The sequence below is a fragment of the Doryrhamphus excisus genome, linkage group LG21, assembly GCF_037039965.1.
Source record: "Doryrhamphus excisus strain RoL-2023G ecotype Guam linkage group LG21, RoL_Dexc_Guam_v1.1, whole genome shotgun sequence".
Taxonomy (NCBI): Eukaryota; Metazoa; Chordata; class Actinopteri; order Syngnathiformes; family Syngnathidae; genus Doryrhamphus; species Doryrhamphus excisus.
The window spans coordinates 7,508,983-7,616,315 of record NC_136377.1 but is presented as its reverse complement, the minus strand read 5'-3'; the positions used below and the strand labels follow the sequence as shown (position 1 = coordinate 7,616,315).

The following is a 107,333-nucleotide window of genomic DNA, read 5'->3' as shown; positions in this document are numbered from 1 at the left end:
TGAGATGAAATAGCTTTGCAAGTGCCATACAGCCTCCCGAGCATGAGACTTCTGGAAGAGTAATTACTGCAAAGAACTGCTCCCGGCCCCCCGTGCTGAACTTGATCCCTGAGGCTGTAAAAGGGGTCAAGATGTTTTTCTTTTCTTCTACTCTCGCGTCCCACCTGAAAATGATGTCAATGCAATCTTGTTTGGACAGACGTTGTCTAATGACTGAAGCCCACACTGATCAATTTGATGAATCTTATTCCCTAACACATCACTATACAATAATGGAAGACCAACCATTTAACTTCTTGTTACCGTATTTCCCTTATTATGTTTGCCCTGGCTCATAAACACATTATGATGGGACTGTCTGTGAATGCAGCTTTTTGTTACAACTATGTTAGGATCTGATTTTGACTTCTGTGTCATGTTTTCCAGTCTATGGTAGACAGTTAGCATCAGAAAAGGCAATTAATTGCTTTTTTTGAGTATGCTGACTTTCTGTGGGTTTTGAATGTTTGAACAATCTTAGCTAGGGCTGTAAATAATGATTATTTTCTTTGTCAATTAATCTGAAGTGTGTTGTTTCTATTAATTGAGTAAACGCTCAGGCCTTAGTCAGACCAAATCGATATTAACCAAACACAAACTGTTAATTTTTTGGTCCGCGACATACGTATCAGAAAAGAGGCAAAAATGCTGATCCATGTTTTCCAAAGCCAAAGCTGATATAAATGAATATCTTACTTTTTTGCCAAAACCACAAAATTGATAGGCCTGCTTTCATGGATGACTGAGGAAATGTTCATATTTTCATATTTGAGAGGCTGAAATCTGAGAATATTTACATTAAAAAAAGATTAATCGAACACCAAAATAGTTGTCAATTAACTGGATAAATGATTAATCATGATTCATGAACCAGAAATGTTGCAAAAAATGTTCCCTCCCTATTTATGGCCACGAGGGTCGTGAGGGTGCTGGAGCCTATACCATCTCTCTTCGGGCGAGATGCGGGGTACACCCTGGACTGGTGGCCAGCCAATCACAGGGCACATATAGACAAACAACCATTCACACTCACATTCATACCTATGGACAATTTGGAGTCACCAATTAACCTAGCATGTTTTTGGAATGTGGGAGGAAACCGGAGTACCCGGAGAAAACCCACACATGGGGAGAACATGCAGTCTCAGCACAGAGATGACCGAGGGTGGAATCGAACTTGGGTCTCCTAGCTGTGTGGCCTGCGCGCTGGATAATAATCTTGCCTTGTTAAAATGGGCTTTATGGCAATTTCTGATCCAAATATGGTTAATATTTTTCATCTGTGTCTAAAATACACACAATCACATGCATATTTGTATGTTAGTGTTAGTGTCTGCGTGTATTACCACCATGTATGGCATACCCAAGTAAGTACCTGCAGTGTTTTGGCAAAGGAGCGTATTCTTGATGTCACCTCAATTTGTTTCGAGCCCAAGAGGTCTGACCCCTGAATGCCTATAGCAATGAAATAATTGGAACCAAAACAATCTTCATGCCAAGCCTATTTCCTACCCGGATATAGTACCCTCCGGCTTCTCTAAAAGAGCCATGAAGCTTAAGTAACAATTGAACAACGGTATACTGCATAAGGTTCATAGTGTTTCATATGGGACTATGTTGAAACAGGACATCCAAATTGTAGCCTTGTGTTTTTGTTACAAGTACAATCAAGGAGTGTTTTGATTAGAAAGAGAATATACCACACTCATTAATTCAAATGTGCCTATTATAGTGTGATTTATGAGTGTAAAATGTGATAAGGATTGTGTACACGGGGGTAAAGGACAGCTGTGCATGCATTTTTAACACTTCATATCAATAAGGGAGGCAGGCGGAGGTTTTAATTTGTAGCAAGCTATTGGTTACAAATCACATTCTATTCGTTGTCAAGCGGATTTGCGGTAATATTCACAGACGCATCTCATATATGCTGAAAAAATGCCAAAAAATGACTGAATGTTGCTGACATTTCACCCTCTTTCTTTATGAGTATTGTACGTATTGTACCTTTAGTGTGTCTTTATAATTGGACTTCATAAATAAATGCAAAAGAAAGTCTCGAAGGAATCATTTTTTTATATTGGCTGAGCTACTTGAGCATGCTCTGTGATGCTGAATGCTTAAAAAAAAACCACACAATCCCAGTTTGTTAGTGTGTGTAAGTCTCTCTAGTAAAGCCTCTCCCTTTGGCATAGAAGCATCTAATTAGGGTAAAAGGTAGATGCTTGTTAATTAATCACAGCTTTATTTTTTTAAAGGCCTTGATGAAATTCTCCACCACATGTGCCTTAATTAAAGTCATGTTTTGTTTTTTGCCTGTATTGTCACTTCAGCTACACTACACTCCACTCCCTCCACACCCCAACACACAAATGTGTGTTACATGATATAATGAGCTACTTGTTGTGGTTTATGTTCTGACAATTATAATAGTTTGAAATAGTTTTTCAGCATTGTCCAGTTATGCAAACCACAGCTACTAAATGCATTACAACTTTGTTCTCATAGTGTTATCACAAACACACTTTCACATTGATAAGTAGTGTTTTTTTCTTCCTAAAGTTAAATGCTAATGCAGTAGAAGCAGTACTCTTCAGGGTAATTCTAATTAAGCAGAGTTTAAATGCAGGGGCACACCAACAGTGACTTAAAATCCTCCCAACAGAAGAAATAGTGTTAAAGCTTGACCAAAGACAAAAAAAGTAAGAAGATGTATAGTTCTGAATGGACTGCAAATCTTGTCGTGTTGTGTAAATCACAGGAAAAACTCTGGGCATGGAGGGTATACGATTTTAGAACCTATTAAATCTAGTCATCTAGAAACTAGGACCACAATAAGAACGGGTCGGCACGCTGAAGGTCGTCTTTTGTTTCATTCATCCTTGTGGCACCACAAAATAAGACACCCGTCTGTTCTGCTCTGATGTCATCTCCATTATGACTGGTTTAAAAAAAAAAAAAGCTAAGGTAATTGTCAAACGCTGTAATGAAATGCCAGAAAATGTTAGCAAATTAATTGGATTTGTTCAGGCTGTGATTTACTTGATGTTATTATCTTGTCATGGCCTCATTGAAGCCAGTAGTTATCTCCTTCCTCTTCTTCATTTGACCCTGCAAATTATAAATGCTAAGGAAAATGTTTTAGAATCAAACTTAAAGGGATAGTTCAGATTTTTTGACATTCACAGCAAGTCCAGTTCTGGTTAGATTTTGGTGATGAAGAATGTAGTTCCGCTCAGATGCTGGAGCCATTTTGGTCAAGAGTTGGGCTTCTAAAAACAATATTCATTCATTCATTCGTTTTCTACCGCTTGTCCCAGCTGTCTTCGGGGGAGAGGCGGGGTACACCCTGGACTGGTTGCCAGCCAATCACAGGGCACATATAGACAAACAACCATTCACACTCACATTCATACCTATGGACAATTTGGAGTCGCCAATTAACCTAGCATGTTTTTGGAATGTGGGAGGAAACCTGAGTACCTGGAGAAAACCCATGCATGCAAACTCCACACAGAAATGGCCAAGGGTGGAATTGAACCCTAGTCGCCTAGCTGTGAGGTCTGCACGCTAACCACTCGACCGCTGTGTAGCCCCCTAAAAACAATATGCGTTCAAAAAAAGTAATACATTACATGTTATCAGGTAAGACACTCCTCCCCCCGAGTAGATAATAACGGTGCTGGGTAGATCCAGCTATAGTGAAACACTCGGGCATTCTCGTAGCGTTATCATGTAGCACTAGTGCTTAATCTTTCATGGAAAAAATAACAGTATAATGAAAACAGTGACTTACTATGTCCCCGCTCATTGGGATGCTGACTGATGGAATAGCTGTATCTTCCAGCACAAGACTTTAGCATAGTCCTCAGGTAAAAAATGTAACTTAACTTATTGGACTTATTGCCATAACCTTCTACAATACACGTGTGAGGCATGATTAATAACCTCGCGTTAACTTTTCCAAACTCACAATACTGCGAAGGTCCAGTAGGTGGTGTTATCGCTTGGTAGTGGCTTGAGACTAGCAAGGCATTGTGTTACTATGGCAGAAAATTATACTAGGTCTTCGTGTTACGATATTGGTTAATTTCCTGCTCAATTATGTCCATGAAACATTGTTGGCTTTTTTCGAGTGAGCTCTATTACATGCATTGTTAGTTTTACACAGAGTGTTCACAAGTTACTAAAATTAGAATAGATTATGTCAATAATTTCCTATGGGATAATATTTATGCATGTATTATTTAGCTAAGTCAGCTGAGGTTCAGGCTGCAACGGCTTGCAACTCAACCACCATGTTTATTTCCTTTTCTTTCAACTAGTCACTCTTCTTTTTAAACGGCACAAAACAATATATATAATACATTTTCAATGATAATGCATTGTGTTCAAGCATCGACATTTACAATTACATTCTGGCAGGCTGTATTTTGTTGTCAGCATGAATAAGACGGATGTGCTGCTGTATACACAAACAACGAGGGACGGATATGACAGATTCCATTAAAACCCATAGATCCCTTTAGTAGCTCTTCACCTTAACCATCAGAGAACTATCTATAGCCCCCCTTTTGCATTTTAAATGCAGCTGGAAACGTGTCATGCCTTAGGAATCTTCCAACGTTAACCCTCAGCTGTTGGCTGTGATTCAATTTTCTGACAATCCATGCAGGGGATTTACTGTGAAGCTGCATGTCTCGTTGAAAGCTTTTCTCCATCATGCCAGACTCCCATGGCATCCCAACGAACAAACACAACATAGTTTTCCAATTGGTGCTCAATGATGAGTCAAAGCGGGATGCTTTTTTTCGTGCTCATACATAAAAGAGTTTGACACAATGTTTGCTATTTGTGGATTCTTTTGCCATCCGGTGTCTCATCTAAGCTCGGTCGCCAGGGAATGGGAGAAAAATCTGCTGCTGTTTCACACCATTACACTGGAAATTTCTGACTAATGAGAACACCTGAATATAATGTATATAATCGCTTATCGATAAACCGCAGGGGTCCACATTGCAACATAGGATATTTACACAGAAAGTCACACTATAAACCTTGCAATCCTACCTACAGTCAGTGTTCCCAGCGTCACTCGTTAATGCTGATGAGTGACATGTGAGACTTTTATTCATACGAGTTTAACAGCTGACACGGTCCAAGCAGACCAAGCTCCACATGTGGCCAAACTTATTTAAGATTTGTCAGATCAAAACACTCGCTGCCTAAAACTTGATATTACCGTCCACGTCACTACTCTATTATTTGTTATTTGTTACTTTTCTTTTGATCGTAGCTGCAAGATAACTCAAATTGTAGCCAAAGAAGGTGAAAAACACTATTGAATTCTTGAAAGTAACTCATGGCAAAACATAAAGTGTCGTGGCAAGAAAACAATTCAATTTAAGATTAAAAGTAACCTTAAATGTTTATGTATCCCTTTCATATGTCATTTAGAAATGCTTTATAAATGTAAAACTAGTTATGTCAGAGGCGAAATGGACTGATATTTGTGCCTACAATGAAAGAGTAAACAAGAGTCTTGGATGAGCAGAAAACTCTATTAAATATGCTCCAGAAAATTAGTTTTTTGGGGGAGTAGAGGTGGCCCCCAATTGCACCACACTTTGAAATTCCCTGCTTTCGACTATGCTATTACTAGGATGTTATGAAATATTGCAAAAGATTGCCTTTCCTCCATCTAAAATATCATCATGGCTGTTTCAACTGTTTTTTTTTCTGATACTGAAAATGTACAAAATGTTTTCATTAGGTTAAGTTAGATTACATTAGATTACATTTGATTGCATTAGATTACATTAGATTAGATTAGATTATCGTCACACTGCACAAAGTCAGCCATGGTATGTCCAACATGACAGAATGAAAAGAAGTTCTCCTCCCATTCCCTGTGGAAGTGGTACATTTTTGGCTTGTCTGTTTTAAACCCTTAAGTTTAGAATAAACTGGATGCTTCCTTGCAAGCTGGCAGGCTAATAGCTAAAACCATAGTTAAATAGTTAAAACCATCTCCCTGATGCCGTAGCCAGCATATTACTGTGAGCAGTGTGGTATAAACAAAGAATAAAATGATTGAAAAGGTGGCAACAGAGGTGTTATTTCATGTCTGCAGTATTTAAAAAGTCCTAAACAGGTCAGGTCTGGAACCAGTTAGCCATGATAAACTGTAAAGCAAATGTCATTTCCTCTCAGACACAGCAAAATCAGAGGTCTGCAGTGGTCTCTTAGATTTTTCCAGAGCTATGTATAGCTGCACTAACGCCAAGATAGAACGACATTTCAATCTCTTGTAATGACTTCACATAAAAGCCTTCTCATGAGTTCATCGGTGTGAAGAAGAAGCAGCAGCAGGAATTATTAAAGGCTAAAGATTAAACTCTACAGCACATATTAATTTATTGGCTGCCAAGCAACTAGGGGTTGCACACGACTTAAAAAAAAGTCCTTTATCCCGAGCTCCATGACAGCCACACGTGTTGCGTGGCAGTGTGATACACATTGCTGCCTCCACAGAGCCTGTGCAGCATTTTTTTAAATGACAAATCACTGCATGGCTTCTGTGATGGTAAAATTTGCTGCATACACGTTTCTATTTGCCACATGAAACTATTATTTCTATTGAATGATATCTGAAATAGCCTTAGAGCAAGTCGTGAAAATTAAAAAAAAGAAAAGACGGAATGCATATGATGGGGGTGATGGGGGCACTGCAACTTATTGTTATTAAAAGATGCATTGGTCTTCTATCTTGCACCCTGCAGGCGTAATTATTTCAACTATAATCCATTTTCTTGGCCTGAAGTCACACAAAGCTTTATCTGATAAACCTGTGGCTTCTCCATTTTCCAACACGCTGATCTATACAATGGGTCAATGTCTAGATCACTAGCCACTAGCAGTTGTCTTCTACTGAAATGATAGTCTGATAAAAAGAAATAAAAACTTTGGAGCAACAGGATAGGAGGTCTACCGCTTACCCTCACGAGGGTCGCAGGGGCGCTGGAGCCTATCCTAGCTGTCTTCGGGCGAGAGGCGGGGTACACCCTGGACTGGTGGCCAGCCAATCACAGGGCACATATAGACAAACAACCATTCACACTCACATTCATACCTATGGACAATTTGGAGTTGCCAATTAACCTAGCATGTTTTTGGAATGTGGGAGGAAACCGGAGTACCCGGAGAAAACCCACTCAGAGATGGCTGAGGGTGGAATTGAATCTGGGTCTCCTAGCTGTGAGGCCTGTGCACTAACCACTAACCACTTTCATAGTTTATATTTACATTAAATGTCAATGATGTACTTAAATTGTGTGATGTTCTTATAGATTAGTTAAATAGCTGTAAAGCCGGATGAAATACACTTTAAATATTCACATAATAGTATGCAAAAATGGGTCACACATCTAATATCACACCGGTGCGGCTTGATACTAACGAGGCATCAAGTGTCATTGGCTAATTTGCATATCATTTGCATGTGACATAACAGATGATGTAGGATAGAAGAGACAAAAAAAGTGACAAAAAATATCTTAATTATGTAAAAGTAAACTTGATTCTTAGTTTGTTAATTTAAAATTGGCCACCACTTCATAAAAATAAAATAATGATAATATTTTATCTCCAATTACATCCAGCCTCCACATTTTATCTTAGGACTACTTGGAAACATTTCTGTTTTAGATCATACATTAAGCATATGTGACTCATGGATGCGTCATAGTGGCTCCACTATGCTCTCTGTCCACAGGAACCGATGGCTTGCGATTGCTTTGGGGCGAGGCGGACATCTCAGCAGCACCCGTCGCTGCTCAGTGAGAACAGAGACTGCAGATTAATACGTGCTTTCACTTTTAAGTCCCCAAATACCAGAAAACTCTCCAACAATGCCAGAAAAAGTAGCTTGATTTGTTTCCAGTCACTTTTGAGGAAATATTCAAAGTCCGGTTCCATTAATGGACCTCGACTTTCCGTAATATCGCACAGAAGGTATGATGGACAAGATTAGTGGTTTTGAACTTGTGACTTTTTCATACCGTGGTACACCAGTAACCTGCCATTGGTGGTTTACATCGTGTATTTAATGTCAGATCGAAAACTCCATCGACCAGGAATGAGAAATAGTAGTACTATTTTTCCAATGGATAAGCCTTTAGCTCTGTAGTAAGATTCTGTTTTATAGTGTTGTGGAAAAGGGCCATATGATTGGCATTTAGTTGGTTGCTACTCTGCTATACCATTTGTTTTTAAAGGCCTAATTTCAATGTTTTCCTCTACACAAGAGCAATCTTTCAAAAGAGGAGCATAAAATAATGCAGCCAAATGTGTATTTACGCCCCAAACAGCAATTAGGAGATTATTCTTGCATTCTTGCCAAGTGATCATTGCTGTGCTCTCCAGACAGACTTCAGCTCATTGTAATGTCAGACATGTCTTGTCTGAGGCCCGCTATCACCATGCAAATAGGCAGTAAGCAATAATGGAGAGCCATCATAACGCAACGACTGCCTGCTGGCGTGATAGCACCGAGTACGTAGTAGGTGATGGCCGTCATGGACCTGCTGCCTCTGATGAGCTGGTGGCGGTGGTGGTGGTGGTGGTGGGGGGAGGGGCGGGGGGTGTACGCATCATGTACTGTCATCGCAGGTTGGCCACTTATATGGCCGCGCATTATGCATCCAAATGGCCTACCGCGTTTGCTATAACTGAACGACTCATTAAACTCAGCCACCTGGCTCCGTGCTCTTTGGGGATATGACGTATGTTTTACGCACGTTTTAGGTTAATAAATACACCACATGGTGGCGCTGTTATTAAACCTCAATATATGACACTCACTGTAACTTTAGGGTGTTTAGAATAAGCATGTACACACATTTAGGGGACTCACATGCATCCATCCATTTATTTTCTATGCCGCTTATCTTCAGTAGGGTCATGGGGCTATGCTGGAGCCTATCCCAGCTGACTTCAGGCGGAGGCGGGGTACACCCTGGACCAATCACAGGGCACATATAGACAAACAACCATTCACACTCACATTCATACCTATGGACAATTTGGAGTCGCCAATTAACCTAGCATGTTTTTGGAATGTGGGAGGAAACCGGAGTACCCGGAGAAAACCCACGCATGCACGGGGAGAACATGCAAACTCCACACAGAGATGGTCGAGAGTGGAATTGAACTCGAGTCTCCTAGCTGTGAGGCCTGTGCGTTAACCACTCTTCCGCCATGCCGCCACATTTGCGATTTCATATGTCATGTCATGTCAATGATGTACTTAAATTGTATGATGTGCTTATAGATTAGTTAAATAGCTGTAAAGCCAGATGAAATACACTTTAAATATTCACATAATAGTATGCAAAAATGGGTCACACATCTAATATCACACCGGTGCGGCTTGATACTAACGAGGCATCAAGTGTCACTGGCAAATTTGCATATCATTTGCGTGTGACATAAGAGATGATGTAGGATAGAAGAGACAAAAAAAGTGACAAAAAATATCTTAATTATGTAAAAGTAAACTTGATTCTTTGTTTGTTAATTTAAAATTGGCCACCACTTCATAAAAATAAAATAATGATACCCACGCATGCATGCATTTTTTCAAAATATCCTTATAGAAGGGTGAGATCTAGAAAGAAACCACCTGACTGTATTTTTAGCTATTCACAGTCTGCACTTAGTGGCTTGAAACTGCAGAATGGTTCAATCCACAATTCCATTTTCTTCAAAACGTTTTGTGTAAACTGGTAGTAGAAAGTAGTTTTATGCATAAATAAGTACACAATTTAGGAGGTAGTGTCACGATGTGGGAGTTAGGCTCCGCAACAGTTCATTTAGTTTCCTTTCATGCCTTAGTTCCTGGTTCATGCCCTTATTTTGTATTCTTCAACACTTCCTGTGTTGCTCTGTTCTGTTTTCTGTCGTGCTGCATTTATCCCTCGCACCTGTTTCCCATTTCAGTGATGTCTATTTAGTTCAGGTGCGTGCTCCTTACTTTGGCCTTTTTCTGTTTGTACATGCTAGTTGTTTTGCTGCATTGTATCAGTCATTAAACTAAGTTTTTACCTGCACTTGGTCCTCATCTCTGCATCCTGGGGTCGCAACGCAACGTTGACAAGCCGCACCGTGCCAGGTAGAGCCTCCCTGATTGCTGTTGTTCATATGAAGCATTTTGTGAAAAAAAAAATAGCATAATTAGGGCATAAGAATCTTTTAGCACATTTACAGGGCCATTAGGCTCGAGGATTGCACTTGCAAATCACTCTGAAAAATGGATCTTCAACCTGAAAATGGATTTTTTTTTTTAAACAAAAGCCCCCAAAAATGTATGAATCACTTAGTGAAGGTAGGAACATAACTGTCTTGTACATATATCAAATGGCTCTGCCTTGCATATTAAATAAGCGCTAGGTGAATATTAAATAAATCAAGGATCACAGAAAAGGCCATAACTCTTAATCATCGTCATCATCTTGTGTGTAATGAAAGGATCTTCGCAGATGATGGATGGCATCTTATATTGCAGCACAGACAGAGATTGATTTTCTCTGAAAAATAGATACAGTTATTAGAAAAGCGTATGGATGTATCCGTTTGTTTGATCAGCCAATTTGTACCACCACTGTGGGTGATTTCTTTGACCTCGGTGCTCGAAAACATGCTGGTTTAATGCACCGCTGTCATGTTACATCACACGTTCCATATCTTATGTGTCATGTCAGTCGGACTCATCAGAAGCTTGCGTCGGAGCAGGGAAACATTTCAATAGTAGCATTAAAACACAGCCAGGAGGCAAAACATCACATCTCAAACAATGAAGACAATTTCAGTGAAGGAAAATCTATTCCGTAGCAATTGTTGCTTTTATTTAAAATAAAATTGCTGGTTAGTACAGGGATGCAACGCATGTTTTTTTTTATATTTAACTCATCTTCCTTCCCTTTTCTGTACCACTTATTCTCATTAGGGTGGCGGGGTATGTTGGAGCCTATCCCAGCTGACTTCTCGCGAGAGGCAGGGTACATCCTGATTCAATACCAAACATGTTTTGATAAACCCGAAAGCCCAATCCCAACAGAGGCAAAACAAGGTGATGATTCAACCCTCCACTATAGTATTTTCACTGCAGAACAATTTAACCATAATGAAAAACAGAAGTGCATTTGATAGGAGCTCGGCAGTGATTGTGAATCCTCTTTAGGGTGGCGAGCAAACTCCACACAGAGATGCCCAAGCGGAGGTTTGAACCCAGGCCTTCCTGATCTCCTGACTGTGTAGCCAACATGCTAACCACTCGTTCACGTAGGTGAGTTCCAAATATGAATATTTTCAATAGTTCCTTGCTATTTTGATGTTAAAAAAACAACCTCTTTTGTATTGCTTATGTTGTGGTATAGTTATTTCGATATTTCGGCTGTCACAAAAGCAAAACATATTTGAATCAAAGTTGTTTTTTTTCCTGATGAAAGAAAATCTATTACGGAGTGTACCATTTTTCCTCCATATATTTTTTGTTTATCATTTGCAAGCATTTATGTTTGACCGTCGATTTAAGTTCCATCCTTGCTGTCAAATTCTTTGTAAACAAGTGTTGATATTGTATTTGTGAATCATTCACGTTTTTTCTCTCTCTGTATTGTTGCCTGGTGACAGCACAGCTATTTCAAACACATGGGTACGATATATTTTGGTACTAATAACTGTGACTAATCTTCTCAGTTTAAACAGATGGACAGTGCAGTCTGTTGCATTCTCTTTGCCTTTATTATCCATACATGCAGATTTATGGGTAATCATTATGGGTGCCACCCTGCCTCTCGCCTGATGTCAGCTGGGATAGGCTCCAGTGAGAATAAGTGGTAAAGAAAATGGATGGATGGATGAATATTCCAATGAAGCAAGTTTATCCTATATTTTGCTATAGGTGGGTTAACCTGGGTTCCTTTTCTCCAATCTGTCCTAACGTCCACTACGCTCACTTTATATGGGACAACTATGGGCTGAATGGGACTTTTTCACTGTTTCATAGGAAGACATTTTGCATGGTTCTTCGCCACAGCAAATCAATCCAACCCTTGTCTTCACCAACAACCCTCATGTCCTCCTTCACTACATCCATAAACCTTCTCTTTGGTCTTCCTCTACACCTCCTACCTGGCAGCTCTAAATGCAGCATCCTTCTACCAATATATTCACTATCGCTCCTCTGGACATGTCCCAACCATCTCAGTCTGGCCTCTCTGACTTTATCTCCAAGGCCTCTAACATGTAATGTCCCTCTGATGTACTCGTTCCTGATCCTATCCATCCTGGTCACTCCCAATGAGAACCTCAGCATCCTCATCTCTGCTACCTCCAGTGCTGTAGCCTCAATGGGGTACAAGCCAGTGCATTATTGTGTGTATGTAGAAATTTTGCCAACGCAATTATGCAAATCTAACATTTTGCATGATAGTTGCGTCAAATGCTCGGCAAACATTCTATGATGGGGTGGAAGAAAAAGGTGCTTCAATGCATCGAACCTTACCAGCCGTGTGGAATGCCGTTGGATGACCAGCCCTTTACCATTGTTAATACTTGAAGCACGGTTTGTACTTTTGAACGGCATGTTTTGTCAATATTAGTGATGCCATAATATTTGGTAAATTAAAAAAAAAATTAAATAAACATCTCCAAGTGTGCGTAAATTCCACTAACTGTCTTGAGAAGCAGGAAGTTATCTGTATCAGCTTGAAAAAAATCAAGGTAAAAGTAAGTCATTCATGGACAAATTGCTTGTTATGGAGTCTTGATGGACTCCCTTTTTAAAAGAAGAGCATCGGAATTTTGTTTTAATAGAGTGGAGCTCCATGTACCAGATGAGCAATCTCACTTTGTTCAAGCCCTCAGCTACTGGATCCCCCCCTCCCTTCATCATAGTAACACACATGCTGCAGAGCAGGCGGATTTAAAAACTGGAGAAATTGTAATAGAAATGTGATGAAACGGAGAAGGCGGCAGGGCGAGAACAAAACAAGAGCAGTCAAAAGGATTTGCGAGTGAACAAGAGTGGTACACATGAAAAGATAATGAGGGGAACAAAAAAGACTTGTTAATAAGAATTTTTTTTTGCCTCTTTGTTGCTATGGTGGAGGGAAGAAAAAGTTGAACAAAAATCCAGCAGGCAGACACCGTAGCACAGGTAGTAATACCTGCAAAACAAGAACATTATAGAAAAAGCATGAGAAGACAAGTCAAAGACAAAAAAATAAGTCAAAGAGGAGGAGAAATCCCCCATTAATACTTACAGTAGATCACTATGGTCCTTACTTCCAGCTCCTACTGGGTAAAGACAGGCTACTGCTTTCTTTTACTGCAGATATTCAATGTATGTTGTGACATTAGAGGTGTAACGGTACATGTATTTCTCATTGGGAGTTTTCAAAAACGTTTACACGTAGTACACATTAGCATATTTTATCTTGCAGTGCAAAGCAAAAAGTCAGCCGAGAAATGGCTCACATCTAAAGGAAAAAAAACCACTCGTTTGCCAAGGCACCACTGTCTAAATGACAATAAAAGAAATACCAACAGTGTTCCAGTACCTTCTCACTTCTCTCAACTCAGTGACAGTAGATACAAATACAGTAAAGTCTCGTTATATCGATATTCTCGGGAGTCGGAAAAAATACCGATATAACCAGACTATCCATATATCCGATCCTGCGCCAAACTGCATTAAAAGTGGGCAATAATGCACTCGACATTGTTCTATAGTATAGAACAATGTCGAGCAGCTTAAATCAATCTTTGCTTAAGGATTTCAATACCAAAAAAGAACACGACGAACGGCTGCTTCCAGTCAACTTTATTTTTCACACTTCCACCACCAGAGCACAGCACACACACCGATTCCCGCACTTCCTGGTTCATAGGTCATGCTCAACCCGCCCCACATAGCTGGCCAAACACATGCCTGCAACAGAAGAACCAACGAACGGCAGCATGTACATATGAAAAACAGTGATTATTGCAAGCGATAAAAAGATATCTGAATACAACACAATTAAATACATGTATTTGTACGCTTGTGTCTTCGTTGGAATAGGTGTGTATGCTATGTCAGTTGCTTCTTCTGTTGCAGGCATGTGTTTGGCCAGCTATGTGGGGCGGGTTAAGCATGACCCGTGAACCAGGAAGTGCGGGAATCGGTGTGTGTGCTGTGCTCTGGTGGTGGAAGTGTGAAAAATAAAGTTGACTGGAAGCAGCCGTTCGCCGTGTTCTTTTTTGGTATTGAAATCCTTAAGCAAAGATTGATTTAAGCTGCTTTTGTATCGATATAAGCAGACCAAATTGGCTGGCGGGAGATGAAAAGGGCATCGTAGTAACCGGATTATCATAATAACCGGGTATCGTACTAACGGAACTAATTATATCATAAAAGACTAGAAATTTGCAGGGAAATGAAAATAGTATCGTAATAAGTAGTAATTCGTTATAACCGATATCGATATAACGAGACTTTACTGTAGCTTTAGTCTTGTTTTCTGTCTCCATTTCTGCTCAATATTTAAAACAGGATGAAAAACAAAGGAAATTTGGAGAGCCATACGATTATACATTTTTAACTCTTACCCCAACTTAATTTGAAATGTTTAAAATGACAACTTTATTGACTTCGTTTACTTCTCAGAATATGACTAACATGTTTTCCCTTTAATATTTAAACTCTATGCCACTAAAATGACATTTTTTAATCATTATCTGACTTTATTCTCATAAAATTTCCTTTTTTTCATTTTTGCTGTTTTTTCCCCCATCAGCTATATCAACTTTTTTTATTAAAAAAAAATCTTTGCGTAATTTTGACTATTTTCACAATATTTAGTCTTTATTCTGATAACATTCTTACATTTTCCAAATTTTTACTCTTTTTCTCTGTTTTTAACAATATTGCGACTTAAAGTCTTTCACCACCTTGGTAATTAGGGTTTAAACTCTGGTTGTCAATGTTAATGACGCATTAACGGACGTTTCCTTCAATGGCTACAAGGTGCATTGTAGCAAATACTTAATAATAATCCTTTCTGAATGTTCCTAAGTAGGCTTTTTTACTCAAACATTTAGAACTGAAAAACAGTATCATAAATAAACAAATCTTATTTTGAGCTGACACAAATAAACAAAAACATGTTTGTGTGAGATGTCTCACTAGCTCTCATTTTGTATTTGCTGAACGTTTGTGGGCGAATTTAAGAGCTAATATGCAATATAATATACAAAAATATGCTTGCTAGTTCTGAAATTGATATCCTTTGACATAAAATTTGATGTAATTATCGTTTTAGTTGCACATGGAAACGAGATTTCCCATACTTATTGTAGATAAAAATGTATTTCTATCTGCGATTAAATGCTATGAATTTGCGTTAACGATGGACAGTGTGATTAATCACGATCAAATATTTTAATCGCTCGACAGCCTTAGTTTAAACACATCAAATGTCTATTTTTCCCACATGCAGTTATTGTTGGATTGACTGAACATTTTGTATGGAACTACCAAAGTGCATTGTATTGTTGTATTGAGTGTTTTCATATGTGGAAAACATACCGGACGTCATGACAACACTGGCAATGGAAGCAATAACTGTGATGAATTTGCAGGCATAGCAATGAGCACATGGGACTGTATACAATATTTATTGATGATATCATTTCCATGTTTTTTTTCATTGTAAAGACAGACATTGGCTTTTACAGGGCATATCTTTGAAGGGGGGGGGGGGGGGGGTACAGCTCTGAGTTCCTGGGAATGTTCCTGTGAGGGGCACATACAAAGATTTGTCGAGGTGGACGGTGTTGAGAAGGTAAGAAGGATTGACGCCGCTCGGATTAAAAGTAGTCCAGGGCAGCACGAGTCTAAGGCTTCTTCTGTGAGTGTGTGCAAAAGTACACTGTCACCAAGATGAGTCATTTAGGCTTTTAGGATGTCAGTATGTCCTTTCTCCCCCAGAGACCGTTCCAAAACATTTTCACAAACTTCAAGAGCCATTTTTAAATCCATTGACAACCACAAATAATGTTTTTTTTTTCGTTTTTTTTTTTAAACAAGGGTTTCTGAAAGGCTTTCAAGAGCATACATGTTAATCCACTTTCAGAGCCCCTAAAGGACAATATACAGTAGTCACTTCGTATAGTAGAAATATGTGAAATTTGGATTTACAAGGTTTTGCCAAAGAGCAATCTTTCCGTTTTTTTTTTTTTACACAAGTATAAAAATATATGAAAGGAAAATGCTGTGAAGTACAAATACATATTAAAGTGTTGAACTTGAAGTAGACCTTACATGCCAGTTGCCAGTGTATACTGAAAAGAAAAATACAAATAAAACTGACCAATAGCTATATCACTCAAAATACACCTTGCCGTACTACACACGGTAATAATTACAAAGGAGTATTAGGGCAGCACCGAAAAGCGACAAAATAATGACAAAAAACAATCATAATATTAGGAGACTATATAAATATTTAAGAACTATCTATAGAAGTTTGGAATATTGTGTAATTTTCCTAAAATTCAGACTTTAAATTATTTTTCAAATTGGCTTTCCTGTAATACAACATTATGACTGTTTTCATCCTATAATTATATTTTCTTTTCAGTGTGGCCCTACTATTCTTTCATAATAATCACGATTAAAGTGAAATATAGTTAAATTAGATAACGGCGGATGCTTTTTGTTGAGATTGAAACCGTCATCTTAGTCCATCGTGTATTGTATACAGTGAAACGCTAGTAAACAATATTATAATAACAAAACACAAATCTCCTATACAGAAACATCATAAGCCAGTTCTGTGTTTGGGACCTTTTTAGTGTGTAATTGTTATATCGTTAGGAGTGTGCATCGCACTGACCTGAGATGGTTCAAATCCGGGGGCTGCTGTGGTATATCGTTACTTTATTGTGTGAAAAGTCGGTACAGGTTAAGCTTGATTTGGCTGATTCCCGGTACAACAGATTGCTGCAAAAGAATACTACATTCATGATTACATCTTCAGTTTTGGCAAAAACCCTCCACTAAAATAGCTTAGAAGAAAAAGTGACACTGTGAAATATACTATGTACATTGTTTCCCACATCGGCCTATGCGTTCCCTTTTATGATACAGTATAAATTATAGTGGGAATCTGTTTTTTTTCAGTTCTGTAGGAAGCTCATAATAATTTTTTTATTTACAGAGGTTATACAATATATTCCAATTGATTAGTAATGTTATATCTGATATTTACATATTTTTTCTAGAATTTACCTATCAACAGGATGGGCTTTAAAATCATCATCATTTATTAAAAAAACGTATGACTTTTTAGTACAACTGAATCATTTTCTTTCACTTACCCATACAATAAACTCTTATCAGAGAGAAAAGGATGTTTAAACTGTCAATAACGTACACAGCACAAGGTCAGGCTCCTAATGATTGGCATGTAAACACCAGGTCCAAGGCTCCAAGGTCAAAAGTGAAATTAGTTTGAGTTAAAAATGTATTATAGACATAAAATAGTGACTGAATTTGATTGGGATGCCAGTCATTTATCTGCATGCGGTGCATTGTGGCTATGTTTTCGTAGACACCTGAAATATTACGTGCTCGCTTTACACACAATCTGGATTAACACATCTTTCTTGTTTTCGGTAAACCCCAAAATCGACCTGACCCCTTAAAGACACGAAGGAGGAGAACTAGTCACTTCATTCATTCATTTTCTACCGCTTATCCTCACGAGTGTCGAGGGCGTGCTGGAGCCTATCCCAGCTGTCTTCGGGCGAGAGGCGGGGTACACCCTGGACTGGTGGCCAGCCAATCACAGGGCACATATAGACAAACAACCATTCACACTCACATTCATACCTATGGACAATTTGGAGTCAGCAATTAACCTAGCATGTTTTTGGAATGTGGGAGGAAACCGGAGTACCCGGAGAAAACCCACGCATGCAAGGGGAGAACATGCAAACTCCACACAGAGATGGCCGAGGGTGGAATTGAACTCGAGTCTCCTAGCTGTGAGGCCTGTGCGCTAACCACTCGTCCGCCATGCAGCCACATTTGCGACTCTCATTCATACCTATGGACAATTTCTCCTAGCTAGGTCTGCGCTCTAACCACTCGACCGCCGTGCAGCCCAGTAATAAAATTATTTTTCATATTAAAAAATGTAATAAAAATATGTAAACTAATAGAAATCAAAATACATCCAAATTAATATTTTAGGTAATTTTTTAAAATTATATATATATATATATATATATATATATATATGTCAGTGTTTTTTTGTACATTTATTTTTTGGCAATATTCATTCATTCATTTTCTACCGCTTATTTTCATGAGGGTCACGAGGGGTGCTGGAGCCTATCCCAGCTGTCTTTGGGCGAGAGGCGGGGTACACCCTAGACTGGTCGCCAGCCAATCACAGGGCACATATAGACAAACAACCATTCACACTCACATTCATACCTATGGACAATTTGGAGTCACCAATTAACCTAGCATGTCTTTGGAATGTGGGAGGAAACCAGAGTACCCGGAGAAAACCACGCATCATGCACGGTGGCCTGCGCGCTAACCACTCGCCACCGTGTATCCGACTACCCTTAATTTCCAAAATAATCAGGTCAAATTGAATCCCCACTAAGACATCGAACATACCAAGTCAAAGGGCCAAAGTCTATATTGCGGATTTAAATGTTAGTTTTGGAAAGTGTTTCTGATTTACGTCTATATTTATAGTTGTACAATTAAAAACAAAAGTACACTATTATGGACATTTATGTATCACAGTCCCACTGAGGTATTTAATTCCCCCCGCCCCCAAACATATTTAAGTAAATAACAAAAGTTGAATACATTTTTCAAACTTGTTTGAATTGTTTCAAATCAGTTGCGTTCCACGGATGTATGAGTTGATAGGAGCTTTAAGCAGCGGCATGAGTACAATGGTGCAGCCTCTATGGCTTTTAGCATCTTTGTGTGCAAAATGTTTTAGAAAATTCCACTTTCGGAATGCAAAAGTACACTGTATATTTGAAAATAATATCATTGTATGAGCCTACTGTTCTATGAATGATCTGGTTTATTCACAGTCTTGTCATCAGGTTAGAGATGAATGTTATTAGCTGAGGTTTGTGCTTTTATGCATGTGCTTTTTATGCAACTACGTTCTTTTACTTATTAGCACTTCTAGTATGCGGTTAGCTGTCTTTACAGAAATACTAATGAATGAAGTATTGGTTCAATTTTATGACATTTTCAAAGCTTATTCATACGCATATTATCATTTTTGTTGGTAAATAGTGTTCTGAAAAATGTATTTACAAAATGTTAGTCTAGAATTAATTATTAATAACATAAAAAAATGCAATAGTACACATCTCAGACGACCTGATACTCAATAATAAATGAGTACTAAATTTGACATGTATATATTTTGGCAATAACTGACTGTACTGCAAATAATAATAATAATAATAATAATAAAAAGATGATTTTATCACAGGCACCTTTTGTTTTATCCTCCCTCTGTAAGGTTTTCATGTGTAAGTCAGCAAATGTGGCATTCCAAGACATGATGTGTCCAGTCCTGGTTGTAGTGCGTCAGTCCAGTTTTTCGAAGACACAGAAATAAAATACTTACATGAAATACATCAAAGAAATCAGCAACATATCGGATGTGTTATTTTCTCCGCTGTCCTCCCTTTTAATTGACGTAGTAAAGCCAGTAAACGATGTTGAAGAAGGAAAAGACAGTTGGGAAGATCATCCGCGACCATTTGTCTATGGAGTTGACATCAGTCAAGTCTGGTATGTTGATCTTTAGCTGCGAGGTGCGCCTCCTTAGTCGACTCTTCTTCTGAGTCATATGGCGCTCCAGCGTGTTTCGGCCAAAGTTGTGACGGGCCAGCCCTGCTTTGCGGTACTGCAGTGTGGAGCTGTCGTATGTGAGCATGGTGTTCCGGGGGTCGTTGAGACCCAGAGCTAGCTCTGTAATTCCCATGTCGTTCTTGATATCGAGAGTACTCAGCAAAATGTTTTCATGTTGGTCCATCTGCTGAAGGGAAACATCAAGTTTGGCATATTTCAGAGAATGGAAATTTTGAGTTGCCAAGTGACAGCCTCAAAACAAAAATATCTGTAATGTTATTTTTTTTCAAATACTTATTTGACTCAATCAAATACACATTAATATACAGTAATCCCTCGTTTATCACGGTTAATTGGTTCCAGACTCGACCGTGATAAGTGAAATTCTTCAAAGTGGGAGTCCTCATTTATAAATCAAATATTTTATTTATTTTATTCTGTATTCGGTCTTCTAAATTAGATTTTTTTTTTTTATTATTATAGCCTACTAGACCTTGTATTACCCAATATCGTGGACATGATAAGAGAAAATAAGCCATTTAGGGCATAAATAGAGTCATGCTTGTATGTGTTGCTATCAATAAGAGTGGATTATGGATAGTAAACCGTGTTATTATTATGATGACTACTATGTTGTTATTATTGTGCCTGTTGTGAGATAATTCAAATCTGCAACAAAAGCCTGTTGTTTTGGCAATCAATACTTTATATTTGTATTTTAGCTCATTTTGCAGTTTGTATCCTTGAAAATACTCAATTAAAGCAAAACAGGTCTAATAATCGGACATATTCAACCATGAAACAGCATGATTTTTATATTTATTTATATATACTTGTTTGTAAAACCATGATAGAGTGAAGCTGCAGAATTCGAGGGACGACTGCATAACCAGAGTGTTGTGTTTTCTGGATTTTTTTTTCTTTGTGTCTCTCTAAAATAAAACTAACAAAAATATTTACTTTACTTTCTTTCAGAGTGAAGATATTTGCAACCTCAAGCAGCCCATAAAATAAGTCCATACGGCATTTTTTTTTCTTACCTTATTCTTTTGGTCGCCGAGTCCAATGGCAGTATCGTCCATAAAAATCGGTTCCCACATTGAGTCATGAACATCGTGCTCCCTTTGTTTCATCCTTGCATACAAGGTGTCATCTCGGCCGACAACATTGCCCACCAGCCACTGCAAGTGCACACGATCACCATGGTTACCAAGCAAGTACTGGGATGGAGTTTTTGCTCATGTAGGCGGCTTTAAGTTAGCAACATGCAGTTTATGCAATAATTGTTCCTCCGGTTCACAAATAATGACACAAGCTTATGTGAACGGCTTCTTAGAGTATTCTTGTTTTGATTTGATAGGATTAGCGGTAATATGTTATTTTCATCACTGTACACATTATTATAGTGGTAATTTTGGGTTGAGATTATGCAAAAGCAAAGGCGGCTACATTCCAGAAAATCTGACATCTGAAAATCTGGGATCAACCCCAATTTAGCCGAGAAGCAGTAGTCTGACATCACACAAAAATAGTGGTAAAGACACACAATATAAGTAGTTCTCACAGATACTATCAAAATTGGTCATATTAAAGAACAAAATGACTCAGTAAAGATGGCTGATCATACCAATCTTTGGCTATGTTTTTTGTTTACATTCGCCTTGTAGGTCTCGCAATGGGAGCAAAGGTATGACCAGTGTTTTATTTCTAGTTTAATCATTTCTCTGATATATTTCTTACATAAAAATGATTATTTTGGGATATAGTCAACTCGGAATTCCACTGCTGGTCTTACCTTGTTTGGATCCATTCTCATCTTTTCATTATTGGCTATAGCCGTCTTCTCGGCGGCCTTCTTCTGACGTTGAGGGCCTTTTCCAAAGAAGATGTAGTTAACCAGCGCGTACTCCAGGAGGGCCAGAAACACAAAGACAAAGCATCCCATGAGGTACATGTCGATAGCTTTGACGTATGGGATTTTGGGGAGGGTTTCTCTCAGATGGGTGTTGATGGTCGTCATGGTCAGCACCGTAGTAATACCTGGCAAAAAAAAAATCATCAGGGTAAAGTGATTGGAAACAAAATATCCTGCTAATTGTCCACTATTGATCCTGTCCGTCTGTAAAACTGAGCGGCTTACCTGGATGACTTTAATCCTTGTATTGGGAGACCTGTTTTTAAATTTAAATGTCAACCTTGTCTTGTTCATTAGCAGTCAACTCCCGCTGAGACGGTGATTAGTTAGATTGATCTTGCATTTAATTTTCCTCCAGTCTTGGTTGTAATGCAAGAAATCTGCATCTGTTTTACAGTCACGATGAAATAACAGTGTTGTTGCATGACCATCAAATGATTATACATCTGTCACAAAGCTGTCAGCTGACCATCAACCGAGCATTTGAATGCCTAAAAACAAGGTCATAAGAAAGCTCCCTGAATCTCATATAGATTGAGAGGTGACTAAACATTTTGCCAACTCCGCTGACCCGTTTCCATTATGAGGCATTACCTTTTTCTTTTCATTAAATCCCATAGATGCCCCTGACCACCGCCCAACCCCCAAATCACTAAATGCAGCTCAGTCTTCAATCAGTGAAATTGCCTTGTCGACTAAAGCGAGGACTGGGTAGATGGATGGATGGATGGATGAAGCCGGATTGGGTAATGTCAGGTCAAAAGAAGACAGGGGGGGGGGGGGGCTTGCGGTAAACAGTGAGAGTAAGCTAGGAAACACCAAAGATGCATTTTCATTGACATAATCAAGGCTATACCTAGTAATCCATCGTGATACTATAGCTTTCTATTGTTTTGGGGTGTTAGTTACAACGCCTCAAATAGATTTGGCGATACATGCCGTGCAGTAGATGGCATCGGAACTCTGCTTCATAGCACACCTGGTCTACCAGAGAATAAGAAGACCAGATGGATCAGTGTTGCCAACCCCTGGAGTGAAAAGGTGACTATGGGGGTGCTACATCATGTCGAGAAGGCTTTAATAATGTTAAAAAACGTATTTAGAAGGTTGTAAACCGGAATACTACTGTGTACATTCACTCTGTAGCCAGTAAACAGCAATAAACGAGAGATTACTGTATTAGTTATTTTCAACTTCATTGATTATGGTTTGGTGGTTAGCACGCAGGCCTCACAGTTAGGAGACCTGAGTTCAATTCCACCCTCGGCCATCTCTGTGTGGAGTTTGCATGTTCTCCCCGTGCATGCGTGGGTTTCCTCCCACATTCCAAAAACATGCTAGGTTAATTGGCGACTCCAAATTGTCCATAGGTATGAATGTGAGTGTGAATGGTTGTTTGTCTATATGCGTCCTATGATTGGCTGGCAACCAGTCCAGGGTGTGCCCCGCCTCTTGCCTGAAGACAGCTGGGATAGGCTCCAGCATACCCTAGTGAGTATAAGCGCTATAGAAAATGGATGATTATGGTGGAAATTGACCAACAATCTTTTTGCACAGGAAACAGGCGATTGTAGCACGATCCCGCAGGACATTGAGCATTAGGATTTTAGTTTATTTGGTGGTGCCACCACAGGAGTTACTTACCTAGAGCTACTCTGGCGGCAGACGCGTCATAGTTGATCCAAAAGGAGACCCAGGAGAGAATGGTGATGAGGATTGAAGGCATGTATGTTTGCAGGATGAAGTACCCGATGTTTCTTTTCAGCTTAAAACTCAAGGACAGGCGAGGATACGCTCCTGTAGAGAATTAGCAGAGGCAAAGGAAGGAGCAGTCAGTATTCCATCGTTCTATTTTCTATTGAAGTTGACAGGTCAGTTTTTGGGATGAGCTAGTCTTAAAGATTATGTTAAAATAAGATAAAGCCCTTTTTGAATGCAGTGAATACATGGTTTTCAATGGAAAATAACAGTACGCTCTTTTGGGATGTATTTTGATCAGGAGTGGCTTTAACTGAATTACAACTAAATAGCGACATGTCCCCCAAAAGACCCGATGAGCATCACACTGAATTGCAATTTACTTGAAAGTGATGCAGAGACAGCAAAGGGCTAAAAGGACAACAGGAGTCACTGTAGCTTTAAATTCATAGGGTACCTGCAGGTTAAAAACGACACAACAAAGCCATTCAAGTACTGTAGGTGTTATTCATTAGTTAAAATGCCATTGGCTCTCCTTGGATATAAACTTGACACTAAACACCCAAGTACATACCATATGCTGATGTTTGCATCTTTGAGCCATTGCAGGGTCACTCATTCCACTTTACCATTGACATCATATTATAAGGGAACACCCTCCCCCCACTCATATTCCATATCAAGTTTATTTAAGTCACCTTAAATTCCACAAAGAATGTTATTATTGTAGTGAAGCGCTTGTTACAGATTTAACTCCCCAGAAAAAGCGAAACCACTGCCCTGTTTACACGTTGCATGCTTGCACGACCGACTCATGAATATGAAAGCGTGTAAGGTATGAATATTTCATTTGTATCAGACAACATTCTTTTTGTTTATTGCTTTTAAATAAGTCATGGTGTCTTACATCTCAGAGTGTATAGCTCTTGATAGAAACTCTGTATGAATCTTTTCATCCTTACATGGTATAGTACAAGCAATTAGTACAGATTTTTTTTTTCCGGATCCATACATGCAACATCTAAAGGGACATTCCCTGCTTTCATAATGAGGGATTGCCATTTTAAATGGCAATCATTATGTGTAGAGCTACACTTTTGGTGTAAATTTTAAGACCAGACCAGACAAAAATTGAAAGAATTTACATTTTGCATTGCTGATCCAAAGGAGGTTCTAAGGAGAGGTTCCAAATGTAAAAAGAAGCAATAGAAGTGAGCCAACAAAATGTTTGTATAAACAATGTAAGACCACAGTCATTAGAAACCACAATCTTGGCTCTCCATCCAGACACAGAAAACTCTTGGCCCAAATTAAGTTTTTACTGGTGCCGAGTGCAGTCCGATAACCATCAGACAGCATATGAATACATATGAGTTATGAGACATATGGAAACATAAGAGTTTTAAGAACAAAAAAACACAGTCAAAGGCCCCGCCTCCTTCAGGGACACAAAACTGCCCATTTTGAATTTGGCAAGAGCACCAAACATGGGACATTGAAAGGTGGAAGAAAGTTTTTGATCCCACCAGAAATGTGGGAAACAATGGAACTTTATGTTGTGCAGGGGCGTCAAATGTGGAGATTATGTGGAGATGTTGACTGTAATTGACTGGCTTTTTCATTCTCAACACAATACCTGCCTGACAAAGTGTTCCCATGATCTAAATCCAACTGGGAACATTTTTGGGCTTGATGGCGAGGGACGTTTCCAAAAAAATGGACTTCAGTTCCAGACAGTGGATGCCCTCTATTTCAGTTTAATGGTTGTTTGCAGTATATTATGTGCTGAAAAATTGTTTTGACTTACTCCTGTTTCTTCTTTTTGCATTTTGTAGCACTTCATAGAACTTCCTTAACATCCAACAGTGCAAAATTGTGAGTATTATTTTTGAATGCAACAAACTGCTGGTGCAACATGCAGCGTTTTTCTAACAAAAATCTTATATTCCATACAGTCAATCAAAAATATTTTGTTCTACCCATCCCTACTTGTTACAGCAGACTTATTTACCACCATTATTGTTCATGCCGTTCAGGCTCATCACCTGTGGAGAAGACAACATTCTTGGAGATGAGCTTGTGATCCACAATGGAGAACTGCGGCAGTTCAATCCTGTCCACCCCGGTCACAGCGTTGTTGCCGCCCCGCCAGTAAAACTCGATGTCGTCTGTGGTGTAACCATCTGAGAGGGGATACAAGGGACAGAAATGACTCTGGTGTGTAGACCCTTTCATGTCTGCAATCATCATTTATCACACGATATGAAAATGTCTCTTCACTGGGACACTCTCCAGCGGGAAATCAGCATTTTCAGGGTTTATTTCAACATTTTTTGTGACATTTAGAGTCATTTTTGATATTTCTCTTCATTGGGCCATTAAGGGCTGCACGGTGGAGGGAGCAGAGGCCTCACAGCTAGGAGACCCAAGTTCGATTCCACCCTCGGACATCTCTATGAGGAGTTGGCATGTTCTCCTCGTGCATGCATTGTTTTTCTCCGGGTACTCCGGTTTCCTCCCACATTCCAAAAACATGCTAGATTAATTGGCGACTCCAAATTTCCATAGGCATGAATGTGAGTGTGAATGGTTGTTTGTCTATATGTGCCCTGTGATTGGCTGGCCACCAGTCCAGGGTGTACCCTGCCTCTCGCATGAAGACAGCTGGGATAGGCTCCAGCACTCCCGCGACCCTCATGAGGATAAAAGGGAGAATTATCAGTAAATTATCGGTAAATCTGGACATTTACCTGAACATAGTGAGCACATTTTGTCTCCTTATTGAGACAGTTCCATCAAATATAAATGTTGTCCATTCATTGGGACATAAATTCCTTGAAATTTCCATTATTCAAACAATTTTGTGTACTTGGATGATTTTACTCAAATTTGTATGTGATTTGCCTGAATATTGTAAAATATTATTTTCCTATTTTTCTTAAAAGCACTTCATTCAAGATAAGTCTTAAGTGTAGTAACTGTAAGAATACCCCTGTTGGAAAGTTTTGTCATAGCTCATCTGGAGTATGTGCGCTTAAATAATCTATTAGCACTTTTAGGCTATGATTTTAAACATCCACCTTTGACTTAACCCCTGAACAAAGCACGCGCTAATGCCTTGATGCTGCCGTTGTGGAAAAGCCTACTAAATAATGAAGTAATGTTAAACATACAGCATTACTTATGTATAGTAGCCGAGGAAACCCCTTAACTGTATGTATGTATGCAATACATGGGACTACATTTATGAGTCAGCCTATTATGTTTTGTCCCATGTGAAACTAAATAATTTACATCTGAAGAAAAAAATGATTAAATAACTCAACGCGGCATCCATTTTCCTACCGAGTAGAATCCTTGAAAGGGGCAAAAAATCATTAATATTCATCTGACCTAACGTTATTCCCTCTTTTGCTCTCATTTTGGCCAAATCAGTGGAGACATGGGTAGCGAAGTGGCCAGCGGGCTCCCGTAATAAATCATTGAGTAACATGCTACTCTAGTTACATCTGAGGACAAACACTGCTTTAAAAAAAAGCAATAAAGAAATTCTCATTAGACAATGAAAGCAGGGTGTTTTATTATTGAAACCCTGCAGAAATGACATGCAACTCGGTTAAATCCATTTACAAAGTGTTTATATACGGTACAGTCGATTTAATACAACAGCCTTTCAATTAATCCTCCTTTCACAGGGATTATATGCTAAGGTTCTCCTCATTGGCAATGACGCAGACTTGCCATGCACTTCCTCATGATAAACAAATGAATATACTGTATAAAACCGATTAATATGGCAACATGCAACTATATCATTAGTGTTATTGTTGTTTTAACTTTATAGTATTGTTGCGTGTGTTTTTATGCCTAACGCTGCTGATTTAGAGAAGATTTAGCAGCTGGAAAATGTATAACTATAAAGGTAATAACGATAAAAGCAATTTTCACTCGCTAAATGTACTGCAAAAAAGGTCAGTAAGGATAATTCATAATGCCGCCAACAGAGAACATACTAACTCCTTATTTCTAAAATCACAAATACTTCAACTTGCTGATATAGATCATCTTCAAACAGCTAAAATAATGCATAAGGCTAAAAATAACCAATTACCTAAAAATGTCATTCAATACTTCTCTACAAGAGAGGAGAAATATGATCTCAGGGAAGAACTACATTTGAAACACTTATATGCTAGGACTACGTTAAAAAGCCATAGCATTACAAGGATACAAGGATGAAGAGTCTTGAACCAGTCATGATGTACTATATATATATATATATATATATATATATATATATATATATATATATTGACAGTTACTATGGTACCCATTATGTCATTCTATGGTCATATCACTTCGTACTTCGGTACGAGGTTCATTATTAAAACAAAAAAAACCTTAGACTGTATTATGGAAAGCAGGAAGTGAACAAATGAAACAGTTACTGATTGTAAAAGTACCAGATGGAGGGGTAGGATTTAATAAACTTTGCTTCTTCCTACTCCTTTTCGACATGTGGAACTGTGAACTGATTATGTGATGCATTCAATTGTAATCTGATGCATGTTCAAATGAAATAAAACCATTACCAAACGGACTCCATGAATATGTTCAGTATATTTACTGTACTGTATGTGGTCATTTGTCTCACAGTCTACCTTTCTATCTCACCGCTGTTCCCTCCATCGTGCCTGCTCGCCTTAATTAAGTCTTGACTGACCTATTTAGATGGAATGAATTATTAAACCTGACTCTTCATTGGCTGCTTTGAACACCCTCGCACACTCATAACACAACATCTCTTGGTTCCTCTTGATGAAAGCCCCACTCAGGGCTCGCTGCATTCGAGTGTACCCCCTCAATGCATTCAATGCACTATGCTACTTGTGCAACTCTTTGATTATATATGTTCAACCTGCAGTGTACTAAGTTCAATTCAGTAGAGAGTCCTTTCTACGCATTTTCCATATGGAACATGTCTAGAACAATGTATGAGTAAGCACTTTAAACTCCCTTGGAGAAAGAAACCTGAAGTAGAGCTAATGGACTCATTGTGGGGTGGCTCTCTGCCTCGACCGCAGTCCACTGACTAGACGGAGACATATCTAAATTAGCACAATTGATGTTATAAAGTCATGTGGTTTCTTTTCATGTGTCCCCACTGAAAATGACTCATGTTGAGAGGCTCGTGGCAAGACACAAATAATATTAAATTGGTGAAAAGATCACAGCCTTTTTCAGCATTATTTTTCAGAAAACATGCAACATTTCCCCCTAGTGAATGCAAGCAGTCAAAGTCAGGGGTTGGCAGCCTCCAAAAAGGAAATTTGACTCTTAACATTGCATGTAGAATGTTAACAGAGTACAGAGTACAACTGTGGATGCCCGCCAACTTTCTAGAAATAGAAAATTTACCCCATCATTCCGGGAAGAGAAGATGAGTATTTCATGGTGGCCATAGTTTCCCCAAATATGGAATCGCCAGCAGGGCCAAAATTAAATGAAAAATTTCACGATTCCATCTGTGGAGAGCTTTTTTTTTCTTTTTTTTTGGGGGGGGGCATATCTCCCTGTCTGCATCTGACTCCAGACTTTCTATCAGCCCCATTAAATGATGTCTATTGATTTGTTTTAATGGTCAAAGAAGGATGGTGCAGTGACATATTGGCAGCTTATATATAACACAATCTGATTTAGTTCATATTGGTAAACAAACCTTTACTTACTGTACATTTATTTTTTAAGCAACATCCATAGCTGTCATACAAGTGTATAAATAAGTTAACCCTGAATAATATTATGTTAACTTGGACTTTTAGTGTACATTTGTCTTCTTCTTTTAGCACCCCCTCTTATTGAGGCTGCTCCTTCATTGGGAGTACTTGTTGGAAAAATGAAAGAAAACACAGAAAGCAAAAAAATCTAAAAAGCAAAACACTCAATTTAAGCGTTATTAGAGCCCTATAGACATGAACTAACACCCCTACAGTCATTTACATTACACCCCTATTATTCTTTGTCCATGACACATTGCTCAACTGTAATGCACTAGCTATGGCGTCATTGCAGGGACACAAGAGATGGTGAGATGGCCCCCGCTTCCAAAATAGCATAATACCGAGCTAACAATTTAGCTTCCAATTTGTTTAATGTAAACTTAAAAGGTTTCAAACAGAGTGGAGAAGGAGAAAATAAAAAAGCCAAAAGCTCACCACTTCCACACTTAATGGGAGAACTTTTTCTCACTGTCATGTTGGACATACGAACCATGGCTGACTACATGTATTGTTAAGGTAATCTGATCTAAGGTATATTGCTCATCAATATAATATTACTGCCACCTAGTGACCGGAATACTACTCTTGACTTGTCTTTCAATTTTTTTGACTAATAATTAGATTATTAAACACAAGATTCACATTTGTTTTGGTGACGTGAGTACTTTAAACTAAACCTATTCAACAAAAATGGTCACTGAGATTTTATTTTTCCTTCACCATCATTTGTGTTATGACTATTCTTAAAAAAAAACACAGTTGGAAGTTCAAAGTCATTTCAGTGGAAGGGGAATTTGATGTGTAAATTGGGTTTGAAATGGTCCTTCATGCCTGGCTGGAGCGTTAGACTACCTGAGACATTCATTTGCCGGAACTGAATGCACCCGCTTAAAATAAACAGTTTGCATTTCGGTTCAATGCATATGAATAGATGCCTGGTCACATTTAGAGCAGCAAAATATGGCACCTGAACTACTAACTGCCTTCTTTCTAACACTCCGCTGCGAGCTGAAATGACTCAACTTGAGGATTCGGTTTTGATTCCATGCAGTTCAAAGTGACTTTTATGTTAATCCTGGCCTCCAATTAAAAATGTCTCTCGTATTTCTGCAGCGTGCAGAAAGGCTGCGGCTGGCTGCATGCCCGGCCACTGACGGAACATCTAAAGATAAGAAAATAACTAAGTAAATAAGACATAGATAGCAATAGAGAGAAAGTGAAAGTGGCTCCCTCCATATGATTTGGGTCGGTGGTGCAGAAAATATAACTATTACTTGCTAGGGAAACATTAATGAAATGATACTTTCATTTTGACGCTAGAGGAGTTTGTGTGCGCCGGCTGTATACAGATATGTGTAGTTCAAGTTTGCCTCCGTTTGCGAGTCGCCTATCCTGTCGGCGTACTTTTTTCCCGCAGTGAAGAGCCCTCTGCAATCGCACAAGTGCAAAGCTAATCTAAAAGACAAAGCGTACGGTAGTTTCCAGCGTTAAACGGATGAGTGACCCTTCACTTTTCATGATTTATTAAAAAAGTGCACAGCTGCTGTACCCGCCAAGTCAATGTGACATCTTTTAACAGGAAACAGCTTCCCGTTGTAGTGAGGGGCACCTGAGTAACACCGTACAGTGGCGTTTTGTAACACAGTCACCGAGAACATTCGGGGGTTAAAACACATTTTAATAATAGATGCAACGCTATTCCCTTGCTCTGATGTAAAGTTGACTGCCTGACTCTTGGATTACACACGCATCATTGACAAACAGAACAAATGGCAGTTGTCGTGTGTTAGCTTTCACCATTAATAAAAAAGAATAACCCAAGAGTATGAAATTTTAACTACTGCTCAGGGGTTTTCTGCCCTTTGCTATTTTTGCAAATCATATTGAGCCTTTCTGATGATATACAATAAAAAAAAATGATTGCTAAAGATGTCTTGGTTTTCATACATTGTCTCATATGGCCAAACATTGCTCTAACAAACTAAACTCAACTCAAACTCATTTTTAAAAAATAAAAAATTAGCCCACTCTAAACTAAATCCCTTCCGCCCTCCAATGACATAATCACAGGGTGACTATGGTACTTTGGTAACTAACTACTATTCTTCTTGGGGTGCCAGATTCTAAATTAAATGTACAATATGACCTATGAAGTCTCCATGTCTCTGAGATTCTATATATATGGATTCCCAACTAGTTTTGGGGTGGACAACCATTTTTAGTCGGTAACGAGTCTTTGTCTTGGTTAACAAAAAAAAAAACCTATGAGAAATTTGCGTCGCCGCATGTTATTAAAAAGTGATGGTAGGCTGCTTATCTGGGTCCGGGTAGCAGGGATAGCAGTCTCAGTTTGGAAGTCCAGATATCCCGGTGTCCGACCACCTCTTTCAATTCCAGTGGTAGGACACCAATGGGTTCCCAGGCCAGCTGTGAGACATGAACCCTCTAGTGTGTCCTAGGTGACCTCGAGACATCTGGGCTAAACCTCAACGGACTCCTCTTGATGTGAAGGAGCAGTGGCTGAGCATCAAGGGTTAGTCCAGCACTCTACGGACAAAACCTACGGATCGCTTGTATCTGTGATCTCGCTCTTTCAATTAGGACTCAAAGCTCATGATTGACAAGTACATTTAGAGCTTTACAATCTCCACGGTTTAGTACAGTCTTTACATTTTACCAATAGTAGAAATCTTTCTACTTGCATACCCAAACATCTTTTTTCTAGGTCTGAAAAAATCAAGGATTGACCAACAATTGTGTTCAAGGGTCCACTAGAATTCTAGAAAGACAAAGTCTGTACTTATTTTTTGAGCAATCATGTTCATAGACAACTTCTACATACAACTTCTACGGACAAAACTGCTTGTCTCTGTCATCTTGTTCTTTCAATTAGGACTCAAAGCTCATGATTGACCAGTAAATTTAGAGCTTTACAATCTTCACGGTTTCGTACAGCGTTTACGTTTTACCAAAAGTAGAGATTTTTCCACTTGCATACCCAAAACATCTTTTTTCTAGGTCAGAAAAAATCAAGGATTGACCAACAATTGTGTTCAAGGGTCCACTAGAATTCTAGAAAGAAAAAGTTTTTTGAGCAATCATATTCATGAACAACTTCTACATATCCAAAAATCCAATCAAGGAACAAAAGGAAACGATTACGTACAGCTTTCAATCTCCAGTGTGCAGTTCTGTTCATCCAGTGGATATCTTCTGAGGTCCATCATACAAGCAGCAGTGGTCGTGATCCTGAAAAGTCACATCACAAACAAAACAAGTAAAAAATACCATCACCGATTTTCAGTGTAACCCAGACAAAGTACAAAATAAAAATCCTTTTGGTAGTAAGTGAATACAGGTAGACATATGTTAAATCTCCCCCATTTGCTACTCCTAGGGTGGTTTTTCGATAACAGATGCATAAAAACCTTTCAGACCGGGCCAAATGACACATTGCTTTAAACTGCCGGTCACAGGGAGCCAGGGATCAATAGCGTACGACTCTATGGATAAGCGAAAAAGGTTAGAGTTACTTCATTTCACTTGGGATGCCCTCTTGGAGATTGATACATATTGACACCCAACCTTCAGGGAACAAGGACAACAAGACATAAGGGTGAACCCTGTAGCTCAACTGTCTAAGATAGGATCCTCATGATGGATGAAGTCATGAACCAACATTGGAATATCCCCCCCCCCGCCATCTGTGCATGATTGTTGCCATAGTAGCTATCACGTCACTGCAGAATAAAGACGCCCGGATAGGTAGGATGATGATGATTGCAAGAGCCAACTATGAGTCAGTAGATACGCTTCTGTTGTCCATCAGGCTTTGTAAGGAGAACATAAGGATGACGCTGTGAGTAATAGCCTTCCATTCTTCCCCCGGACTCTGCCCTTGTCTGCGAGCTTCACTCCCACAGAGGGAGTTGCCACTAAGCAGCGCAGCATGGTGGGTAATCGTGTAAGCACACCTGACAACACAGATAAATGTGTGACAGTGGAGAACCTCAACCCGAGTCCAAGTGCGGAGATAACTGGACTCCGTCTTCCATGAATGAGAACAAAAGTGCTCATATTTGCTGCTTGGGTACTCAAAGGCATTTCATGTAAAATCAAGCACTGATGGAACGCGACAGTACTCTACCAATATTTGTCTTCCAATCTCAATAGTTTAAACCACACAAAAGCAGACAACTTTTACTGGAAATGTTCTAATTGTTCTAATTGAGTGTTTCTTGACCTAAGATTCAGAGAGGACACAGGGTTACTTGGGAGCAAGCGATAATTGGAGAAAAGTTGGTATTAGACATGTGAATACTCATTTAAAAAAACCTTGATGAAAAATTGCAATAATTTACATTTTGCAGTGTTGGATTTTAAAGACATTCTAAGTAGGGCTTCAAAATGCAAAACAATAAAGAAATAAGAATGAGACAAATAATATTTTGAGTCAGCAATTTTAAGTTGAAATCAATCAAAAGTTTAAGACCACAGCATAGTCTTTAAAAGGGAAAACTGTGGCAAAAATTTGGATTTTCTGTCATTTATTTGTACAAATTACTGTTTACGCTGTACGTTGTTGTTCATATTTATGTAATCTATTTATTCTCCACATTATTATTCATTATTTATTATTACACGGGATCCAGGCAACGACATTCATTCATCAGCCAATCACAGAGCACATATAGACAAACATCCATTCACACTCACATTCATACCTATGGACAATCTGGAGTCGCCAATTAACATGCACGGGGAGAACATGCAAACTCCCCACAGAGATGGCCGAGGGTGGAATTGAACCCTGGTCTCCTAGCTGTGAGGTCTGCGCGCTAAACACTCGACTGCCATGCCGGCAACGACATTTCGTTGGCAATTTCACTGCTGTGTTATTGTGCAATGACAATAAAGAAAGTCCATGTTTATGCATTCACAGTCATAATCTCTTGATGGCAAAGGCAAACACGCTTTCTCTCTTTGACACACCGCAAATTCAATACATCATTTATTTACTTTTGTAGACCATGTAGACCTGGTAACTATAGTAGACCTGGTAGTTCCAGCCATCAATGTCCAATGAAAAGCATCTAAGTGAAAAGGTGTGGTGTCCCAATACTTTTGTATGTTATTGTTGTCTGTCCCAAATAACACCCTTGTAGACAAACAAGCCTTTTCATATAACACACCTTAGGTGTGATAAATAAATGGTGTTTGGCCGTGACAGGGCTGGGTGGATTTTAACTTTCTTGTCTCCCGTCTTTGTCAGCAATTCTACCTTCAGCGTGGATTTGCGGCTGGTGATGAAGTGTTTAACCAAGGCGTAAATTGCTGCTTACTTTCTGGCAAATCTCTGATCTTAGTGTGAAGATGGAAGTCAGTGATGTGAAACTGAGTGCCTTTGGCAGCATCTTTGGGAAGACGGGCCAGCTCAGGTAAAGGTTATCATTGTGTAAATACCCGACTGCAAGTTGGCATTCATTCATTCATTTTCTACTGTTTATCCTCACAAGGGTCGCGGAGGGTGCTGGAGCCTATCCCAGCTGTCTTTCAGCGAGAGGCGGGGCACACCCTGGACTGGTCGCCAGCCAATCACAGGGCACATATAGACAAACAACCATTCACACTCACATTCATACCTATGGACAATTTGGAGTCGCTAATTAACCTAGCATGTTTTTGGAATGTGGGAGGAAGCCGGAGAAAACACACGCATACACGGGGAGAACATGCAAACTCCACACAGAGATGGCTGAGGGTGGAATTGAACTCGGGTCTTCTAGCTGTGAGGCTTGTGTGCTAACCACTTGACCAGCGTTTATTATTATTTTATATATTTTTTTTCTAGTGGTTTAGATGAACAATGAGTAACCAAACTAGCTAGATGGGGAACAAAAATTTGGAATTGGGTCACTTAAACCACAAAGCCTGACATAATACTTTAATTGATGTCCGTGCTTGTTTGCTGTGATTGCCTGAGGATGTCACCAACCACACCAGATGAACTCCATATGCTAAAGTGACATGATGGCCCTTGATGTTTACACTCTGTCTGGATAGGAAACACTTGTGAGGTCACATCAGAGCCAAGTATCTTCTCATGCTTCTGGTTGTCATCAACATTGAGGACAAATATATACACATACTGAGACTTTTGTCTTCCTTAAGTCGATTCACGTAACCCCTACCATTATATTTGGTAAACGCTATGTGGATGATGGTGTAGTATTTGTATTGATTTCTATTATGTAAGAAGGTGATCAGCAAATATAACAATGTACAATACACTCTGCTACGCTGCATGTTTGTTGGTGTCCGCCACCCATGATGCTCACATCTGCTATACTAAAACCATACAATATAAAACTACCGAATAACTCAAACAATACTTTAGTTTCTATTATCAGACCGCTGTTTTACAGAATTGGAGTAACTGTATTAAATGGGATCTAAAATTTTATGATTTGTTTTTGCACAATATGGTTACAAAATGAATTGGTCAAATAAGGATTTTAGGTCAATAAGTTGATAAAAAAAAAGATGTATTATTGATTGAGTTGTGAAACACTTTAGTGCTGTCATTTATTCATCATAAATCCTGCTCTAGGTTTGAGCCCTGTGTAAATGAATGTCTTTTCATCTCCACTGGATTGCTCATAAATTGTTGAACAGCAAGAAAGATGAAGGACATATCAAATTAGATGGAACAACTTGATCTTTCCTGTGATGTTACTTGCAACAAAAGATATTGAAGCACAGTGGATCCCCTGCACATTCAATATTTAGTATTCACAATCTCACAAATTTGCATTTTTGGATAAAATTGTCCTTTTTTTGTTGCATAAAACACATTTCATTCACTCTAAGTTGATAATAGTTAAACATGCAAGGTACATAAAATAGATACAATATGTATCAGAGCACGGATCCGCCTACCACCGCTCGTTGTTTAAGACCGGGATGGAGACGGCCCCACAACGGAGATAAGTGCGGTTGTAGCGCAAACCTGGCTACCAGGCTAAAGACAAAGCTGTAAAACTGATTTCATCTGTTCTAGCGATCATCTTACATTATCCTCCATCAGTGGTGAGTACCTACGTATACATAACAGTCGCTTTTATTGCAAATGTTGATCCTAAATTGAAAGAGAACATCAAGATACCGGAAAGGTTAGGAGGCGGAGGAGCGAGCCTTGTGTCGAAAATAGACATTATTATGTTTTTATATCGTGAATGAATAAATGAATGTGAAACAAAAAAAAAATTATGCATTATATTAACATTATACCATTATTATAATGTACTGTCAATAAAAGACTTGGGATTCAAATAACAGTGCCTGTGTTAGTGCCAGTCATGCATATAAAGAATAAATCTGTTGTTCTTTTTGCCTTTAAACCACCATAATGGATCTCTGATGTGAATTTGCAGTTCAATGGCATATACAGGAAGCACGTGTGTGAATATTGATCATGTGTTTGTTCTCTGTTGGCTCTGGATTCCACTCTTCTTATCTGCTTCAATGGACTTGACACATCCAATTACATTTCTATTGAGGAGTTTCATAATGAAAAATCACATCCAAACAATGCATCTGAATATTTGTGTATGAAACACAACCTCATCAATGTATGCATATTGTGTTTGTGGGAGGAATTAACAAATCATATTGATGTACTTTGAATGTAAATAAACAACATTTGTTTAGGTTTAGATTTGGGGATTGTACGCAAATAATATAATTTAAGTTCAAAATTAAAAATACAAAAAAAGGCATTAAAATAGATCTGTAACAGGGTCAAACTGTCAAACTGAAATATTGACTTTGTTCAAATGTGACGACGCGGTTAGCAGCTAGTCATTTGACGGCTAGCCATGCTAGCTGCTAACTTTAGCAGCTGACGCTAGTGGACAAAATATATATATATATATATATATGTATATATATACACACTTTACCAAAGCTTTGTTAGACATTCATTCATTCATTCATTCATTCATTCAATTTCTACCGCTTTTCCTCACGAGGATCGCGGGGGTGCTGGAGCCTATCCCAGCTGTCTTCAGACAAGAGGTGGGGTACACCCGGGACCGGTCGCCAGCCAATCACAGGGCACATATAGACAAACAACCATTCACACTCACATTCATACCTATGGACAATTTGGAGTCGCCAATTAACCTAGCATGTTTTTGGAATGTGGGAGGAAACCGGAGTACCCGGAGAAAACCCACGCATGCACGGGGAGGTTGGAATTGAACCCTGGTCTCCTAGCTGTGAGGTCTGTGTGCTAACCACTCGACCACCGTGCAGCCTTTTGTTAGACATAATTTAAAAAATATAGTTTATACATTCTTAATATGGGGTTTATTTGTTGCTCTGTTTATATTATGTACAGTATATACTGTGGATATCTATATTATGTATATTTACCCCCCCCCCCATTTGATCTAATCAAACAAATAGACTTTGACAACATACATTGTGTTATTATACAGTGTAACATGTTCCTAGTGGATTTAACTAACATTTTCCATTTTGCACAATGTCATCCGGTTGCATGGCAACCTCATGATAGGATACCAAGCCTGTAGTTTGTCTGGTGTCATAATGAAGCAATTATCGGATGAGAAATGTCAAGCAGAATGCGACTGTACAAAGCCTTTGTGCCTTAACGGTACTCAAAGTGCTTTACAATATAGCCTCTCATTTACATTCACACAAATAAACTGATGGTGGAAGAAGTGCCATGCGAGTTTCTGGCAAGCGTATACATGGCCTCTAAAACTATTCTTGTTTTGTTAGTAGGGTTACAACCACTATCTAGTTATTAGGAAGTGAATTCAATGAATTCATATCAGTGAAATAAGCGTGTATTCGGGGGCAGCATAGTGCAGTAGCTGGATGCTTTGCCTTGTTATAAGAGCAACTCGCTGCTCTCCTGACCCAATTCTGGCCATCCTACTTACATGATATTGAGTGTCAAGGGTGATGGATTTCTTCCCCCCAATTTTATCCTAATCCACCCCTTCATCCAAAGTAATATTTTGTGCCGACTGTTGTCACAAGTTGGGCAAGTAAATCCCAGCAATTCTGGGTATTCCATTTGCATATTGGGATTTCACGGCGCTGAGGCTGACACAGTAGGTCACCTGTTTTAACTCCAATGACACGACATGACACAGGGATGATTCGCCCCATTTGAGGTCTATTTCAGTATAATCTGACCCTCGGAATCTGCACTGTGCCACTACAGTGAGTAGTTGGTGGCTCATTTCGTATCATAGCCATGTTTTGAAATCAACTTATTATGTGTAGTGTTTCTTTTTAGCTTCTGGTTAGTGTTCAGTTTTGTCAACATGACAGGGTCTCATTTGTGAGAGTTCAATCCTGTTAATCCTACTCGGTTTATTTTCATTTGTTTACGTCCACTGCATTTTTGTTTGAGTTTGGATTTTAGATTTTTCTTGTTTGTGTTCTGATTTTACCACCATTTTTGGTTCATATTTAGCAGACTGTATGTTTTTAGGGCCACACGGTGGTCGAGTGGTTAGCATGTAGGCCACACAATCAGTAGATCAAGAAGATTCACCACTTGGACAGCTCTGTGTAGGTTTTCTCCGGGTACTCCGGTTTCCTCCCACATTTGCGACTCCAAATTGTCCATAGGTATGAATGTGAGTGTGAATGGTTGTTTGTCTATATGTGCCCTGTGATTGGCCGGCCACCAGTACAGGGTGTACTCTGTACAAAGACAGCTGGGATAGGCTCCAGCACCCTCCGCGACCCTTGTGAGGATAAGCGGTAGAAAATGAATGAATGAATGAATGAATTTAGCATACTGTTTTTTTTAGGCCCGCAAGGTGGACGAGTGGTTAGCATGAAGGCCACACAATCAAGAGATCGGGAAGATTCACCGCTTGGAGTACCCAGAGAAAACCCACACAGAGACTGTTTCCTCCCACATTGGCGACTCCAAATTGTCCATAGGTATGAATGTGAGTGTGAATGGTCGTAGGTAAAGTGACTATGGGGGTGTTATTTCAAATTTAGAGGGCTCTAATGCTTGAAATGTATTTGTAAGCCGGTTTTCTCAATTTTTTTAGTCAGGAACGGATATTTTCCTCAAACTTAGCTATGTTATTTTGCTGATTACTAAACCTTTTTTTTCCTCCCACATTCCAAAAACATGCTAGGTTAATTGGCGACTCCAAATTGTCCATAGGTATGAATGTGAGTGTGAATGGTTGTTTGTCTATATGTGCCCTGTGATTGGCTGGCGACCAGTCCAGAGTGTACCCCGCCTCTCGCCTGAAATCAACTGGGATAAGCTCCAGCATGGTGGACCGTGGTGAGGATAAGCGGCATAGAAAATGAATGGATTGATGTTTTTTTAAGGGAGGCACCTTTCAGGGTAGCTAATGAACCAATGGCACATTCAAGGCAGCTGCTGTTGAAATGTGCTTTTATAGTTTATGTGTGTCTGTGTTGGTGATAAAAGATACCAGACAATACCAAATGTACCACATGCACCACCAGACAATACCACATGTTCCATTGTGTCTAGAGTTCTAGGTTCACAGCCGAGACCAGGGATGTTGGGCTCAAAAAGGTTGGTGACCACTGCTGGAAGTGTCTAAAAAAATGTAAAATAATCCAAGAATAGCACATTCTCTCAGTCTACCAACAAATGCAGCAGGCCGGTGGGCGAGTAATGAAGACAAACACCATCTGTGTCTAATCCACTCCTCAACATTGTCTAATTCCTCAGTCTCCCTCAGCAGTGCCAAGGTGTTACCATAATAGCCATTAAGATGTTATGGTTTTCAATAACTTTTTTATGGCGTTTTGAGCGTCAGAGGCCTATTTTAGCAAAATGAAGTGATGAGACATCAGTGTGGTGTACAAAGTGTGTTGTCATCATAGCTACAGTAGGAGACTGAAAGGAGACTCAAGGAAAGTCAGTCGATTGGCTTTGTTATATTGATTTAGAGGTTGGATCTCATATAATAGTCAACACTTTTTGGGGTTGCATAAGATATCTTATGTTACAGATTTTCTATTCAAGTAACACAGATATATGGATTCCTATTGATTTTCAGCCATGTTGAATTATGCAAGTGTAAACATAATGTTCCTTAATGTCCTGTAACTTGTTAAACATGTCAAAAACTAAGGTAGAGAAACTGGAACTGCCGTTTCTGTAAGTGTAAAAGTCAACTAATACTGAAATTCTAATGTGGAAGGAACATCAACAGATTAATTAAATGCCCTTTTAAAGGTTCAGGGTTGAAGTAAGGTGTCTAACCAAAGGTCTGTTTTATTCCCCATGTTATTGCAAGCAAATTAATTTCAGTTCTGACTGGACTTTTTGGAGACTTTCTTTTTTAGTCCTCAGGCATTCCTCGGGCTACTGTCATTGTTCCTAATATAAAATATGAAAAACTTTACCAAATAGTAAAGCACTGAATAATCTTTTTCTTTGCCATGTAATGTAAAAGTTCTATTATTATTGTTGTTATTATTATTAGCTTTGATGCAGCATTACTTATCTTATGAGCTAATTACTGGGCCGAGAGAAAGGGTTGAGTCATTATTGTGAAAAATAAATCTGACAAAAGTTGTGGCGTGGGCATGAATAGCTCACCTTAAACCGTACAGCACGGTGCCATCCGGGTGCAGTCGGATCATTCTGTTTTTCACAGTGACACCGTGGACGAAAGACTTCTTGTCGTTGAGGAAGTAGGTGTCAGGCACCCAGAGCTGGTCGGCCACACGGTTATCTAAGGTCAGGTTGAGGGGAATCTCCGAGTAGGACAAGCGCTTATCTCGCCAGGCCTGCTGGAAGTACATCGTCAGTGTGTAGTCCTGTAAAAAGGAGAGTGAGGGAGAATAGAGTGCAAAAAAAGAAAGGGTAGAAAGTCAAAGGAAAGTAGTACGATGGATGGCTGGATGGGGAAGAGAAATGAAAGAGGGCTACCCTTAAAAGCAAGCGTTTTACACTGCTGCTCTGTGATACTTTTACACGGCCAGCTCTCACTTTAGAACCACACTGGGCTTCAATATTAGATGAAGCCCACTTTAAATGCAAGCAGAACAGCACAAGTACAAAGCAGAAGAACCGTCAGCTCAAAGCTGAAGGATATGCCTTCTCTCGTCATAGCAATGTGAACTGAAAAAGACACTATGATATGATATGTTATGTATATAAACATGCGAGACAAGACAGGCTATATGTAGTAGTCTGATTACTAGGCATCCGTAATGTTACGTTGATAAGACATGACTTTAGTCGTCCTCCCATTTTGTGTGGAAGTGGGACTTCTTCCCACTCCGTTTGAAATCCTTTCTCAAAGGAAAACTGCACTTTTTTGGAATTTGGCCCATAATCCACAATCCTTATGTGAGACATGTGTCACAATCTGCATCACCTCCTGTGTGACAGTTTTTGTTTTTCACGTTGTTTGCCTTAGTTCCGGTTTTCATGCTCTTATTTTGTAGTTTTTCCTGTGTTGGTCTGCCCTGTGTCCCGTCACCTTTACTTTCCCTTCTACGCGCACCTGTTCCGAATTTGATTTGTCTTATTTAGTTCAGCCGGGTGCGTTTGCCTTTTGTTGGTTGATTGTTGTCCTTTGCAACGTGTCGTATGCCAGTGCTGCATTCGCCGTTTTTTCAAAGAAATAAAAGCTAAGCTTTTTCCTGCACCATTTGCTCCTTCTCTGCATCCTGGGGTCGCATCGCAACACCCGCATGACGAGCCGTGACAACATGAACACACACTTCTCTTTGCTGTGCGTTCTAAAGATATAAAAAAAGAGGCAGCTCATTACTGCAAATAATGGGACACACCTATGCAACCTACAAAGACTGCTATTAAAACACCTCCAAAAAGGTTTTGTGGTTTTATATAAGCATGTAGTAACAGGTAAACACATCATAACATGTAATACTTATTTTGGTCCTTTTAAGCATTACAGGAACCTACTTCCTGGGTGCATTGCTTTCACATAGCAACAAACACCTACACCTGCCATTAATTTTTTTCCAAATGCAAAAATAAAGTATGTAGCATTAGCTTTTGGTAGTAGTCTGAGACACTGTGAGTACCACGCTAATGCACGACAGGCAACTGTGTGGTGAAGCTAGACGCGAACTGGCTAGTGGCTAGTGGCGAATAATGTAATTCAATCAGCGTAACTATGTTGAAAATAATAACAATAATTTCACTGTATGCAAGTCACATCCTGCAACCTGTGCATTACAATTCAGCAAAGTGTTGTAAACAAAGTGTAAAAGTGACTATAGGGGTGTTATTTCATGTCTAGAGGGTTCTAATAATGGTAAAATTCATATTTAGAAAGTTATAAAAATGTTTTCTATACTATAACAACAAGAATAGTCTGTTTATTAATATCAAATCCTATGAAAAGGTTGTCAAATTATTGAAAATTGCAGAATGTGATTACTCAATGGTCAATTACACTTAAAAGGCACAGTGGAAATACACATCGCATGTACAAATATGAGTTAATTGGAGGACAAGCAACTTAGATGGATGGCACTGCAATGCTGCCTCTGTCCACCAGAGGAGCTCAGAGCACGAGGGAGGCTGACGTCATTGCTGCACCCCAATGAAAGGGTTGCTTTAAAATGTTGAGTTTTTAACATTTTAAACTGGTATTGCTACATGTTTGCATATTTCTGATGTATATTTTGGAGTGTTAAGTCGCTGGATCTCGTGTTTTTCTCAGTAAAATGTGTCAGACTGTTATGTTGTTATACTGTTATACATCACAAGGATTCAACCTCTTGAGTTCCTATGCAACTTCAAGGCAACTTACTGGTTGTACTTTATATTTGTATCGGACAACCACCACTTTCCTTCCATATTACTACATTTGCAGTCCCATGCGTGTATCTTACACTCAACCCTGTGCACTTTACATGTCTTCCATATAGAGACAGACATGCCAAATACATGTCAGAGCTACATGTGATGTGAGTGCTACATGCTGTCTCTTAGCTTCATGTAGTAAGATGTCATGTTTGATGACGTACAACATCTCCCTGCAACACAGAGAATGCAGCAAGGCATTATAAAATATCACAAATTGTCAAAATATATCATATTGAGCTTGAGTGGAATGCGTTCCTACTGCTTCCTACTCCTTTTTGGATATGTTTAATTGTACCAAATGTGATGTGTAAATTGTTCAGCATGCCCAGAAACAAATAAGCCATTACCCTTACCAATGTTATAATGCAGTTTCTCTAGTCCCCCCAGGCTAACAAGATTAGCATGTCAATACATTTGCAATCCTCTCATCTTTTGTACTTTGGGAGTGGATTGTTTTTTTTTTTTTTAAGTTGAACTGTCACTGGACTGCTTTCATGTTGCTTTCAATTGCTGCGTTGTATCGGAATAGATGATATTTTCTATAAGTTCTGATGCACATGCACACACACAAAGGAGAAACCTGTTAATAATTCATAAACAAACAGAGGAATTCCTTTTTCATCTCCTGTGAAATTCCCTCATGATAAATCTAGGACACCATCAGCCCCCACAATCATTCAGGAGAAACTTTCCATATAAACTATAACAGACTTACATAAAGTTGCTTTCTCAAGGAACTTTTTTCTGACATTCATTCCCACATCCTGGCACAGAGACTCCAACATGCATTTTTGAACATGCCTGCAGACACAAATGTGATATTCCGCAGCACCTTCGGGACTTGAATGTCACCTGGAGCAGTTTGAACTTATTTTCTAATTTGACTTATTTGTCACATACTTCAAATTATACGATGCAATCAATCCTGGTCATCGTGTAGCTTTTGGCACAGTCGTTTGTATGTTGTCATATTTGATATGACTTGAAGAAACTAGGTCTTCTCCCTCTCTTTTTGGCTCCAACTTATCAGCTGCACGTGCCGCTTTCGCAACACTTCCATATCCCGTTGACGGTTATATAACGACTCACACGCGCTGCCGAGCACAGCACGTGTGCGTGGAAGCAATGCATTTTTAAGAAACATCTTAAACTCTGCACCTTCCAACACAGAGTAACAAAGTCACACATACAAGCTGTCTTTAAAATGGATACCATATATGATGATTGGCGAGGATAAGCGGCATAGAAAATGGATGGATGGATGTTTATAACCTTCTAAATACCATTTTTTCAAAACGTTATGTGAGCCCTCTAGACATGAAATAACATAAGACATTTAAGACTCATGTTCGTGTGTGTTTATATAAATGTGTTTCTTTTGGGGTGCTGAGTTGTGGTCAGACAGGAAGTGACATTGGGGGTTCAGACCTGAGCAGCAACAGTACCCCGTGTTTTATTAGGGATTGTTATTAGCATGTCTTTAGTGAGAAGAGAGGCGTTTGAGTGTCTCACTGAACATTAGAGTAACATTTCTGATACCTAGTGACCAGCGTAGAATTCTACATATCACTCACATCTTTGAATGCGTCTTCTGAATGCGTTTTTATTTGTTTAGTCATTTTTATGCTTAAAATCCATAACATTAGCTTCAATATGCATACATTTGGCTATAGGCCATATCCAGCCAAACAGTGCATATTTCCAAAGAACAGTGATAGAGTGAAGCCAAGGGACGAGTGTATTCTTAAAATGGCTATACTAATTCCAGCTTCATAGCTTCAGTTTTAATCATCTTTACAATACTGCCGGAGGGGTTGCTCACTATCATACATGTTCATAATATTGTTATTGATTTGGTTTATTGAGTAAACCCCTCAGCAGAGGACAGACCTCTGGCAAGGCCAAACAATAACCTCTTAAAAAATAACACACCAGTTGTTTTACTCCAGGCTGCACGGCGGGCGAGTGGTTAGCAGACAGGCCTCACAGCTAGTAAACCTACGTATGTTCAATCCCACCCTCGGCTATCTCTGTGTGGAGTTTGAATGTTCTCCTCGTGCATTTGGGGGTGGGTTTTCTCCGGGTACTCCGGTTTCCTCCCACATTCCAAAAACATGCTAGGTTAATTGGCGACTCCAAATTGTCCATAGGTATGAATGTGAGTGTGAATGGTTGTTTGTCTATATGTGCCCTGTGATTGGCTGGCGACCAGTCCAGGGTGTACAAAAAGCTGGGATAGGCTCCAGCACCCTCCGCGACCCTCGTGAGGAAAAGCGGTAGAAAATGAATGAATGTTTTACTCCAATCCTGTAGGTGGCAGCAATGCGTATTATAGCTGCAACACCTTTTGTCAGCATCTTCTGTTGGCTCACCGTCATATTTGGCGCCAATACAGGCAGACTTTAATGACTCCATCGACCGATCCACCGGTTCTCTACAAAGATTTATGAATACTGTTCATGCTAATTAAATATCCAACATCAAAACATACGGTGTTTCCTAATGAATCAACACATAACATTGTTGTGCATTACTTTCCAAAACTCTTCAAGATAATAGATCCCAGAACTCCCAGAATTTGCAACTCAATAACTTTATTTGAAGACATACTGGCATACGCACAATGCTGCCTACCGCTTTCCATTCACTTCTTATAAAATCAGCATTCATCTTCCACAGACAACTGACAATCATTGTTGAGTAGAGTGGGTGCTGCTGCATAAGTGGGGCACACTGTTAAATATTTCCATTGTCATTCCCAAGGGGCTTTTATTGCAGCCTTATCTTCTTTGAGGATGCTTGCTTTGTGGGATGGGCTCAGAGGAGGTGACACTGTGGCTTTCCCAAAACTTTCCTAAAAGACAACTATTGTGTGCCTCGTCTCTCTGTGGGAGGAGGTTCTAAATTACCGGAGCCACTGCAGAGGTTGTGTGCGCGCATGGAAGTGGAAGGGAGGCTGTCATAATAACAGTCGTAATGAGCATCACTATAGAAACTATGTGAGCTGAGAGTTGGTGAGAGACGGAAAGCCAAAACGAGGCAGGAGTGATGCGGGAAAGGAATGGCTATAATTATGAACATGCTATGCCACGGCAATAGAAAGTGATATTTATATTCTCAACACTATAAATTATGGAAAAATGTGAAAATCTATAACTCATCAGAAAAGTTCCACAACATTGTTCCGACTGACAGTAGCCTCATTTTGCTGCTGTATTAGTGTTCAATAATGGCTGTGCCCCCCCCCCCCCCCACACACACACATTTCAACAACTAATTCAGCGCAATCACTTGTTGCAGGGTATGCACAAGGCAGAAGAAAAATATCCATCTCATGATGCTCTACATCTGGCAACTTGGGGCAGATTTATCATTGCCCCAGACAGCACAAAAAGTACAAGACTTTGGATTGATGACAGAAGTTTCTTAAAAAAAACTGTAGTATAAGGATTCACTGGCGAGTCAAAGCTCGGTGTTTGAATGCCCCATTTTTCACATGATATGGCGTGTGTGGGTACTCCGGTTTTCTCCAACCTCAAAAAAACATGCTAGGTTAATTGGCGACTTCGAATTGTCCATAGGTATGAATGTGAGTGTGAATGGTTGTTTGTCTATATGTATCTTTCACTATAGCCTGATATGCCTACCAGACAACAACATGATTCTCTGCATGGGGGGAGGGGGGGCGTTTTACCTTGTTGATGGAAGTAGCGTTAGTTCCGATCAATGGGTCTGTGAAATAAATGTGCGTGTCCCAAAGACGTGCATTGTTAGCTAGTTCATATTAACTTGTTTTGTGGTGTTTAAGTGCACAGAAAAGTGAAAGAATTATATATTTTTGTTTCACATAAAGATTTTAAATGATGGGCAAAATTCCCCCCAAAATGCATTTTCTGTTTTAAATTTAGAAAAAATAAATTAGCTTGCAAGCATGCTATGCATCCAGATCCATCTCCAGTGACTGCGCAGTCTGGGTATTAGCAATGTGGTGCAAGTCAGTGGTAATGGTTTTATTTCATTTGAACATGCATCAGATTACAATTGAATGCATCACATAATCAGTTCACAGTTGCACATGTCCAAAAGGAGTAGGCAGAAGCAAAGCTTATTAAATCCTACCCCTATATATATATATATATATATATAGCACATCATGACTGGTTCAAGACTCTTCATCCTTGTATTTAGCAAACATCAACTGCTTGTATTGTTTCTTGAATTGGCTCATCGTTGTGCATTGTTTGAGGTCCTTACTCAATCCATTCCATAGTTTGATTCCACATATTGAAATGCTCCCCCCACTCTAACCTCAGCTAACCCTCTGGTCCTCCCATGTTGCCAGGTTGTCCACTAGCCCTTCACATCTGATCCCCACCCCATGTCACATTGTTGCTCTTGGATTGGGAACAGCACAGAGAATTAATATTAAAGTTATTTACAGGATATGTGATGGGTTTCAAGCCCACCACCCACTCTAAGCCTTTCATTGTTGCTTCTGGCCTCATTTTCTAATGAATTGCACTGCTGGGGGAGAAACACAATAAGTCTTTAACAAGTGCACGACAGACTACAGTGTTTTGACACGAGGATTTACACGAGGAATGATGACCAGCCATGAATGCAGTTATTGTTTTTTTTAAACTATTGCTATTGTGCTTTTTTCCACAAATTACTTCCTCAAATTGGCTGAAATTGCATGAAGGTTGGTGGTTATTACACAACCTGCTTCTTTCAGACGCAATAATCCCTAATAAAAACACAAAATTCTGAAATCTGACATCACTTCCTGTTTGCCAACTACTCAGAACTATGAGGTAACACATTTATATGTAGCAACACAGAAACACAATACTTATTTATGTCCTAAATGGCTTATTTAGTCTTACTATGTCTAATCCAAAAAGGTAAAGGTGACTATAGGGGTGCTATTTCAGGACTAGATGGCTCTAATAATGTTAAAAACTGTATTTTAGAAGGTCATAAACACATTTTCAGTGCTTTAACTACGGAAATATTTAATTATAAGTTTTATTTAGTGTAAGCATGCTCTTGTGTGTCACAACCAAAACAAAAGTGTAGTACTGCTTTGTTTAAACTTAAGTCCATCCATTCATGATGTCATTCCGTGTTCACTCATCATGCACTCATATTGTCCTTTTCACACACACGGCCACTTTTCCACAAACACCTCTCTAACAAGCGTTTACTCACTTATGTATATCTGAAGAGCCTCGCGAATTAGAAACAGCATTCAGGTTTAAAATGTCAGGAGAGTTAGGAAAGTACTTTTGTTGTACTACACATTGCAGAGAGATCAGTTGAGAGCGGTGAATTATGCAAGTGTTTTTAAAACATCCCTTGTCTCTTTAAGGCTCATTTTTTTCTATAAGCGCTGTTTTTTTTTTTCACCTCTCCCTTCGCATTTTGATGCTCATCCACCACTTGGGCTGCAATGTCACAGGATTCCTCGGAGGATGGAGCTAAGATGAGTTTCAATTGACCAGTGGAGGTGACCTGTGCCCTTCTAGGTTGATTGGAACAAAACTACTTTAGTGAGAAGACAGCCCTTTTGATCAAATAAAGAGGAAAGGGAAGCGCTAATGTAAAACAGAGCAAAATTTGGTTTGACGTAAGAAGCGATGGCGGTGCAGCCCTGCAGGGAGAATGAGGACCACTTAGTTTACACATTTCTTTCTTCTTCCTACCCGTAAAGCCTGTTTTCCATTTGAGAGGTGCCGAATGGAGCGGTAGGCTTGTTAAGGAGGGATGGAGGGTTTTGGGAGGGTAAATGAAAGGCGTCCAAAAGCTCAGCAGTGCGGCGATGCAAATTGCTGTTATTCTCACAGCTCGCCACTTCCATCCAGTATCTGATTTGGGCACCAGCGGTGACCTCCCTCTGATGCTTCCGCTTCTCACTTTTAGCCCTCTTCTCATCTGTCCCATTGTTCCGTCTCCCCCTGTCCTTCACTTATTTTCTCATTTTCCATCATTCCTTTTAAAGTCAGTCCCGCCTCGACAAACCCTCTCTAACTCGCATGCTTTTTGTCTTCCATCCCTGACCCTGCAGCAGAAGGAAATGTGATCCCACCACCAATCATCCACACAACGCTACACTCCATCATCTACCTACTTTCTTGAAAAAAAAAAAAAAAAGCCCTCCGACAACAACAAGTGACTTTCAATTTCCTATCCCGCGCTGTCCTCTTGCCGCCAGCGACAGGCTATGAGGAGCCTGGCAGAGGGCACAGCTTCTCCAAAAGAGGCCTAATAATAAACATGGCAGCCCCCACAGAGCTGAGTGACATATATTCCCCTGTCTCCCCATAGCTGAATATGGAGTCCTTAATATTCAAGAGATGTAGCGGGAACAGCTTGTACACTGCATGGAGTCAGTCTGTAACACACACAGAGGTTTCTGCAGGGGTTTATTTTGGCCTGCTTCCTTTGGCATGGTTAATCAAGTTTTACACATTCATACTAGCAAAACAAATTTTGTTTTGTTTGGCGTCGATACGTTTAACACGAAGGAGAGCATAAGTCTGGGCAAGTATATCAGAAAAATGAAAGTACATTACTGAATTTCTGCTATTTACTAAATATAATATCATCTCAGGCTGCACGGTGGATGAGTGGTTAGCACACAGACCTCACAGCTAGGAGACCAGGGTTCAATTCCACCCTCCACCCATCTCGGTGTGGAGTTTGCATGTTCTCCCCGTGCATGCGTGGGTTTTCTCCGGGTACTCCGGTTTCCTCCCACATTCCAAAAACATGCTAGGTTAATTGGCGACTCCAAATTGTCCATAGGTATGAATGTGAGTGTGAATGGTTGTTTGTCTATATGTGCCCTGTGATTGGTTGGCGATCAGTCCAGGGTATACCCCGTCTCTCGCCCGAAGACAGCTGGGAAAGGCGACGTGAGGAAAAGCGGTAGGAAATGAATGAATGAATATCATCTTATAGTTAAAAATGTATCTCTCTGTGTGATTAATCACGATTAATTGCGAATTAACTAGGGAGAGATGTAATTAATCATGAGTAAATATTTTAAATGATTGACAACTCTAATTTGAATTGTATTTGTCTTGTATTTGTATCTCAGTTCATTAATGCTTAATTTAGGCTAGAAATTTGCTTATATACATATTTTGCTTATATGCACATTTTTGGACTCTTTTCTTTTTCTGGTGTGACCCCGAAATATCAGGAAAATGTAACTATAGTAATAGTTAATTGCTTCCAGACTCGACCGTGATAAGTGAATTTCTGAGAAGTAGGATTTACCACTTTACCACTTCCACACGAAATGAGAGGAGTTTTTTTTTTTTTAGCCATGGCATGTCAGCGTGGCTCTGCTGACTCAGTAGCCAGTTTCCACGCAGCGTTGAGGTATATTTACATTGTATCTCTTTATTTTCACTAGGTTCATTTTCATTTAATATTGGTAAAAAAAAAAACCTAAATATATAGAAGTCACAGTCAGGTTTGATAATGATATCAATCACCCTGTGATTGGCTTGCAGCCAGTCCTGGGTGTACACCGCCTCTCACCCAAAGTCAGCTGGGATAGGATTAACCAGCATAGAAAATGAATGAATGAATAATAAATAAAATATTAAGCACTAAAGGGAATTTGACTTTTTTTTTAATAAAGTCATTTTTCTTAATGCATGTCAACGTCTGTATGGTTTTGTCTGTACACACAAGACAGCAGCTGCTAATTAAATTCTCACGGCATGCATCTTACAAATAGAGAGAAGGGAAATAAAGCATTTTGGGAGTGTCTGGGTTATTAAATTGGATTCATTGTACGGGCATCACCGCTTTGCGATACAATGTAATGTCCTCTCCTTGGGTATTTGTTTATGTCTTCTTGGCTCCCTTTTCTTTATACTACCACCCTTTTCCCTATGTGAATCTTTCATCATTTACTTTGGCCGGGGCATCACTTTGCGCTGTGGAAGGTGAATCAAATTTAGAGGAACCATTGTGTTGTTTTTTTTTTTTCCAGAAGCAGGGATGCTTAGTTTAGCCAGTTGGCAGCTGTGCAGCTTAACGGACGACATACAATTTATTAGAGTCAATTGGGGCATCTGCAAGCCCTTTTTGTGTCCCAGGAGAGGAATGGTGGAGTTAGAGGCCAAGAGAGAGAAGAGAGACAAGCGAGGACAAGGCAGATTATTAGTGAGAGATTATTAAACGCGCTGAAATCCCTATGGAAGATGCATGGGAAGTTGACAAAGGTTTGTTTTGGATGTGTAGCCCAGTGACTAATTTGATATGCAATCGATGAAAAGAAGACACTCTATCTACAGTACGAATTATGTACCTCAGGAGTGACTGCTACGGCGATAGCTCAGGCAGAAGCGGGTTCAATTCCCCATTGGAAGCCTTCTTCTTCTGTCTCTTTGGGGTTTTCCCTTTAGGGGTCGCCACAGCAAATCAATGTCCTCCATCCAACCCTGTCTTCCGCACAACATCTACCCTCATGTCCTCCTTCACTACATCCACAAACCTCCTCTTTGGTCTTCTTCTACGCTTCCTACCTGGCAGCTCTAAACACACCTCCTCTGGACATGTTCCAACCATCTCAGTCTGGCCTCTCTGACTTTATCTCCAAGGCCTTTAACATTTAATGTCCCTCTGATGCACTCGTTCCTGATCCTATCCATCATGGTCACTCCCAATGAGAACCTCAGTATAACTCTATTAATCTCTACGTGAATTCATCTTTTCCTTCCGCTCTACAAGTAACTTGTTTGCAAAGTGAGAGTGAGTAGAACAAACAAATAGAGCAGTGGGCCAGCGGACTCAAACAGACGGACGGCCGATTAACCCGCTTTGATTTGTAACTCTCATCTAATCCGCCTCGCAGGCCAAGACGGCAACCTCGTGTCACCATCGAAGGCGAGCAGAACACATGGACACAGCCCAGAGTGGAGACGGCAAAGAAGAGGACAACTGCAGCGTGTCGTCGATGCCAAAAGCTGCGGGCCGTTGTTGAATAGCGACACGTGCATCGTTCACTGTCACAGGCACAAGTGACTCAGACACCTCATTTGGGAGTTTATTTAACCTGGAGGGATTAGTTAATATATTTCCTCAAATCATGGCTTCCACTTTAATACATGCCTTGTTTCAATTAACCCCAGGGTTCTCAAATAGAAACTTTTTTTTTTGCTCCAGACGGTGATTGCTAACCAAAACAGCAGCACCTATCAAGCAAAGTAAACATGCTGACTGTTTATCACAAAAAAGTTAACACATTTTTTGCATAGTCTTAGTTTTTCTACATGAACTTAAACTTAACTTAAAGAAGCCTATGTCGGTAGAAAGGTCGGTGATTATTTATAGTGTTGTGTAAGATTATGCAGATTATAGTTTTGACTGATGGTTTCCCATGACACCTCACTACCAGGCTTAATAACTTGAAATTGGAAATCATAAATAGCATCAGAAAAAAAGTTTATGTCATTTATCACAGCTCGTTTACTTGAGAAAATGTTAATGTTGATTGCTCAATTTACCATAAAATACATATCCGATTGAATTTTAATAGTATTAATCAAAGCTTGTGTCCACTTTGCACAATTAGCTTTGCATTTTTAGAGCATTTCTTTTAATAAATAGTGTGTTTCAAGGTTGAAAAACATTTTTTTTTTTAGTTTTCTAAATTAAAATGTCCTGATAGTCATTGGTCAGGGACTTTCAGAGAAATATTGGTGACAACAAAATTGCTACAAGTGGAAATTGATGAATTATTATTGCAATATTTTGTGAACAATTGCACTAATATTTTATAAATTTTGCACAATAAGCATACAAAAAATAGTTGTGACTGATGGTTTCCCACAACACCTCACTACCAGGCTTAATAACTTGAAATTGGAAATCATAAATAGCATCAGAAAAAAAAAGTTTATGTCATTTATCACAGCTCGTTGACTTGAGAAAATGTTAATGTTGATTGCTCAATTTACCATAAAATACATATCTGTTTGAATTTTAATAGTATTAATCAAAGCTTGTGTCCACGTTGCACAATTAGCTTTGCATTTTTAGAGCATTTCTTTTAATGATCAGTGTGTTTCAAGGTTTTTTTCTAGTTTTCTAAATTAAAATGTCCTGATAGTCATTGGTCAGGGACTTTCAGAGAAATATTGGTGACAACAAAATTGCTACAAGTGGAAATTGATGAATTATTATTGCAATATTTTGTGAACAATTGTGCTAATATTTTATAAATTTTGCATGATAAGCATACAAAAAATCAATACATGAAATAATTTTAATACAAAAATACTACAGTAATTATTGCAATTAATTGGTTCCACAGGGAACCTAACTTGGATTCCTTATTTATACTTCAATTATTTTCATAGTTGCAGCATAGAAAACTTGTTTACAAACAAACTTCTAAATTCTAAATTATTAAAGTGTTCTATACATTAGCTAAAATTCATATAGTCATATTATATTCTTATATTATCCAACATAGTAGACATGATAAGATTAAATGATGTGTGTCACTATAAATGTGTTCCCTAGGCAAACAGGAAGTGATGCTGAGTTTCAGAGTCGATTTTTAGCGAGTTTTAGCGAGTTACAACAGCAGCCTGTGTCATATACACAGTGTTTTTGTTTGTATACATATATATGATATTTAAACTGTATATTTTATGCTTTTTCTGTCACATAAACTTGTGCATGACTTTTTGTTTTAAAAATATCCAACTAAAGTCTTTCTCTCTATCCGCAAAATCACTCCTCACAGAGGCGCGAGGAGGCCAAAGCGTTGTAGTGTTGTCAAGTCAGTGTGATGTGCCTCTGACAGAACAGTGCCGTCAAGCTTGTATGGTGACAGACAGTCTGTGAGGTGTCAGTCACCCAGGCAGCTCCTGCAATGTTTCCACCTGTGAAAAATAGCATCTCAGCCGAGGTAAGCGGATCACCAAATAAAAGTGCACTCTAAATTAGTCCCCAAAATGTCAACTCTCAGCTCCGCTTATCTGTCTGGCTGATGACATGCAGCTTGTTTTACATTTAAGGTGAGTATATTTGTTATGTGTGATATAAATGCCATGCATCACATCCTTTCTTCTATTTCACCTTGTTGAATGAATACAGCATGTCAAGTAACAAAATATCGATCATGGGAAGGTTTTCGGCTTTAGAAGACTCCCGTTGCTGTATCATTGTTCATGATGACGACTATGCAAAACATTTGAGACTTTAGTTGACACATCCATCTTGGGACTCTATTACCGCACTGATTCTAGAGTTGTAGATGAGTTTGTTACTCCTCTGTCCGTTACGTAATCTCAACAGTGGCTTTGTTGCAGGCCCTGACTGTAGGGCACGGGGAAAAAGTACATGTTCTCAATACACATTGTCAGCTTCACACACATGATGATGCATATAATGAAAGGCTTAATATAAACTGCCGTTGATGGAGTCACTCCTAATGACTTTAACAGGACTTTGAAATGCAGTAGAATGTAAGGATTATTAACTGTTTCGGTCCCATAGAAATACTTATATGTTTACGCTTGTTCCCAAAGACGTGTTTATATGTCCGTTACATTTTTGGGGAGAAAGAGAGGTTATGAAACAATCATTTAGAGCAGATTTAAGGCATAAAAACGGCCACAAGGTGGCAGAAGTGCATTTTAAAAGAGCTCAGCATGTGAATTTCAATGTAAAAAAAAACAAAACATGACAGCGAGGAGGAAGTAAAAGAATGCTTTTTTGTGTTGTTGATGTACTTGTTCAGATATTTGACCTGTCACAAAAGCGAAAATTTTGTCTTTTCACAAAAAGCTATATTTTTTCTTTTTTAGTTGGAAACAGATATTTTCCTGAAACTTACATACTTCGGGTTCTACTGCTGATTTCTACTTTTTTCTGATGAAAGACAGGAGATAAATCTTTCTTTCGATATTTTCCAGGATAAGTCAAAATCATCAAAAATGGCCGACACTAATTATGATCTGTAATTCCGCCTGTCCATACCATAATCCCACCGCCACCAAAACAGGTGCTTCTTATGGATGGCATTTTGAAAACACAAAGAGGCCAATTGTTGTTCTAATCCACAACCATCCCCGTTATGTTGCAGCATGATAATGCACGGTCCCATGTTGCAAGGCTTTGTACACAATACCTGGAAGCTGAAAACATCCCAGTACATGTTTGGGATGCTCTGGATCGGTGGATGCAGTATATGAAGCAAATGGTGGTCACACCAGATACTGACTGGTTTTCGGACCTTCTCCTATACAGTAAAACTACACATATTGGAGCAGCCTTTCAATAATCATATCTTATCAGCAACTGGATATGATGATGACTTGCTCAGATTTCAACAGATTGGTGAACATGATATGAGATGAACAGGCCTTTTGTGTACATAGAAAAGGTTTTATCATCATAAAATGTGGGTGCAACAACAAAATGTTGCTTACATTTACTTTTTTATATATATTATAATGGTATGATTTTATCAAGCTATGATCAATAATAAATAAAACCTGCTCAAAACGTGCCACAACAAAATGAATCCAATTCAGTGGATATGGAATAACATGATTCCATTCTGCTTCATACTGTCAAAAAGATGAAGTCTTTGAGGCGGACTGATATCATTTTAAAGCTCTCAGGTGCAGATGAGATATTACATGGCGAGTAAGTGGCTCCAAAATCTTTCCTCCCTTTTATTATCATATGGCAAGCAATAATCTCTCCAGGCCTTTTCAGCCAACATCTATAATAATATTTCTGTGAGATATATTGTACAGGCGCTGCATGTATGCCATCAGGGATATACTTTGCTAAACTTACAGTAACAATCAGGCACAAAAATAGCAGAGGAAGAGGAGGGAATTTTCATAGCAAAAACATGAATTTCCTCTTTCATTGCACAGAGTTGCCAGGCCACGTGCCTGGGGTGGAATGTCTAACATGACATTGGCATTCAAAAGTGTGTGTGCCTCTTTGTATGTGAACCACTGAGTCATGAACAGTGAACTCTGAGCAGCACGAGGTGCATGACCTTACCCCCCCAACCCACGCCCCCTCCACCCCAACACAGGGGCTGCTGTTGCCTTTCCGCATAGTAACTCAGATCTTTCCACAATGTTTCTCTCACTCACACACACAGAAGTGATAAATGTGACCCCCAGGTCTTAAACATCTCATATCCTTTTTCACCCTTCAAGCCTCTGACACCAACCACAGAATGAACCATCATTCCACGTTTGGACTACTAGAACCCTGTCCTTTGTATCTGTCCCTCTCACACCAACTACCCTCATGTCCTCCTTCACTACATCCATAAACCTCCTCTTTGGCCTTCCTCTCTGCCTCCTACCTGGCAGCTCTAAACGCAGCATCCTTCTACCAATATATTCACTATCTCTCCTCTGGACATGTCCCAACCATCTCAGTTTGGCCTCTCTGACTTTATCTCCAAGGCCTCTTACATGTAATGTCCCTTTGATGTATTTGTTCCTGATCCTATCCATCCTGGTCACTCCCAATGAGAACCTCAGCATCCTCATCTCTGCTACCTCTAGTTCTGTTTCCTGTCGTTTCCTCGGTGGTACTGTCTCTACACCAAACAACATGGCTGGTCTCACCACCGTTTTGTATACCTTTCCTTTCATTTTAGCTGAAACTCTTCTGTCACACATCAGACCTGACCTTTTTCTCCACCCGTTCCATCCTGCCTACACACGCTTCTTCACCTCCTTTTCACAATCTCCATTGTTCTGGACTGTTGACCCCCAAGTAGTTAAAATTCTCCTCCTACTGTATCTCTTCTCCCTGTAACCTCACTCTTCCACTTGGGTCCCTCTTATTCACACACATGTAATCTGTCTTGCTGTGGCTAATCTTCATTCCTCTCCTTTCCAGGGCAACCATCCACTCTTCTAGTATGACATATAACATTTTACATATACGTTTTTTGAAATTATTTTGATTCTTTGTATGTTTAAACTTTTAAACATTTTTGAAAATTCCTAGAACTTCGTGACCTTAAAGGAATTACAGTGGGGGCCTCATTTTGTCCCTCAATTCTCAATAGAACAAATAATTGGAATGTTATATCATGAAACATCTTCCATCTTTATTATTGGTTACATTTATGAGAAGGGGACCCGATACACAAATTGGAACACAAAGTGGAAACTATTAGTGTAGTAAAAACGTAATTTTTTTTTTTTTACTCTGAACACAGTGACCCCTAACTTCAAATTGTAGGGGCGGGCACCGAAATCGACTTGCAAAGTAAACATCCACGCAGTGTATTAATAACACGACAAGACGCACCATATTGTACTTTGACCGGAAAATGTATGCAAACCAAGGCGACAATTTTGTGTAATTTTTCCATGTTAACCAAAAACCATGTTAATTGGGGTGAACGCAAACCAAGGTTGCACTATACTTCAAATATTGCCTGTACAGTTACTTTTTTATGATGATGACAGTTTGACCCTGGAATAAATTATTACTATTTTCATACGGAAAAACATTTTGAAAGTTGAATCTATGCTTTTAGTGGTACATTAGTGCATAGATTGTAGCTATAAGGACAAAGCATTACTCCTGCAGGACCTAAAAGCCACTCATTGGATGACATTTGGTGGACACAATCTGTCATTTCAACCTTGTCTCAAAATGGCTTGCATGTAGTTGATAATTAGGGCTCATTAGTGTTTGATTTCAAGTTATCTTCTTTTGCAGACCTTAAATTGAAACCTTTAAAAAAATGACAACCCTTTGGTTCGTCACTTAACCTATATGTGTCATATATGTGCAGGTGTATAGCGGTAAACAGACATGGCATCATCTGTTTTCTCCATCACATCTCCACTCATGCGCACAGTAGTCTGCACGTGCACAAATACATCAACAACAACATGAGCAATAAAAAAAAGCCTTGGGGGGTTTTCTTGCTGCTGCCAAAAATATTCGAGATGGCATGGAAACATGAGTCATATCACAGCCAAAACAGCTAAACAACAGGGGTGCCTTTTCTGTATTAGCAATAAAAAATCATCAATAAGTGTCAATCTGGGAAACATATGAACATAACAGCAAATTTGGACATGTATTTTTTGTTTTGCCTTAGGAAACTACAGCACATGCATCATGAGTGACCTTCTGTGAAAACATGGCTGCAGTTCCATTGACTCAACACTGGGAGGTGCACTTGTATGGAGCAAAATATCCACAGTGGCTTTCCCCATGTCTCACTATTTCCAGTAAATTAATGGAAAAAAATATTATAAGCCAAATAAGCTTAATACACAACCTTTTTTCCATACTCTCATGGGTACCATGTGATCACTGCAATAATACACAATGAAGACACTTGAGAGGTGACTATTTTAAAAATAACTATTATAACAACACAGACAATGCATTCGATGACACCCCAACACCGATTGATGCTGAAACTGAGCAACTCTAAATACAAAAACAAGAGTGGGGGTTCCCCCCTCTGTGAGCTTCCCTCCCCCCCCCCCTCCTGGCAACACAAACCCAGGGATAATTAGCTCAGAGTGAATGATAACTTACCATATTGACTTCTGACACCATGTCTATGCTGGCGATGTCTATGTTCATCCCCACTCCCACTGGTAGACCTGCAAATAAGATCACATTTATACATATAAAAAAAAGCATTGGTGCAGCGTGGAATAAAAGAATAATTATCCCAGTGCGCCCGAGTCAGGTATTACGGTAGTTTGTGCAAAAAAGCTGCACATGCACCCCTTTAAAAGTTGTCTCAATTAACTATACGTTCATTAAATATTGGCTTTTGAATGCAGCGTGTCATTTAAATGCACTAGTGTGTTTGAGCGGGCACAAGCGACCCACAACATCGTTCAATGCCTTTAAACATGCATTGCTTTGCATTGTGCATTAAAGTGATATGCATTACGGCAGGTGCACTGGAAAAAAAACATAAACAACCAAAGGATGCGTGTATTTACCTCCAAAATCTGGCCTCAATCGTATATCATAACCTTTCAACAGTCTATCCACCGTCTCTTTAACCAAAGGCATATTGCTCGGATCATTGACACCGACACTGTGGAGACACACACACACACACACACACACACACACACACACACACACACACACACAATTAAAGAGATTAAGGTGGCACAAACATTCCGTGGACCACAAAGTCCCCTCATCTGATGGCTGGTCCAGGGGAAAAAAAAGAGGAGTGGAGCATCCCTACCTTTGTGCGCACACCACGGCCACAGCAAGAGGAAACACCTCGACACAAAAACACCATCTTCTTCTTCTTAACATGTTGTTGTTCTTCTGCTCTTCTTTATACGCCACTCTCTTTTTAAAAGAAAAGACAAGACGAGCTACAACTTATTCTTGCCAGTGCGGTAATTCCAATGCCGGGCGCATGCGCAGTCTGCACTACAACGTGAAGTCTGGTGGTGATGATGATGATGATGAAGATGATGATGATGATGGTTGTGTCAGAGAGGGATAGTATATACACACAAGAAGCCGCGGGTGGAGTTTTTAAAGAGGAGGGGGGCGTAAAGAGTCACTCATGGGGATCTCCCTCAGTGTGACAGACTGAGTACTGAGATGGGTGTCGGTTCGATTCCCAAGGAAAAGGGAAGGGCACTTCAGCAAGTTTAGCATGCAAAATAACTCACATATAACATATAATAACATATTAATTTACATGATAGATGTTTGATTATGGAAAAGAAAGTCATGGCTTGCAAAAACAATTATGAAAAAATATATATTAAAGTTGAAATATATTTCAATTAATTTATTATCATAAATTGGGAATTCATTAGGTTTTATTATTCTATTTATTTAATCAATATTAAGACTAAATTGAATTTTAATATTACGTCAAATGAAATAATACAAAAGTTATATGATGATATATATTGCAATCTACTGAATTTATTTCTACTACATTACACTATTCTGCACTCAGTGTGTATGCTACCAGACCCACCTCCACCCACCTAGACTAAGAGACTGTAGGGCTCACTCCATTCATGCCATTGTTCTATGGAAGAAATGCACCAAGGTGCTGGAAACAATACACAGAGTGGAACATCTTCCTGCTTGTTTGGAGATGAGGAAAACAGACACGCATACATATGGCAATATATTGAGGCTGGCAAAATTAGTGATGAATTAATCTATTTATGTAATATTGGTCTAGTGCTGATTAGCCTTTTTGTGCACCATTGTATGGTTCCAATGTCTTCTAAAACATCAAGTATTAAGGCGGGAAAAATCAAAGTAATGACGCTCCTAATATTATGTTCATATGCTACAGTGCAGTAATTACACTGCATCTGAAAAGTGAACATTATTTTTGTTTCTTTTATCGCAACTTTGACTTAATCCGAGCCAGCATCAGTGCATTGTTCCCCATGCATCCACGCAGGCCTGTATACTGTATATATAGTGCATGCAGCATGTCTTAACGCTGTGAGAGGCACACTACCAGTGCAGCGTGCGCCTCAGGGTTGGAGGCAGGATACATGTAAGGGGAGCAGTATGTAGGCAAGCTACACTGGCACGCACGCACTGCTGAGCATGGACATGCGCCACTCTGGAAAGTCATGGTGCATCAGTGGAAGATGCCAGATCCCTTTTTTGGGGTGGGGGGGGGGATTCCTACACAGAACACAGAAGAGAGAGCTCTTCTCTGCAACTGCAAACACTGGAAAGAGGATTTAAAAAAATTCTCTATATGACCTGACGGTGTCACTGTGTTTAAAATTAAGTATTTAGTTCAGTGATATGCAGTACAGTTGTTTACAGTCCTATTATGCAAATGGTTGCATTTGTAAGGACAAATTGCTGGCTGGAAGCTGCAATTTAGCTTTTAACTTCATGTACAAAATAATAATGCCAGTCACATGTTACAGAAAAAGGCTGCACGGCGTTCAAGTGGTTAGCTTGCATGCCCCACAGCTAGGAGACCCGAGTTCAATTCCACTCTCGGCCATCTCTGTGTGGAGTTTGCATGTTCTCCCCGTGCATGCGTGGGTTTTCTCCGGGTACTCTGGTTTCCTCCCACATTCCAAAATCATGCTAGGTTAATTGGTGACTCCAAATTGTCCATAGGTATGAATGTGAGTGTGAATGGTTGTTTGTCTATATGTGCCCTGTGATTGGCTGGCGACCAGTGCAGGGTGTACCCCGCCTCTCACCCAAAGACAGCTGGGATAGGCTTGAGCACCCCCCACGACCCCTCGTGTGGATAAGCGGTAGAAAATGAATGAATATTTAAGCATTATTAGAGCCCTATAGACATGAAATAACACCCCTATATTGACTTTTAAACTCTTATTACCCAAATTTGTAAATAAAAGGAAATAAAACCTTTTAGGGGCTGCACAGTGTCAAGTGGTTAGCACACAGGCTTCACAAATAGGAGACCCAAGTTCAATTCCACCCTTGGCCATCTCTGTGTGAAGTTTGCATGTTCTCCCCGTGCATGCGTGGGTTTTCTCCGGGTACTCCGGTTTCCTCCCACATTCCAAAAACATGCTAGGTTAATTGGTGACTCCAAATTGTCCATAGGTATGAATGTGAGTGTGAATGGTTGTTGGTCTATATATGCCCTGTGATTGGCTAGCAACCAGTCCAGGGTGTACCCCGCCTCTCGCCTGAAAACAGCTGGGATAGGCTCCAGCACCCCTCGCGACCCTCATGAGGATAAGCGGTAAAAAAATGAATGAATGAATGAATGTTAGTGAAAAATATTTGTGCAAATATGAAGTGTTTTCGCTGGCTGACGGCAAATCCAAGCTGGGTAGTGAAGGAGTCTTTGTGTGAATTAACACATGTTTGTGAGCACATAAATGACAGCACATTGTCTACCATCACATTGTTTTCTGCTTGTTATAAATAGCCCTGATGAAAATAAACCCACATTCTGTCAAAGATTGTCGCCGCAACAATGGAGTGCAGTGCATCACCTTCTTTGTTTAAAGTTCCTTCACTGTGCACATGCGAATACTGCATATGCACACCACTTTTACTCCAATACATCATAGATATACATAATAATGAGTATAAATATTACTAGTGAAGAACACACCAGGCTCAAATGTATCAATCACAACACCAGACCCAATGAAAATTAACTTGTGAAACAAGAAAGTGGAAATATGAACAGGTTCTCGGCTGTGAGGTTTTTTTTCCCCTCCTGATTCTCTCCACCCACTCCATCATGCTCATTTGTGGTTGTTTCCTTACTTAAATCTTGCAAAAGCTGTTGCTTCATCTCTGCCAAATAGACTGAGCAAACCAGTAAAGCTATTGTGATATTTACACATTGCAGCCAGGCATGCAGGGGAGGTGTGAAGTTATTTACTATGTGGTGCCTTGTTGAGTTCATATCTGGTCTGGGTCCAGCAGGTACTGTATCTGTCCATCAATCTATCCATCTATATATCTGCTTTGGAAAAAAAATAACACCTCAGTGCTAACCATGCTGTTTGTTTTAAATACACTTCTCTCCCCTGACAGCTTGCTTAGAAACCCAACGATAGTCACGCCACAGAACTCAACCAAAAAAAAAAACAGCTAGAAAACTAGAAAGGCATGGTCAGTTGCAAAGAAGCACTATCTCCTTGGGTATCCTTCAGTGTTTGCTCTACTATATACAGCATGTATCCTCTAAGTTATACATAAATTATATCAAACATATATATGAATATACAGTTTTTGTGCAATAAATATTAAAAATAAATTCATTCTAACAAAATGTTCCACCATTAATCATTCTTTCGCCCACATAGCAAAAATATGCATGCTAGGTTAATTAGCAAATCCAAATTGTCCATAGGTATGAATGTGAGTGTGAATGGTTGTTTGTCTATATGTGCCCTGTGATTGGCTGGCATCTCTCTCCCGAAGTCAGCTGGGATAGGCTCCAGCATACCACTGTGACCCTAGTGAGGATTAAGAGGCATAGAAAATATATATGAATATAATAATATTAATGAAAATAGCATGTTAATAGCAATGTTAATATCAATATCAACGTTGATGTCGATATCAATGTCAATGTCAATATCAATACTGATGTTAATATTAATGATAATGTTAATATCAAGTAATTTTAATATAATAATCATAATATGAATGATACTAATAATCATATTAACAACAATAACAACAACAACAATAATAATAGATATTACATCTAAATTTAATATATTAAAATTAAATGGTCCACAATTATATTTTTAATAGTTTTCCGTAACACTAATTAAAAAACTAAAATATAATAAAAACATCTACATTTATATAATAAAATACAATGCAGTAGATCATTTTCATCATTGATCTGTCAATCATCCCTTTATACATTTATGTTATTGTTTAGTGGGGTGTCCAAACTTTTTCCACTGACGGCTGCATTCTGAAAAATCAAAGGACACGAGGGGCCACATTATATATATATTTCACATTTTTTATGTTGTTTTTTGTCCAGTTTTATTTCTACATTTTGTTGTGTGCCAATAAAAAATGAGCCGCAGGCCGCACTTTGAACACCCCGGGTTAGTGTTTTATTCAAATTTTGACCAATTGTTGTTAAACCAGACTAACACTACATCGTCACATTGTTGTTCAGTTTAAAAAAATAATAATATACACACAGCATGCCCCCTTTTCCTGCTTTTACTGAAGTGATGATGGGATACTTTCATCAGCAATTACGCTCATAAATATTTCATGCTAGATCCATAACCTACTGTCTGCTGTGTTCACTGGCAGCTCACCTCCCATTGTTGTTCACCTCAGAAGAGAAATTAGCACATACGCTACATTTAGCTTCAAAAGAGCCCTTGATGTGTGCTGTGTTTTTGATTTTTCTACATGGTTGTTCAGGATCTAGAGTACACCTGTCCCAGGAATAATTTCAGGTTTGGAGCGCTGAAGCGTATAGAAAGGCAGCCTGTCAAACAACCTTTATGCCTTATTGCCTGTTTTCCTCCAGAGGGGGCGCCACCTGCTACTGCTGCAAGGTTGTTATGTCCTTCAGGCAGTAGATTCTTGGCCAAGGCTTCGCCCACCATGTTGGTAGTTGGTCTTTTCAACCACGTGCTGACAGGAGTGGCATCTTTGGACACAGTTGGACCTGCTGAGAAAAGGAGGATAGGAGAGGAGGGGACCAGGATGAGGATAAGGAGGTATACCTGCCAAAAACATTCTGGCTTCACACGTGAAGGCCACATGAGGATGTTGGCTCCTTCTTCCAGCGTCCTTCCACATCGCCGCCTGAGAGATATAAAGGTGAAGTCTGGTTTTTATTTAAACAGGGGCTTTGGAAGTTGGAAAATTCAGTCATTCAACAGGAAAAAGTGCAAAGAGATCCATTAAAATATTATATTCATTGTGAAAAGTCTTCGTAAAATGTGTCACATATTCAACATGTATGTAAAACTAAATAACACACCAGACTATGTTTGATAACTCTGGCTAAGATAACCCATCAGCAAACGCAAAAACATCAATTTGGAACTCCACTTCAGTCTATGTAAATAATCTGTTCCAAAAAATCTGCTCAGAATCGAATCACTTTTTTCCAATAAGAAACATTCATTCATTCATTCATTTTGTACCGCTTTTCCTCACGAGGGTCGCGGGAGTGCTGGAGCCTATCCCAGCTGTCTTCGGGCGAGAGGCGGGGTACACCCTGGACTGGTGGCCAGACAATCACAGGGCACATATAGACAAACAACCATTCACACTCACATTCATACCTATGGACAATTTGGAGTCGCTAATTAGTCTTAGCATGTTTTTGGAATGTGGGAGGAAACCGGAGTACCCGGAGAAAACCCACGCATGCACGGGGAGAACATGCAAAGTCCACACAGAGATGGCCGAGGGTGGAATTGAACCCTGGTCTCCTAGCTGTGAGGTCTGCGCACTATCCACTCACCCGCCGTGCAGCCCCAATAAGAAATTATTATATTATTGTTATATTATATAATTATATAAATTATTATATATGAGATCTATCAGTCTGGAAATTCATAAAGCTTTGGGACTCCAGCAAACTACAGTGAGAGCCATTATCCACAAATGGCAAAAACATGGAACAGTAGTCAGGGAATGGCCGACCAACCAAAATGACCCCAAGAACGCAGCAGCGATTTGTCCAAGAGGTCACAAAAGACCCCACAACAACAGGCCTCACTTGCCTTGGTTGAAAAGACGAAAACCACTACTGAACAATTAAAAACTGCATTTTGTGTCCTGGAGTTAATTAATTAAAATTAGATGTGGTGACAACAGCTCTGTAGGGAAGGGCAAGGAACAGAAATGGAGTTGTTCATCGTTCTGTGCGAGTTCTTTGAACAAATAAACACACTTTAAAGATGATTCAATGATTCTCTAGCCAGAATATGTCTTTATTGTCCCAATTCTAAAAGAACCACTACCCGTTGTGCTGAGTCACCAATGCGTGGATGCTTCGGTTGGGCATTCGACTAGTTTGGCCGTACAATAACCAAGAAGGTGTATGAAAACCAAGACATAATTGAGCCAGTAATTTTTGACAAAAAAACAAATCCTTGGAAAAGTAGGGCACATAAAATCCAAGATTCCACTACATCGCCCAACAAAATGTTGTTTAGAAATGCCGATCTATATTTAATTTAATTTCAGTATGTGGAATCAAACTATGGAATGGATTGAGTAAGGACCTCAAACAATGCACAATGATGAGCCAATTCAAGAAACAATACAAGCAGTTGATGTTTGCTAAATACAAGGATGAAGAGTCTTGAATGTGCTATACGTATATTCATTCATTTTCTACCGCTTTTCCTCACGAGGGTCGCGGGGGTGCTGGAGCCTATCCCAGCTGTCTTCGGGCGAGAGGCGAGGTACACCCTGGACTGGTGGCCAGCCAATCACAGGGCACATATAGACAAACAACCATTCACACTCACATTCATACCTATGGACAATTTGGAGTCGCCAATTAACCTAGCATGTTTTTGGAATGTGGGAGGAAACCGGAGTACCCGGAGAAAACCCACACATGCACAGGGGAGAACATGCAAACTCCACACAGAGATGGCCGAGGGTGGGAATTGAACCCTGATCTCCTAGCTGTGAGGTCTGCGCGCTAACCACTAGTCCGCCGTGCCGCCCCTATACGTATATATATATCACTATATTGACAGTTACTATGGTACCCATTATGTCATTGTATGGTCATAACACCTCGTACTTCGGTACGAGACAAAAAATTAAAAAAACAAACAAACAAACAAAAAAACTTAAACTATATTAGGAAAGCAGGAAGTGAACAAATGTAACGGTTACTGATTGTAAAAGTACCAGATGGAGGGGTAGGATTTAATAAGCTTTGCTTCTTCCTACTCCTTTTGGACATGTGGAACTGTGAACTGATTATGTGATGCATTCAATTGTAATCTGATGCATGTTCAAATGAAATAAAACCATTACCATTACCATTATGTAGTAATTTGGATACAATTGTTGTCCATAAAAACATAATTGAATATACTGTGGTTGGTGGTGAAGAACTCAATAGTACTCTAGAACCCTATAGTTTTTCTATACCATATAATGTTGACTTATGTTCAGATCAGCCCAGGTCCCTAACTATTTCCCCACTGTAGATATCACATGGAGGTCGAAGGCTGGGGAAGAGAGGACATTGCATCCACTTTACCTGTGGAAGAGGACGCTAACCTTTAAGAAAAATGTGTAGAAAGGGGATAATCTTCAAACACAGTAGCATGGAGTAGTGAACTAGAGGTGTATATCTCCTGCAGCAGAGGTACAAATGTGCAGGTGGAAGGTCATCCACACACTAAAACCCCAATGATACAGTACAGTACATATCGCTATCTCAGTGTTCTTCATTATCCACTGCAGCTTGTGCTCTGTTTTCTTTGCATGGTTTCACTGGGACAAGCAGGCTGGCTGGCTGGCTGGCTGGCTGGCAGGGAGCTGTTCAACTTTTTCTTTTTCAAACTTTTTAGAAATTTTTAGGTCAGTTGAATCCGTATGAGAAACATTTTCCACCAGAAGTGCAGGAGAAAATTGAGTGGCAGTCATGACTACTACTTCCACTCTGCAGTAATGTAATCCACATATGCAAATATGCTGTACAGGCTATACATTTTTAATAAGGTACAATATTCTTGCTGTTTGCATCTGTATTAGAAAACTCTCTCAGTATGATGTAGTGCAGTTCTAAATCACTGGAAACTCCAGGACAGAATGACGCTCTTGTCAATATAGATGATCTTTGACCAGTGTAGTAAAGCCTTAATAGCAACTGTACGACCTTGTCAAAAAGAAGATCTTTTACGAGGGTGCTTACTGTACGTCCAAGCCAGAAGATCGCTGTGTCATGTAGATATAGAATTGGCCATGAAAAACAACAGAAGGCTCCTGTCATATAGAGGATCTTTGAGTAGCGTTTTCTGCAGTATGTTGCTTAAAAAAACATATCTTTAATGATAGATGTCACAGTTGTGGCCGATATTGGTGGCTGTTTCTTCTGTTCTCTGTTCTCTGTTCTCTGTTCATCTTCTGATGATGGTTAATTTTCGCTTCCATAATGATCGACTTTCCGTTTTCTACGTTTTCTATCTACCAGAAGGTGGACACGCTTGGTGGACATAATGAAGTGCAAAAAGTGAAGTAATAAGCGACATCATTCACTCCATGCAGGGCTCCAGACATAAATGGCATTGGATCAACTTTTCGACCATCTTTGTTTACACATTTTGCCTGGGTCTCACTTTCTTCTGTCTCTCTGGCGACAGCTAGCAAGCTAGCTAGATTTATCTGTCATCAACTGACTTGACAGCAACATACAAATGAGGTAGTTTGCCAGCTAGTGGTGTGTCGGTCATGAATGGGTCAATAGAACTGGTTCTTTTTTGTGGTCGGAATGAACGAGGTCACCGCCCCTAAAATACCCGTTCAGTTGTAAATGCTTTTTTTTTTTGATTGGCTGGAGAGTCAGTTCACCGTTTCATTTGCAGAGCAGGACTATCTGCGTGCTCACCTGTCTTATCCTATCGGCGCGCCTCGCTTTGTGGGTGGGTGGGGTTAGCTGACTAAAAGACCGAGACCGAGAGATTGACCGACACTTGTCAGCCATTCATTCATGACCGACAGTTGAGTCGGAATGAACGTGAACATGAGTGAACGAACTGACTCAAAACGGCTGACCTGGTCTATGCACAGGGGGAGATCACAGGCTAACGAGACATTGACCGAAATGACCGAAATGACCGAAATGAACAGATCTTTTTACTGAATGAACCGGAATGATCCGGTTCAGTGAAATGAACGGTTTTGCCCACCACTATTGCCAACCCACAAGAAGAAGAAGGGAGGCAAACGCCAAAGTAGAAGAAGGCGGGCCGATGTGTGTGAAAAGAGGGCGGTGTATTTATGCGTATTTATCAGTATTATGGTCAAAATGAGAATGTTGACCTTGCAAGTCGAGCAAGTTTCAGTGTGTCTTTCAGTTCAGTTCTGTTTGCATTACCCATTTTGCATCAACGCTGCATCGCATGAAGGCAATAACTGTGTATGAAGTTTTTGCTGTGGGATACTTTATGCCCTCCAAGTTGAGCCAAAGGTCAGCTGAGAAAGTGCAGCTTCTTTATTTTTTTAAATCAACATTAAGTTTTTCTATGGTTTTGTTTCCATGGCAACTGCCTCTGCCATTTCTCCTGATGTATAATTGAAAGTGTACAAGAAAGTGTACACATCTTGTCCAAAACTCACTTATAAGTAAGTATCTTTTGTTTTTATGGCATGGACGGGTGGGAAAAAGTTTTCCAAGTCATGTCCATATACTGTAACTTTATGATCATTTTCGGCCCTTTGTATTGAGTTGTAGACTCCTATAGAGCAGCTACACACAATATCCTGCACAAAAAGCTTTCTAGATCTTCCAGAATCTGCACCTATTCCAGCTGTATTTTCTTGGATTTCCAAAACGGTCCATTTTAGCCCGCCTCCAGGCACGCCCTCTTGGCTGTGATTGGTTCGAAATGCTCCCGAGGACATCTGAACTAATGCCAAAACCCACTTTGTAATTTTGTTGGTATAGGAGTCAATAATAAATGAATAAACCTTTTGGAGTGCTACCAGCTTGTACCACATGAGGAAGGCTCACAAGGCTGACTGTGATGTCACAGTGAGCCGGTGTTAGAAAAAAACCTCTCTGAGAACAAATGTTCAGAGCCCACACAAACTTATTTCAGGACTCATTTCTAAATGTGCAAAACTCATTATCTGAAATTTGGGCTTTATTTAACACAATAATACTACATTCAAACTATATTTATAGGTCAGAAAAGTGGAAAAAGCATAATAAAACCCCTTTAAATATCACATGACAACTGTCCACCAATCACATTATGAAGTGTGTATAAATACTGTTACTGCATCTAATTTTTCAACATACTCAATCATCATACTGTGTAAAATGACGCTAAGCACTGACAAAGGTAAACCCAAGTTAGTTTGCATGTACTTTTTATAGTACATTCTGCACATTACTACCACCTACAGCACTGCAGGGGGAAACTTCCCGAAAAGAAAAAGAAACACGTCATTTTTTGATACTTGCTGACCCAAGCTCCAATGTTTCGCTGATGCTGATGAACCGCTACATAATAAGAGTCACAAAAGGCCCCCAAAAGTAAGCAAGTGAATCAAGTACTGCTTGTTGAAATGAGCTCTCATGAGGTTCACTCATGTTGGCATCATGTGTTACATCGGTGCATCTTTCGGAATAAGCCAAACAAAGCCAAAGAAAAAGCCAAGCAAACATCTGGCCAAATTGTGACGGTGGTTTGTACTTCCGGGTCTTATGTTGGTAACAACCGCCAGTCTCTTCCACTGACGTCTGAGATGATGAAAGGTTAGACACACACACACACGCTCATACAAACGCACATACACACACATTCTGAGTTTCTCTTACTGTAAGTGGTTACCATAGCGACCGCACAGTGAGGCTGATGAAGTACAGTGGGTCCATCTCACGTGGGAGACGGTGTGTATTTATAGACGCAATGAGCGTTATGTGGTCAGAAATGAGATGATACACATGTGTTGCATTTTGCTTTTTGTGAGTCACTCCAACCACTTTGAACTACAAATGTGTGATGTTGTTGGAAAATATGCCACAGGGAATATACAGTGGATTTGGGTTTTGGTTTTTTTTATTAATAAATATTACATCTTATGACGAGTCTCCAATCTGCTGGCGTTGCATCAAATGCCGACTTGCATATCATGACATGTTTAATTAAATCCACATTGTGTGGAATTATGAACTAATTAAAATCATTTGATTTCTGAAGCATGTCCCCTTATCTCGCACGAGTAATTGTACTTCCCTAAATGGACATAATTGAATAGCGTCACAGCATTCCATTGTTCCCATGGAGGCACGCGTACGGGACCGCAGTGCAATCCATCATTATCACGCCGCCTCTCATCTCCGCTCACACCTTATAAGTCTTAATGAATGCTTCTCGTGATTACATCCTGCACAAAGTGTTGTCTGCCAAATAATGGCCTCCCATTATTTATAATTGTTCACTCAAAACAGACTTGTAAAACTATAAAAAGACCAATTACTGGGAATGGATGAATGAGACCAAGCGGGATGATGATCGTAAAAATATACAGGGTGATCAATGCCACAGGATTATTACTTATAATAACAATGCAGTGGTGGGTCAACACTGTTTAGCGGAAATGTGCATTCTGACCATAAAATATTACTTTCTTTCAGATTTGTTCCGATTGGAAGACATTTAACTGACATATTTGGCTGCATCCCACTGAGAGCAATCTGTTGGCATCTTGCAATGTGGAGGTGGTCATACTGATGGTTGCTGCACCGTTGGGTGTCATCCTGGTGTCATCATGTTGAGAAGCGTGTGACATGATGAAGAGGACTGCGGAGATGCCGGTTTTAATTGAATCATCAGCCGTTTCGCCGCTTTGTTGGAGGATGGCGGAGGATGGTTGCGTGGGTGCTGCTGGGGAGTTGAGGGTTGGACGTTGGCATTCGGGGGTTGGGGATGGGTGGTCGGGTGAGGGCCTGGTGACCACCCATCCCCCGTGACTGTTTGTGAATCATAAATATTGAATACGGCTGCACGGCGGAGGGTGGTTAGCACGCAGACCTCACAGCTCAGAGACCAGGGTTCAATTCCACCCTCGGCCATCTCTGTGTGGAGTTTGCATGTTCTCACCATGCATGCGTGGGTTTTCTCCGGGTACTCCGGTTTCCTCCCACATTCCAAAAACATGCTAGGTTAATTGGTGACTCCAAATTGACCATAGGTATGAATGTGAGTGTGAATGGTTGTTTGTCTATATGTGCCCTGTGATTGGCTGGCCACCAGTCCAGGGTGTACCCCACCTCTCCAGCAACCCCTGGGACCCTCGTGAGGAAAAGCAGTAAAAAATGAATGAATGAATATATTGAATACAGGATGTGAACAAATGAGTGAACAATATGAGTGATTGCTTTAATATGGGAAGGTAAATGGTGACGTGCTTGAGATTAAAGGTAAGGGTACCCAAAAGTGAAAAATAATGTGTACGCCTGGTTCAGGGACCACAAAATGGGTCAACAATTAAAAGTAGTTCTGCAGAGATGGATGTTGATTAAGACTTCCAAGTTCTGGAGTACTTACTACCGTCTCATTCTGCATGAAAACACTGTTTGGAATACAGCACTGTGTTTGTAGTAGTGCATGGTTTTGCACTGTTTAGAATGTCATAATCCTAAATAAAGCCCCCAAAAGGCAAAACACATGCATAATTCTTTAATTCTAGTGGAACAAAGCTCCTGTGAAGTACAGTATGGATGCTAATATCTCATCTCAATGTCAACCACAGCATCTGTCCATCTTTTGGAATATGTGTTGCCAAAAAAGAGGCAAAAAAACGCCAAAGACGAACCAAAATCGATGCATCCTTCTGGTGCGAAACAAACACCCATAATTCATTATAGTTTCAACTTCATTATGGTCAGTGGACTTCTAAATAGCACAATGACTCACAATAATCTTGGCAACAACGTTGCCAACAAAGCCACCTTGCATCAACTAGTACTTAAAAATAAAATAAGTGGACCAGCCTGGACACCTCATATGTTGTGTTAATTTAATGCTTGACTTTTTCCTCAGAACGCCAACACTGGTTCTATTGACTGAGACAGGACGTGAATAGGGGTGTCGCAAGATCTTGTGGTCTTGAGATCTTCCGAGGTGAAAACATGATAAGATTTCTCATTTAGTCTTGTGGGTGATAAGAAATTAATTAATCACACAATAAATGTAAATTAACCTAATACATTTGTCTGTTTTCCTCGTCTACTTCCTCCAAACAAGCAGCAAGTGGTTTCACTCTGCGCATTAGTTTCAGCACCTTGGTGCGTTTGTTCCATAGAACAACGGCAGGAATGGAGTGTGCCTTCTTGTCATACAATCTCTTTGTCTTAGTGCTTGGAGGCGGAGCTGCAGAAGAGTGTAATTACTTTCTCTGAACAGCAATGAATGTAACGTAATAGAAATTAAACTCGTGTCTAGTGACGGCCCGAGATATGAATATGAAATTGTTTGGTACTTTCCATTCTCGGAGACATGAAAACAAACATGCACGGTGTTCAGATTAAATTTCCAAAGACTATATGCAAGTAATATGTGCAAATGTCTGAAACGCAAAGATGAATATAATCTGTGTGGGTGTTGACTTTAAGCTAAAAGCTACTAAAGTGGGTTAGACAATATTGCCAGTGTTTTTTTCAAGTCCTATTTAGCTCTAAAATATAGTTTCATGACACATAGTACAAGGCGAACTTTGCTCATTCATCAAACACAATCTATCCTTCATAATAAATGTGTTGGATGCTCTTGATCCACGGTGATTCACTCTTGATTGCTTGTTATTTAAAGCATATTTTGGGATCATTACATAAAGTGTTTGGAGTACAAAGAGAGTAGAGCTAAAATATGACATTGCGTAATCAGCATTTTAATGCTGTCAGAAGACCATCCTATATTTCCTCTTCTCTCTCTCTCTCTCTCTCTCTCCCTCTCTTTCTCACACATGAATTTTTCATAACAAATGACTGTGATAGCGGTCGGAATGGAAAAGTAATGCAGCGCTGAAACAAAGCCGCCGGTTGATCAATAAAAACGTCTGTAAATGTCAGATGGTCGTTTTATTCTTCCCCCAATTCGAGTATTACTAAGGTTGTTTAAAACGCTGAAAACTAAAAGTGCCTTCCGCAGAACATGGCCCAACGTATATACACACGTGACAAAAATATACGTCCAACTGCACACTCTAATGTGGTCCAATAGAAACAATAGATGATAATAATGGCTGCACGGTGCAGCAGTGGGTAGCAAAGTGGATGCACAAAGTAACCTTCCAACTAACCCTACGCATAAAACCCATCCCAACCCCGCCCCCACACACATATATATTCATGTCGCAAGGCATGCTGGGTAGCTTGTGGTACTTTTTCTCCCAACATTTTGCTGTGAAGGTTGTTAGAGAAGAAAAGGGAGGAGTTAGCACACGCTCATATTGTTACAATGGGCGACCCAGCATGCCTTGCGGGCATTTGGAAATAACTGTTTTTCCAAAAAACTATATTGTCCAACAATTTTGATACCGATATCAGCTAATACCGATATGTGTTACATAACATACAACATTTTATTAATATCGATTGTTGTGATCAGGAAAGGGAGGTTAACACGTAGGTCACACAGTCAGGAGATCGGGAAGACCTGGGTTCGATTCCCTACTTGGCATCTCTGTGTGCATGTTCTCCCCGTGCATGCATGGGTTTTCTCCGGGTACTCCGGTTTCCTCCCACATTCCAAAAACATGCTAGGTTAATTGGCGACTCCAAATTGTCCATAGGTATGAATGTGAGTGTGAATGGTTGTTTGTCTATATGTGTCCTGTGATTGGCTGGCGACCAGTCCAGGGTGTACCCCGCCTCTTGCCCGAAGACAGCTGGGATAGGCTCCAGCATACCAGCGCGACCCTATTGAGGATTAGCGTCATAGAAAATGGAGTTAAAAAATTTGAGTTAAATAAAATCAAAATAGCTTTTAAGTGTTAGTCAAGTCCGCTTTTTTTCATGTGGCCCCGAACTCCTGGGTTATGTACAAATATTATTATTTTTTAAATAAATACATGTTAGACAAAGGGTGACCTCGACAGCAAGTTAACACAACACATAAATCAACAGCTGAGCGCTAAACCTGTCACATACCTTAAAACTGTTATTTCCACATGTCTGCAAGGTATGCTGGGTAGTCTAGCTGCTACAACAATATGAATTGTGAAGAATAAAATAATGGATACTTCATCCTTCCTTCCCTGATGACCTCCTCAACATATTTTGCAATCCAGGAAAAAAACCTGCTGTGGCCCACGGGCCGCAGTTTGACCACCCCTCCCGTAGGAGGTAACCAAACATACACTGAATCATTTAGTTAGCTTTCTCTTATATTTACACCATTTTATTCACTTTATTTTACAGCTTTGTCCTGTTTTGGGTTATTGGTGAGCTGGAGCCTATCCCAGCATCCCTTCATTAATAGGAGAAATGTTGTTAAATTAGTATATCCTTATTAGAGCAGATGGATTGTGTTGGATCACATTGTGTATCGAACCCGTTATCATTTCTCGCTATCAAACTTCTTTTTTTTCTCTCCCTTGCAAAATTCCCTTCCCCTCCCCTTCTCGTATGTCCATCCAACGCTCTCCACTCTTAAAACTCCTCTTTTTTTTTTCGAACTGAGCGTTGAGGCTGAGTCTGGCGCACTGGAGAGGAAGTCAAGTCGTGCTGGACTGGACTGACGCGCCATACCTCGCAACTCGCAACCTTTATTTAAACAAACAAAAAAACCAAACATGTCCACACATGATGATGGCATGTATGTGTTCGCTTAGCTCTACGCGGATTTCTACTTGTTTTATCTGAATTCCTACAAGGCATGGATTTCCTTTTTGTGTGCTTCTTTCTTTCTTGGTGAGTCGCAAACTCTGCTTTGGACTTTTTTTTTCCTTTTTTACGCACGACGCTATTTTGACAGCACTTCATCAACTCCTTTATGATGTGTGATATTTTTTGCGCACATGTTCTTTAGTTCCAGTGTCTGCGGTATTCGGGGGAATCAGCACAGCGAGAGCAGTATCTATTTGGACAACATCACGCGTATATTGGATAGATTACTGGACGGCTATGACAACAGGCTGCGACCTGGATTTGGAGGTATGTTTCCATCACGTATCATACTTGGTTTTATTTCAGTTTTATAGTGGATAAAGTTTGCACACAAGTTGGCAGGTTGGAGATGTGGCTTTGATTGACATCTGGGCAAATAGAACACAGGAGAAATGTCCTAAAAAGGAAGTTCAGGAAGTAGTCATTTATTCACCCAAAAACTATGTATTGATATTGTTGTGTAAAAATGCACATTATTTGATTTGCATGTTTCATTTTGGATATTATTCATATATTTATTGTTATGTATATGTAATTATTTTAGAGGTGTTTGTCATAACACTATTTGATTTGTATACACTGTTGAATATTTATTTTATATTTACATATTTATATGTATATATTTTGGATTTTTTTCAAATTGATTTAGGTTAGTTTAGTTGTAAAAATGCTTATTTTATTGGTATATATTTTTATAATTTTTTGAATTTATATGTACTGTATTGATACATATATATATAGATTTTTTTCTTTTTAATAAAGATGTGCATGCCTACATATGATTCTAGTCTAGCCTATATGACCCCCTCCCATGCTGTAGGTCAGAATTTAAAAATGCATGTAATTTGATTTGCATATTTTTTATTTGCATTTGATATTTTTTTGTATTTTGTGTTTGTCATTTTTCATATGTATATCGTATATCATATATTTATTTATGAATGATAACTTTGAGGTTTTTGTGTCAACATATGCAACGCTGAAATGCCAATACGACTTATTCCACACTATAGGTCCAGTCACAGAAGTCAAAACAGACATCTTTGTTACCAGCTTTGGACCTGTTTCAGATGTGGAAATGGTATGTAAACGAGCACCCACCAAGGTTAATTCACTTCTTGTCATGCACATGCGTGTGTGCGTGTGTACAGTATGTTCATGTCATTATGAAAAGACACTAGAACAAATGTGTGCTATTTCTTTTTCTTTCCTGGTAACTCAAGTCCTGGCTCTCCCAGCCTTCATTATTCCAGCATTTGGGCATGATGTCATTAGTGCAGCTTAGTCGGAGTTTAATCTGGCTGACAATCCCACCTCCCTCGACCCCCCCCTTTCGTTAGAGATGTGGCTGATGTTGCGGACGGGATAGGCTGCATCGTGGCTACTCCTGACATGGGATAGGCCAGCCAGGCTAGTGCTATATGTCTCTTGAACGTGACGCTCTTCAAAGCTTTAGGCTTTTCATGTGCTTTCTAAAGCCTGCTTGGACCCAAAGTCGGATGGTGGTGGATCTCTTTGGCAAGGCACGGGGCAGCGAGCTTGCTCGTTTGACCTCAAAGCATCCAGGATTGACTCATTTAAAGCTGAGGAGCTTTCAGTAATGTGGCACAGTTTATTTACTGACAGAGATGTTGAGATATGATTACGAAAATAGGACAGGTTTGGAAAAGCAAATGGATGTTGAGGAAGTTTAAGTAAATTAATGTATATCTGCCGTTCAGGTCAAACAAAAAAGGGAGCATTTTTGTAAAAGCATAATTAATAAAGCTTCTACCACATAGTAATGAAGTAGAAGCAGTGTTTTTGTAGTCTCTTGTTACAGAAGCAGGTCTTCCAATAATAATACTATGTGTGGAGACAAAAATGTGAGTTCTCTTTGCCAGCCAACGCTAACGATCTGAATAATATGAAGGTATAACACACATTTTCAATGTTTTACAAAGAATAGTATACAGTGTTCCCTCGGGGATAGGTCCCCAAAATAACCCACAATAAGTGAAACCTCATTTGTTTACAATTTGTATATGTTTTAAGGCTATAAAACCCCCCACAATACACTCTATACACTTTTCTCAGACAGGCATTAACATTTTCTCACATTTCTCTCTTGTTTAAACACTCTCAAAGTTCAAATTCCGTTTGTATGTGAATGATCAATCTACAAGGGTGGAGAAGACATTATTAAGTGACTCCACTCCTCTGAGTGTCTTATCCTGACGCCGTTCCGCTATAGCATTTTTGTATCCTTGTTAAAACATATTCCTCCATCATCATACACCTTGAACCAATGATTAATTCTGCTGGTTAGCATCTTCTTTTTCTTCTTCTATTGTTCATTGGCTATTAGCAAGGAGCTCATGTTAGCTAGGTTGCTCGCGGCACATGAAGTCAATGTGTGTTCCTTCAAGTATTGCAGTAGTAAATACAATAAGGGAGCACGAATAGAGCGATCTAATACATCACAATGACGCAGAACCCAATGCACGTTCATACGCTTTTAAATTTGAACAAAACTGAATTGCACTTTAACTTAATGAGGAAAAAGCGGTATAGAAAGTGATTCAAAGAATTATGAAAATATATTATGAAATGTGAGTATTTGCACTTAAGTAGAAATAGTGACAGGTGTTGATGTTATAATGCTGAAATGGTTTTCGGACAAAGGTTCCAAAAGCAATGGAACTATGGAAGAATAATCCTGGCACATACACTGCCAATATTCTCCTCAGTATGTGCCCCATATGCCCTTCTCTGCAGGTTAGAAAGGTAGCACGAATAGAGCGATCTAATACATCACAATGACGCAGAACACAATGCACATCCATACGCTTTTAAATTTGAACAAAACTGAATTGCACTTTAACTTAATGAGGAAAAAGCGGTATAGAAAGTGATTAATAGAATTATGAAAATATATTATGAAATGTGAGTATTTGCACTTAAGTAGAAATAGTGACAGTTGTTGATGTTACAATGCTGAAATGGTTTTCGGACAAAGGTTCCAAAAGCAATGTTGACTATGGAAGAATAATCCTGGCACATACACTGCCAATATTCTCCTCAGTAGGTGCCCCATATGCCCTTCTCTGCAGGTTAGAAAGGGAGCACGAATAGAGCGATCTAATACATCACAATGACGCAGAACACAATGCACGTTCATACGCTTTTAAATTTGAACAAAACTGAATTGCACTTTAACTTAATGAGGAAAAAGCGGTATAGAAAGTGATTCATAGAATTATGAAAATATATTACGAAATGTGAGTATTTGCACTTAAGTAGAAATAGTGACCGGTGTTGATGTTATAATGCTGAAATGGTTTTGGGACAAAGGTTCCAAAAGCAATGGAACTATGGAAGAATAATCCTGGCACATACACTGCCAATATTCTCCTCAGTAGGTGCCCCATATGCCCTTCTCTGCAGGTTAGAAAGGTAGCAGAATCATAGAAGTGGTAGTAGTAAATACATTGTACAAAAATTCTAACCCCTCCAAACAGGAATACACTATGGACGTGTTCTTCCGCCAAACATGGATTGACGAACGCTTAAAATTTGAAGGCCCCATCGAGATCCTGCGGCTCAACAACCTCATGGTCAGCAAGATCTGGACGCCGGACACATTTTTCCGCAACGGCAAGAGGTCGATCTCTCACAACATGACCACCCCCAACAAGCTGTTCCGCATCATGCAGAACGGAACCATCCTCTACACCATGAGGTAATGCAGCCAAGACCAGAATAGAATGACGGCTAGAGCCCTGGAAAGCAAATCAAACAAACAAAGCGTCCAAAGAGGATGCACAGACATGCGTAAAGCCATTCCAAAATAAAATATGTGCCATCTGATTGCGAAAAGAGCCTTTGGAAGCCAATTCAAACAAACAGCTTTGTTCCAAAAATGAGATCTCCTGGATAATAAAGTTCCCCCAGAGCAACAGAGGGCACGAGCCCATATTTATCCGAAAAGAAATGGAACATCTTAATCGTCTTTTTAAAGTATAACTAAGTATAACTGATAATAATGAAATGTAAACGGCTTTGTTTACAAGTTGGTAAACAAGGATGGATTTGCACTGTGTTGTTTCACTTTTGGCTTTTCCCTGTCAGAGGTCACTACAGTGAGTCAGTTGCATGAATGGTTTTGGCTTAGTTTTTACACTGGATGCCCCGACGCAACCCTGGCTGGGAATCCAACCAGTACCCTCTGCCATGAAGGGCGGAATTTACGAGGCGGGATTTACACTTGACGACAATACAAAATCCTGATTACATTCTCTCAGATATGTGAATGACGATTTTCTGAATGACATCTCTATAATGTACCTCTGGAAAACACTTTGGGAAAAGAATGAGTGATGGCAGCCAGTGGAGTAAAGCCAAGGTTACTTAAATCTTAAACCTGCGTTTTGAACATCAGGATTGTTTATAGGAGTGGTTCTCAATTATTTCGTGTCAGTTTCTAAGGAGAAACTGATCATATTTATTTATTTATCTGCACTGTTCAGACCAAACTTGAAACTGAAACCAGTGGAATTCAACAAAATGGATAACAGCGAAGCATGCAAGCGTATTTTGCATGCCAAGTACGACAAATGTCCGGTGCCCTAATGTCGTGACCTTATTCCCAAAATATTTTGCTTGATTATTTTGATTGATTTTTAACGTTTTTGCATTTTGAAGTATAACTTCATTTTTTCGTTTTGTTTGTTATAATTTGACAATTATAGAAAACACAAATTTTTTCTTTAATATTTCAAGTTTAATTGTACACTTAATTAATTTAATTAATTAGTTGTAATTTTAACAATAATGTTTTTTTCTCATAATTTAACAAAATCATTATCTGAAAATTACTTTTTTTGAATGCTCCCAGAGTAACATTGCTCTAGTGTTGCTCTGATCGATCGGTACCAGCCGACCAATACTTGCTTCATAACACTGATACCATCCGCCAATCAGCTTCGCCCCCACTGCAGCATCCAGCACACCAGAACTGTGGTGTGTGTGGGACTTCCTGTCTTTGTTGGAGTGATAAAAGTTTTGCACACTGGGGTGGCGCTTTAAAAAGCTTTAGATCGGTGCGGCATTTGGGGGGACCGAGTACTTGGCAGGGTATGGTGAGTTTTCAAAGCTCATCTGTGATCATCTGTCGATGGATTCGGGAGCATGCATACACTATGTAAAACTTTTAGTGCAGGAGGAACTTTTATTGTGTACGGATGATGTGTGACACGCGTGCCCCTCTGCAACCACTCCGTAAACACTCCGTTGTGATGGGTGCACGTCAGTCTCGGCACTTCCCCGGTTAGTCTGTCCAATGAGCGTGCACAGCTTGGATGGACCGTGATGGTGATCGTGTGCACCGTGCTTCAAAGATGAGTTCTGCGAACTGATTTCAGCAGTGGTCCCAAGCTGACGGACCAGTGCCGGGATTTGTCTCCTCTCGGCTGCATCTGCGGTTCAGAAGGTAGCAGATGCGACTGAAGGGACACAGCAGAGGCGGGCAAACCTGTTTTACATTTACACTTCACTTATGTGATTGGTATTGGTATATTTATGAGGGTTCCACTTTTGGACATGGATATATTAACTGGTTCACTGCTAATATTTTTACCTACTTCTCGCATACTTAAAATAAATTTAAATGAGAGCTGGACCTAAGAGCTGCAGTGTAAAACCAACCTCCGTTTCTGAAGGTACATTTTTAAACTGTGAGGATCCTCATTTAAACTCAAATTTGTGGTTGCAGAACTAACAAAAACACACTTCTCACCATGTTCTCCGTTCTGACAGATTAACTATAAACGCCGAGTGCCCCATGCGCCTGATGAACTTCCCGATGGACGGACACGCATGCCCACTCAAGTTTGGGAGCTGTGAGTTTTTGTTGTTGTTTGGTGAAGTGTCTGTGACAGATGGTGCCACTCTCAAATGATCAATGTGTCACTGACTGACGAACTGGGTGACAGGGCGCCATTCATAGATGTCACTTTGAAATAGGCAGCTCATTTAGGAAGCAAGACTACAGTCTGTCAGTCAGAATCTTCATTAACCGAGAATTTAATTATATGAATATAACAATCTAGTCTTTGAGATTTCAGTAGAAGTATTGTCCTTCTCCTTCAAAAGGGATTAAATCCATTGCTGTCCAAGGTTTAATAGCCTTTGCCATCCATTCTGCGCAGATGCCTACCCTGTCAGCGAGATCATGTACACATGGAAAAAAGGTCCTCTGTCTTCTGTCGAGGTCCCTCAGGAGTCATCCAGTCTTTTGCAGTATGACCTCATCGGTCAAAGAGTGTCAAGTGAAAGGCTGAAGTCCAATACAGGTGAGTTAAGGTCCAGGGACCGTGGAATGGTTTTAAGGTTGTGTGTTGTACTTTCTTTTGCTAACTTAAACAATTCGCATGGTTCGGTTAGGAAGGAGATCCCTTTATAGAACCATTGTCCATATGTTGGAATGGCTCCATAATCAATGTATACACATGAAAGACACCAACAAGGAAGTGACCATAGACGACACAACATTACATTTTCATCTTTTTAGTGTCACTGTTCTGTATATACGGCACTAACCCATTATAGATGGACCCTAACAGAAGCAGGTTCTAGAACGGTATTCAACAATACTAGGACCAAACACTCCACAGGGCTCGACAATAACGATGTACCGATGGCCCGGGGCAAGTTAAAACAAAATTCGGGCAAGTAAATCCAATCATGAATATTCCCGTCGGGCAAGTGCACTTTAGCATGCTGTACTGCCAAGAGTTTTTTTTAAAGCGGTTCTTGTTGGGTGTTGGTAAAACACGGACTGCGTAATTCCAGTGGTAACTTGCAAACCAATCCTTGCAAATCTTGAAATGGACCAATCAGAATCGTTTATTTAGACCGCGGTCCGTAATCCACAATCCACGTTTTACCCACACCCGTTGTTCGCGATCAACCAATGAGCGATCCTTTGACTAGGAAAACATCTATCATGGTGTCCCTGCCAACATCGTCTAATTCTTCAACAACTTCTGAAGGAAAAGACCAAAAAGTGATGAACCAGTGCCTCCTAAACGAGTATTTTATTAGCGGCAGCAAATCAAACGATGGCACAGGTGAGTGAATCACTTTGCTGTGACAATTTGAAGTGGTCACAATGAAACACCACCGATTAGATCCAATACCAAGTGCTGATTTTGCACAAGCTACAAAATCTAGCGGTTCAATTTCTCTGTGTATTTTTCTCACCTTTGCTTCACAAATTATTGTTTGACCATTGAGCATTTTTTCTGGATTAAAAACACTTTACTAGTACACAAATGTGTCAAATGTTTCATTGTGGTGCACAACTTCTAAATATCACTGCTTACTACGACTACAATGTGTAAGATAGCATGGCTTGCCATGTTAACATACATCTCCACAATTTTTCAGACATTCTTCCAAATACAATGCATCAGTACTATTATCTGATGAATTATCAGCATATATTGATATATGATATCATTATGGCAGTCTTTTCATTTTACATGGGGCAAGTTCGGGCAAGTAGTTCTCACCTTAAGGATTCCCCATGGGCAAGTCATTTTTGTTTTTAACGTAGAGCCCTGCTCCAGACATCTCCATGGATCCAAGAGCTATGGCTTAGATCCAGTAGTCCACTGTAGTTACTTTGGGTATGCCGTCTTCTGACCAGAGTTTAAGAGGCTAATCAATGATATATGTTTTTCTACCATTCAAACAACCAATGCATTCTGTTTTAGGGGAATACGTCATCATGACCGTCCACTTCCATCTGCAAAGAAAAATGGGATTTTTCCTTATCCAGACGTACATTCCCTGCATCATGACGGTCATTTTGGCACAAGTCTCTTTCTGGATTAACAAGGAATCTGTTCCTGCTCGGACTGTGTTTGGTAAGAAAATGCCATTTTTACAGTAGTTGTTGCTTCAAATGCAGTTTTTGTCAAATTCAACCTTTATCTTAAAGTATTCAAAGTATTCAAATGAAGAAAAAACCAAAATAAATCTCAGAATCTATTGACTTCCACGCCCACAGATTGACCCTAACTCTGGAAACATGAAGCAGCCATACTCTTCTCCGTTTCCCAGCACATTCGAACCCACTTGACTCCTAAATAAAAACCTAGCTCATGCAAAAAAAAAGACAGACCGATTTTTATTTTTTTTAGGTAACCTTTCTTCATTATCTCTAGTCCTCCTCCACAGTGGTTGAGCTGAATTAATTGGAAATAAATGTCCTTTTTGAAATTGCTCATGCAAAAAAGGGCTGCGAGGGGGAGGTGGATGTTTATACTTGGCCCGCTTCTAAGCGTTCACAGGTTCCGCTCGCTCACATTACATTACGCTACACTTGCCACCAAACTCTAGCCTTAGGAGCAAAGCGCTCCGAGAGAAACCGAAGGACGACCGAGGAATAAAGATGACAGAGACAAAGCAATGGGGAGAAGTGTGTGGAAGTGTTCCTATCCTGTTTTAATCCCAGTCCCCCTCATGTTGAATCTCAGATAGATTACGGTTGCGCTGGTGCTTAGGAGGAAGCCAGCACTACAGCTAGCTTGCATCCCTATCATAGTGCTCTTGGGAAAGTTTGGGACAAAATGCTGTTAATAAGGAGAACTGTAGAACCCAAGACTGAGGTTTTTGGTTATGGCGTTGCCGCACACTCAATTGTAATTTTGTATGACGAGTACGACTTTTGTTGATTGGATTAGGCACTACCGGAAGACATGGGCCCACCAACTGTCTGTCACGATTGATGTGGTGGGCAAAGCCTGTAGCAGTTTGACTGTGACCATCAATCACAACCACCCCCTTCCTCTGGTGCAAGTCTTTTGAGTTGTAATATTGTAAAATGTGCTTATTTGTCAGTTTTTTTTCCCAGTCCCACAATGTACTCTCCCATAGCAGCATAGTTTAGAGTTGCTTTTTTATTTGCATGGCTTGTGAACGACCTCCCTGCATAACAATGACCTGTTCACCTGTTGGTGGCGTAAAAACTGATTAGTGGTCTCTTCTGGTTTTCTTCTTTCGAATCATTTTCAACCCAGCGGTCATCCCTATCCAGAAGTTGGATGTCATTGTCCTCAAAGGAACTTTTTTTGAGATGCAAATTAGTCTTTCTGGGCTGCACGGTGGACAAGTGGTTAGCACGCTGGCCTCACAGCTAGGAGACCCAAGTGGGTTTTCTCCGGGTACTTCGGTTTCCTCCCACATTCCAAAAACATGCTAGGTTAATTGGCGACTCCAAATGGTCCATAGGTATGAATGGTTGTTTGTCTATATGTGCTCTGTGATTGGCTGGTGACCAGTCCAGGTCATTGCACTGCACTTCATAAACAACATTGTTGATTTTGTTTCTCTGGATTTGGTATTTGTAATAAACCAGCTTTTGTTGAAGATCTGGAGAAAATCCTTACATTACGTACGAGGCCACCACATTTTGTTTCCTGTTCCTACGTATGACAAAGGTCCAGTTAGGACATCCACAGTTAGAAGAGCCTTCCTGATGTGTGTCTGTTCCTTCTGTTGTCAGTGGTAGGAACTCTAGGGTTCCGATAACCCCTTGTTTGTGTTCTAGTGGGTGATGGCAGTTGAAGAGCAGGTCTGTGTGGGTGGGTTTTCTGCAAACCTCAATACTGTGACGTCCGTCCTTCCTCGTGCATACTTTGCAGTCCAAAAATGGCAAAGCATTGTCTCCCTAACTGAATCAGATGTTTCTGTCCACAGAGTTGATGTATTCATTAAAATAAATATCTTAATACATGTGTTGCCAAAATATCTGAAGCAATGGCTGGGCTTCGTTCCTCTAAAGGATTCCAGTGTTTGTCTTTCCAATGGGAGAGAAATTTGTATTAAGTGGTGCTAAGACATGGTTGAAGGAAAACTGAAGTGAGATTTGTTCTGTTCAATAGAATTCAGTTGGGTTTTAGTCATTCTTTGACTGAATCTTGGAATCTAGAGCTAGGGATACAACTAAACAGCGAGGTGAGAACATGGTTTCTTCTTTAGCAAGTCTGAGGTACAAGACCTTATTGGTGCAGTGTGGAGTTATGTGGGCTTTCACCAAACAGTGTGGAGCTCCTTCCTTGTCAAAGTTTGAAAGTCCATAAATGCAAGATGTCACTTTCCTTGGGTTCAGGCGTTTCTGTACTCCCACCTACATATAATTGAGTTTATTTGCGGTCTAAAGTTCCTAGCAGTCCAACTTGGAGTTTTGCGCAGCTTGCAAAGACCTCTGATGCCAAAGTTATTCCAAAAGGTTGATGGGTTCTGTGAAGTCCTCCATTTGTGTGTGTACTGGTGGAAGGTACATTTAAGAGAGGAAGGCGACTTAAAGCCATATAACACGAACACAGTACATTAAGGCCACCGGTATATTATGGACTGCATCGTCAACATGCACTCTAAAAGCTTAAATTCCCTTGAGCACAAGTCTCCCAAACTTAATTGAGTGTATTCTAATTTGTACCTACTTTTTTTCCCTCTAACAAAAGCCCATAAAAGCCCCAAGCATTTAATTTCTGTCCCGTCTTTGTAACATCAGCCCCCTCCTTCGCCCACTCACACGCTTTCTTCCTCCTGCCTCTCACTGCTACCCTGGCAGCCCTTCTTCCATCCCCATCACCGTGCTTAAGCTCGAGACAGTCAGCATTGCTCATCAGAAACGGATGTACTTGTTTTTACAGTTATCCAAGCAAGAGAGTCATTATTAAGTCACATTAGGTCCCTCTTAATTTCCTGGGCTACTAATGAAATGTGCACAGCCCAAATTTGGGAATAGCCAAGGAAGCAGTTTTCTATTACAGTTTTGCCCTGCTTGCTGTCATGATGAAAATCAATTAGGTATGTCATTTGCTGGAAGTTCCCACCAGGGATATTCAATATCAGCATTCTTATTTGTCTTAATTGATAATTAAGAATGGAACCAAGTGAGAATCATCATCATCATCATCATCATCATCATCAGTATCGTCATTTTACTCTTTTCTAGATACTCAAAGATGCTGTAAAACAAGCAACAAAAAGAGAAGAAGAATTTTGGCAAAGTAAGGGGAAACTACTCCATAATTAATAATCATTTTAAGATAACATATAAGCAATTTTGTCTCTTTTCTCGATAATAAAAGATGCTTTAAAAGTAGCAATGAAGAATTTAAATTATTTTTATATTTTATATTTTAATTGTTATTTTAACGTTATTAAAATTATTAATTATGTTCATATTTTTAACAAAAAATAATATTCCTGAATCAATTAGTAAATAGTTACAATACAAACAAGAATTACATATTTTGATAATTGCATTCATAAAATTATTTTTTTCAAAATACAATTTTTCATGTTAAGATAATTTTTGAATAATATGAATTTTGAATGGGCGGCACAGCGGTTGAGTGGTTAGCGCGCAGACCAGGTTTCAATTCCACCCATGTTCCATGTTCTCCTCGCACATGTGTGGGTTTTCTCCGGGTACTCCGGTTTCCTCCCACATTCCAAAAACATGCTAGGTTAATTGGCGACTCCAAATTGTCCATAGGCATGAATGTGAGTGTGAATGGTTGTTTGTCTATATGTGCCCTGTGATTGGCTGGCGACCAGTCCAGGGTGTACCCCGCCTCTCGCCCGAAGACAGCTGGGATAGGCTCCAGCATACCCCGCGACCCTCGTGAGGAAAAGCGGTAGAAAATGAATGAATGAATGAATGAATTTTAAATTTAATTAAATTCTTGATAAAAAGTTAAAATTCAAATTACATTTTATTTAAACTGAATGTAATTAAGTTTAATTGAATAAACTTGCAAAATGCACTTTGGCTTGTGTCAGGTCATCATTGCCAGTGTTAGCAGACAACTTGTTATTGCCTGGGTTATTGTGGTTTATTATGTCATGGACAGATTAGCCACCCCTGAAGTGACATTCTGGCACGCCGTACTGAGCCGAAACGCCACCTGTTCTGATGCAACGGTGATTCACTGAAACACACTGTCAGAAATAGTCACTGGAAAAATCCCTTCTGTGTAGCCAATTGCATCGATCCCGTCACCAGGTTACCATGGTAACATGACAACAGCTGCATCTTCCTGTATGCAGGTATCACCACCGTGTTGACCATGACCACACTGAGTATCAGCGCCCGCCACTCCCTCCCCAAAGTCTCCTACGCCACAGCCATGGACTGGTTCATCGCCGTTTGCTTTGCCTTCGTCTTCTCCGCCCTCATCGAGTTTGCGGCTGTCAACTACTTCTCCACGCTGCAAGCCAACCGGGAGCTGCGCAAAGCGGCGGCCATGAAGGCGGCGGCTCAAGAGGCCGCAGCTGCAGCTGCCACCCCATCTGCCGCCACAGGAAATGATGGAGAGGTCTCCTCGGTGAGTTTCTCAGAATTAGCGTATTAATTATCAGTGTCCACGCCAACAGATGAAAATATCGACATTCTTTAGAGTGAAGTGATAAATGAGGAGACATTCATTGAACGTATTTAAATTTGATACAGTAGGTTTCAATTTTTTGCCGCTAAACATGATTGCTTGATTTGTTTGTGTGTTGGTTAGTTAGATAATTTGCAGGATTATGCTACAAAAGCTACAACTGTTTTCCCCCATTGAGCCGCCCCGTTCTCCAACTGGTCATGCCAGGCTTATTTTTGGACAACAAGTTGGTTTTTGTCCAAAAATGTGTGGAAATCAGCCGATCGGGGAGCAAAGCGCTGGGCCCCCAAGGTAGTCCACGATATGCTGCTTGCTGTCTTTTCCTCCAAAGTGGAAAATGACATTTTCTTCTGAAATAAAAGGTGACCTTTGTCTAGCTGAGCGCCAACAGAAGACGAAGCAGACATCTGTCAAACTGTTTTGTTTGTGTCAGAAGTACTACAATATTGACAGTGCATGATATGCTTCAAAAATGAAAAATGACATTTTCCCAGGAAGCAAGAGGTGACCTTTGTTTCGCGGATAAGCATACATTGATATTGTTTAGGTTGTTGTTGGAGTGCATTGATAAGACTGTAATAGTGTAATAGACAGTGCATACAGTATGTGACTGGCTGCTAACCCTCCAAAAACACGAGATGACCTTTGTTTAGCTGCATGTCAACAGTAGATATATTTAGTCTCACTTGACATTTTTGTTCACGACCAAGCCTTTTGTTGAACCAAAAATGTACAGCCTGTCAGAGATTCTCATCAAGTCATCAAAGTGTAGATTAGTTTAATATAGTTTAGAGTTTTATTGGAGTACTTTGACAATGATGGACAAGTCGAGACAGATACTTTCCCAGACCGGCATTAACGTACCCTTGTCACTCGAGTCACATTTTTGTTTGTGACAGGCTGATTTTCAGAAAGTCATGATTGATTTTGACCAAAAAATATGATAATCTGTTGAACAGCCTCTCCTGAACACACCCAGGGCTCAACATGTTTTCAACTTCATGTCCAGAACAACCCTGAAGGCATCAGGGAATGCGGTTGACCAATGTACTCTCTCACAGCTGCACCAGCTGGCATCGGTCACATGTGTACATTGCCGATCAATTTACAGACAATGGCCTACTCTGTTATTCTAATTGGAGTAGTTTGATAACCTTGGAATAGTCGAGACAATCCACGATGTGCATAGGAAGTTTTTCTTCATGAAACAAGGTGTCAGCTGAGCTGTATGTTGTGTCACTTTGAGCTTGTGATATAGCGTATTTTCTGGACTATAAGTCGCTTCGGAGGATAAGTCGCACAAGGCCAAAAAAAACGTATTTTCCAGACTATAAGTCACACTTTTTTTCATAGGTTGGCTGTTCCTGTGACTTATACTCCAGAGCGACTTATAAATGAAAAAAAGTGTTTATGTTACATGAACACTGGACACCTTTTGTGTTCATGTTTATTTTTTGTGTAGCTGAATAACCATTGTGTTAGCATATCTTACACCTATTCAGCCTGTTCTCTATTATTTTATTGTTATAACTTGCCTTCCAAGAGGACGTAATGTCTGTTTTGGTTAAGTAGTTTGTAAAATAAATTACCCGCAAAAAATGCGACTTATACTCCAATGCGACTTATGTATGTTTTTTTTTCTACCTAATTATGCATTTTTGGCCTTGTGCAACTTATTTTCCAGATAATAGGTATTATGTCCCAGAATACGGTACATAATTAGGTAGAAAAAAACATACATAAGTCGCACTGGAGTATAAGTCGTATTTTTTGCGGGTAATTTCTTTTACAAAATTTTACAAAATTACATCCTCTTGGAAGGCAAGTTCTCACATTAATAAAAGAATAGAGAACAAGCTGAATAGGTGTAAAATATGCTAACACAATGGTTATTCAGCTACACAAAAAATAAACATAAACAGAAAAGGTGTCCAGTTTTTTCATTTATAAGTCGCTCTGGAGTATAAGTCACAGGAACAGCCAACCTATGAAAAAAAGTGTGACTTATAGTCCGGAAAGTACGGTACTTAGTTTTTTTTGAATATCACAATATATTTCATTCAAAAAAAGGGGCGTCAGGTCGTCCAGAAACCGGAAGATTGTCGGTTCGACCCTTGGCAGCTGTGATTACAGATATAGTTTACCACCACCAGTGTGTGACTGGTGTACACTTCAGTATGAAGCGCTTCGGGTGCCTTGAAAAGCGCTATATTTAAAATCTAATCCATTATTGTAAAGAATGTGCAATAATCTGTCAAGACATGCCCATCATGTAACTGATAGCGGATTGGCACACTTTGTTATCTTTAATAATGGCAGTATTCTGATGACACTTGAATAGCCAAGATAGTGCATGATATGAAAACGAAAACATTTTATCAGGAAACTGCAGGGGTACCTAATGTTGTGGCCGCACACACACTCCTAAACCTCATTCATAAGAAATTCATGACAGCCTTGCTGGAGTCTCACACTTCCCTGCATCCCCTTCACCAACAACAAGCAACTTGAGCTCTACATGCTCATGTTCCTCTAATTCAATTGGCTACTGCTTTTACTGCCCATACCCAGCATACATGCACTTAAACGCTCCACTTTATCCACACTGGAGCGAGCGTCCACGTATAATCTGCTGCTTGCACATCCTCAAACACATATATACACTCTCGCATGTATATGCACACGGCGAGGCATTATCTGGAGTATTATGCATCCCGCATGCAAAGAACGCGCTCATCCATTTCTAAAGTGACTTATCTATTCATCTAGCCTGAGTATCCATCCTCCTCTCCTGTCCTCTCTGGCCGCCCTGTTACTGGGTGATAACCACAGAGAGTGACATGAGGAGACAGCCAGTATTCGCCCCTGTGAATGATGCTGCTGCAGATTATGTAAGAGCCATAGATTAAGGGAATATCCAGTGGATCTGGAGGGAGGGAGGAAGGGGGGAGGGCACACTGGAAGAGCCGGTCCGGGCCTAGGTACATAGCTGTACAGTGTATATGCGGAGGGCGGGTGTTTGTTTTCGTGTTGTGTGCGTAAGAGAGTTGCACTGAAAAGAGCTGAGTAGGAGGGGAAGGCTTCATAGAAAATGACTGCTTTCACCAAAATATGTAGGAGGGAGGTGAGAAAAAAAAGGAGTTAAAAAAGAAAGCGTGCGACTGAGAGTAGAAATAACCGTCATGCAGTCACGATTTTTAACACGACGACCCATTATGGCTGCAAGGTTAAGCCGTAACAGAAGACTGGTAGATGTAAAGTGTATGAGTCCTTTACTATAGAGATGGATTGTAGGGGAGAGGTAGAAACCCAGTTAGAATTATAGACTGACGTTTCATCAAATTTCTGTGATGGACAATCGGCATTACATATTATATTAATTTTCAACCATTTAAAGTCTCAGAGGTTCCACGAGAGTATAATTAAAGAGTATTGCCCAAAATCTAGCCTTGAAACTGGAATTTAAATTAAAGTTAGGTTATGAGTCCAACTTAAAACAAATTGTCAAACTTTTTTCCACAAACTATACAAATTTTATTTTATTCATTTTCTACTGCTTATCCTCACGAGGGTCGCGGGGGTGCTGGAGCCTATCCCAGCTGTCTTCGGGCGAGAGGCGGGGTACACCCTGGACTGGTCGCCAGCCAATCACAGGGCACATATAGACAAACAACCATTCACACTCACATTCATACCTATGGACAATTTGGAGTCACCAATTAACCTAGCATGTTTTTGGAATGTGGGAGGAAACCGGAGTACCCGGAGAAAACCCACGCATGCACGGGGAGAACATGCAAACTCCACACAGAGATGGCCGAGGGTGGAATTGAACTCTGGTCTCCTAGCTGTGAGGTCTGCGCGCTAACCACTCGGTCGCCGTGCAGCCCTTTTTGCAACATTATGACTGCTTTTCTCTGAACTAACAAATAATAAACAAATAAGTAATAAATAAATACAATGAAATAATAAATAAACAAAAAAATGAACAAATAATATTACAATTTTTTTTGAAAGCTTTGGTTACCTTGTAATGGAAATTTCCCATAAGAAATAATGTAAATCTCATTTATCCTTTCCAGAAAAACAAACAATTGTAACACTAAACACATTGTTATAGCTTTACGATTATTGTATTCCATACAGAAAATGCATATACATACATATAAAAGATGAATGAAAGGGATAAATGAACATTTAAGGTTATTTTTCCCTTCATGTTTTCAATAAAATGATAACTGGATAGCGCAGACCAAGTGCAGTAGTTCCTGTACATTTTTTTGGTTCAGTCTTTGATATTTCGTACGTGATTTGAATTACCCCACTAAAACGTCATCAGTTTTTCGATATCCTATTTCTGACAATTCCTGAAAAATTCATCCAAATCCATTCAGAACTTTTCGAGTTATTTTGAACACAGACAAAAACATAACCTCTGCGCTGCGTTTCCCAGAGGTAACAAATAAAAGACGGAGATAAAAAGTCTTTTGTCAACAGCAAACTAACTGAACTGTTCAACAGCGCCTCTGCTGGTTGCAGTCAAGTACTGCACTCCATAAAGTGGCCGGTGAGTGTACACTGTAAACAATCAAGCGTATTCTTCTCTAAATGATCATTGATGCTGATTAACACTGCCCTCGGGTAATGTATCTCCATACATAGTACATAAATGTAACTTGTGTCCACACCCACTCGCCCACCCACACCGACGACCTCCCATGCACCCACTACCAAACCACACGTATTGGCAATGTGCAGCTACTCTAACCTTATTTCACACACTACGCCTACACTGTCAAATACACACAAACATTTACATATCGATTCCAACCACCCACACACACATAACCGAACAATATATTAACATGTCCAATAGTAAGTGACCATCTGTGCTATGTCAAAGTGTGTGTGTGTGTGTGTGTGTGTGTGTGTGTAGAAATGTAGAGCAGAGGATAAAGAGGAGCACATCCCACTGGGATTTGACCAGCAAGAAGCCAAAGCAAGCTTGTGTGTCATTATCAGAAAAAGCTTTTGTTGCCATATATAGCACACACACACACACACACACACACGCACACGCACACACACACACCATGTGGTGAAATGATGAACAGGCAGGCATTTTGGGAACCTACCAGTCGCACCCAAAAATATACCTTATTAAGCTAGGAACGAAGCTTCAGTGAGTGTTATTAGATTTGATTACTCCCCTTCCCGCTAGTTCAGGGGTAGGCAAACTGCGGCCCGCCAGGTTACCCCACTGGGCATTTTCAAATTCCTGTTTTTTTTTAAACCTTTAACATAGAAACTGCAGCCAGTAACATGACTTGCATTGCTACTGTGGCACGTTTGAATCGCCAAAAGCGATCCTTAGCACAACACGTCAACACACAGGACGCACAAAGTAACCTACCTACGAACCCACCACCACCATCCATGTATAGATCTACGCACAAAACCCATGCCAAAAAACCCCACATATATTCCTGTAGCAAGGCATGCTGGGTAGCTTGTGGTAGTCTTTCTTTGAACATTTTGCTGTGTTTGTCGCATTTTTGCTTATATATTGAGGAGGTTGTCAGAGAAGTAAACAAGTTAGCACATGCTCATATTGTTACAATGGGCGACCCAGCATGTCTTGCGGGCATTTGGAAATAACAGTTTTTAATAGGTTTTTCCGAAAAACTATATGGTCCAACAATTTTGATACCGATATCAGCCGATACCGATATGTGTTACATAAGATACAACATTATATTAATATCAGTTGTTGTGATAAGAACAGAGACAGACCACACAGTCAGGAGATGGGGAAGACCTGGGTTCGATTCTCCGCTTGGCATTGTGTGCATGTTCTCCCCGTGCATGCGTGGGTTTTCTCCGGGTACTCCGATTTCCTCCCACATTCCAAAAACATGCTAGGTTAATTGGCCACTCCAAATTGTCCATAGGTATGAATGTGAGTGTGAATGGTTGTTTGTCTATATGTGCCCTGTGATTGGCTGGCCACCAGTCCAGGGTGTACCCCGCCTCTCGCCCGAAGACAGCTGGGATAGGCTCCAGCACCCCTACGACCCTCGTGAGGATAAGCGACATAGAAAATGGATGCATGGGTAAATGATCAGGAAAAAATCTGATCCAATATCAACTGAGTTTATGCTGATATCGGGCCGATAATTATCTGTACCGATTATTATCGGACATCCCTAGTTTTCAATTACGTGCTATGTTCAGCACCCACGTAGTAGTTGTTATTGATTCATGTGAGGCATTACTGTAGATGTGTTGTGTTTTCATTTTGTTGCACCGTAAGCAAGTGTGTTGTTTTGTTCTATATATAGATGACCCCTCCGCCAAGTGTGGCCCGCGAGTCCAAAAAGTTTGCCCCGCCCTTCTGTAGTTATATGTAAGTTTCACTTTTGCATGCCAAAGCAACTATGGTGCATTAAAGGACCGCTGACAAAAGTGTGAAACGTCACCTCAAAGCATTACCCAGTGAAGCATAAAGAATGAGATGTGTTTTGCGCGGAAAAAACAGCCTATTTTTGGTGACAAAAAAAAAAAAAGGTGAACGGTGAAAGCTAAATCCACTGTAAACCAATGTGTGTATCTGGAATGTAATTCTTCTTTGTGGATACAGGTTGGATTATCTTGAAGCGTCACTGTTTGTTCTATTTGAGGGCTACTCCAGGTAAAAGATTCCGTGCTGTTTTCTTTGGATTATTGCACTCACTGGCAGTCTAGCTCTCACGCTTACTCTATCTACCGGCAACATGGTGTTTTTTGACCCAATTCCCTGAAGTACGGGTTTTCACTCTGCACACTGCATCTGATTTACAGCGAACAGAGCAGTGGAACACGTGTTTGCTTTGCTCCAACTTGATGAGGCATGCTGATAACCATGAGTCAATACATTGGAGGTTGTTTGGATTTTCACAAAAACTGAAGCGGGACCCATAAAGAAATGAACAAACATCAATTCCGTTTGTTGAGCTGCTTGTTTGGTGCTTATTAATATTTTAGGCTGAGTTCTTACGTCTACACATGCATACACACGGAATCAAACCCTAAAAGGTGACTAAATATGGCATTTTAGTCTTTCTTCTACTGTAGTTTAAGCCATTGAATTAGTGGTAGTGTTGGTATTACTGTGGTATTTTTGCTTTGTATTATTTAGTTACCATCTCTGTGTGGAGTTTGCATGTTCTCCCCGTGCATGCATGGGTTTTCTCCGGGTACTCCGGTTTCCTCCCACATTCCAAAAACATGCTAGGTTAATTGGCGACTCCAAATTGTCCATAGGTATGAATGTGAGTGTGAATGGTTGTTTGTCTATATGTGCCCTGTGATTGATTGTCCAGGGTTGACTATGCCTCTCACCCAAAGTCAGCTGGGATAGGCTCCAGCATACCCCCCGCGACCCTAGTGAGGATAAGCGGTATAGAAAACGGATGGATTATTTAGTTATTACTAAATTACTTTAGTTATTTAAAAAGAATACATTTCAGTACTTATTTTAAAAATCGTGTTTCACTTTTTAAATTTTTTATATTTAAAAAAATACAACAAATGTTAATGGTGTAAGAACATTCATTTTAAATTTATTTGATTACAAAATATTTTTATTTATTTATTTAGTATCAACACTTTTTGGGACTATGTAAATGTTTTATTCCATTATTTATTCCATTTTAAACCTGTCAATGGTTTGATAATTGGTAAATATCATATACAGTGAAGAAAATAAGTATTTGAACACCCTGCTATTTTGCTATTTCTCCCACTTAGAAATCATGGAGGGGTCTGAAATTTTCATCGTAGGTGCATGTCCACTGTGAGAGAGATAAACTAAAAAGAAAAATCCAGAAATCACAATGCATGATTTTTTAACAATTTATTTGTGTGATACAGCTGCTAATAAGTATTTGAACACCTGAGAAAATGAATGTTAATATTTGGTACAGTAGCCTTTGTTTGCTATTACAGAGGTCAAACGTTTCCTGTAGTTTTTCACCAGGTTTGCACACACTGCAGGAGGGATCTTGGCCCACTCAGATGACAGATCTTCTCTAGATCAGTCAGGTTTCTGGGCTGTCGCTGAGAAACACGGAGTTTGAGCTCCCTCCAAAGATTTTCGATTGGGTTCAGGTCTGGAGACTGGCTGGGCCATGCTAGAACCTTGATATGCTTCTTACGGAGCCACTCCTTGGTTTTCCTGGCTGTGTGCTTCGGGTCGTTGTCGTGTTGGAAGACCCAGCCACGACCCATCTTCAATGCTCTGACAGAGGGAAGGAGGTTGTTCCCCAAAATCTCACAATACACGGCCCCAGTCATCCTCTCTTTAATGCAGTGCACTCGTCCTGTCCCATGTGCAGAAAAACACCCCCAAAGCATGATGCTACCACCCCCATGCTTCACAGTAGGGATGGTGTTCTTCGGATTGTACTCTTCATTCTTCTTCCTCCAAACACGCTTATTGGAATTATGACCAAAAAGTTCTATTTTGGTCTCATCTGACCATAAAACTTTCTCCCATGACTCCTCTGTATCATCCAAATGGTCATATGCAAACTTAAGACGGGCCTTGACATGTGCTGGTTTAAGCAGGGGAACCTTTCGTGCCATGCATGATTTCACATCATGACGTCTTAGTGTATTACCTACAGTAACCTTGGAAACGGTGGTCCCAGCTCTTTTCAGGTCATTGACCAAGTCCTGTCGTGTAGTTCTGGGCTGATTCCTCACCTTTCTTAGAATCATTGAGACCCCACGAGGTGATATCTTGCATGGGGCTCCACTCCGATTGAGATTGACCGTCATGTTTAGCTTCTTCCATTTTCTAATGATAGCTCCAACAGTGGACCTTTTTTCACCAAGCTGCTTGGTAATTGCTCCGTAGCCCTTTCCAGCCTTGTGGAGGTGTACAATTTTGTCTCTGGTGTCTTTGGACAGCTCTTTGGTCTTCGCCATGTTACAAGTTAAAGTCTTACTGATTGTATGGGGTGGACAGGTGTCTTTATGCAGCTAACGACCTCAAACAGGTGCATCTGATTCAGGATGATACATGGAGTGCAGGTGGACTTCTAATGGGCAGACTAACAGGTCTTTCAGGGTCAGAATTCTAGATGATACACAGGTGTTCAAATACTTATTTGCAGCTGTATCACACAAATAAATTGTTAAAAAATCATGCATTGTGATTTCTGGATTTTTCTTTTTAGTTTATCTCTCTCACAGTGGACATGCACCTACGATGAAAATTTCAGACCCCTCCATGATTTCTAAGTGGGAGAAATAGCAAAATAGCAGGGTGTTCAAATACTTATTTTCTTCACTGTATATAATTTATTTAACATTTACCCATATATTGTATTTTGCTTTTTATAATTTAAAACTTTAATTATATTTACATTGTATTATATTTTAGATTGATAATTTTTTGGTAATTTCTAAATTTCCATACATTTATTAATTTAACTATTTTTGGTGATTTTTAATTCTGTGGATTTTTACATTTTTGTATTGATTTATTAAATTATATATACAAACTAAAACTATTAATATTTTGGTGAATCTTTTATTTTCATGATTTTCTTATAAAATTTGTAGTTTTACAGATTTATTAAAATTCATTCACTTCTTTATACATTTAAAGATAAATCCAGTAATATTTGGTAGTTTAAGACTGATTTATTCCACAATGAATGAATGTATTATTGTGATAACCAAAGGTTGATGATAATGTGAATATTTTGGTCCAAAAGAAAAAAAAGAACCCAGACCCATAATATGGCGTTTAATATGAATTCCTTTTTACACGACCCTGTTTTTGGTCTGTCAGGCGGACGCCAGTAACGTGTTGAAGAAGAGGATGAATTCTACTCCTCTTTTCGATCGCCCGGCCAAAACCTTCCCCAACCCGCCCGTCAACGCCCAGGCCTTTCTGCAGCAGGGGTCCGCCATGCCGGCCAACAACGTCCTGACGGGCACGAGCATCATCGACAAATACTCTCGCATCCTCTTCCCACTTTCCTTTGGCGCCTTCAACCTGGTCTACTGGATTGTGTATCTCACCAAGGACACCATGGAAATGTCCAGGTGAACACCCGGCATGCTTGCTACTTTCAATTCTGCTTCCTTTGCACTTTTCTTAGCGGTGCTGGGACTACATTTGTGCCACTGCCTCTTGATAATTGGGATTAAAGTACTCTCCCACTACTACTGTACATATGGAATGGATACTTTTAATATTGGGTTTTCTCTGTACAGGATATGGCTTCTCTGCATTGTGTGTGCATGCCTAGAAGTAACATGTCTTCATTTCCATTATACATTGCTATTTCCTTTAAAGCATGCATCGCTTTCGCCTGGGAGCTGAATTTATTATTCAGCAGCCACACAATACTCCTACGCTTTCATCGCTAATTAGTCGCCATATGGCTTTTTAGAAACAACCCTACAGAGTGGCCACAGTTATCACGGTGCGGAAAGTTAGCATTCTAATGCACTGATACACTGGTGGGCTCTATATTTGTTATTCACTGTTTTGCTTGGACTTGCAGCCTGGAGGTGTATTTGCTTGTACGGTATATATTCACTCAACTATATGCATGGAGTCTAAGGTACATAGGAGTGCAGTTATACATAGATCATGGGAATAAAACACATAGGCAATCAACAGAGCGCATACAACTCTACCAAAAAAAAATTGAAGCACTGTATTATATTGGTTGATGTGCACACAACTTCCTGAGTTGTACAGTAGATGCTAGACTGACAAATTGCACCATTTTATTCAAAGTAACCTTAAATGTTCATTTATCCCTGCCGTCCGCCATTTAGAATTTTATGCATGTAAAACTGTTATTATAAAACAATAAAAACATGTTTTGTTTATGACATCATCCTGCTGAAAGTTGTTAGTATGCTAACAAAAGCGTTTTTTTCATTTATAAAACAAGAACATTAAGACACACAACAATTAACACAGTTGGATTCATTCATTCATTTTCTACCGCTTTTTCCTCACAAGGGTCGCGGGGGGTGCTGGAGCCTATCCCAGCTGTCTTCGGGCGAGAGGCGGGGTACACCCTGGACTGGTGGCCAGCTAATCACAGGGCACATATAGACAAACAACCATTCACACTCACATTCATACCGATGGACAATTTGGAGTCGCCAATTAACCTAGCATGTTTTTGGAATGTAGGAGGAAACCGGAGTACCCGGAGAAAACCCACGCATGCACGGGGAGAACATGCAAACTCCACACAGAGATGGCTGGGGGTGGGAATTGAACCCTGGTCCTCCTAGCTGTGAGGTCTGTGCGCTAACCACTAGTCCTCCTAGCTGTGAGGTCTGTGCGCTAACCACTAGACCGCCGTGCCGCCCAGTTGGATTCATGCTGCGTATTAATTACTCAACAAGACGCACGCCATATTGTATGCTAAACAGAGAAAACACGTGCAAACGTGTTGTGTAAATTATCTACGTTAATCGAAAAACAGGCCATCCGTGGCGGACGCTAATCAAGGTTCCACTGTACAACTTTTTTCTTAGAAACGAGGCCGCTTCCTGGTGGAGAATGATGTAATACGACGGCCGTAACATACCATTTTTTTGGACTGTAGGGAATGGCTGTGTTTTCCTGATAAATTTGTACATAGTACAACTTTTTATTTTTTCAATAATCATATATTGCCTGGGATTGATCCAGGGTGTACCCCACCTCATATCCGAAGTCAGCTGGGATAGGATCCAGCATACCCAGCGACCCTAATGAGGGTACGCTAACGGGTAATAATAACGAATATGCTAACCAGGGCGTACACTAACCAAGGTACACTTGTTCACGTGATAAGCTGTACATTAGGTGCCAGTTTAAAGAGGATGATGTAAGAAGATTGGATCATACCTTTTTTTTTTTAATTTGCCATCTAAACTGACAGATTTTTGATATTATCACCCTTCAAGGGGGGGTGGTCTTCAAAAACACATTTACTTTCACATAAGAAGGTGAGATGTTGTATATAATGTGGTACACAGCAGCTTTTATGGTGTTTTCACGTGTTTTCCACAGACACAAAACAGAAAATGTATCCGATACATACATGTAGGCAGACGTGTGTATCTTTTCCATCCATGCATCAATACATAAAATACCGCCGGCTTTGAAATAGAAAAGCTGTTGACATGTGCCGCGTTGCATCGATCGGAATGGTGAGCGAGATAGCAGCTCCTATCCAACCTCGACCTTCACATAGAATTTCAAATGACAATCAAGTGTTTTTCTGTATGAGTACTACATGCATGTGTACATTCAGTCAATACTAGTATATTGAGAAAATGCGCCAAAAGGAAAGAGAAGGTGATAAAAGACTCGGTGGCCCGTAGGTGGTAGCTGTAAGCTCCCCGGAGTGGAACAAGCGCTTAGTGGAGCATCCAGTCCAAAGCTGGAGTGTGCAGGATATACGCCTGCTTGACATGGTGATCGATCATGGTTAAATTATCTCTACAGCAAATGTTGAGGGTGTTTAACAAGGAATAAATATCAAACGCATTTGCCTTTTTTTTTATCTACAGTACCTTATTTGGATTCATACCAAAGAGCCTCTGAAAGAGTGTGTGCTCTTTTAAATACAAAGTGCAGCATATCCATAACATGTCTTAAAAAGAATAAAACAAGGCACACAGGAAGGAAGTCCAGTACTATAGTGTGTATCTCATTTGTAATCAACACTACTGCTGCTACACACTATTCGTTCATTCATTCATTTTCTACCGCTTATCCTCACGAGGGTTGCAGGGGTGCTGGAGCCTATCCCAGCTGTCTCCGAGAGACGGGGTACACCCTGGACTGGTCGCCAGCAGATCACAGGGCACATATAGACAAACAACCATTCACACTCACATTCATACCTATGGACAATTTGGAGTCGCCAATTAACCTAGCATGTTTTTGGAATGTGGGAGGAAACCGGAGTACCCGGAAAAACCCACACATGCACGGGGAGAACATGCAAACTCCTCATAGAGATGTCCGCGGGTGGAATCAAACTTGGGTCTCCTAGCTGTGAGGCCTGCACGCTAACCACTCGATCACCGTGCAGCCCTTAATGGCCCAATGAAGAAAAATATCAAAAATGACTCTAAATGTCTCAATAAATGATGAAATAATCCCCCGAAATGCTTGTTTTTGGAATGTGGGAGGAAACCGGAGTACCCGGAGAAAACGGGGGAACATGCAAACTCCACACAGAGATGGCTGAGGATGGAATCGAAGTCGGGTCTCCTAGCTGTGTGGCCTGTGCGCTACCCACCTGGCGCCGTGCAGCCCTTATCCACACTAAGTAGCACATAATCAGCATATGTCGCTAAGCAGAGGCACAGGCCCAAAATACGGGGAGAAGGCCTAGAAAAACTGGCTTAAACATTGCCCATTCTTCACTCCTCAGGTAGGATACCGCACCTACCTAAAAGTTCCTCTGAAATCAGAACCCTTCTTGACAACAACTCTGACAGGCCTCAAAGAAAAACTGCGCTTGTTGCCGCTGAGCTCAGACATTACAGAATTGACATCAGTGCCCTAAGTGAAACCAGACTTTTGGACGACGGATCCCTTAAGGTTCCACCTTTTTTTTTTGGAAGGGATACCAAACAGGAGGTCCGTATCACCATGGTGTTGATCTCACTGAAACACTTACCGGCATAAATAAAAGACTTATGTCGGTCCGTATTCCCTTGACACAACAGTGTGATGCAACTCTTCTCAGTGCCTATCCACCGAGTCTGTTCAGACCTGATAATCACCAAAACAATCTACCAACAGAAAATGAATACAAGGCTTGCTGTATGCACTCACCATCCCAGCAATGGCATTTTCTGGATTACATCATCATGCAAGACGTGGTCATCACTCGATCAATCGTGCACTGTGAAGTGCTGACTGCTGGACTGACCACCGCATGATCCATCTCCAAGTTGCTGGTGACAGTACATCTTGTTTGTCTCCAAAAAGTTGGCAAGAAGCAGTTTTCGATCCTTCAGTGCAAGGAAGGTGCAGGAAATCGACTCCTATTTGAGCCGAGAAAGCAGAATTGATGACAACTGGACCTGTCTTAGTTCAAAGCTTTTTGAGGCTGCAGCCAAGTCTCTTGGAGATGGAGAACTTTTACATCATTGGCCTGGTTGTGTACCACACAGATAAATCCTGGATAGAACAGATACCAAGAGGATGGAGGCCACCTATCTCCAGTATCAACTGCGATAGATTGACCACACCATCGAAATGCCAGATGACTTCCACGACAACTGCTGTACGGTCAACTACATCAAAGCCGGTGATCTGCATGAGGTCAAAAGCAGATTTACCAGGACCGGCTCAAGAAACATTGGGTTTGGAATGCAGCATACACATCTGGAAAGCTCTGCTTCAGATCATCCTCTCTCAAGGCAACTATCCCATGCTGGACTTTGGCGTTTTGAGATGAGGGAAGTGAAAACGGGAATGGAGTAAGATGGTTCCTGCAGCCAAGACCACCAGGAACACTTAACTCCATATGTTCCCATTGTAATAGACCCTGCATCACTCATAGTGGACTTTTCAGTCACCTTAAAACTCACCAATAGAAGAAGTAGAAGTCATCATCAGATACAATGGACTACGAGAATAAGACGGGATTTTAACGTTACAATAAAAAATACATCATATATGAGAATATATTTCAATCTACTAATTTAATTTCTACTCGGTTACACTCTTCTCCACTCTACATTAGCATCAACAATCAATCAAAAGATCAACTTCAAAATTAAAAAAAAAAAAATCTATCTCACTGATGTGTGTGTGAGTGACAGGGAGAAAAGCTCTGTATAAATATTTAGAATACTCTATAAGATTAGGTTTTTCTAGGGAAATAAATACTGTGGCGTGTTTGGGTCATGAAGATAATACAGCAGTTTTATTTTATTTAATATATATATATATATTTTTTTTTTATTTTTTTTTTATTTTAATGAAACAAACTTTTGTGTAAAATGAACAAAATGCTCGTCGAGGTGCCAAAGAGCATTTTGAACGGCGCTGAAGCAATTCCTCATCTTAAACATCCAATAATTATGTTTATTATATTTATATATACATATATACATTTATATTTATTTATTTTCTTCCCTACTGAGACTGCTGCCCCCGCGACCCAGACCCGGATAAGCAGAGGAAAATGGATGGATGAATGGATCTTAAGCTGTTGAATCCAAATATTAAATATTACTTAAATATGTACATACATTCTTTGTGATGCTAATAGTTTGACCGTAGTACAGATATTCACTTTATATTACCAATAGTGTCTATGCGACCATCGCTGACTTCTATCCACATTAAGCCTCCATTACGTAAAAGCAAACCCATAAAAGCATGCAGCAGACCCTTCCTCTTCTTTTTTTGTATTTTTTTTTTTTAATCATCTATTAGCACAAGCCCTCCTGCAGGGATGAGCTGGACCAGAAGAGCCCCGTCTGCTTGTGCAGGTGGATATATGGATGTGTGTTTGCAGGGATAAAAGCGCACAAGTGTGTAAATGTGTCGTGGCAGCAGCAGCAGCGCCGACTGACTGGAGGCTACTTTCATGAATAGCGGCATTCAGGGTGGGACGTGAAGGAAACAAATTTGCTGAAAACACTTCCTTTCCATGAGGGGCTCCAGCTGCTTGATGAGCTGGTGGATGGCTAGTGTGCGTGTGTGTGTGTGTGTGTCCTTGTTATGGCCTATCAGCGCCAGGCTTGAGGACAGAAAAAAAAAAAAACATTTTGCTGTTCTTGCTCATGAATCAAAATCACTAAATGCTGCGTTTTTTTGTTGTTTTTTTTTTCCAAGAAAAGGGTTGAAGCATAACTTGGCTGTAATGTTCATTCAATTATAGGCAGCAAGGAAGCGATACAAGGAACGTTCGCCTGGTTATCATTCTTCCTTGGCACCACGTGGCCTGCAGGGAATTGTTGCATCCTCCTGGGTGTCACTGCCTCTGTGCATGGATGCATTGTCACGAGATGTGTTCACGCTCAAGTGAAGCAAACTTTTACCAATCCGAGCGGGGATATCTTGCATAGGAGGACCGTATCTCCCCATCCCCATGAGGGATTGTCCACTCCACTCTGGTCCTACTTGGATAAGACAGCATCTCTCGGTTGTCAATCATAGAGGCCTATCTGCATTGTCATGGTGCATGTGCATGTTTGAAGCCATCTGCTCATTTGCCCCAATGCACTTCATGTAGCAGACGTCACCGGAGAGGACAGATTGCAGAGAGGTCAGGAGTTCAGGCATGCGGTTTGAGGTACCAGTGCAGGAATTAGCCCCTCATCTAAAATATGTTCAAATATCTAAAATATGTGCTGCTTTCTGTAATAAAAATGTCAATTATGTAAAGTGATTTATCTGTTCCAGTGTCAAAATGATGCTATCTGACACTATTATTACCAGTAAGTCTCACAGGTCCCATTATAGTGTACTGCTCTAAATCAACCTTAAATAATGGAATTTAGACAGTTTACTAAGCCCACTGGGACCATGCTGTTTTGTGTGTATGTAGCTTTAAATGCTAATGAGTTTTTTCATATACACTGTAACTCTGCACTTATAATAAACACCATAGATTACACACAGCCGTAACATTAAGGAGAACAGGAGGGGACAAACATTAGCAGCACTGACATAGCTATGGTTGTTACATATTGTGTAGGTCTCGACCCCAGATGCGGAGGCGTGAGGCTGGAAACAGTTTGTCAACAAATGAGGAAGCAGCAGGCACCGTATGAGCTTTGTCTTGGGCTTGCAAAAGGGCGCCATGAAAATGTACAAGCGGGTACATTACTAGAACGACCAAAACATCCAAAAAGGAGAGCAGGGCAGAAAGAACTGGTGTCTTCCAGCCACTGTTGTCTACTCTTCAGTAAGAAAAGCAGCGATTGGCTATCGTAGGAGTCGCTATTTGACGTAACACGTATTTTTCTGTGGTGGCATCACAAAAAAAGTCCTTAGTCCTTTAAATCTGGACACAACATGATTTGTTGACGTCAGCCATGACGACGCTTTACAAATGTTTTGCTTGACTGTCAAGCCATTAAATCTGACTTCTCGCTAAACACGAGTTAAAGCTATTAGAATTCTGGCTCCCAAGTTTGTCCAAACTTTCCAACAACTCAAAGCCCAAAGAGGAACCAAAAAAAAAGTGTTTTTGCCAGCAGCCATGTAGCAGCCATCGGTGGCTGAAAATGTCTCACGGCAATGTCAGCTTTCTCCTGCTCCGACACGTCAAGATGAAGACGAGGAGGAGGTGTGAGCTCCCCGCCAGAAGTTTTCATTCATTCAGACAGTTTCACCAGCTTTCAACAAACAACGCTGGCAGCGGAGGGACAGAGAAAATTTTAAATTTGGTCTGTAATGAGCTGGAGAGGTTACATCATGTGAATAATGTGTGTGTGTGTGTGTGTGTGTGTGTGTGTGTGGATGAATGTGGTAGGAGTGTTTGTGTATGTGTTGAAAACCTTAGTGAATTATTACGGTTCCAGAAAATACGGACTCAGTCAAAGGTTTTGAGACACTTTTTTATGTGATTGAATGACAGTTTGTCTCCAAACTTTTGACGGGTAATATACATGTTTTAATTAACTCATTCACTGCTAGCCATTTTCGAAGGAGAGAGTTCCAGCTTTGGGGCAGTTTTGCAGAATGTTCAAGACCCACAGAATATTGAGTTTTAGGACGACATATTTCTTTCATCAGAAAAAAAGAGTTTGTGTCTATCCATTTTGGGTCTTTATAAATTGGTTGTAGAACATAGGGTGGTTTCAGTGAAAACACTTGATTTTGACCAAAAAACAGAGAAAATTTGCTTTTTCAAGCAGAACAGCGACTAACATCCATATTTTTTTCTGTTTTAGTGACACCTCAAAAATCTGAGCAGTTCTATGAAACAACAAACACAGTAAAAAAAATATATACGTATATATTTGGATGACAAAATAACTACATTTATTCACAGATTCACAAAAAATAATCATCTATTTAGAGATGTTTGCATGGGTTTGAACTATTTACAGATGTGTACGCGTGTGTAAACTCTATAGACCAACAACAAGGGTGTCACCAACACCACCCCTATCCTGCACAATGGCGCCAGACAAACTCCCCAAATCTATCAGCGCGCATTTCAGCAACTTTCGTCATCTTCATATGCAAACTGTTGCTGACGATCGGTGGAAAACAGAACTGTGCATTAACAGTTGTTAGATGCTGCATAATTGGTATGCGGTGTGTGCATTTTACACAGATCTCAGTGTATTGCTGTGTGAAAGCACACAACAACATGACATACTGTTTTTGTCCTATCCAGCCATCTGGGCAGATAATATTAGCCATCTAAATGCCCTTACTGTACATGCTAACAAGATTTGCTACACATTCCTTGTTATATGGAGTATTGTGTGGCTTTATTTGATGTTTTTGTTATGCAAATGTAGACCGGAGCAGGAGGGGATAGAAAAGAAGAAACAACAGCAACAACAACAATTAGTCAGATAATTAGATGCATGACGACATCATCACCAGCATCTGGTGTGGCATGTAAAATTATGATTTGATAATTGCTTTCAACACAAGAGGCTGGAATAACCCATGTCCCACATTATGGAATACCTATAGTACACAGTACGCAGGATTGTATAAATTGTATAAAACCTAACACTGTGTTTTTTTCCTCTTGTGTGTTTTCCAGGGACACGGTCTGAAGCCAGAGAGCATGGACATCATATTTGACACACATACAGATGCAACCGCATAGACACACGAGTGCGACCCAATGAAAGCACTGGTCTCATCAACCATTCATTGTGTGTGTGATGCATGCCCAGAAGTCTTTAATGATGCGTTGTCAGTCTTTTTTAAGTTTGCTTGTGTCTTTAGACTAGATGCAATGTGCAACCAGTATGTCTCTAGTTAGGACAGACACAATCCTTATCCTCACCGGATCTTTACTGGTCGCTCGGCTGAGGCTGTGCTTTACTTCTTCATGATTGTAACATGCATGCATCATGGGAGAGATATAGCATGTTTTCATGTTGAAAAAGATGAAGTGTACTCCATGTGATGGGTTGACTTATCTTCTCCAATTTCATTTCCCTCCACGAAAAATGGAGATAAAGAGGATTTGAGGTTACAACTTCAAAATAAAAGTGGCATCCATGAGAGCCATGAGTGAAACTACAGTATGGTGCATCTGGTAGCTGTTTTGTGGGGGAGTACATAATAACAAATACGGAATATAGGACATTATAGGTCTGAATTGGACATTTTGGTGATTAAATGTGTACTGAAACAAGGTTACGAGACTTATAATAATAAAAAGGCACCAGTTTGCTTAAAAAGACAAACATAAATATATATATAAATATTAGACTGTAGCAGTGGAAAATGCTCATGTGGTCCAAATTGAC

The 107,333-nt window shown here is 40.0% G+C and overlaps 2 protein-coding genes across 3 annotated transcripts; one reads left to right on the top strand and one right to left on the bottom strand.

Annotated features, from left to right (window-relative positions):
- Positions 1-18,373: 18,373 nt before the first annotated feature.
- Positions 18,374-64,594, bottom strand: gabrb2b (gamma-aminobutyric acid type A receptor subunit beta2b). Of its 2 annotated transcripts, none has more exons than XM_058087209.2 (11): positions 64,517-64,594; positions 59,545-59,654; positions 59,288-59,385; positions 58,869-58,936; positions 41,034-41,254; positions 32,550-32,632; positions 25,649-25,786; positions 23,550-23,702; positions 21,786-22,030; positions 21,031-21,171; positions 18,374-20,177 (listed from the first exon to the last, which is right to left on the bottom strand). In XM_058087209.2, exons 1-11 carry the CDS (start codon positions 64,553-64,555, stop codon positions 19,827-19,829), a joined length of 1,647 nt encoding a protein of 548 aa, XP_057943192.2. In that variant the 5' UTR covers positions 64,556-64,594; the 3' UTR covers positions 18,374-19,826. The 2 variants fall into 2 exon arrangements, with proteins under 2 accessions (XP_057943192.2, XP_057943198.1); XM_058087215.2 differs by lacking the exon at positions 64,517-64,594 and adding an exon at positions 64,288-64,490.
- A 10,581-nt stretch (positions 64,595-75,175) lies between these two features.
- gabra6b (gamma-aminobutyric acid type A receptor subunit alpha6b) lies at positions 75,176-107,105 on the top strand. The gene is made up of 10 exons (XM_058087224.2): positions 75,176-75,417; positions 75,536-75,660; positions 76,407-76,474; positions 78,894-79,114; positions 81,190-81,272; positions 81,582-81,725; positions 83,151-83,303; positions 87,502-87,779; positions 97,681-97,937; positions 106,616-107,105. Exons 1-10 carry the CDS (start codon positions 75,383-75,385, stop codon positions 106,626-106,628), a joined length of 1,377 nt encoding a protein of 458 aa, XP_057943207.2. The 5' UTR covers positions 75,176-75,382; the 3' UTR covers positions 106,629-107,105.
- Positions 107,106-107,333: the final 228 nt, after the last annotated feature.

Coding starts and splice junctions, on each gene's coding strand:
- gabrb2b (XM_058087209.2), bottom strand. CDS start 64,555: ATGTGGCCTTCACGTGTGAAGCCAGAATGTTTTTGGCAG. Junction 59,655..64,516: donor AGCCAGAATGTTTTTGGCAG/GTATACCTCCTT, acceptor TCTTTTAAAAAG/AGAGTGGCGTATAAAGAAGA. Junction 59,386..59,544: donor GCCGTGGTGTGCGCACAAAG/GTAGGGATGCTC, acceptor GTGTCTCCACAG/TGTCGGTGTCAATGATCCGA.
- gabra6b (XM_058087224.2), top strand. CDS start 75,383: ATGGATTTCCTTTTTGTGTGCTTCTTTCTTTCTTG. Junction 75,661..76,406: donor GCTGCGACCTGGATTTGGAG/GTATGTTTCCAT, acceptor TCCACACTATAG/GTCCAGTCACAGAAGTCAAA. Junction 81,273..81,581: donor CCCACTCAAGTTTGGGAGCT/GTGAGTTTTTGT, acceptor CATTCTGCGCAG/ATGCCTACCCTGTCAGCGAG.